The 144,179-nt window shown below is 46.6% G+C and overlaps 2 protein-coding genes and 1 pseudogene across 5 annotated transcripts in view; all 3 read left to right on the top strand.

Moving 5' to 3' along the window:
• The first annotated feature begins 26,851 nt into the window (after positions 1-26,851).
• LOC138764103 (G-protein coupled receptor 22-like) lies at positions 26,852-28,242 on the top strand (annotated as a pseudogene).
• Positions 28,243-34,904: 6,662 nt separating this feature from the next.
• On the top strand, positions 34,905-103,517 carry qars1 (glutaminyl-tRNA synthetase 1). Of its 3 annotated transcripts, XM_069939485.1 has the most exons (24): positions 34,906-35,063; positions 36,263-36,410; positions 37,991-38,100; positions 41,725-41,800; positions 44,081-44,145; positions 52,869-52,922; positions 57,779-57,836; positions 58,727-58,798; positions 59,508-59,593; positions 60,873-60,959; positions 64,612-64,711; positions 65,473-65,551; positions 73,633-73,741; positions 78,631-78,761; positions 82,521-82,613; positions 85,113-85,250; positions 89,253-89,340; positions 89,820-89,963; positions 91,813-91,917; positions 92,955-93,047; positions 94,709-94,836; positions 95,288-95,354; positions 99,957-100,082; positions 102,908-103,517. In XM_069939485.1, exons 1-24 carry the CDS (start codon positions 34,956-34,958, stop codon positions 102,956-102,958), a joined length of 2,316 nt encoding a protein of 771 aa, XP_069795586.1. In that variant the 5' UTR covers positions 34,906-34,955; the 3' UTR covers positions 102,959-103,517. The 3 variants fall into 3 exon arrangements, with proteins under 3 accessions (XP_069795589.1, XP_069795586.1, XP_069795587.1); XM_069939486.1 differs by lacking the exon at positions 52,869-52,922; XM_069939488.1 differs by lacking the exons at positions 94,709-94,836; positions 95,288-95,354; positions 99,957-100,082; positions 102,908-103,517 and adding an exon at positions 93,856-93,980 and having other exon boundaries at positions 34,905-35,063.
• A 30,364-nt stretch (positions 103,518-133,881) lies between these two features.
• The window catches only part of LOC138764104 (transcriptional regulator QRICH1-like), a 77,685-nt gene continuing 67,387 nt past the window's right edge, over positions 133,882-144,179 (top strand). The window contains exon 1 of one of the 2 annotated variants that reach the window (XM_069939490.1): positions 133,882-134,053. The gene's annotated coding sequence lies outside the window, so the exon portion shown is untranslated. The remainder of the gene's footprint in view (positions 134,054-144,179) is intronic. The other variant, XM_069939489.1, reaches the window with a different exon arrangement.

Consider the following 144,179-nt stretch of genomic DNA (forward strand, 5'->3'; position numbering starts at 1 on the left):
CCTTGATGAGGTGTGCTCTTTCTGGCCTATAAAACTGCAGCTTGCATTCTGCACAGACCGGGCAATTGCATGTCAGCTCTTGGACTTCCTCCACCGAATAGGGAAGGTTATGGGCCCTCACAAAGTGGTAGAGTCTTGTGACCCCGGGATGGGAGAGGCTATCATGGAGAGCATGGAGGTGATCTACTTGCACCCTGACACAAGTTCCCCTGGACAGTGCATCAGAGGCCTCGTTGAGCTTACCTGGCCAGTATAATATCTCGTGATTATAGGTGGACAGCTCAATTCTCCATTGCATGATCTTGCCCTGCTGTTTGTTATTAAACATAAAGGTGATGGCTCTCTGGTCCATCAGCAGGGTGAATGCCCTTCCAGCCAAATAGTGCCTCCATTGGCACACTATAATGTCAGAAAGTGTACATGCACTTTGGTGGAGAAAATAAACGGACAGACTATTTTTATAAATAGGGAAAAAATTGAAAATATCCAGATGCAAAGGGGCCTGGGAGTCTTCGTGCAGGATCGCCTGAAGGTAAACTTGCAGTTTGTGATGGTGGTGAAGAAGACAAGTGTAATGCTGGCATTCATTTCCCAAGGAATACAATATAGGATGTTGAGACTTTATAAGGCACTGGTGAAATCTTTCTTGGAATAAGGAGAGAGTTCAGAGGAGGTTCACAAGGATGATTCTGGGAATGTAAGGATTATCACATGAGGAGCATCTGACCATGACCTTGCTTATTTGAATTTAGGAGGAATGGGGGATGGGGAGAAATCTCTGAAATATTTCAAATGCTGAAAGGCATGGACAGATAGATGTAGAAAAGTTGTTTCCGATAGTGGTAGAATCTAAAAGAGCACAAATTCAAGACTGGAGGGCGACTGCTTCAGCCAGAGGGTGGTAAATCTGTGGAATTTGTTGCCACAAGCGGTTGTGGAGACCAGGTAATTGGGTGTATTTAAGGTATTCGGTGATTAATATGTTGTTGATGAGCCAGAGTATCAAAGGTTATAGGGGCAGACTCAATAGGCTGAAGAGCCTATTTCTGCTTCATGGTCTTATTTGAGAGAACACAGCATTTATTCCCCATGCACTTGAGGGTGGAGGAATTGGTGGTTCAACCCTGTCTGGAGGGAGCAGACAAGTCGTGTTCTGGAATCAAAACCATAGGTGATAAAAATTGGACTTTATACAAGGTTGAAGACTGAACTTGTGAAAAGAAACCACAAGTAGTTTGTGCTGATTGTCCATGTCTGAATAGCTCCAACCTCTTTCCCATTGCTGCCCTTCTGTGTGGGAGCTATTAATGTGGAGTAGTTTCCTGATCAGCCTGGGATATGGAGAGAAGGTTTCTCTGAGCAGGATGAAAGAGGCCAAATCTTCCCAAACAGTTGAGCAAAAGTGGGGTTAAATATAAATATCCCAAGGTGACCTTTGAAAAAGTTCTTCAGAGACTTAGACCTGTAATCTAATGGCTGGGTTCACATGATCCATACGCTGCGGCTAGAAACAGCTGGAGCTGGTAAGCATTTCTCTACACAGCTTGGAAGTACAGTCAGTCAATGCAGGCTTCCAGAAGCAGATGGACCCTCCCTGGGGCATGGAGTCAGATGTCCAGAAAGCTTTGGGAAGGTGGAGCTCACCACTAAACAGCTGTGCATAGAGAGGAGAGGAGGTCACCAACAGCGAATGAAAGCTCAGCTGCACAGGGGTCATGGGAAAGGAAACCAGGTCAGCTGAGTGAAGGAAAGAAAGGAAGGCAGACCCAGTAACAAACCACTGTGGACACTGGAACTGGCCAATTACTGGCTGAGAGGAGAGGCTGCTGACACAGTGGGATGCTGTTGGGTCTTCTCAACCCCCTGGATCCAGAAAAATCCTCAATGTCCCATATTGCCTGGAGAAGAAGGAAGGGAGAGTTTGAGTGAGTGAGCTGTGAAGGCCACATCTCATTCTACTACTGTATCTTGACTCATCCATGTTACCACAGGAGAGCTGAGGACCTCAGCTGAGATGGGAATGGAGATACTGCAATGGGAAAAAGCCAGAGGTGGTGAACTGAAATGCTTTGAAATAGGTTTACAAGATCCTATCCCATGGCAAACTCAACAAACCTCAGAATCAGTAACCCATCCTGGAGATACTTGCCACTCATCACTCCCAAATTGCTAAGTGGTACATGGATCTGGGAGCTCCAGATCCTTCACCCCTGAATGTGTCAACACAAGTCAATAGGGGGCAAATATGGCTGTGGCATGCTGGCCTTTATGGGTCAGGGCATTGAGAATAACAGCAGCTGTGTAAAACTTTGGTTGGCCACATTCAGAGTTATCCATGCAGTCCTGTCATCCTTTTCCAGGAAGGATGTGAAGGCATTGGAGCAGGCACAGATAAGTTTCACCAGGCTGTTACCTGGTTTGGAGGGGATGTTATGGGGAGAGGTCGGACAAACCTGAGTTGTTTTTTCTGGAGAGTCGGAAGCTGAGAGGAGACCTGATAGAGGTTTCTAAAATCATGAGGCGCATTGATAGAGTGGGATGGTCAGACGCTTTTCCCCAGGGTAAAAGTGTCACACACCAGAGGGCATGGGTGTAAGGTGAGGGGGTGGAAGTTTAAGGGAGTTGTGTGGCAAGTTGTTTTACACAGAGTGGTTGGTGCCTGGAAAGGGCTGCCCAGTGGAGTGGTGGCAGCAGGAACAGTACATGGATGTATAGGGAATGGATCATCTACAGGCAGTTGGGATTCATTCAAAATAGTTTGATAGTTTACCCCATCCCTTTTTCCCCTCCTTCCTTTCCTCTCTATAGATTCTCCTTGACTCATTCCCTGCCTTGCTCTACAGATAGTCCTTGTATAGATAAGAATGGGGGCTGTAGGAAGGATGAACAAACTAACTGTGGCACCATGGTTCAGGAGACCATGCAAGAGGGGGAAGAGAAGAGAAATGCAGTGGTAATCAGGGAATAGACAAAGTTCTATGTCGCAGGGATAGAGCTTCCTGTAGGCGGTGTTGCCTGCCTGGTGCCTTAGTTTGGGACATTTTGGGACATCTTATCTGACCTGCAAAGCAATTTGCAGTGGGAGGGGAAAGATCCAGTTGTCATGGTCTATGTGGGTACTGACGACATAGGTAGAAGAGGTTCTGCGAAGGAAGTTTGAGGAATTATGGACCAAATCAAAAAGCAGAACCAAAAAGATAGTACTCTCTGATTTACAACTTGAGCCACATGCAAATTGGCACAGGGTCCAGAAGATTAGAGAGTTAATTCGTGGTTCAGGATTGGTATGGGAGAAGTGGGTTCCAATTCATGGGAAATTGGCACCAGGGGAAGGAAGGAACTGTTCAAAATGGATGGGCTCTGTGTTGGGATCTGAATACTGGCTAATCGCAAACTAGGACTGTGGTCAAGGCTTTAAACTAAATCATAGGAGAGTGAGTTCAATAGATTGAAGAGGGATGGATAAAGTGAAAGAGAAGAGTGCGAATAAAGTAAAACCAAAAGTTTAAAAAAAGAAAAGCAAGAGAAAGTGCATAAAAGTCAAATGCAAAAGAGGCAAAGATAACCAAATTTTAAAAGCACAATGAGTATAACGGCACTTTATCTGAATGCCTGTAGTATTTGAAACAAGGTCAGTGAACTTGTGGCACAAATCAGTACAAGGGGGTATGATTTAGTGGTCATCACAGAAACATGATTTCAGAGTGGAGAGGATTGGGAATTAAATATCCAAAGATATCAGGTAATAAGGAAGGTAAGGGAGGTGGGGGAGCACTCTTAGTTAAGGATGAGATCAGGGCAATAGAGAGAGATGATGCAAGATCTAAGGAGCAAAATGTTGAGTCCATTTAGGTAGAGATTACAGATAGTAAAGGGAAAAAGAAATCATGAGTGGGAGTTGTCTATCGACTACCCAATAACATTACAGTGACACAGGCAATAAACGAAGAAATATTAGAGGCATGTGACGATGGAACAGCAGTTACTGTGGGAGACATTAACATGCACATAGACTGGGTGAATCAGGTTGGTCAAGGCAACTTGAAGAGGACTTCAGAGAATGTATATGTGCATCTACAAAGGAACGTGCTATCTTGGATCAGGTTCTGTGCAATGAAGCAGGTAAAATTTACTATCTTGTAGATAGAAAGAGTGATCACAATATGACTGAGTTTCTCACAGGAATGGAGGATGCAATAGTTTGCTCTAAAACTAATGTGTTATGCCTAAACAAGGGAAACGACAAGGGGACAAGGAAGGAGTTGGCCAGGGTAGACTGGGAACGCAGGCTATATGGAGGGATGGTTGACAAATAGTGGAAGACTTTCAAAGAGATTTTTCATGGTGCTCAACAAAAGTATATTCCAGTTAAAAGCAAGGACAGTAAGGATGGGGACAGATAGCCTTGGATAACTAAGGAGCTCAAGGAAGGCATCAAACTTAAAGCTCGTGTTAAAAGTCACAAAGAGCAGTGGGAAACCAGAAGATTGGGAAAACTTTAAAAAGCAAAAAAGAACCATGAAGTGAGCAATAAGGAGAGGGAAGGTAGATGATGAGAAAGATTAGTATAACATATAAAAACTTTCACTGATTGTTTTTATAAATACAAAATGGTGGCTAAAGGTTGGTCCCTTGGAGGATAAGAAGAGGGAATTGATATTGGGTAATGAGAAATGGCTGAGACTTTGAATGATTATTTTGTGTGGTGGAGGACACATCGAACATGCCAAAGATGGATGTGATGGGAGGTGAGGATCTGGATGCAATAGCTATCACGAAAGAGGTCGTACTGAGCAAACGTGTGGGTCTAAAGATAGATAAGTCTCCTGGTCCTGATGGAATGCATTCAAGGGTACTGAAAGAAATGGCAGACATTACAATAGCAGTTTGGGTGATTATTTACCAAAATTCCCTGGAATCTGGGCAGGTGGAAGACGGCAAATGTCAAAAAAGAATATAGGCTAAAGGCAGGAAACTATAGGCCAATTTAACATCTGTTGTTGAGAAAATGCTGGAAGTTATTATTAAAGAAGAAATAGTGAGGCACTTGGAGTGAAATGGATCCATCAGGCAGATGCAGCGTGGATTCAACAAAGGAAGGTCCTGTTTGACCAACTTACTGGAGTTCTTTGCGGATATAATGAGCATGGTGGATAGAGGGAAGCAGATGGACGTTGTTTACCTGGATTTCCAGAAGGTGTTCGATAAAGTGCCACATAAAATACTTGTACAGAAGATAAGGATGCATGGTGTTGGGGTGATCTTTTAGCATGGATAGAGGACTGGTTAACCCATAAAAAAGCAGAGAGTTTGGATGCAGGGGTGTTTTACTAGTTGGCAATCAGTGGTGAGCAGGGTGCCGCAGGGATCAATACTGGGCCTGAAACTGTTCACGATATACATTAATGATCTGGAAGAGGGGACAGAGTGCAGTGTAACTAAGTTTGCTGATTACATTAAATTGAGCAGAAAATCAAATTGTGCAGAGGATACGGAAAGTCTGCAGAGAGATATGGATAAGTTAAGTGAGTGGGCAAGGGTCTGGCAGATGGAGTACAATGTTAGCAAATCTGAGGTTATCCACTGGGAAGGAAAAATGGAAGATCAGATATTATTTGCTAGTGATTGCAGCGTGCTGCTGTGCAGAGGGACTTGGAAGTGCTTGTGCATGAATCACAAAAGGTTGGTTTGCAGGTGCAGCAGGCTGTCAAGAAGGCAAATGGAATGTTGGCGAGAGGGATGGAATTTCGAAGCAAGGAAGTTGTGCTGCAACTGTACAAGATACTGGTGAGACCACATCTGGAGTACTATGTGCAGTTCTGGTCTCTGTACTCGAGGAAGGATGTACTGGCTTTGGAGGTGGTACAGAGGAGGTTCTACAGAGGAGGTTCAACAGGTTGATTCCAGAGATGATTCAATCCAAGGCTTTTATTAACAAGAGACTGGAGCTTAGTACATCGAGGTCGACCAGTCCAGACTGACCTGGGTCTGGTTAGGAGCAGCCCTTTATGACCTGCTGGTGGGCGTAGCTACGGCTCTCAGCCAATCACTATCGCTATATGTAAATATATACAAATATATACAGAGGAGATAGGATTCCATACTATCACACCTATGAGGAGAGATTGAGTCGTCTGGGGCTGTACTCACTCAAATTTAGAAGAATGAAAGGGGATCTTATAGAAATGTATAAAATTATGAAAGGTATAGATAAGATAGAGTTAGGTAAATTGATTCCATTGGTAGGGGAGACTAGAACTAGGGGACATAGCCTCAAGATTCAGGGTAGTAAATTTAGGATGGAGATGAGGAGGAACTGTTTTTCCCAGAAGGTGGTGAATCTATGGAATTTGCTGCCCATTGAAGTGGTGGAGACGGCTTCAGTAAATACATTTAAGACAAGGTTGGATAGATTTTTACAAAGTAAGGGAATAAAGGGATATAGGGAAAAGGCAGATCAGTGGAGATGAGCCAATCATCGGATCGCTCATGAATAATCTCATTGAATGGCTGAGCAAACTCGACAGGACAGATGGCTTAATCCTGCCCCTATTTCCCACCTCATCCATAAGGATATGGAGGCTTTGGAGGGGATACAGAAGAGGTTCACCTGGGTATTGCCAAGATTCAAGGGTATGATATATGGGGAGAGGAAATGTGGAGCAAGAAGCAACCTACTGGAGAACAGAATGGGGCAAGCAGCACCTGCAGGGGAAGGAATGGTTCAATCCTGCATAATTCTTCATTGTTTCTGGGGCATACTTGGACCCAGTAACAAACTGTCAGTGGAGTAGGGCTTGCTTTGAGTATGCTGAGGATGGCAAACAGGGTACAGCTGTGTGGGGATTCCAGTGCAGAACAGTGTGAGGGAGGCTCCAATGCAGGTAGTGTGAAGGAACTCCAGTGCAGGGTTCAATGTTAAGGAGCTCTCATGAAGGGTTCAGTATGAGGTGACTCGAGTTCAGGATACAGTAAGAGGAATGCACCAGTGAAAGGAATAGTGTGAAGAGGGCTCCAGTGCATGAAAAGTAAGGGACCATACCAGAGTGCACCAGTGCAGGGTAGAGCATGAGAGCTCCAAGTGCCGGGTAGAGGGCAAGGGAGCTCCACTGTGAGGGAGCTCCAGTGCAGGGTAGAGCATGAGTATGCACCAGTGCAGGGTAGAGTGTGAGGGAGCTCCAGTGCAGCGTATACTTTGATGGAGCCTCCAGGACATGAACAGTGTGAGGGAACCTCCAGTGCCCCCATTCATTGCATCGGGAATCTCTTCACTGCAGTCCAGGTGAGTGTTTTGAGGAGAACGTTCACCACCCCCCCCCCTCCCCCTCCCCCTCCCCCTTCCAGGAGGTGTGAGGCAAGGAACGCAGTAATCATCAAACAAACACACAGACTCCCTCTCTCGAACATGGTCTCTCTCTCACCCACATACATACACACCCTCTCTCACGCACAACACGCACATGCACACTATCTTTCTCTCTCACGCACAATCTCTCTCTCTCTCCTCTCACACACACATACACACACGTGCGGTTTCCCTCACCTTCACACACACATACACACACGTGCGGTTTCCCTCACCTTCACACACACACACCCCCCCTCTCTCTCACCCACACGGGGGTTCCCCTCGCTGCCCGTGCACTGGAGAAGTGCCCAGGAAGGGGTTGTTCCCACGGGAGCGGCTCCGCCTCCGCATCGGTGCTGCAGCCAGCGCTTAGCAGCCGCTCTTCAAACTGCGGCGGGAGCGCTGCGGCGGCCGGACCTTGGGCTGCGGTGAGTGCGTCCGGCTGGCAGTGGCGGGAGGGAGGGTTTGGGAGGGGGAGGGGGGGGGGCAGATGGAGTCCAATCTGGGCGCTACAGCAAGGCAGTACTCGGACGGAGGCTGGGCGCCAAGGAAGCGGAGCCCTGGCGATCTGGTCCCATCTCTGGACAGTCGCCCTTCTCCCGAGAGTGAGGCGCCTGGGACACTCGGCCCATCACGCCCGTGCCGGCCATCCCGCCCCGTTAACCCTGCTCCCGATCGCGGCGGACAAACGTCCACCTTCTCTGGGCTCCGGAGCCGCCCACTGATCTCCCTTACCGCGGTTACTCAGCCGGACCCGACCAGTGGGGCTCCCCTCTCCTTTTTGCTGAGGGAGCGCCTCACTGTGTGCGGGGGCTGTGCCGAGGAAGCGTCGTGCCGCGGGAAATGGTGTTCCGGAGGGAGCACAACGTTGCGAGGGTGCGGGGCCGAGGGACCGCCGCGCCTGAGGGACAGTTGTCGAGGGAGCGCTGCAGCGGTGCTGATGGAGCGCTGTGCCACGAGGGGTAGGTGCAAAGGAGCGTCGCGCCGCGGGTAGTAGAGAGGGATTGCCGCGAGGTGGCAGAGGTAGTACAGAAGGAGCGCCGCACCGCGCGGGATTGGTACTGAGGGAATGCCGTCCGCTGGAGGGGTCGCTCTGAGGGAGTGCCCCTGGAGGGACGGTGTACAGGTCTGGTCTCCCTCGCTACACAGCAGCACAGGAGATGTTCCAAAGCCTGGTTGGTGACTTTGCATTTGGCAAAGTTCTTGCACAGGGCTCTTTGGTTGCGAGGCCATGATGCAGCTGGTCTGAATATTGGTCAGGCCACTGTGGAGAATAATGTCCAGTTCAGAATGCTCCAGAACTGGACATCAGAGAAGACGTTACGCAGGATGTTGGCTGGAATGGAGAGTTGTAGTTGAAGAGGAAGTTTGGATAGCCTGGGCTAATCTCATTGGAACAGAGGAAGCTGAAGGATGACCTTGTAAATCTGCCAGGGGCGGAGATGGGCTGGGGGGGTGGGGTCAATTGTCCCAAAGACAGGGAGAGTGGTCATGGGCAAGGTGGGCTTCCTTTCTGTGATTCTGTGGAAATGCTGGTTGTGAAATGGGGGGTTAATGAATGACAGCTGATCTAGTACATAGGAGATGGCTGAGGTGTGTAAAATAATGAGAGGAACAGAGAGTCGGTAGACTTTATCTGAGGCAAAGACTCAAGTGGAGGGCTGGGTTTAAGGTGAGAGGGCAGAAATTTAAAAGGGTCCAGAGGAGTAAATTTTTCACAGAGAGTTAAGAAGGCCAATGGGATGCTGGGCTTCATTCATGAAGGAATGTTGCAACTCTGCAAATCTCTGGTGAGACCACACTTCAAGAATTGTGTTCAGTTCTGGTTACCTCATTATGGGAAGGATGTGGATGCTATGAAGAGGGAGCAGAGGAGATTTACCAGGATGTTGGCTGGATTGCAAAATATGTCTTATGATGTAAGGTTAGCAGAGCTGGAGCTTTTTGCTTTGGAGCAAAGAAGGATGAGAGGTGACTTAATAGAGGTCTACAAGATTCTGAGAGGCATAGTTAAGGCAGACAGCCAGCACAATTTTCCCAGGCTGGGAGTAGCAAACACCAGAGGACACCCGTACAAGGTGAAAGGAGGAAAGTTTAGGGGAGACATCAGTGGTACATTTTTTTTTACACAGAGCAGTGGGTACCTGGAATGCATTGCCAGGGATGGTGGGGGAGGTTGGAACAACAGGGACATTTAAGGAGCTCGAAGACAGACACATGGATGAAAGAAAAAGAGGTTTTTTTTGGTAGGAATATATAGGTCAGCACAACATCATGGGCTGAAGGGTCTGTACTGTGCTGCAGTGTTCTATGTCCTAGACTCTAGAGATTGGTGAACATCAAGTCAAGCCATTCTCAACATTTTTTTGGCTATGGTCTCCTTAGGACTCTGCTCAAAGTTTATGGGGCCCCTTCCCTAAGCAGTCATGTTTAGTTGGCTTCTTGAGTATTTCTCTCCTACCGACTACATAAAAAAAATGTATGATTTCAGTCAGCACCCCCCTCCCCCTTAATTGTGCTGTGGCTGCCAGGTAGGCCCTATGGCCCCCATTGTGAATGGTTTGTTGAGACAGAGGTGATGGAGGGTACATGGACTGGAAAGGAGTTAGGATTACGGACTTAATGCAGGGAAGGGGGATTGGTGGGGTCAGCATGGTCAAGGTGGGTGGAAGGCCTGTATCTGTGTGAAGAATCCTCTGGTGACTTTGAAGATTATGTTCCCCTGGTGAGGATGTGTATAACACTGTCAGAACTTCTCATTTAGGAATGAGATGGGGAGAAAAGTCTTCACTCGATGGTAATGTATTGTGGTGGTGGGGGTGGGGGGGGCATCAGCCCCTGGGTATTTGGATGATGAGAGGTAACTTAATGAGGTGTACAAGATTATGAGAGGCATAGATAAGATAGACAGCCAGCACCTTTTTCCCGGCAAGACGGCAAACCCCAGATGAAATCTGAACAAGGTGAAGGAGGAAAGTTTAGGGAGATGTCAGGGGTAAGAGGTTTTTTTTGACACAAGTAATGGGGATCTGGAATGTGTTGCCAGAGGTGGTGGTGGAAGCTGAAACAACAGGGACATTTGAAACACTCTGAGACAGGCACATGGATGCAAGAAAATAGAGGGTGATGGGCTGTAAGGAAGGGAAGCATTCGTTTGTTGTGGAGTAAATTTATGTAGGTCAGCACATAAAACTGTAATTTCTCTGTTAGTGACGGGGATCGCTAGATTTGTGGATATAAAGGAACCACTGAAAAGGCGTGTGTGCACTATTGAACACTGTTTTCTTCTTGCATTCACTGTAACTGTGAAATCGTACCTATTTCTTTCTATACTGGGACAATTTAATTGTCTCTGTATCTTACCTTCCTGACATGTTATCTATCTGGATTGCAGACCTGTTCAGCAGCAGCAAGTAGGAATTTCATTGTATTTGTGTGCATGACAATAAACTCATTCTCATTAAATTGAGCACAGGGGATAATGCAGTAAAATGTTGAAGATCAGCTGTGATCTGAAATGATGGGCTAAGCTTGTGTGAAGTTTCTGGTAAAGGAAGGTGCAAGTAATGCATCCCCAGTAATGGCAGAAGCTCTCTGCACCCAAGCTACTTCAGTTCCACCACCCACCACCCCTCCCCCCTCATTCCGATTACAAACCCTCCCCAAGAAGTCATCGCTTCCATCCCTATCATTGACCCTTGTCCTTGGGATCCACAGCTCTTGTTCCTGCTGAAACCCAGAAATGGGTGTCCCCAGGAGATGATCCCATCCCATTGTTCACCCCCTCCCTCTGGTATTGTAGACTGTGTACTGGAGGGTTTACCCACAGCACTCATGGATCAAGAGGGAACCAATGAGGACTGAAAGGTTACGGGAGGATGCCCAATACTGAGCAACAAAAGGGGGTTTGCTGCTTTCAGTTCAGTCACCTCATTTCAGGGTAAATGTCAGTGGGAGGGGTGGGTGAGAGGTCAAAGGGAAATGGGCTTCTGTGGGTTGGGGACAAGGAAGGCTTTAATGGGTGGGAACCAACAAGAGGGAGGGGTTCCAAGTTTGCTTAAAGGAATAAAGTGACAGCAGGTGGAAGGGAGGGGCTTCAATTACTGAACAGGAACTGGTGGGGTTTGTTGGGAGGGGCCAGATGTGTAGTGATCTTCCCCACCATCCACTTCCTCTCCCACCCTACCCTGGTCTGGTCCATGTGCAGGAAGATAGGATTCATCCACAGTGCATGAATGTGTAATGGAAATTGGGGGGGGGGGGGGGGGTCATATGTGGGGTCAGGAGGGAGAGGCTTTGGAAAGTAGAAACAAAATGACGTGGCGGCAGACATAAAGTATGGAAGGCTTGTTGATCTCTTTGAAGCTCTCACCTTCTGTGTTCATCTCCATCAGACACCTCAGCTGTCACTCACTACCCCCTAACCCCTATTTCAAAGCTAGCAGCACCACCATTGTGGTTGTAGTGCACCCCATCTATTTTGACCTTGTCTGTCCCTGGGATAATGGACTCCAAATAGTTACCCTATCTACGGCCATTGCAATTTTAAAAACACGGCTGTAAGATTTTCCCTTGGCCTCCTAAATTTGAGTGAGAATAACCCAGCCAATTCAATCTCTCCTCATAACAGCAACCTTGCATTCCTGCCACAGACTGGTGATGCTTCACTTGTGAATCTGCAAGAGTCATCTACTGCATCCAGTTCTCCCATTGTGGTCTTCTCGACATCAGAGAGACGAGGCACAGACTGGGAGATGGCTTCACTGAGTACCTTCACTCTGATGCTGCATTAGTGTGGATCCCCCATTTCAATTCCATGCCCAAATCCCATGCCGACATTTCTGTCTATGGTCTCATATACTGCTAATCTGAGACCACCTGAAAATTGGAGGATCTTCTGTCTGGACACCCTCCAACCAGATGGCATTAACATCAACTTCTCTGCTTTCCCTTAGAGCCCCTCCCCATCTTTGTCCTCCTGTCTCCTTTCCCCTCTCTCTCCTCTGTCTCCTTTCACAGAGGCCAAAATCAATTCTCACCTTTCCTCTTACCATATCCAATCAACAACTTTCATCTATTGATCTGAACTCCCAATCTTCTCCCTTTCTTTCCCCAGCCTTTAATTCAGACTCTTGTCTTTTTCACTCACACCTTGAGAAAGAACTCAGGCCCGTAACATCAGTTTTCTATCTTTCGTTCCTTTGGACATTGCAAGACTGGGTGAGTTCCTCCTGCATTCATGTATTTTGACATGCTGAAACAAGCCATGAAAGACCTCAACAATAAAGACTGTGTTTACATCCAGTACCGCACGGATGGCAGTCTCTTCAATCTGAGGCGCCTGCAAGCTCACACCAAGACACAAGAGCAACTTGTCCGTGAACTATTCTTTGCAGACGATGCCGCTTTAGTTGCCCATTCAGAGCTAGCTCTTCAGCGCTTGACGTCCTGTTTTGCGGAAACTGCCAAAATGTTTGGCCTGGAAGTCAGCCTGAAGAAAACTGAGGTCCTCCATCAGCCAGCTCCCCTCCATGACTACCAGTCCCCCCAGATTTCCATCGGGCACACAGAACTCAAAACGGTCAACCAGTTTACCTACCTCAGCTGCACCATTTCATCTGATGCAAGGATCGACAAAGAGATAGACAACAGACTCGCCAAGGCAAATAGTGCCTTTGGAAGACTACACAAGAGAGTCTGGAAAAACAACCACCTGAAGAAACACATAAATATCAGCGTGTTCAGAGCCGTTGTCATACCCATGCTCCTGTTCAGCTCCGAATCATAGGTCCTCTACCGGCATCACCTACGGCTCCTAGAACGCTTCCATCAGCGCTGTCTCCGCTCCATCCTCAACATTCATTGGAATGACTTCATCACCAACATCGAAGTACTCGAGCTGGCAGAGTCCGCAAGCATCGAATCCATGCTGCTGAAGTCCCAACTGCGCTGGGTGGGTCACGTCTCCAGAATGGAGAACCATCGCCTTCCCAAGATCGTGTTATATGGTGAGCTCTCCACTGACCACCGAGACAGAGGTGCACCAAAGAAGAGGTACAAGAACTGCTTAAAGAAATCTCTTGGTGCCTGCCACATTGACCACCGCCAGTGGGCTGATATCGCCTCCAACCGTGCATCTTGGCGCCTCACAGTTCGGCGGGCAGCAACCTCCTTTGAAGAAGACCGCAGAGCCCACCTCACTGACAAAAGACAAAGGAGGAAAAACCCAACACCCAACCCCAACCAACCACTTTTCCCTTCCAACTGCTGCAACCGTGCCTGCCTGTCCCGCATTGGACTTGTCAGTCATCAACGAGCCTGCAGCAGACGTGGACATACCCCTCCATAAATCTTCGTCCGCGAAGCCAAGCCAAAGAGAGAGAAGAGAAATCCCTTCCTGTAGTGTGGTGACCAAATCCTTGCACAATGCACCAAGTGTGGTCCAACTGGAAATGTTTTTTTTTTCCCTAGGTCCTCCTGAAGCATTAACTCAGTTTCTCTTCACGGGTATTGTCTAATTTGCTAAGTATTTAGATTTCATTTACAGTATTTAGATTTCATTTTTAAAAAAATGTTAGACGTAACAGCACGGTTACAGGCCATTTCAGCCCACAAGACCATGCCTCCCAATTACACCCAATAAACCTACACCCCAGTATGTTTCGAATGGCGGGAGGAAATAAGAGCCCCCAGGGAAAACCCATCCAGACACAGGGAGAATATACAAACTCCTTACAGACAGCGACGGATTCAATCCTTGACCTGACCACAGGTACTGTTACAGCATTTCACTAACTACTAAGATAGCCATGCCACCAAATTCTCACCGATCTTCTTATCATGTCTAGAATGGTATAGAGTTGCTCTGGGTGCAGCTGAGAATAGTCGGGGAAGAATCATAAATCTACAAAGCAAGATTATCTGAGCTAGGACTTTTGTCTTTGGAGCAAAGAAGGATGAGAGGAGAACTAATAGAGGTCCACAAGATGTAGTGATTACAGTGCCAGCAACCCGAGTTCGAATCCAGCGATATTTGTCGGGAGTTTATATGTTCTCTCCATGTCGGTGTGGATTTCCACCAGGTGCTTTGGTTTTCCCCACAAAGACATATGGGGTTAATTGGATGTATTTGAGCAGCATGGGCTTATGGGCTGGAAGGACCTGTTACCGTGCTAAATTAAAATTAACTCCAGAACAAGCTAATCCTTCCTACCCTCACAGCCTAGAACCCTCCAATGTTCTTAAATCCATGTGCCTGTTTGATCCTGTCCTGTACTGTGCCCTCAGGTTCAATCAACCAAACTGCATCACTTCACACTTATCTGGATTGAACTCCATCCACCACTTCTCCACCAACTCTGCATCTTGACCATATCCTATTGTAATCTACAATAACTTTCTGCACCATCAATAGCACCTCCAACCTTTGTGTCGTCTGCAAACTTACTCATCCACCCTCTCCACTTCTTCAACAAAGTCAATTATAAAAATCACAAAGAGCAGGGGTCCCAGAACAGATCCCTGCAGAACTCCACTAGTCACTGACCTTCATGTTCTACCACCCTCTCTGCTTTCTTCACACAAACCAGTATCCACTCAGCCAAGGTTCCATGGATCACATGCCTCAAGACCTTTTGATCAAGTATACTGTGGCTAATCTTGTCAAATGCCTTACTAAAACACACGGACAACACATCTATCACCCTATCTATATCAATTTCTCTTGTCACTTTCTCAAAAAACTTAATTAGGCTCTTAAGGCATGACCTACCGCACTCAAAGGCATGATGCACTGTTCACTGCAATGTTCGCCATTCACATCCCCATTCACCTCTCCATTACCCTCTCCATTAATCTCTCCCTTCCCCTCGCTCTTCACCTTTCCCTCCACCCCTCCCCACGCCCTTCCCCTCACCCTTCACCTCTCCCCTCTAACTTACCCTTCCACTCTACCTCACCCTTCCCTCCACTTCACCATCACCTGCCCCTCACCTCGCCCCTCCCCTCTCACTTCACCTCACACTTCCCCTCTCCCTTCGCCTCGCTCTTCCCCTCATCCTTTGCTTCACCCCTCCCTTTGCCTCACCCAACCCTTCACCTCGCCCCTCAGTCACCCTTCACCTCGCCCTTCATGTCTTGCTTCTCCTTGCCCTTCCCCTCTCCCTCCACCTCGCCTTTCACCCTGCCCCTCGACCCTCAGTCGCCCTTCACCTCTTCCCTCACCTCACCCCTCCCCTTCCCCTCTCCCTTCACCTTGCCCTTTGCCTCACCCTTTCCCTCTCCCTTCACCTTTCCCCCTCTCCCCTCACCTCTCTCTTCACCTCTCCCTCCACTGCCCTTCGCCCCTCCATCCGCCTCTCCCCTTGCCCCTGTCGCCCTTCACCTCTCTCCTCACCTCACCCCTCCCCTCTCCCTTCACCTTGCCCTTTGCCTCACCCTTCCCCTCTCCCTTCACCTTGCCCCTCTCCCCTCACCTCTCCCTCCACCACCCTTTGCCCCTCCATCCACCTCTCCCCTCACCCCTGTCGCCCTTCACCTCTCTCCTCACCTCACCCCATCCTTCCCCTCGACCCTCGCCTCACCCCTCACCTCACATCCTTGCCCTTGCCTCACCTCGCCCTTCCCCTCACCCCTCACCCTACTCCTCTCCCTTCCCCTCATCCACCCCTCCCTTCACCTCACCCCTCATCCTATCCATCACCTCACCCCTCAATTATCCTTCCCCTCGTCCATCACTTTGCCCTTTGCCTCTCCTTTCTCTTCATCTTCACCTCATCCTTTGCCCCTCGCCCTGTCTGTCACCTCTCCCCTCAGTTGTCCTCCACTCGACTCTCACCTCTCCCCTCCCCTCTCCCTTTGCCATGCCCTTCGCCTCTACCTCATCCTTCCCCTCCACCTCACCCCGTCAACTTTCGCCTCACCCCTCACCTCGCCCTTCCCCTCTCCCTGCACTCCTCCCCTTGTCCTATACCTCCCTCACCACTCCCCTTGCCCCTCAGTCACCCTTCGCCTCACCCTTCATCCCTCCCCTCCCCACGCCCTTCCCCTCACTCTTCACCTCACCCCTCACCTCACCCTTCCCCTCCCCCTCGATCTTCGCCTCTCCCATCACCTTGCCCTTCCACTCTACCTCACCCTTCCCCTCCACTTCACCCATCACCTTGCCTGCCCCTCACCTCACCCTTCAGTCACCTCTCACTTCTCCTTGCCCTTCACCTTGCCATTCCCCTTGCCCTTCCCCTCCCTTTCTCTCTACCTCACCCTTCCCCTCCACCTCGACCTTCACCTCTCCCCTCGCCTCACCCCTCATCTCGCCCTTCACCTCTCACTTCACCTCACCCTGCTCCTCTCCCTTCCCCCAACCTTTGCGCCTCCCTTCGCCTCACCTCCACCCCATCCATCGCCTCACCCCTCAGTCGTCCTTCCTCTTGCCCTTCGCTTCTACCTCTACCTCACCCTTCTCCTTCACTTTGCTGTTCACGTCACATATCACATTGCCCTTCCCTCGCCTCACCCCTCCCCTTGCCCTTCAATCATCCTTTGCCTCTCCCCTTACCTTGCCCCTCTCCTCAGCCTTTCCCTCCCCTCACCCCAGTTATCCTTCGCCTCACATCTCCCTTCCCCTTCACTTCACCCCTCACCTCACCCCTCACCTAGCCCTTCACCCCTCACTTCACTTTGCCCTTCACCACTCCCTTCACCTCGGTCTTCCCCTCGTCCTTCACCTTGCCCCGCCCTCACCCCACCCCTCGCCGCATCTGTCACCCCACCCCTCGCCGCATCTGTCACCTCGCCCTTCGCCTCACCTCTCAGTCGTCCTTCACCCCGTCCATCACCTCTCCCTCTACCTTGTCCTTTGCCCCTCCCCTCACCCTGCCCCTCCCCTCTCCCCTCAGTCATCCGCCTCGCCCTTCCCCTCTCTTCGCCCTTCCCCTTGCCCCTCACCTCTCCCTTTGCTTCGCCCCTCCCCTCACCCCTCAGTCATCCGTCACCTCACCCTTCACTGCACCCTTTTACTGCACCTTTCATCATGCCACCCACCACGCCCTTAACCTCACCATTCACCACGCCACCCACCACACCCTTCACTGCTACATTCACTTCACCGTTCACTGTTCCGTTCACCACGCCCTTCACCGTTACATTTACCTCACCATTCACACCACTCACCTCACTGTTCACTGCTATACTCTCCTCGCCATTCACCACGCAGCCCACTGCACCCTTCACCGCTAAATTCACCTTGCCATTCACACCACCCACCACGCCCTTCACTTCACTATTCACCTCACCGTTAACCATGTCCTTCACTGCACCATTCTCTTTACAATTAACTGCACTGTCCACCCTCACAGCAGCATCCACAACACCTGCGGCTGGCCATTCAATCAGGATCCTCTCCCCACATTCTTCATCTCTTCAGCAGTAATGTAGCTGCCGTCTTGCTGGATATATTTAGTCACAGCCTCCGCTGCCACCTGCAGTAGAAATTCCATGGATTCATCACCCTCTGTGGGAGTATTGTGAGCAGTTTTGGGCTCCTCGTTTAAGAAAGGATGTGCCGACATTGGAGAGAATTCAGAGGAGGTTCACAAGGATGATTGCAGGAATAAAAGGGTCATCATATAGGGAGCACCTGTACTCGTTGGAATTTACGAAAATTAGGGGGGATCTCAATGAAACATTTCTCATGTTGGAAGGTGTGAACAGTCAATGTGGAAAGGTTGTTTCCCATGGTGGGAGAGTCATTGACAGTGATTTTTAAACTTTTTCTTTCCACTCACATCCCACCTTAAGTAATCCCTATACCATCAATGCCCTGTAATTAGTAAAGGATTGCTTAAGGTGATATGTGAGTGGAAAGAGAAAGTTTGAAAACCACTGTTTTAATTGTACCTAAATGTCTCGTTATGTACATGGTCTTATAACTCCAAAGCAAAATATTTCAATCACAATTGGGTATAGGGTAGTGGTTCTCAACTTTCCCTTCCCACTAACATGTAATCTCTTACTAATCACAGGGCATTATGGCATAGGGATTACTTAAATTGGGATGTGAGTGGAAATAAAAAGTTTGAAAACCACTGATCTTGGACAAGAGATACAACTTCAGGATTGAAGGGCATCCACTTAGAATAGAGATGTGGAGGAATTTCTTCAGCCAGGGGGAGGTAAATCTGCGAATTTGTTGCCACAGGTAGTTGTGGAGGCCAGGGCACTGGGTGTATTTAAGACAGAGATTGATAGGTTCTTGATTAGCCAGAACATCAAATGTTATGGAGAGAAGACCAGGCAGTGGAGTTGAGTGGGAAAATGGATCAGCTCATGATTAAATGGTGGGGAAGGCTTGATGGGCTGAATAGTCTATTTCTGCTCTTATGTTTTCTGGTCTTATGGTGACCTTTCTCTGGACTCTGCCTCTAAAAGGCATTGTCTGTGTCCTGACCCCTGGTTCCTGACTCCCCAGCCACAAAGAACATGCTGTTAGAACATTCTATGAGATCCCCGTTCATTTTTCTGCATTCCAGTGAATAAACACCCAATCTCTCCTCACACATCCATCTCCATTCAAGGAACCAGTCTGATGAACTATGTCGATGACAGGAATTCCTTTCTCAGATAAGGGGACCAAAACTGCACACTCAGCTTGTGATGGGATCTCACCAAAACCCAGTCCATTGCTGGGGTTCAGGACTTAAACCACCTTGCAGTGAAGGCTAACACCACTGATTCCTGACTGTATTTTCTGTGATCGTGGATAAGGACACTGACATCTAGTTACACTCCCACTAGCTTCCCCACCCCACTCCCATCCTTACCATGTCACTATTAGATTGTACCTTGCATTGTGTAACAGTACTATTCAACCCTGATCTTTGGCTTTACTATACCACTGTGGTTTTATTTCTGCACTACCTTCTCCTCCCCTCTCTGCCTTCCGCAGGGAACGCTCCCTCCATGACTCCCTCATCCACTCATCCACTCCCATTAATCATTCCCCTGCGACCACAGGAAGTGCTGCACGCGCCCACACCTTGACCCCCACCACCATTCAGGCCCCTAAACAGTTCTTCCAAGTGAAGCCATGGTTCACTTGTGTATCCGTGGGAGTTACCTACTCTATATGCTGCTCCCATTGTGGTCTTCTCAGCATCGGAGATCCCTTCGCTCCACCCGCATCGGTTACAGGGATCTCCCAGTGGCCAACCATTTCAGTTCTGCGCCCCACTCCCACGACATGTCTGTCCATTGCCTAGCATACCATCCCTTCAGGACTACCCATAAATTAGAGGAACAACACCTAATTTTCCATCTGGGCCTCTCCAACAGGATGGCATTAACATCAGTTTCTCCAATTTCTGTGAGCCTACTCCTTCTCTTCCCCATCTCTCTTTCTTTCCTCCAGCTCTCCACCCCTTCCCTCTCCATTCACAGAGCCAACCCCCCCCCTTCCTTATCCACCTATTCACCTTATCTGTGGGACTGTGCTCCTCCCCTACCCCTCCCCCACACCATTTTGTTCAGGCACCTGCCGACATTTTGCTCGCACCTTGATGAAGGGCTCAACCCTAAAGCATTAGTTATGTACCTTTATCTTTGCTCTATAAAGTACACTGTTTAACCTGCTGATTTACTCCACCATTGTGCTTTTTAACTTCAATCACAGTGTCTGCAGACTTTCGTGTTTTACTCAACATTCAAGTAATTGGGCAAAGTCAATGTGATTTTGTGAAAGGAATATTATGTTTGACTATTGATTGGAATTCTTTGAAGTAAGGTGTGCTGTGTCTAAGGAGAGCTGGAGGGTTTACAAGGGCATTCAATAGGGTGAGAACTTGTGGCACAGGAGGCGATATGTTGGTGTCAGTGGATCGTGGCATAACCAGGTTTTATCTGGCTGGCAACATGAAGCATGTGGGATGCCATGGAGATCGGTGCTGACATCATCACTGTTCATCAATTTATATAAATGGCTTGGATGGAGGCATGAAAGTCGATGGTAAATTAGCTGATAGCACAAAGTTTGGTTGGAATGGAAGTTGTGAAATGGATCTAAAGAGGCTAAAATGAAATGAAAGGGTTTTTGTATGAGGAGTGATTGATGTCTTTGGGACTGTACTCACTGGAGTTCAGAATGAAGGGGATCTCATTGAAACTTATCAAATTCTGAAAGGCCTAGATAGAGTGGGTGTGTGGAGGATCTTTCTTGTGTGGGGGGGGGGGGGGCTGGGACCAGAAAACACAGCCTCAGAATACAAAAATGTCCCTTTGGAATGGAGATGAGGAGGAATTTGTTTACCCAGAGGGTGGTGAATTTGTGGAATTCATTGCCATGGACAGCTGAGGAGGCCAAGTCATTGGGGATATTTAAGACAGACGTAGATAGGCTCTTGATCAGGAAGGGAATGAAGAGTAATGGAGCGAAGACAGGAAAATGGGGTTGAAAAGAAAAATAAATCTGCCATGATGGAATGGTGGGGACTTGATGGGCTGAATGGACTAATCCTGCTCCAGAATAATCTAAAAGGGAAGTAGACAATGAGCTGCTGGAGAAATTCAATGGATCAGACAATATCCTTGGGTTTTTCTACAAAGAAAGGCAGGTGGGTGAGAGGGATCTATAGTATTCTATGTGTTGATGGGGGAAGATGATTGGGCAAGGACTTAGCAAATACAATATGAGGTGGGAAATGGGAAACCTTTGTGTCTTGTGAGGGGGTTGCAGACTGGGGAGGTCTTGATGTCCCACTGCCTGATTCACTGTCCATTGTGAGGGGGAGTGGGATCCAGAGGTTGGAGACTGTGATTAAGTTTTTTGATGTTTGAAATCACACCTGGAAAACTGGCAGAGAGTTTGTTGAATGCCTACGGGATGGCTTATTGGAGCAACTTGTTGATGAGCCCACCAGGGGATCGGCTGTTCTGGATTGGGTGCTGTGTAATGAACCAGAGGTGATTCGAGAGCCTAAGGCAAAGGAACCCTTAGGAGATGGTGATCACAAAATGATTGAGTTCACTTTGAAAGGGAGAGACTAAAGTCCAATGTATCTTGATTTCAGTGGAGTGAAGGAAATTACAGTCGTATGAGAGAGGAACTGGCCAAAGTTGACTGGAAAAGCCACTAATGGGGAAGACAGCAGATCAGCAATGGTGGGAATTTCTGTGAGAAATGAGGAGAGTTCAGGACAGGCACGTACCAAACGGAAATAAATATGTGAAAATGAGACAATTGTGGCCGACGAGGGAAGTTAAAGCCAAAGTCAATGCGAAAGAGAAGGGCAGACAAGGAAACAAAAATTAGTGGGAGGAGATAGGGCTGGAAAACATTTAAAAACTTAGAGAAGACAACCAATAAGGTGATTAGGAAGGAAAAGATTAATTATAAAAGGTTAGCAAGTAATATTAAAGGGTGAAAGAATGATCAGACTGATAGAAAACGACACCAGAGAAATTGCAGTGGGAGAGAGAGGAATTGAATGAACATTTTGGATCAGTCTTTATTGTGGAAGACATTCTAGCATAACAGAATCTCATGGCTCTCTCAGAAGAGATGTAAATGCAGTCACGATCACAAGAGAGAAGGTACTTGGGAAGCTAAATGGTCTAAGGGTAGATAAGTCTCCTGGACTGGATGGAATGCACCCTCAAGTTCAGAGGAGGTAGCTGTAGAGATTGTGGAGATATTGGTAATCATCTTCCAGGAATCAATGGAGTCTGGCATGGTCCCAGTGGACTGGAAGATCGCTCATGTCACTCCACTGTTAAAGAAGGGAGTGAGGCAGCAGAAAGGAAATGACAGATCTATTAGCGTGACGCCGATGGTTGTAGTCCATTGTCAAGGTCACAGAATACCTGGAGATGCATGAAAAGATAGGCCCAAGTCAGCATGGTTTCCTTAAAGGGAAATCAGGCCTGACAAGCCTATTGCAATTTTTTGAAGAGGCACAAGTAGGATGGACAGGGGAGATGTAGTGGATGTGGTATATTTGGACTTTCAAAAGGCCTTTGACAAGGTACCACACATATGGCTGCTAAACAGGATGAGAGCCCATGGAATTACAGAAAGGATACCAGCATGGCTAGAATATTGGCTGGTTGGCAGGAAACAGAGAGTAGGAATTAAGGGATCCTATTCTGGTTGGCTATGAGTTCCCAGTGGTGTTCTGCAGGGGTCAGTGTTGGAACCACCCCTTTTTACATTGTATATAAATGAGTTAGATTATGAAATAGATGGCTTTGTGTCAGATGGTAGGGGAGGTGGTGCTGAGGGTACCAAAAGGCTGCAGAGGAACTTGGATAGATTAAGAGAATGGGCAAAGAGGTGGAAGATGAAATACAATGTTGGAAAATGTATGGTCATGCACTTTGGTAGAAGAAATAGACAGGCAGACTATTATTTAAATAGGGAGAAAATTCAAAATTCAGATGTGCAAAGGGATTTGAGAGTCCTTATGCAGGATACCCTAAAGGTTATCCTCCAGGTAGACTCAGTGGTGAAGGCGGCAAATGCAATATTGTCATTCTTTTCAACAGGAATAGCATACAAGAGCAGGGATGTTATGGTGAGACCCTATAAAGCACTGGTGAGTCCTCACTTGGAGTACCGTGTACAATTTTGGGTGTCTAATTTGAGAAAAGAGTGCTGGTGTTGGAGAGGGTTCCGAGAAGATTTACTAGAATTATACCAGGATGAAAGGGTTAACATATGAGAAAGGATGTTAGCTCTGTACTGTGCTTGTTGGAATACAGAATGATGAGAGGGGATCTCATTGAGACATTTTGAATGCTGGAAGGCCTGGACAGAGTAAATGTGGCTAGGATGTTTCTCATAGTTGGGGATTCTTGAACAGGAGAGCATAACTTCAGGATAAAAGAGTGTCAATTTAAAACCGAGATGCGGAAAAATTCTTTATTCAGAGGGTCTTGAGTCTGTTGCCACAGGCAGCTGTGGAAGCTAAATCACTGGGTGTGTTTAAGGTAGAGATTAACAGGAATTTGATTAATCAGGGCATTAAGGGTTAGGGGAGAAAGCTGAGGAGTGGGGCTGAGTTGGTGGATGGTCAATAGGAGTAGACCATCCAGCCCATCAAGCCTGCTCCACCATTCAATGAGATCATGGCTGGCCTGCTGATAGGCTCATTTCCACCTATCTGCCTTTTCCCCATATCCCTTAGTTATCCTACTATGCAAAAATCTGCCCAATCTTGTCTTAAATATATTTACTGAGGTAGCTTCCACTGCTTCCGTGGGCAGAGAATTCTACAGATTCACTGCCCTCTGGGAAAAGCGGTTCCCCCTCATCTCCATCCTAAATCCTGGATCTTGAGGCTATGTCCCCTAGTTCTCATCTCACCTACCAGTGGAAAAAATGTACCAACCTCTATTCTACCTTACGGGAGACAAAAGTTACCTTTCATAATCTTATGTTTCTATAAGATCCCCTCTCATTCTTCTGAATTTCAGTGAGTACAGTCCCAGACGATTCAATCTCTCCTCAGAGGCTAACCCCCTCATCTCTGGAATCAATCTGGGGTGAAGCTCTTCTAAACTGTTTCCAAAGCCAGTGCATCCTTCCTCAAAAGTAAAATGTGAAAGTCTGCAGACACTGTGGTTGAAGTAAAAACACAACGCTGGAGAAACTCATCTGGTCAGACTGTGTCCTTTATGTAGCAAAGATAAAAATACAGAACCCTCAGGTAAGGAGACCAGAACTGCACGCAGTACTCCAGTTGTGGCCTCACCAGGACCCCGTACAGTTGCAGCATGACCTTCCCTGCTCCTAAATTCAATCCCTTGAGCAATGATGGCCAACATTCCTGACAGCCTGCTGCCCCTGCAAACCAACCTTTTACCATTCAGGTCCAAGCACTCCCAAGTCCTCTGCAAGGTAGGATGTAGCAATTACTTGCCAGTTAAGTAAAAAACTGATCTTCCATTTTTCCTTCCAAAGTGAATAACTTCACATGTCCCCACATTGTTCTCCATCTGCCAGACCCTTGCCCACTCACTTAACCTAACTATATCTCTTACGAATCTCCATATCTGTATCTTTATCTTTGCTACATAAAGTACAGGAACATTAATTGACCTGCTGAATTCTCCAGCATTGTTTGTCCTCTGTATACTCTACACAATTTGCTTTTCCACTCAATTAAGTGTCAACAGCAAACTTAGTTCCACTGCACTCTGTCCAGTCTTCCAGATCATTTATGTATAGTGTGAAGCGTTGTGGGCCCAGCACTGACGCGTGCGACACACCGCTCACCGCCGATTGCCAACAAGAAATACACCTATGTATTCCAACTCTACAGAGTGTTGGAGTGGGGAAAGAAGTGATGGCAACTGTGGGACCAGAACTGAGAAACATCAGTGTTCATGCTGTGGGGTTTAAGGCTGTCCAGATGGAATACGTGACGCGAGGTTGTAGGTTTGTTCCAGGGGCTGTGTGAGTTTGTGTGCGCGCGTCGCGGGCCTGTCGTCACGGGGCTGCGTGTGCGCACGTGCCGTAGCTGGCGTTCGCGGGGGGGGGTGCGCGCGCACTCCTGCGCTTGTCCAGGCCCGTTGTCACCCTTGCCGAGGTCCAGACGTGCAGCCCCTCTCCCCGGTGCAATTCGGCCGGCCGGCTGAGAGCTTGCCCGGCAGAAGCTTATTGCTATTTCGCAGGTCTCTCCCGCAGATGCTGCTCTCCTTATGGTTTCTGTGGGAACGAAAGCGACATAATCAAGGTGCTCTCTGAACAGTAACTAATCTGCAGTAACCAGGAACACATTGAGACTGTTAGGCAAAGATGTGATATTCTCGCGGGCTGGGATCAGGCCATCTCCAGCACTAACCACTTCTCCGATCATTCATTGATGGCCTTGAGTCAGCAGATTAAATGTTCAACCTGTTGGAGAAAGTCACCAGCCGAGAAGCATCCTTGGGGATCCTGGACGTTCAGGCTGGTGACAAGGGTTCCAATCCGAAACGTGGACCGTTCTTTCCCCACCTCCACACTCACCCCCTTCCCACGGATGCTGCTCGACCCGCTGACTTCTTCCAGATTGCAGTATCCGCGGACTCCAGCGTATCAGATGGAACAGGCAGCATCGGGACAGACCCTTGCGCCCATGTCTGTGCCCAGCATAATGTCCAGACCAAAGTTAAACACCTGCACTTGGTAGATATGGTAGAACATTTCAGTACCCGACAGGCCCTTTGGCCCACGACTTCGTACCGTACATAAACCTATTCCACATCAATCTAACCTTTCCCCCTCTCACACCTATAACCCTTTATTTTTCTTTCATCCATGTACCTATCCGAGAATATTTTGAATATATCTATTGTATCAGCCTCCATCTCTTTCATCTATCTACCAACCTTCCAGACGTCCATCAGATCTGCTTCCACCCCTGCTCCTGGCAGCCCGTTCCCGGCACCCACCACTCTGTGTGTAAAGTATTTGCCTCGCACCTCCATTAAACTTCATCTCCCTTACCTTAATCCATGTCTTGTGGGTGACACTTTTACCCTGGGGAAAAGATTCTGACTGCCCTCTCATGATGTTATAAACCTCTTATCTGACCTCGCTTCAGCCTCCAATGTTCCAGAGAAAACGACCCAAGTTTATCCAACCTCCCCGCATAACTCATACCCTCTATACCAGGCAACACCCTAGTAAACCTCTTCGATGCCCTTTCTAAAGCCTCCTTCCTGCAATGGGAGGACCAGAATTGCACAGTATTCCAAGTATGGCCTTAACCAAAGATTTATTTAGCTGTAAAATGACCTCCTTGCTTTTATACTCAACGCCGTGCCCACTGAATGTAGGCATACTACACACCTTTACCACCCAGTCTGCTTGCCTGTTCACTTTCTATGAGGGCCCTGAGCTTCCCGAACGTGGTTGATGTCATCTTTTCCTTCCTTCTTGATTAAATTCACGACCTCTCTCGTCAACCTTCTTCCTCGCACTGGAACGCTCTGGTTTTACCCTTTTTTGTTGGACCTCCAACAACTCCCTCTTGTCAGCTGTGGGTTTGCCCGATAACAGCCGCTCCCAAGGAACTCCGCAAGTCCTCCGTCGAATTCTATAATTATTTGGCTCCTAACCACCCCCCCCCCCCCCCCCCAGCAATTCAGTAACTTGCGACAAGGCCCACGCTTAACCTTGTCCATCTTGAAAGTTAAGGAAGTGATCCCCTAATATTCCCCACGGGAACTCCGATTACCTTGCAGGGCTCATTTGCCAACGCACGATCTGGAGTGCACCCTTTCCAAGTTGGGCTATTTGCCTGCTGCTGCTTCTAGAAACTCCTGGACGAACAAATTCTGCCGCATCGAGATACCCGGAGATCAGGCCACACCACTTGCCTCCCCGGATCTGGCTCTATCCCGCCCCTCGGGCCCCGGACCCGGCTCTGTCCCGCCCCTCGGGCCCTGGACCCGGCTCTGTCCCGTTCCACAGCCCCGGGGGGGGGGGGGGGGAAGGTTAGGGGATGAGGCCCGCGGCCGGGGATGACAGCTGCGATTATGTGTGTTGCAGGAGTGCGAGCCGATGCCACCGCTGGGACCATGCTGAGGGCAGCGGCTGCACACGGCCATGGAGTTGGATGATTCGGTTCCGGAGAGCGCAGACCGGGCGTCCGGGACCCAGGGCTACCCGGTGAGCTTCCAGGCGTCGCTTGCCAGCTTCCTGGTGCTGGAGCTGGTACTAGGCGTGGGCAGCAACCTGACAGTGCTGCTGCTCTATTGCGTGCACAGTGGCCTGGTGGAGTCGGTGAGCAACGCGGTGACCGTCAACCTGCACGTCCTAGACACCGTCACCTGCCTGGTGAGCCTGCCCCTCACCATCAGCGTGGTGCTGGGACCCCCCCGAACGCCACGCCGCCCTCGTCTGCTGCTGGCACGAAGCGTGCGTCTCCTTCAGCAGCATGGCCACAGCCAGCAGCGTGCTGCTCATCAGCCTGGACCGCTACGACATGTCGGTGCGGCCGGCCAACCGGCTACTGACGCCGGGCCGCGCCGTGCTGCTCCTCGCCGCCGTCTGGATGCTGTCGCTACTCGTCTTCTCCGTGCCCTTCGTGGAGCTGGAGCTGCTGTCGGCGGCCGGCCACAACCGCAGCCTTCTGTGCGGTCCCGGGCCCCCGCGGCAGGCCGCTGGACACCTCTGGCTGCAGATCCCCGGCTTCTTGCTGGCCGTTTGCGGCATGCTGGCGGCCTACTCCCGCATCCTGCGGGCCCTCAACATCCGCATTGGCTCGTACCTGGGTCGCGGGCACAAGCGGCCGCGGGCCCGGAGGAAGGGCCCGGCCACCCACTACGAGAGCAGGAGGCTGACTCCGGCCTCCGGGGCCCAGCCGCCGGCGCTGGGCGTCCACGCCTCGGTCTCGGTGATTATTGCGCTGCGGCGAGCGGTGAAGCGGCACCGGGACCGGCGGCAGCGGCAGCGGCGGCTCCTCCGCATGTCGCTGGTGATCGTGGCCACCTTCCTGCTGTGCTGGGCCCCGATCTCGGTCGCCAACCTGCTGCTGCTCTGCCTGGGGCCCAGCGACCGGTTGCTCCGCCTGCGCCTCTGCGCCCTGGCCCCGGCCTACGCCACCACGGCGCTCCACCCGCTGCTCTACGCCTTGGCCCGCCACAAGTTCCGCAAGGTGCTGCGGAGCAAGCTGCACAAACGGCCAGGCTCCGAGTTGCAGGAGGGCCCGGCTCCCAGCGCCACCCTCATCAACAACCCGTGGCTGGAGCCGCGCAAGGACCAGAGACGCGGCAGCGGGCGCCCGCCGCAGCCTCCGTCCGAGGACAAGGCCTGAGGCCGCCCGCGTGGCGCCAGGCCCGTCCCGCTCTTTTACGCTTCCTGCCGGGTCCGGCAGGCCCTGCCGCGGGAAGGAGAGGGCCTCCAGCGGAACACGCGGCGGCTCAAGGGTTGAACCGGGATCAGCGGCGGAGCCCCACTCACTAACTCTGGGTCTCGGACCCGATCCAACACGCCCCGAACCTCCCGACCCTCACCCGCACCCAAACCTGATCTTCACCCACACCTCCACCCCCCGACCCTCCCCCACATCCAACCCCCTCCCCCCCCGATCCTCTCCCGCACTCAATTCCACAGACCCACTCCCGTACCCAATCCCCGACTCTCTCCCATCCCGACCCTTTCCCGCACCAATCCCCCGACCCTCACCTGCACCCAATCCTGATCTTCTCCCACACCTCGACCCTCCCCCACCCCCACCCCGACCCTCTCCCACACTCCCACCTTCTGCCACACTTCCACCCTCTCCCAAACCCGACCCTCTCCCACACCCAACCCCCTGACCCTCTCCCACACCTTAAACTCCGACCTTCTCCCACACTCTAACCCCGACATTCTCCCACACCCCTACCCTCCCCCACACTCAACCCTCCGTCCTCCCTCACCCTCGACCTCCCCCACACCCCCACCCCGACCCTCCCACACCCCACCCCGACCTTCTGCCACACTTCCACCCTCACCCTCTCCCACACCCAATCCCCCGACCTCCCACACCCCCACCCCCGACCTTCTGCCACACTTCCACCCTCGCCCTCTCCCACACCCAATCACCGACCCTCTCCCACACCCAACCCCCCTGACCCTATCCCACAAACCCCGACCTTCTCCCACACACTAACCCCGACCTCCCACACCCAACCTCCGACCTTCTCCCACATCCAACCCCCCGACTTCCCACACCCCCATCCCCGACCTTCTGCCATACTCCCATCCCCCAGTCCTCTCCCACACCCTCACGACCTCCCACACCCCCACCCCGACCCCTTCGCACACCCCCACCCCCGACTCTCTCCCACAGCCCCTCCCCGACCCTCTCCCACAGCTCCTCTCCCACAGCCCCACCCCGAACCCTCTCCCGCACCCAATCCTCCGACCTCCCACACCCCCACCCCCGACCTTCTGCCACACCCCCACCTCCGACCTTCTCCCACACCCGACCCTCTCCCACACTCAATCCCCCAACCCTCTCCCACACTCCAAGCCCTGATCCTTTCCCACATCCGCACTCCCCACCCCCTTCCCCTGCCGTCTCTTAGCTCCCAATCCTCTTTCACATCTCACCCCCACTTTTTCCATCCCCTGCCCGCACCTCCCCCATGCCATCACCCCAACATTCTCCCACAACCCCCACCCTCACACTTTACCCCGACCCTTCCGCGGTGCCTGGTGCAATCCGCATTGTGACCACCATCAGGTCCACATAGGTTCAGTGCTGCAGTCCACAGGTGCACCCTCCCCGACTATTTCTGTCACACTCCAGCCCACACTGTCGCCGCGTGGTTTCCCTTTCTCCACCTCGTTCTGTGGTCCAACAACTCTGCCCACGGTTCCTGACCACCATCAGACGGAGCTCTTGGTTTGGACGGGAAGTGGTACCTGCTGCCCCTATCCTAAACCCCTGTTGAACAGGAGCGCCCCATAACGGGAGTAAAACACTGCCGCGGGGCAGGGCAAAGACCACCTCTTCTGCCAACAACGTGTGGCTGTGCCCGCTGTTCATCCATAGGAGGGAGGAGATCCGTCAGGTGCACACATCCGCAAGTCGTCCATCGGTTACGTTTCATGTTTCAATCCAGATGTCTCCAGGTCTATCGAATCGACCCAACGTGTCGATGCTGACTATCACGTGCCTAATCCCGTTTATCGGTACTTATACCATCGACTTCCCTGCCTTGGCATTCAAGAGTGTGCCCAGATGATTTGAAAGGTATCCCGTTATAATCCAACTGTCGCAGCACAGATGTTACACCAAGGTGTCACACTTGCCCGGTCCCTCTCTAAACGGTACAGAAGCTGGGAGCAGTGATGAGAATTGGGATCTTTTAGACCTGGGTGCATTTACAGGCATTTACCGATCCAGAATCTGCCTCCTTCAACAACCAATTCAAACTGCACGGCCTCCCGTTCATCAGCAGTTACTCCTCCGCCTTTACACACCCTGCCCCTGCTTCCACTCTCATCCTCCCCACTCCTATTCATCCTCCACTCACTCCCACTCGCCCTCACCCTCTCCCCACTCCCACATCCTCCTCCACTCACCCTGTCCCACTCATCCTCCATTCACCTCCTCTCCCACATCCTCCTCCACTCTCACCTCTCACTTACCCTCTTCCACTCACTCCCCACTCCCACTCACCCTCCTCCACTCTCCCACCATCCTCCACTCACCTCCCCACTCCCATTCATCCTCCACTCACCCTCTCCCACTCACCTCCTCTGCACTCTCACATCCTCCTCCACTCATCCTTTCCCTCACTCCCACATATTCACCCCCGTTTCCACTCACCTTCCCCTACTCCCACTCACCCCCTCTCTCACCCTTCTCCACTCCCACGCACCCCACTCCCACTCATCCTCCTCCTACTCTCCCACTTACTTTGCCCCATTTCCGCTCACCCTCCTACTGCCGACCCTTCCCCCTCTCACTGCCAAGCCTGTCCCTCCACTGCCAATCTTGCCCATCATCTGGGATACTTGCTGAGTTTTATCTGCTGGAATGCTACAATAAAATTAAAGCCCTGAAAACATGGGCGGTAAGGCAGCGTGCGTGGAGAGGGGATTCAGATCAAGTCCAAACGAAGTGCAGAGTCCGGTTAGAGATAGAGGAAGTTTCGTGAGTGGGGGGGGGGGGGCTGTGTGGTGAAGGCTTATGTCAAGGCTTCTTGACATCTGGTTCTCGGTAACTTCAGCACTCGCTGTCTGTTCCTCCTCCAGTCTGTCACCCACTGAGAATGCCACACAATTGGCAGGAAAACCTTCAGCCGGCTGGTTCTGCAAAGCCTGGAACATTGACTGTAGATTCACTGGGACCTTCACTGTAAATTCATCGGGTCATTCACTCTATGTTCACTGGAAAATTCACAATGGCCTCTCATCAGCCCCCAATTTTTAGACCAACTTTATTCAAAACTACAACATTACAAAGCACAAACAGGGCTACAACTAAAAAACACCATAAACATGCGGCAAGAAAACCTCAAGACAATAGGAGCTGGAGTAATCACGACCGCCTCTCAATTACATAATATTTCACATCAAATTAAAACACGATTTTCATTATCAACCACACACTCGATCCCCTGGGGGCTCACTATTCCCTTAGACACCACATGTTCCGTTCCAACACCACACGGGCGCGGACGTAACCCCGAAAGTTAGGCAGACAGTCGGCTCGACCTGTAAATTGCCAGTTTCTCTCATCTCTCCACCTGGACTCTACTGACCCTCTCATAGTGTGAACCTCCCTCCCCCAGCTTGGTACCTGTGCATTTGGGCGGTTGAGAAGGCAAGGATGGAAGTGAGAGTGAGGAAGGGGCGGTTTCTGGGGTTACGGCTGGGTGATGGGATTCAGCATGGGTGTATGATCAGTAGCCCAGGGTAGAAGAGCACTCTAACTGCACCATTTCCCGTCATTCTCCCCACTGTCGAGCCTGCCCTCTCTTCCTGGGCCAGTGTACCCCACCCTACCCAGTCATTCACCACGTGTCAGGCATGTTTCAGTCACCAGCCACTATGTCTCCTGTCGCCTCCACCAAATGGAAGTCTCTCTCCACATTACAGTTTCTTTTCCCCAATCTATATCGAGATGGTCACGCCCGCCATCTCTAAAGTCTCAATGTTCTCTGACCTGGGTTCATAGGATCAGCACCGGCTGCTGCCAGAATCACCTCTCACCCACTGCCACTACCAATCTGTAATTCCCCAGTGCCCAGCCCAACCATTTGGTGCTCACCCACGACATCCAACTCGGTCAGAGGGTCCAGAGAACTTTCATTGACTTGATGTAACAGTCTTTCTACTCCAATGTGCAATATTTTATATAATAACGAAGTCGTAGCCACGACCACCCTGTCAACTCTTTCCATGGTGCTGGTCATGTATTGCCTCTTCGAGGTGCTCCTGGAGGGATGATGACCCCCAAGCTCAGTGCCAGTGTGAGGCGCTGGGATTCTCCATAGCTGATGCCCTGTATGTCCGGAGTGGGTTGAGTGAGCCAGTGCTTGTGAACAGAGGGCCACGAATGGAATGGTGGAGGGATCGTGGTATTTCAGCAATGGCCCAATGGACACTCAGCTCCAAGTTCCCCGTGGATAATAGCTCAACTGGACGGATATGATGGAGAGTCAACTCCAAATATCGACAGTTCCTTCCCCCCACAGATGTCGTTCGACCGCTCAGTTCCTCTGGCAGATTGGGCTTGGAACAGACACAAATACTGTAGCTTCTGCTGTGAGCGACTCACTTCTGAATCCATCTACAAGGCAGGAGAGCAGCGGGACACTCTTCACTCGACCGGGGAGTGCAGTCCCATCAACTCCAGGAGCTCAACACCATTCGGGACAAAGCAGTCGTTCGATCAGCTCAACTCCTTTCCTCTCCCCTCCCCATATCCCCGAAACCCTCCCTCTCCCCCAAACTCTCCATCCACCTCCCGAAACCCACCCCCCCTCACCGCACTGTCTTCCCTCCCAAGCCCACAGCGACTAAAGTGGGCACCAGCGACACCAAGGTTTCTCACGCCGGCTGTCCTGCCAGCACACTGCAGCGGGTGAAGAGGTGGCTTTCCCGCCTTCTCAAGGACGATTCGGAATGGACAATAAATGCTGGCTGAATGACAGAAACTGTTTTTATTTCACCACCTCATGGTCCTGGAGTACCCGAATGGAGGTGGGTTGTGCAAATGCGCAGGGTGCAGTCCCTTCCGAATTCAAAATTCAGCAAGCAAGATGTACAGGGTTACAATCGTAATACAATCATTTAATTGCCAACTTAAATCGTAGAATTCTGTTTGGGCAGGATTGGTCGGAAGGGCCTCGTCGGGTACGTCTAAATTAACAAAAAAATGTAAAAGTAACATTAAGGAAAATATGGTGAGACATCTGAGTAGGAATTGTTCCATCAGGTAGTCGATGGAATCAATGGAAGACAGAGATTTGGGATAAATCAGTGGTTACTGGGCTCGGAACTGTTCATGGTATAGAGTAACGATTTGGAAGAGGGGACTGAGTGTAGCATATTTACATTTGCTGTGACACTAAAGTGAGTGGAAAAACAAATACAGAAGATACAGAGGAATATGGATAGGTTAAACAAGAAACTCTGTAGATGCTGGGATCAAGTGCAGTACACAAAAGTACTGGAGAAACTCAGCAAGTCACACAGCCTCCGTGGGAAGGAAAGGTGCCCAGGTCTGAAGAAATGCTGGAGGGTCTCAGCAGGTAAAGTTGCATAACCAGTGTTTCGGGCCTGGGTCCTTCAAGGTATGATTAAACATAGAAAAAGGGAAGAACGAGAGGGGGAGGATTACAGACCAAAAGACAAAAGGTATTTATTGGATATGATAAGAGAAAGGAATCGTGAGAATTGATAGGAGAGGGGTTGTTTTTAGCTCTGTGAAAGGACACAAGGAAAAATGAGGGGGGGGGGGGTAGAGGACGCTAGAGGTAAGGAGACAAAGGAAAAATGGCAGGTGGGGGCCTGACATGCAAGATAGAGTAGTGGATGTTAATGCCATCCAGGTGGAATATGAGGCGTGGTTCCTCCAGTTTGTGGGTGGTCTCAGTTTGCCCGTTCATGAGGCCACATGTCAGCATAGCAATAGAATGAGGAATTGAAATGGGTGGTCACTGGGGGATCCATGCTATTGTGGCGGACAGAGCTGAGTACAGTGAAGCGATCTCCCAGGCTTTCCACAACGGGAACACCGGATGCACTGGATGACCCCTGCAGATTTACAAGTTAAGTGTTGCTTCACGTGGAAGGATTGTTTATGGCCCTGAATGGTGGTGATAGAGGAGAGGTGGGTGCAAATGGAGCATCTCCTGCAGTTACAGGGGTCGGTGCCAAGTGGATGATTGATGGGTGAGAGGAGTGGACAAAGGAGACAGAGGGTGCAGGGAAGGCATAAAGGGGAGAAGAAGGGAAGTCGTGTCTGGAGGTGGGATCACATGGTAGGTGGGGGAAGTGGCAGAGGCGGATATGTTGGAAACAGAGGCTGCTAAGGTGGTACAAGGGGAATCCCGTCCTTGTGTTTGGGGACACGTGTGGGTAATGGAGGAGATGCAGGTGCGCGCCTGAATTATGGTGGTAGAGGGGAAGCCACGTAGTTTGAAGGAAGAGGACATCTTTGGCGATCTGGCATGGAAGCCCCCTTTCTGGGTGCAGATGAGACGGACGTGGAAGAGTGGGCACTGCGTGACCTGGCAGGTGTTCCTCCAGCACCTTGGTATACTGCAGAGTGCAGCACTCGGGCTATCCCGTCAACTGGGGCTCTTCCTGGTCCTTTCAACTTCGTACGGCTGATGCAATTGCCCTTCAATCCTATTGGATAGTTTAAGCAAGGAGGCACGGGCTACCCAATCACAGCAGGCTTTAGGGATAAAATGGATCGGGAGCTTCCTTATAATGGAAAGCGCGATTGGTCAGGTGTTCGAGGACGGCGTGAACCCACGAGCTGTTTGGCTATCTTGCAGGCACGATGTGATTGGTCTCTTTTCACGCATCCTTGATGTGTGATTTGATTGGCTAAGGTTGTATTGGACGACGTGGTTGGTTGATCTGATCGTTGTGCAACGCGGGGGGTTGCGAGCGATGGCGACTTTGCTGCTGTTCTGCCGGATCGGGCTGAGCGAGCAGAAGGCGAAGGAAACCCTGAGGAATGAGGCGCTGAGCGCGCTCCTCGCCCAGGCCATCGAGGAGGTGATGGAGCGCCGACTGCCGCCCCGGCTTCGGGAGAGGATCCCGACTGGCTGAACCGGCATGGCGATGACCGGGGGAAGTAGGAGGGAGGGGTGAGAGAGGAGGTGGGAGGGGTGAGAGAGGAGGAGGGAGGGGTGAGAGAGGAGGAGGAGGGAGGGGTGAGAGAGGAGGAGGAGGGAGGGGTGAGAGAGGAGGAGGAGGGAGGGGTGAGAGGAGGAGGAGGGAGGGGTGAGAGGAGGAGGAGGGAGGGGTGAGAGAGGAGGAGGAGGGAGGGATGAGAGAGGAGGAGGGAGGGATGAGAGAGGAGGAGGGAGGGGTGAGAGAGGAGGAGGGAGGGGTGAGAGAGGAGGAGGGAGGGGTGAGAGAGGAGGAGGAGGGAGGGGTGAGAGAGGAGGAGGAGGGAGGGATGAGAGAGGAGGAGGGAGGGGTGAGAGAGGAGGAGGAGGGAGGGGTGAGAGAGGAGGAGGAGGGAGGGATGAGAGAGGAGGAGGGAGGGATGAGAGAGGAGGAGGGAGGGGTGAGAGAGGAGGAGGGAGGGGTGAGAGGGGAGGAGGGAGGGGTGAGAGGGGAGGAGGGAGGGGTGAGAGGGGAGGAGGGAGGGGTGAGAGGGGAGGAGGGAGGGGTGAGAGGGGAGGAGGGAGGGGTGAGAGGGGAGGAGGGAGGGGTGAGAGGGGAGGAGGGAGGGGTGAGAGGGGAGGAGGGAGGGGTGAGAGGGGAGGAGGGAGGGGTGAGAGGGGAGGAGGGAGGGGTGAGAGGGGAGGAGGGAGGGGTGAGAGGGGAGGAGGGAGGGGTGAGAGGGGAGGAGGGAGGGGTGAGAGGGGAGGAGGGAGGGGTGAGAGGGGAGGAGGTAGAGAAGGGGCTTAGGGATGTAGTATGTGGATGTAAATGGTGGAGGAGGAGTTGATATGGTTAGGTTCAGGCTGGCGAGATGATTAGGGGCAGAGTGAGGTGGTGATCACATTTATCACCATCCTTGTTAGAGAGTTGAATTCCCAGGTTGGCATCAGAGTACATTGAAGATGATTGAGGGGGAGGGGGGGGGTGAGAAAGTGGCTGCAAGAAAGTCTCCCGTTTTCACAGTCGCCCTTCTGATGATTCACGACTGGAACAGTTTGAATGTTCCATTAAAGGGAAGCTGCCTTCACCTTTCTGTGAATATTGTCTTGTTGCTTCTCTGCCACATCTCCTGTCCTCAACAGGCAGAAGCAATTCTGGGAAGTGCCGTAGACAGGGCCACAGGCACGCTGCTGTACAATGCAGCCACCCGCCTTCGTGATCAGCAGCAACTGACTTTCCTTGTCAAATACATCGCAACCAGAGGAGTGACCACAGACCTGCAGCTCAGTGGTAGGTGCATTGATGGGCCTTCATGTCCATCATGTTAAATCAGATCAGAGGAGTGACTTTGAACACTGCCACCTTGACCTCAAATTCATTTGATCCATCTCTTGCAACAGTCTCCCTTTTCTCAATCTCTCTTTTTTAAAAATTTTTTAATTTTCACACTATAAACCACATTGATCAAGATACATACATTTTCCCTCTTGAACATATACAGTGTCGTTTTCTCCCTCCCTCCCTCCCTACCTCCCCTCCCATTCATTTAAAGTTCAGAAAATAGGATACATTAAACCCGTCAAACAATGTTGTCACTCAATAAAGACAAGAAATTTCTCTGAGTCAGTTCTTTTCATTCTCTTCTCCTTCTGTCATTTTAGGTGGTAGATGTCCCCGGTAGGTTTTCTCTATTATGTTTCATGTATGGCTCCCATATTTGTTCAAATATTGTAATATTATTTCTTAAATTGTATGTTATTTTTTCTAATGCCTTTTCTCAATCTCTCTGATGCCATCTGGAGAGACAAACTCTTGACAGATATCTTCTTCAAATGCACCAACCAACTCCCACAATTACATTGACTAAACTCTTCACACCCTGACCTCTGTAAGGACTCCATTCCTTTTAATCAATTCATCCGTCTCCATCACATCTGCTCTCAGAACGAGGTCTTCCATGCCAAATCATTAGAAATGTCTTCCTTCTTTAAACAATTTGGCTTTCCCTCTATCACCATCAACTTGGCCCTCACCTGAATCTCCTCCATTATCTGCCCTGGCCTCTTCTGCCCCTGAGCACAACAAAGACAGGATTCCCTTGTCCTCACATACCACTACTCCACCCTCTGTGTTCAGCATATCCTCCTCCACCATTGCTGCCACCTTCTATGTGATCCCATCACCAAACACACCTTCCCATCTCTACCCTGCAGCGACCACTCCCAATCATCTCCTGTGACTGCAGGACATGCTCTGCGCACCCACATACTCTTCTCATTCATTGTACATTCAGCGCCCCAAACGGTCCTTCCAAGTGAAGCAACATTTCACTTGTGAATCTGCAGGGGTCATCGACTGCATCCAGTGCTCCCGTTATGGCTTTCTCTTCATCAGAGAAACTGGTCATAGATTGGGAGATCACTTTGTTGAGCATTTCAGCTCTATCCGTCACAATAGTGGGGATCTCCCTGCCTTCCGCAGTTCTACCCTTCCAAGTCCCCTGACTATCTTGTATATTTCAATCAGGACCTTCTTGCTCCTTGAAAACCTCTCCAATCATCACCCCTCATGTAGTTCAGGTGACAACATTTGACTTTGCACCGTCTTTACTCAAAAAAAAGGAGGGAACTGCAGGACAACAGATTATTATTAATGAAAGATTCCAGGTAACCAGGCAAAGTTGGCGTGAAGGGCAATCATGTTTAACAAGTTAGTTAAAGTTCTGGATAAAGAGGAGTCACTGTGTTGTATTATATTCATACCTGCAGCATTACGTCTCTGGATTCTGATAATTCTTTCTTCCAGTTTTCCCCACCCACCCAGAAATGTCAGGATAATAAATCACAAATGCATTCTATTTCTTCATCTAGCTGGTGTAGAGTATATTAAAAACCACCGGCTGGATTCCATTGACAGCACCAACTTTGAAAGAGAATGTGGCATCGGAGTGGTTGTGACACCAGAGCAGATTGAGGAGGTGGTGAGTATGTTTTGCCTGGTATCCGTCACTGGATGGGTGACCCCCTTCTAAGCCACCACCAGCTTCTCCCTGATGTGCAAGTGTACAGGTATAGCAGGTGATTTCCTGCCTGCACTGTTTGTATTGGACCCTAAGCCATTGTGAGCTGCATTTACAGTAAAACCCCTGGTATCCAGCACCTATGGGGATTGGTAGAAGCCGCATAAGTAAATTATCCGGTTGGTTGAGATTGTGTGTTGCAGGATTGGTGAACTAGTGGCAAGGTGCACCAATTTTAAACTTGTGCCTTTTTTTATCTATTTATTTTCCACCTTTTTTTTTTTCATTTGTTTGAGCCTGCTGGTTGCTTGAATTCCAGATAACAAGGGTTTTGCATATAAATCTGTATTCTTTGGAGCTTCAGAAGAACAAATGCAAGATCTTTGGGAGCATGAAAGAGTTAATGAGCATGGTTCAGATGCAAGGGAGCCTCGAATGAGGAAAGAGGATTAGGTGGAAATGATTTAAACTGAGATGAGTAGGAGCTTCTGGTGAAGGGTAGTGAAACTCTGGAAATCTCATCTTGAACATTTCTGCGGCACAGATGGGAATGACATTGGGGAGAAGTTTAGCCTCTCCATTGGATGCCATGGCACATGAGCTGTCCTTTTCCAAGTATTGTGGCTACCCTTCCACTGTGGTTGATTCAAGTTTCTAATCATCTGATTGTACAAGCACAACCCAATGAAACAGTGTTCTCCGGTCCTATGTGCACATGGACATATGGTAAATATGTAAACATATCTAAAAATAAATTTTGTTAAATGGTTAGCATCTCGGATGGTTAGTGTGAGCAGTCCCTTGGGTTGTTTAACATTCTCGCTGCTAGCAGGAAGAAGCTGTTCCCCTGTCTGGTGGTGCTGGCTCTGCTACTCTTCTCTCTCTGATACTCCTCTATATCTTTCCCGATGGGAGTAGCTGAAAGATGCTGTGAGCAGGGTGGTATGGGTCCTCAACAATTTTGCACACCCTCTTCAAAGATCCCGGTAGATCATGTTGATTGGGCCCTCTTGCATTTCCTGGTCTACTCTTGCTCACCTCTCTGCACACTGAATAATTCTCCAGCCTTCATCTATTACCCTTTCAGCCTCCACATCCAACTCCTCATTTGTCATTGTTTCTCCCTGCTGCAACGGGTTCCCACCTCCAACTACGTGCACCCCTCCCCCCAACACACGCAATTCTGCCTTCCGCAGGCACTGCTCATCCTTTCTTCGACACCACACCCTGACACCTGGTACTTTCCCCTGCATTTGCAGATTGTGCACCACTCCCTCACTGGCAAGGACCTAAGCAGCCCTTCCACATGAGGCAAAGGTTCACAGGCATTTGATGTTGCAGGAAATGGCTCAAGTAGGGCATTAGAAAGTCCGTAAGAGAAAATGAAATGTCCTGGTCGAGCAGGATTAAAAAAAAACTCAAGGCATTTTAAACTTTAAAATCAAGAGGATAATGAGGGGAGAGTAGGACCACTTGAGGACAAAGGAGGGAATTTATGCTTGGAGTCAGGTGAAATGGGTGAGGTATCAAATGAGTACTTTGCATTGGTATTTACCAGGGAGAAAGACGAGGTCAATGACAGGGAACATAATGTGGAGAATGTTCGTCTGCTAGGTAATCTTGAGATCAAAAAAGTGTTGTTGGGTCTTTTGAGGTGTATTCAAAGTGGACAATTCCCCAGAGCTGATGGGATATATCCAAAGTTATTGAAAGAGGCAAGTTAAGATATAGCCGAGGTTTTGTGAAGATCTTTTGCTTCCACGGTAATGATGGAAAGCTGGAGAGGTGGCCATTGTTGCAGCTTTGATCAAGAAGGATGTCTTCGCTGCAAGAAGGAAGCGGGAACAACAGTACATGCAATTTGGGCATGTGAGAAAGTGGAAAAGTTTTGGGAAGATCTAAATCAGATATTAAATAAAATCACAAAAAGCAACATACCAAAAAATCCAGAGATCTTTCTTCTAAGTAATATAAGAAGTAAAGAATTAGACCTCAAATTGCACAAAAAGCACAAAAAAGATTTATTATGATAGCCTTAGCTGTAGCAAAAAAAGTATAATGTCAACCTGGAAATCAGAAGAGAGCCTGAGAGTACAGAAATGGTACATAGAGATGAATAAATGTATTCCATTGGAAAAAATAACATATAATTTAAAAAATAAAGTCACAGTATTCGAACAAATTTGGGAACCGTACATGGAACACAACAGAGAGGGCCTACTGCGGACCTCCACCCCCTAAAATGATAGAATGAGAAGAAGACGAAATGAACTGACCCAGTGTGTAAAAGTAGATGACACAATTTTCTTGTTTATTTTCATTGTGTGATGACGTTGCTTAATGGGTTTAATGAATTGTATATGTTGAACGTTGAGTGAGGGGGGAGTGGGAAGGGGGGGGAAGGGGAGAAAATGACACTGTGTATATTCAAGAGGGAAATGTTTGTGTGTATTTTGGTTAATGTAGTTCATAGTGTGAAAAATAAAATATTTAATAAAAAAAAAGGGGAGAAAAGACATCACATCATGACATCACAAGCCAGTAGCCTCACATCAGTGGGAGGGAAACTGTGGAAAGGATACTTGGGGCGGGGAGGTGGTTAGCATATTTGCTCACATTATGGACAGTCAACATGATTTCTGCGTGGAATAAGTTATGTCTGACCAACTTGATTGAGGTTTTTCAGTTGACAATGGTGTTTGATGTGGGTAGAGCAGTGGATGTTGTCTGCATGGATTTTAGAATGATGTTTCACAAAGTCCCTCATGGCGGGCTGATCCAGAAGGTGCAGATGCATGGGATACATGATGAGTTGATGGTTTAAATATGAAATTGGGTGGCTTGTTGAAGACAGAAGAGGGTAGTGGTGGAACATTTGACCTGGATGACAATTGGGTGGGTGGGTGACTAAGTTTGCCGATGATACAAAGATTAATGGAGTTTCTGGCAGTGTAGAGGGTCAACAAAGTATACAACAGGATATAGTTTGGTTTAGATATGGGCAGAGAAATGGCAGTGGAGTTTAATTCAGTAGAGTATACTTGGAAGATCAAATGAAAGGGGAATGTATAGAATTACACTATTGATGTGTCAAGGGATCTGGGTTCATAGCTCATTGAAAGTGGCCACGTAGGTAGATAGGGTGGTAAAGAAGGCAGATGATATATATTGGGTGTTTATTATATACCCCCCTTCCCCCAATAGTAACAGAGAGAGAGTGAGGAGGAAATCGGGATGAAGATTCTCGAAAGATGAAAAAATAATAAGTTGGAGTGATGAGTGATTTTAACTTTCCTAATATTGATTGGCACTATCTTAGAGTGAAGGATTTGGAAGGAATGGAATTTGTTAGGTGTGTTTTGGAAAATTTCCTGGCACAATCTGTTGATATGCCAACAAGAAGAGAGGCTATACTTGACATAGCCTCTCAATGGGCAAACATTTTGGAGAAAGTGATCACAACTCTTTTCTTTTTTACCATAGTGCTGGCAAAGGGCAGGGGTTGGGAAAAAAGGATACTATTAGGCAGAAGGTTAAACAGCCTTTTAATTGCATGTCCCAACATTGCCCTTGTATCCACTCTAGGTTGAATCAGCAGTCACCAAGTACAGGAACCAGATTGTTTTGGAGCGTTACCGGTTTAACATGGGCGTACTTATGGGTGAGTGTTAACTGTGAGGGAGAGACATTTAGCCCACCTGTCCTTCTGAGATTCTTGTATCGATACATCCCAGTCCCAACCTCTTGCATCAGGATTCTGCTAGCTTACTTTGAGAGGAGTGGGATGTACCTCTCTGATCTTCTGTTATGGAACATTACTATGCAGGAGGAAAGGCAGAAAAATGGTGCAGAAATCAGATCAATCGAGGAGTCATTAACTGAGAAGAGGCTCAAGGGGCTGAATGGACAAATCCTTTTTAACTACTTTATGATCCAGTTCTCTCCACCAATAATTCATTCACTCAGTTCAAATTACACAAGAATTTTTAATATTTACCACATTCTAGAAACAAAAGGTTGATCTTGATTAAAATGAGGCCATCAATTTGTCAGAAGTAATCGACTGGATGACTTATTTCCATTGGAGAATGAAGCTTACCTTTCTCTCTTTTTTTGGGCCTTTCCATGTCTGAATGCCCACACTGTTGTGAGTGACCATTAACTGTGGTCTGAATTGGCCGAGCAAGCCCTTGTTAGAACAAACTGTTCACAGTCACCATGGACTGCCATTGATCAGGAAGATAGCCCATTTCCAAGGGCAATGAACAGTGGCGTTTGTGAGATAAACCATGCCAAATGCTATCAGGTGCCTCTCCTCTCGATCCAGTGCCTCCATTGGTTGAAGTTGCCTAAGAAAATCTCCACACTTATCTCTTGCTTCTCTTGCCCAGGTAAAGTACCCATCTAGGTTATCACGAGGCAAATGGGTTGGTAGCTGAGAACATGTACCTCAGGTGAAGCTGGGTAACCGGACACCCATATTCACATGACCAAAATAGAGCAGAATAGGTGAGATGTTTTGTAAGCCACTTCTAAACCAGACATACTACTAGAACCATAGAACGCTACAACACAGAAAACAGGCCATTCAGCCCTTCTAGTCTATGGCGACCATTGTTCAGCTCGTCCCAATAATTTAATCCAATCTATAACCCTCCGGACCTCTCCCATCCATGTATCTATCCAATTTATTTTTAAAACTCAAGATTGAGTCTGCACCCACCACATCAGATGGCAACTCATTCCACATTTCCACCACTCTCTGAGTGAAGAGGTTCCCCCAGTGTTCCCTCAAAACCTTTCACCCTGAAGTATCTCCCCTAATCTGTGGAAAGATCCTATTTGCATATATTCTGTCTATACCCCTCATAATTTTGTAAACCTCTATCAAATCTTCCCTTATTCATCCTCGCTCCAAGGAATAAAGTCCTAACCTGTTTAATCTTTCCCTGTAACTCAAGTCCTGAAGACCTGGCAACATCCTAGTTAATCTTAAAGATTATCTAGAGACTGCACTCTCTCAATCTTAGTGATATCCTTCCTGTAGCTAGGCAACCGGAGCTGCGCACAATATTCTAAATTTGGCCTCACCAATGTCTTAAATAACAACTGGAGGAAATCAGTGGGTTGAGCAGCATCAGTGAGAGAAAAAGAATGGTTGACGTTTTAGGTTGGAACCCTTTGACAAGACTAATTTATTTTCTCCCACTGATGCTGCTTGACCTGCTGAGTTCTTTAGTTTTTGCACCAGATGCCAGCCTCTGCAGTGTCTTGTCAGAGTTTATTGTCATGAACATGCTTCATGAAATTTGTTGTTTTGCAGCAGTATTGTGCACTACAGGTGCAAAATTTGCACCTGTATTACTTTGGTAAATCGACTACTTAAAAAAGTATATATACTAGTGCAAAGAACAGAAAGTGAGGTGGTATTTGTGGTTCATTGTCCATTCAGAAATCTGATGGTGGATTGTTTTTGTAAATTTGGGTGTTCGTCTTCAGGCTCCTGTACCTCCTCCATGATGGTAGCAGTGCGAAAAGGACTTGGCCTGGGTGGTGAGGGTCCTTGATGATAGAGGCTACTTTCTTAGACAACCTCTTGTAGATGTCCTCGATGGAGTGAAGACTGATACCCGTGATGGAGCTGCCCAAGTTCACATCTCTCTGTAGTCTTGTCCTGTGCATTGGCATCTCCATATCAGGCAGAGATTCCACCAGACGGAATGCTGTCCGTCTGTATAAATTTGTAAGAATCCTTGGTGACATACCAAATCTAACGGAATATAGCCATTGGTGAGACTTTTTCATGATAGTATCGACGTTGAAGGCTCCTGGATACATCTTCAGAGATGTTGATGAATGGTGTGTTTTAGAGGGAAGTAAATGTTGGGGCTTTGCATTGCTGTGTGCAGAAATGGAACTGTGTGAACTGTTGTCCCACCAGGTGACGTGAGGAGTAAGCTGAAGTGGGCTGATGGGAAGATCGTGAAGAATGAAGTGGACTTGCAGGCAAGTGTAACCATGAGCTCTGAGAGCTACTGATGGGTTACTGACCACAGTGCTCAGCTCCTGTGACGGTGGGGGGTGGGGGTTGCCTGATGGGTGAGCGGTGTCACACCTGAGGGCACTCATCTGAAACATTTCATTGGAATCATAGTTGGGCATGTAAGGCCACAAATACCAGAGTTATTAACAGCCTAATTTCTGTTCAGATTACTGTAAAAACACAAACATCCAGCAGGCCTCGCAGCCTCCACTGGAGGTAACGATAGAATGCAGGAGAACTTCTTCATCGTGGAATCACTCAGAGATTTTGCAGTGGACAAACAGAATGGAGTGAAACACAAAAATCTGCAGGAACTGTGAATGGAGTAAAAATACAAAAATGCTGGAGGAATTCGTATATCTTTACCAAGCATGGACACTGCGAGATCTGCTGAGTTTCTCCAGCATTTCTTTGTTTTCACTATATATAATCTCAGGGTCTGCAGACTTTGGTGTTTCACTCTGTTCAGATTACTACCAAGCAACAAGCCAATTGAGTTTATTTGTTTAAAATTCAGGAAATTGTTTTATCAAGCATGATTTACTTCAAATAATTTTATGGTCCTTTCTGACTCAATTCTCCTTTAATTTTTACTTTAGACCCACAGCACATTTCAGCCTATGAGTCTGTGCTTGTGGGCCAAAATAGTCTGTTACCATGCTCTATATCTAAATTAAAAATTAAAAGATTGGCCACCCCTGAGTCTAACTGGTTTTTGATTCAGCAGATTATTTTAAAGTATTCACTGCTTTCTCTTTTTTTAATAATTTTTTATTTTTCACACTGTGAACCATATCAACCAAAATTTGTACAAACGTTTCTCATTAAATTTACACAGTGGCATTTTCTCCCTTTTTTTCCCCCTTTCCCCCTCCCTCCCCTCTTCCCACCCCCTTCCAAAACCCATAAATATTCAACATATACAATACACTAAAACCATAAAACAATATCTTCTCACAAAGGAAAATAAACAAGAAAATTACATCATCTATTTGTTACACACTGAATCTAGTCGTTTTGTCTTCTCATCATTTTCATTTTAGGTGATGGAGGTCCGAGGCAAGCCCTACCCTCTCTGTTATGTTCCATGTATGGTTCCCAAATTTATTCAAACAATGTGACTTTATTTTTTAAATTATATGTTATTTTTTTCCAATGGAATACATTTATTCATTTCCATGTACCATTGCTGTATTCTCATGCTCTCTTCCATTTTCCAAGTTGACATTATGCATTTTTTTGCTACTGCTAGAGCTATCATAATGAATTTTTTTTTGCGCTTTATCCAATTTGAGGCCTAGTTCTTTACTTCTTATGTTACTTAAAAGAAAGATCTCTGCATTTTTTGGTATGTTATTTGTAATTTTATTTAATATCTGATTTAGTTCTTCCCAAAGCGTATTCACTTTCGTACATGCCCAAATTGCATGTACTATTGTTCCCATTTCCTTCTTACAGTGAAAACTTCTATCTGATAATGTTGAATTCCATTCTTTTAATTTTTGAGGAGTGATATATACCCTGTGTAAGCAATTATACTGTATCATGCGTAACCTTGTGTTTATTGTATTCTTCATAGTTCCAGAACATAACTTTTCCCATCCTTCATTTTTTATCTTTATGTTTAGATCCTTTTCCCACTTCTGTTTAGGTTTATAGTTTATTTCATCATTTTCCTTATCTTGCAGCTTAACGTACATATTTGTTATAAATCTTTTAATTATCATTGTGTCTGTAATTACATATTCAAAGCTGCTTCCTTCAGGTAATTGCAATCTGTTTCCCAATTTATCCTTTAAATAAGCTTTCAATTGATGATATGCAAACATTGTACCATGAGTTATTCCATATTTGTACTTCAACTGTTCAAATGTTAATAAATTATTTCCCCCCCCCCCAAAAAATTTCTATTCTTTTGATTCCTTTTCTCTCCCATTCTATAAAGGAAAGGTTATCTATTGTAAAAGGGATTAGTGGATTTTGCGTCAATAATAATTTTGGTATTTGGTAATTTGTTTTTTTCCTTTCTAAGTGGATCTTCTATGTATTAAGTAAATGATGCAGTACTGGTGAGATTTTATATTGCACCAACATTTCATCCCACTTATAAAGTATATGTTCTCCCCTATTTTATCTCGTTCTATCTTAGTCCAGTCTGGTTTTTCCCTCATCTGGTAAAAATCTGATAAATACCTTAATTGTGCGGCTCTATGATAATTTCTCAAGTTTGGTAACTGCAAACCACCTTGGTTATACTTCTCTGTTAATTTATCTAACGCTACCCTCGGTTTCCTCCGTTTCCACAAGAATTTCCTTATTATTCATTTCAGTTCATTAAAAAAAATTTCTGTTAAGGGAATTGGTAACGTTTGAAATAAGTATTGTATCCTTGGGAACACGTTCATTTTAATGCAGTTTACCCTCCCTATCAACGTTAGCGGTAATTCTTTCCAATGTTCTAAGTCTTCCTGCAATTTCTTTATTAGTGGCTGATAATTTAGTTTGTACAAGTGGCTTAAGTTATTATCTAATCTGATATCTAGGTATCGGATTGCTTGTGTTTGCCATTTAAATGGTGATTCTTTTTTAAATTCTGTATAATCCGCATTATTCATTGGTATCACTTCACTTTTATTTGCGTTGATCTTGTACCCCGATAATTCTCCATACTCCTTCAATTTCTTGTGTAATTCTTTTATTGATATCTCTGGTTCTGTTAGGTATACTATGATGTCATCTGCAAATAAACTGATTTTATACTCCTTTATTTTTATCCCTTTTATTTTCTATTCTTATCAGTTCTGCCAAAGGTTCTATTGCTAAGGCGGACAATGAGGGGGATAATGGATATCCCTGTCTAGTTGACCTACTTAATTTAAATTGATTTGATACATATCCATTTACTGCTACCTTTGCCAATGGTCCATTATACAATTCTTTAATCCAATTTATGTTTTTCTGGTCGATTGAACTTCTGTAATACTTTAAATAAGTAGTTCCACTCTACTCTGTCAACAGCCACTGTTGGTTTATTATTTCCTTGAACTGCATGAATTAGATTAATAAGTTTACAGACATTATCCGCTGTTCGTCTTTTCTTAATAAATCCAGTTTGATCTTGTTTTACTATTTTTGGTACACAATCGGCCAATCTGTTTGCTAATATTTTTGCTATTATCATTAATCTGAATTAAGTAGAGATATTGGTCTATATGATGCTGGAGTTAATGGATCCTTCTCCATCTTTGGTATTACTGTAATCATTGCTGTCTTACATGAATCTGGTAAGTTTTGTGTTTCTTCTACCTGGTTCATTACTTCCAGGAGAGGAGGAATTAATAACTCTTCAAATGTTTTATAAAATTCTATTGGAAATTCATCCTCTCCTGGTGTTTTATTGTTTGGCAGCTATTTTAATATATCCTGTACTTCCTCTATTTCAAATGGTTTTATTAGTTTGTTGTGTTCCTCTTCTTGCAAGTTCAGCAGTTCAATTTTAGCTTAAAAATTCCTCTATTTTATCGTCTTTCCCCTTGTTCTCAGTTTGGTATAATTGTTCACAAAATTCCTTAAAGTTTTCATTAATCTCTGTTGGGTTATTTGTAATTTGTTTGTCCTTTTTCCTTGATCCCAGTATCGTTCTTTTAGCTTGTGCTGATTTAAGTTGCCAGGCTAATATTTTGTGTGTTTTTCCTCCCAGTTCGTAATACTTTTGCTTTGTTTTCAATATATTCTTCTCCACCTTGTACGTTTGTAATGTTTCATATTTTATTTTTTTGTCCACCAATTCTCTCCTTTTCATTATATCATCCTTTTTACTAGTTCCTTTTCTGTACTTACTATCTCCCTTTCAAACTGCTCTATTTACCGATTGTAGTCCTGTTTCATCTTACATGACTTATTATCTGCCCTCTAATGAAGGCTTTCATTGCGTCCCATAATATAAATTTGTCTTTCACTGATTCTGTGTTTATTTCAAAATATGTTTTAATTTGGCATTCAATAAACTCTCTAAATTCCTGCCTTTTAAGAAGCATGGAGTTTAACCTCCACCTATATGTTCTTGGTGGGATGTCCTCCAGTTCTATTGCTAATAACAGGGGTGAATGATCTGATAGTAATCTAGCTTTATACTCAGTTTTCCTAACTCTCCCTTGAATATGGGCCTACAACAAAAACATATCAATCTTTGAGTATATTTTGTGCCTACTCGAATAATATGAATATTCCTTCTCTCTTGGGTGTTGCCTCCTCCATAAGTTTCATTTCCTGCATTGATTTAACCATAAATTTGGCTACTTTATTCTTTTTGCTTGTCTTTTGTCCAGTTTTATCCAACATTGGATCCAAATTGAGGTTAAAATCCCCTCCTATCAATATATTCCCTTTTGTGTCTGCAATCTTAAAAAAAATATCCTGTATAACTTTTGATCCTCCTTGTTAGGTGCATATATATTGAGAAAATTCCAAAATTCTGAGTATATCTGACACTTTATCATTACATACCTCCCTGCTGGATCTATTATTTTCTGCTCTATTTTGATTGGTACATTTTTGTTAACTAATGTGGCTACACCTCTAGCTTTTGAATTATAGGATGTTGCCACTACGTGTCCTACCCATTTTCTCTTTAATTTGTTATGTTCCACTTCAGTTAGATGCATTTCCTGCACAAATGCTATATCTATTTTTTCCTCCTTCAATAAATTTAGTAGCCTCTTCCTTTTAATTTGGTTATGTATTCCATTAATGTTTATAGTCATAAAGTTCAACGTGGCCATCTTGTATCTTGCTTATACCTCTTTTCCACCTCCTTGCCACCTCCATCCCCCTTTTTCATATTTTCATCTCTTAGTTTTCCCTTATTAAACTCGATTGACAACACATTTAAAACATAAAATACCCGAATAGTTCCCACACCCAATAATACCATAACCCCAAATGTTCCCCACCACTCTCTGAGTTTCCCCTCATCCCTTGCCAGGCAACCACAACTCCCCTTTCCATTTGGATTGCGATCTTGCTCGCAAGCGTTAACTGATTTTGCAGTGACCGTTATTCCCACTCCCCCCAGCCCTCCCCAGAAAATATACAAGAAAGGTTTCTTTTTTCCCTCCTTTCTTCCTTCCTTTCTCTTTTTCCTCTTTAGTTCTTTACATATTGTAGAGCTCGTCGAAAGAACCAAAGACTTGTTGATCCAAACCAAGGCTTTTATTAGCAAAAGACCGGAGCTCTTCACAGGTGGCCGACCAGTCCGGAATGATCCGACCTGGCTAGGGACACAACCCTTTAAGGCCCAGACAGTAGGTGTGGCTAAGCTCTCAGCCAATCGCTGTAAGCACAGTCTAGATACAGTAACTATATACACTATGTACATTGGTGATAGACCTGTACTATCACATTCACACCTTCTTGGAGAATTGACCCTGGGGAAAAAAAAACAAAAACGAGGGAGAGAATGAAAGGAAGGGGTAGGTCAAGGACTGTAGCGGTCAGGGGGTCTGACCATCCGGCGTGACCGCCGTGGTGCCGGGATTGGGGTCACTGGAGTGGTGTTGCCAGCGGGCTCGTCGGGTGCGACTGCTCCATCGCTCAATTCCCCAGTCATTTTGTCGGCAGGGTGGCCCGGGTCATTGGGGTGCTGTTGGTCCTTCTGTTGCGGCACGGGGCCTGGAGAAGGAGTTGGGGGGTTTGCTGGGTCTACCGCGTCCTGAGCTAGGTCCCGCACCGAAACAGTGTCCTCCCGCCCGTCTGGGAACTCCACGTAAGCGTAATGTGGGTTCGCGTGGAGTAGAGTCACTCGGTCGACCAAGGGGTCGTTCTTTGAGTGCCGGACGTGGCGTCGCAAAAGGACGGGGCCAGGGACGGTGAGCCATGCCGGTACAGTGGTTCCTGATTCGGATTTCCTCGGGAAAAGGAACATCCTTTCGTGCGGGTGGCATTTGTTGCAGTACATAGGAGGGAGTGGATGGAGTGTAAAGCACTAGTGAGAACCTCCTGCCAGTGAGAGGTGGGGAGACCTTTAGACTGGAGAGCCAGTGTAACCGCTCTCCATATGGTGGCATTCTCCCTCTCGACCTGGCCATTACCGCGTGGGTTATAGCTCGTGGTCCTGCTTGAAGCAATACCACACTCCAGAAGGTACTGTTGCAGCTCTGCACTCATGAATGAGGACCCCCTATCACTGTGGATGGAATTGGGGTACTCGAAGATGGTGAAAATACTGTGAAGGGCCTGTATCACTGAGGTGGCAGTGGTGTCTGGGCAGGCTACAGCGAATGGGAAGCGGGAGTACTCGTCGATGGCCGTAAGGATGTAGGTATTACGGTTGGTCGACGGTAGGGGCCCCTTAAAGTCTACACTAAGACGCTCGAAGGGGCGGGTGGCTTTGATAACGTGGGAGTTATCCGGACGGAAGAAGTGGGGCTTGCATTCAGCGCACACCGAACAGGCTCGGGTCATGGAGCGGATCTCCTCGACTGTGTAGGGTAAGTTGCGCGCCTTGACAAAGTGAGCAAACCTAGTGACCCCTGGATGACAGAGCGCCTCATGGAGTTTCCGTAGTCTGTCCATCTGTATGCTGGCGCACGTCCCCCTGGAGAGCGCGTCAGGCGGGTCATTGAGCTTACCAGGCCGGTACAGGATGTCATAGTTAAAGGTGGAGAGTTCGATTCTCCATCTGGCGATTTTGTCATTTTTTATCTTACCACGCTGGGTGTTGCTGAACATGAAGGAGACCGCGCGTTGATCAGTCAATAGTGTAAAGCGCCTCCCAGCGAGGTAATGTCTCCAACGACGCACCGCTTCAACTATGGCCTGTCGGATCATTCCGGACTGGTCGGCCACCTGTGAAGAGCTCCGGTCTTTTGCTAATAAAAGCCTTGGTTTGGATCAACAAGTCTTTGGTTCTTTCGACGAGCTCTACAATTTTATTAGCAAAAGACCGGAGCTCTTCACAGGTGGCCGACCAGTCCGGAATGATCCAACCTGGCTAGGGACACAACCCTTAAGGCCCAGACAATAGGAGTGGCTTAGCTCTCAGCCAATCGCTGTAAGCACAGTCTAGATACAGTAACTATATACACTATGTACATTGGTGATAGACCTGTACTATCACACATATACATTGTTTTTACATCTTTATATATTCTTTATCGCTGTTCTTCATTCTTATTACATCTCTTCATCTCTTCTTCTGTCCTGCAAACGTTCTGCAAATTCTTGTGCTTCCTCCAGATCTGAGAACAGTCTGTTTTGCTCCCCTGGTATAAATATTTTGAGCACAGCTGGATGTCTTAACATGAATTTGTAACCTTTTTTCCATAAAATCTTTTTCGCTGTATTAAACTCCTTCCTCCTCTTTAAGAGTTCAAAACTAATGTCTGGGTAAAAAAATATTTTTTGACCCTTGTATTCCAGTGGCTTATTATCTTCTCTAACTTTATTCCTTGCCCGCTCCAGTATATTTTCTCTAGTCGTATATCTCAAAAATTTTACTAAGATGGATCTTGGTTTTTGATCTGTCTGTGGTTTTGGAGCTAGTGTTCTGTGTGCCCTTTCTATTTCCATTTCTTCCTGCATTTCTGTCATTCCCAGGACCTTCGGGATCCATCCTTTTTTAAATTTCTTCATATCTTTGCCTTCTTCACCCTCCTTCAGGCCCACTATCTTTGTTGTTTCACCTACTATAATTTTCCAACATATCAATTTTCTGAGATAACAACTCTTAAATTTTTTTTTGTCACTTTCTTCCAATTTTTCTCTTAAGTCATTTACTTCCATTTCTACAGCCGTTTCCCACTCTTGAACATTCTCCACTCTTTGCATTTTATCTTCTGCTCTTTTCATTTTCCTTTTAATTGCACTAAATTCTAATGTTAACCATTCTTTTAATGCTCTAATCTGTTCTTCAAAAATAGCTTTATCTATATTCTGTCCATCAGCTTTACCTTCTATTTCTCTGTGATGATCTTGGTCTTCTTCTTCTTGGGGCTCTTCTGTGTTTGTGTCTTCTTCACTTCTTTGTATCTGTGACTCTTCTGTTTTTCCTGATGAGCTGCTTGAATCTTTTTGTCGGGCCTCCTCTTGCTGGTCTTCTTGCTGTTGGTCCTCCCCTCCTGGGCTGTGCGTCTGTCGGGCAGTTAAGACCTTCTTCTTTCTTCTCCGTCGACTTTTCTACTTTTTTTCAGTTGTTTTTACTTTCTCCTTCTTGGGTGCCATCTTCTTTCTCTTCTTTGTAACTTTATCTTCTATTTCTTATATTTTATTTTTGTTGTGCTTTGTCTTTTCCTAATTTTTTTCCTATTTTTCTGGAAAGGGCTGGTTTTACGACCGGCCACTACTCCATCATGTGACTCCCCCCAAGTATTCACTGGTTTCTCAATAATCATTTATAAAAGTGGTTACTTGCGTGTACTTGGGGTTAATGTAGCATGTTGTATTGTGTTCACAGGACATTCAGAAAGGTCAGGCTTTATTTTTGATATTATCTTTGCATTACTATCTTGGGATCGTTGTGCATGAGCATGTTTCCTTGACTTGTTGGGGATCTCCATAGAAAAGGTCAGTCACAAGTGAATGAACTGCTAAAAAGGCAAAGGGACTTCATAAAACTGTTGTAACTTTAGAAACAAGGCAGCTGAAGGTGCTCTCTCTCAAGTTTCAATGCCTCCCTTCTGACTTGCAGGTTCTGAACTTACTTGGCCCAAAGACTGAAACTGACCTGGAAAAGAAGACCAAGGTATTAACTTCTGTCCAGCACTGACTGCTTTTAATGAGCTCACTGTGAATGTGAATGTTTCTGAGATATCTGGTGCCTACAAGGAGACCTGGTATTGTTTGTATATGTTAAGACCATAAGACATAGGAGCATAAATAGGCTGTTTAGCCCATCAAGTCTTCCCTGCCATTCAGTCATGAGCTGATCCATTTTCCCACTCAGCCCTACTGCCTGGTCTTCTCTCCATAATGCCCAGGATATTCAAATACCTATCAATCTCTGCCTTAAATACACCCAATGACCTGGCCTCCACAACCGCTTGTGGCAACAAATTCTACAGATTTATTACCCTCTGGCTGAAGAAATTCCTCTGCATCTCTGTTCTAAGCAGATGTTAGGGTGGCCATTCCAGAAGGAAGACATGGTCATAGGTTATTATCTCTACACACATACAATGTGTTTCAAAAAAATATTTTTTTATAAGATTTAAACAGTATTGCAAAACCAACAAATGCCAACACACTATATATTTGGTGGCCATGTCCTCCTTTTGGAATGACCACCCTAGCAGACGTCCTTCAGTCCTGAAGTTGTGCCCTCTTGTCCTGGACTCTACCACCATGGGAAGCCACCTTTTTACATCTGCTCTGTCCACACATTTCAACATTCAAAAATGTTTCAGTGAGATCCCCCCTCAGTCTCTGAAATTCAGATATGTAATGCCAAGAACTGTCAGATGTTTCCCGTATGATAACCCTTTAATTCCTGGAATCATCCTAGTGAACCTCCTCTGAGCCCTCTCTAATGTCAGCACATTCTTTCTTAAATGAGGACCCCAATAACTGTTTGGGGTCTCACCAGTGCCTTATAAAGTCTCAACATCCCTACTCTTGTACTCTATTCCTCTTGAAGTGAACGCCAGAGTTACATTGGCCTTCTTCACCACTGACTCAAATTGCAAGTTTACCTTTGGGCTACCCTCCATGAGGACTCTTGGGTTCCTCTGCATCTGTGTATTTTCAATTTTCTCCTTATTTGGAAAATAGTCTGCTTGTTTATTTTTTTTATTCCACTGTACATGAGTGCATTTTCTGACATTAATTTGCCACTTCTCTGCCCTAAGTCCTTTTGCAGCCTCTCTGTTTCCTCAACACTACCTGCTTCTCTACCTACCTTTGTATTATCTGCAAACTTTGCCAGAAAACCATTAATTCCGTAAACCAAATCATTGATAAACAGCATAAAAGGAAGTGGCCCTAACACCAACCCCTGCAGAACCACTGGTAACTGGAAACCAAGCAGAATATGATCTGTTTATTTCCACTCTCTGTTTCCTGCCGATCAGACAATGCTCTACCCATACTAATATGTTTCCTGTAATACCTTGGGCTCTTATCTTGTTAAGTAACCTCATGTTCAGCAACTTGTCAAAAGCATACTTAAAATCCAAATGCACAACATCCAGTGCATCTCCCTTATCCAGCCTGCTTGAGACTTCTTCAAAGAATTCCAATTTGTTTGTCAGGCAAGATTTTCCCTTGAAGAAACCGTGCTGGCTTTGGCCATTCTTATCATGCGTCTCCAAGTTCTCGGTAACCTCATCCTTTATAACTGATTCTAAAATCTTCCAACAACCACTGACATCAGGCTAACCAGCCTATAATTCTGCTGCCTGCCTGCCTCCCTCCCTCCCTTCCTGACATTTGTGATTTTCTAGGCCTTTGGGACTATACCAGATCTATTGATTTGATTGATTCCTGACAGATTATTGCCAATGTCTCTACAATCATTCAGCTTTCTGAGTCCCTTGAAATTGTAACTGCACTCTCTTCGCTTCCCTGATACCCTTTGACATCTGGTACATGACATCTTCCACAGTGAAGACTGATGCAAAATACTCATTTAGTTCCTCTCCCATCTCCTTGTCTCCCATTATTATTTCTCCAGCTTCATTTTCTATTGGTCCTTTATTTACTCTCACCTCTCTTTTACTTTTTGAAGAAGCTTTTTATATTCTCTTTGTTATTATTTGTTAGCCTACTTTTATACTTCATCTTTTCCCTTCTTATGTTTTTTAATTACCTCTGCAAGTTTTTAAAAACTTCCCAATCCTCTGTCTTTCCCCAATTTTTGTTTCCTTCAATTCCCTATCTTTTGCTTTTACTTCTTACTTTAGTTTCTTTGTTTAATCTCAAATTGAGATTTCTGCACCCAAATAGTTTCTTTACCCTGAGCTCTCTAATCACCTCTGGGGGAATAGCACAACACCCAACCCTATACAGCCGATCCTCTATAGTGAGCTCAACCCACAATGAATATACATCTTCTCATCCTATGTCATACCTTTCTAACGATTTAATGTTATTCCTTACCACAGAGCCATGCCAACCCCCTCTGCTTAGCTGCTTATCCTTTTGATAAACTGTATCCTTGGATATTCAGCTCCCAATGACAAACATCCTTTAGCCATGACTCTGATGGCCACAACATCATAATTGCCAATGTGTAGCAGCACTACAAGGCCATCACTTTATTTCTTAAGCTGCGTACATTAAAATACAAAACCTTTAGCTCTTTATTTGTTACATTTGCCTCTGTGCCCCTGTTGCATCACACTGCATCCCCAGGCTGCAATTTTGCCCTATCTGCCTGAACTTCCACACATTCCACCAGCTGTCCATACTCGTGTGCCAACCCTTTCTTCCTCTGCTTCTTCACTTTGGTTCCCACCCCCCTGTAAATCTAGTGTAGCCAATCCCCAACAAACAGCTTGAGAAAACCTCCATGCCAGGAGATTGGATTCCTGTTTGCCTCAAGTTCACAAGCAACTTGTCCCACTTGTACAGGTCATCCCTGCCCCAGAAAAGGTTTCAATGATTCAAGAACATGAAACCCTGCCTCCTGCACCATCTCTTCAGCCACATGCTTGTCTGCACTATCTTCCTGTTCTGATCTTCCCTCACATGTAGCACCAGGAATATCCCAGAGATTACCACCGTGGAGTTCTGTTCTTCAGCCTCTTTCCGAATTCTCTAAACTTGCTTTACAGAACTCCTACCCCACTCATACCTATGTCATTGGTACCCAGGAGGATTAAGGGAGTAATGTGGTTAAATCTCTCAGTGCAGTCACAGAAAGAGGCAGCAGGTAAACTGGAGAGGCTATGGGGAAAAGATGGAGCCTTGCCACAGGTGGCCTTATCTTCTGAGTGAACAAATGATTGGCCAGTCACGGCTGTTTGCTGTGGTCCAGACTCTGTGCAGAGTTGGCCAATTTATGGGGAAAATTGAGTTTTCTTCTTGTTGAGAGTGGGACCCTTGCTGAGACCAGGACGGATCATGAAGCCTTTACCGAGGCTGGCCGCAGAGCAGAAAGTTTGGGGCTGGAGACCAGCAACTCTCCTGTTTGTCTGGCATCTGTCTCAGTCCCCATCCCTGCCGTGTGGCAGCTCCTCTCTAGGACTGCTGGGTACCAGCACAGTGTGGTGCCATCCTGACATTTGTAGTCGTTATATTCTCCAGAACTAGCATATACTGAAATCAATGCAAGGAGCTGATTGTTGAGTTCAGGAAAGGAAAGCCAGAGGATTACAATTCAGTGATCACTGGGGGTGGGGGGAGGGGGGTGAGGGTGTCAGAGGTGGAGACGGTGAGCAAATTTAAGTCCTTGGGAGTCACGATCTCAGTTTCTGGACCCAACATACCAATGGCATCATGAAGAAAGCGGGTCAGTACCTCTACTTCCTCAGGAGTTTGTGAAGGTTTGGTATGACTCCAAAAACCCTGGCAAATTTCTACGGAGGTGTGGTGAAATGTGTGCTAACCAGCTGCATCACTGTCTGGTATGGGGACACCAATATCCCTGAGCATAAAGCCCTCCACAAAGTGGACTCAGCCCAGGACATCACAGGCAAAACTCTCCCCACTACTGAGAACATATGCAGGGAACTCTTGCCATCAGAGAGCAGCAGCAATCATCAAGGATCCACACCACCCAGGACATGATTTGTTCTCACTGCTGCCATCAGAAAAGAGATCGAGGTGCCACAGACTCGCATCACCAGGTTCAGGAACAGCTACTACCCCTCCACCATCAGGCTCCTCAACAACAAACTCAATCTGGGATTAATTTAAGGACTCTTACTTGTGCACTTTATTGATTTTCTTTTTTATTCTCTCTGTATTGCCAAGTTTGTTTGTTTACATTCATTATCTGTTTACAGTTCTTTATTTTTTGCACTACCAATTAATGGTAATTCTGCCATGCCTACAGGAAAAAGGAATCTCAAGGTTGTACGTGATGTCATGTATACTCTGACAATAAGTCTGAAATCTGAGTGCCAAATAGCTTGCATTCTGTGTGTTCAAATTAATGATACGAAGGTTGGAGGTGTTGTGGATAGTGTAGAAGGTCATCATAAGTTACAATAGGATATAGATAGGATGCAGAGTTGAGTAGAAAAGTGGTAGATGGTGTTCAATCCAGATAAGTGTGAGGTGACGTCTTTTGGAAGGTCAAGCGTGAAGGTGGAGTATATGGTTAAAAGCAGGATTCTTAACAGTGTGGAAAAACAGATAAGCCTTGGGGTCCAAATCCATAGACCCCTCAAGGTTGCTGTGCAGATTGATGGTGTAGTTAAGAAGGCATATGGCGTGCTGGTCTTCATTAGTTAGGATTGAGCTCAAGAGTTGTGCAGCTCCATAAAACTCTAGAGAGACTACACTTGGAATATTGTTCAGTTCTGGTTGCCTTATTACAGGAAAAGTGTGGAAGCTCTGGAGAGGGAGCAGCTCCAACACCTTCTCTCCCCCCACTCCACCCTTTGACACTGTCCTGCTCCACTGTCATGTAACACCATCTAATTCTTCACTCTGCAGACTCCAAAGAAGGCCCCAAAAATCACCACCGAGGGCAAGGAAGAATCGTCAAACAATGGTGAGTTATGGGGTTGAATGGAAGGTCAATGCTGAGGATGAACGGGACAGGAGGTGGCTACCACTGCAGCTCGTGTAGAATGCAGTAGAAGTAGCCCCCACCCCCAGAGGTTGATTCGCTGCACATTCAGCGACATGAAGGCAGATACAGAGGGCTCAGGAATAAACTGGGTTTGAGCATCTTGTTGAGCAGTTGTAATGCAGACTTACTGAGTTTTTAGGCTGTCAGTTTAGTGGAATTTGTGCTGAATCAGAGATGTACTAAACACAAACTTCCTCTGGTGATTGTGCCTTCCCACTTGCATGCACTGTTGGAAACAAACAAGAATGCTGTCATTCTACACCGGCACAATGCAGGTTCATGTCAGAGTAATACTCATGCCACAGAATTCAACCTGCTTCAATAAGATCAATCCTCATCATCTTTCAACATTTTTTAGCTGCTGGTGATAAGATCTGATCCCAGGAATTAATGGATGAACCTTGGCAGGGCTACTTTCAGGGTTAATATGTTGTTCTTTTAAACAGGGGAACTAAAAGTGCCCAGTTTTCTTGGTGTGGTCTCACTACCTCCCTGTACAGGTGGAACGATACTTCACCATTACTCAACTTCAACACAGAAAATGCTAATCCATCATTTGCCTTTAAATTTTTATTGCACCTGCTGATTTCAATCACATCAGTTTGATTACTTAAAACACAGGAGCAAGCTGAGCCAGGGCGTGGATGGGCAGACAGAGCCGGGGCCCTAACTGGCAGTGATGGGCGGCCAGGGCCTTGACAGGTGGATCGGTGAGCGGGCCTGGATGGATGGGGGTGGGGTTGGGTGGTCATGGTCTCGAGTTCCTGTTGGTGAACAGTTTGAAGACGTCTTGCACCTTTTGTCCTCAGATCATCTGAACCTGCACTCGACGACGATTCTGGAGCAACTGCGTGGGGAGGCAATAAAATTCCATCGGCCTGGTGAGTGTTTGTACCCGCCTCCGCTTTCCCCTCACCTCCACCCCGCATCCCTACTACCTCTGCTCCTTGCCCCCAACGCCGGCTTCTCGGCCCCCCACCCCGCTCCTGTGATAGGGTGAGAGCAGGGCAGTGGGATCAGTATGGGGACTAATACAGGGTTCTGGGGAGAGAGCGGGGCAGAGGGATTAATTTGGGGTCTGATTCGGGACAGTGGGATTAGCTGGGGCCTGATCCAGGGCAGTGGGATTGACGTGGGGATTGATCCAGGGCTGTGTGGAGAGCGCGGGACAGTGGGATTAATTTGGGGTCTGATTCAGGACAGTGGGATTAGCGTGGGGCCTGATCCATGGTTGTAGGGAGAAAGCCGACAGTGGGATTGGTTTAAATTCATTTGGGCTGAAGTAATAAAGAAGCTTCCTTTCACAATACTTTTGTAGGTGACTTTGGTATATTGAGACTTTCCCTGGAGCTGATGTTGTCCCCCCAGCCCCACTGTGACCTCCCTCCAAGATTGTCTGTAGCCCACAGTACAGACCTTGCTCGCAGCGCCAATTGTTGTGAATGAGGAAATGGGTTTGGTAGGTCTCAAAGACAGGGACTCTGGACACAGTTTTGATGGGGAAGGATTTTAGTAACTGAAGACAAGTGTGGGAAGTGATAACAGATGCAGCACGCGTGCACACTTGTTTATTTTATTTCTTCACTGAAGGTGAAAACTTTAAGACGGATGGTTACGTTGTTACAGACAACACCATGGACCTCTTACAGAAACATCTGGAGATCACAGGAGGCCAGGTATGATGCTTTCTGCCACAGCTTTTGCCCTGACCCTGCTGGGATACGTGGATAAGCATTCCTTCTTGTACTGCTGTGTGAATCTGCTTTTTTTTAAATTTAGACATAGCATGGTAACAGAGCATTTTGGCCCACAAGCTCGTGCTGCCCAATTACAGCCAATTAACCTACAACTCCTGGTGCATTGTGAATAGGCCCAAGCCTGGCTGCTGTTTTACAACACAATCTTCCCAGCACCAAAGGATAGAGCAGGGGAATAGCAACCTCATATCCAGACCCTTTTAACATTGCACAGTGAGGAAGAAACAATGAGGTGGGAGGATGTTTGGGCAGAACGTAGGCACAGCATGACCCTTTGGATAGAATGGTTTGTGTGGTCTCCAGTGCTGAAGGCTGTGCAATCATCTCATCAGTGTGCTGAAGTAGACTCATGGGTGGGGGAAGAGCACCACAAGGAGAGTAATGTGGTAGAGGTTTCCTCAGTAGTCTGGCATTGGATTAATGCCTTTCGAAGATATCAATTTAAATTTTGATGAAAGCTTGGAAATGGGAGCATACACTTGGTGGTGGGTCAGGATTCTCAGGCCCTGAGTAAAGGAGAGAGGGTGAGGCAGCACACCATGTCCTGGCAAAGTGCCATAGGAGGTGGTTGAGAGAGAAGACTGGAAAAAGGCCAACAGCTGCCTCATTCCCAACCACTTCAGCTTGAGCCCTGTGTCTAATTTATTCAACGGCCGCATGACTTTTTTAATTTAGTTGTACAGCACATTAACAGGCCCTTCTGACCCACGAGCCTGTGCTACCCAAATACACCAATTAACACACCAACCCTGAATGTTTTGGAGGGTAGGAAGAAACCGGAGCACCTGGAGGAAGTCCATGCAGTCAGCGCCAAATTTGAACCTGGTCGCTGGCAGTTGTGCTAACAGCTGCACTAACTCTGCTGCCCTGGTTTACACTCAATGAGGAATGTCCTTTACCACCTGATCGACCTGTGCTGCCACTTGCACCCCAAGATCCCTCTGAAAATCATTGCTCAAGTCCTGTCATTCCCCTGGCATCCAACCTCACACTTGTCTGGATTAAACCATTTCTTCTTCCATCCTGTGACTGGTCCATGTCCTGCTGAATCCTTTTCCAACCTCCTCATTGTCCACAACTCTGCCAAGTTCCATGTCATGCAAATTTACAAATTAGCTTGGCTATGAAGCAGCTCCTTGCATCACCTGCACTCGTGGCCCAGAGAGAACAAATCTGTTGAAATTTTGTTGTCTCCAAGGTTCGGACACGGTTCCCGCCAGAGCCAAATGGGATTCTCCACATTGGCCACGCAAAGGCCATCAACTTCAACTTTGGCTATGCCAGGGTGAGTGCTTATGCTGTTCATGATTCTGCTCTTGTTGAGTCAAGTTTATTATTAACCAATTGTATAAATACAACCTGACGAAACTGAGTTCTCCGGTCCTCGGTGCAAAACACGCAGACGCACAACCAGGCTTAGCACACATACAGATAAGTGATACATATACAGGACGAGTATTCATATATGCAAATAAATATTGTTTTATAAATATGAGATCTCAGATGGTTAATGTGAGCAGTTCATGTTGTTCACCAGTCTCACTGTCGTGGGCAGAAGCTGTTCCTAAACCTGGTGGTACTGGCTCTGATACTCCTTTATCTCTTTCCTGATGGGAGCAGCAGAAAGATGCTGTGTGCGGAGTGGAAGGGGTCCTCAATGATTTTATTCACCCTCTTCAGACAACAATCCCAGGCGATCACGTCAATAATTGGGGGGGCGGGGGCAGAGAGAGGGAGACTTCATTGATTCTCTCTGTCACTCTTATGGTCCTTCCTTCCAATTCTCTTCAGCAACCGTACCACACTGTGATGCAGCTGGCCAGGATGCTCTTGATAGAGCTCCTATAGAAGGATGGCTTAATGGTGGCTGGTAGTCTTGCCCACCTCCGTCTTCTCAGGAAGTACAGTTGTTGTTGTGCCTTCCTAACAAGTGAGGAGATGTGTGTCCAAGATAGTCACTGGTTAAGTCAACTCCAAGGAACTTGGTGCTCTCCACTAGAGTTGTTGATGTGTAGTGAAGAGTGATTGTACCTGTTCCTCCTGAAGTCCACGATCATCTCCTTTGTCTTGTCCATGTTGAGACTCGTGTGGAACAGTGCTGAAGTTCACCGTGTCCTCAGGTTAGAACCCCAAGCACCAGTCAACTTTGGCTCTGAGGCATGAAAACATTCACCACTCCACCTCAAGAACTTCCTTCTCACTTTCCTTCAAAAGGCCTGACCAACAATCCTGCAGCTGCCCCTTCAGTTTTGGAAACAAAAGAAAAGCTTAACATTTTCTCAATACACGTGACAACAATTCAAATCAACTGAACTATATCCTTTCACCCCCCCCCCCCCCCCCTCACCCCCCAGATGCTGCAGTCCCACTGAGATCACCTCATGTTCTGTAATTCCCCATTGAGATCACCTCCCGTTGTTCTCCAAAGATCGATTGAGAAACTGGATGGATATAGCAATTAAGACACTATTCCCCACCAGTATTGTACCTCAGAGCCATTGCCTGTTGTTATACAGCACACATGTCAAACTCTGGCCCGCGGGCCAAATATTTGGCCCGCAAGATCATTTCAAAAATGTATTAGAGGTGGCCCGCCCTGCAGCGAGAGCCGATGCTGATTTTTGGTAATGTCACCCCCACCATCCTCCCCCCTTCATTGCACATCCTTCCCCATTGTAACACGAGAAATTGTAATACGAGAAGTCTGTCGATGTCATCAGCCGGCAAGCCAGTTGGAAGGCTCCCCGCACAACCAGTCACTTCTCCCACCTGTCGAGCGGTGTGGCGGATGGGCGAGCGCCTGTGATTTCCTGTCGGCGTGACGGGCATGGTAGGCTGCGCGCGGCCCCCGGGCAGCGCGAGCCCCGCGCGACTGGCACCGGACGGCCCTTCCACAGCGCGAGCGCACTTCTCCCGGTCGCCACGGCCTTCAGTGCTTGCACCCGCGCGGACCCCAGGGATGGCTGGTTCGGCCCTGCACGTGAAGAGAGAGATGGTGGCTGTCCGCAAAGGCTGATCGGCAGCGCGCTGGGCCTGAGTGGGTGGGTAAGCAGGCGTGGGCAGAGGATGTAGGTGAGGAGTAATGAGCAGGGGAAGTTATGGTGGTGCGAGGGGCAGTTAGAGGGAGGGATGAGTAGAAGGAGGGGTGGATAGGGAAGAGGTAAAAGGGGAGGGGCAGGGTGAGTAGGGGAGGGGTGATTAGAGGGTGAGAGACGGGTAGAGGGAGGAACAGGTTGAGGGGAGAGGCAGTAGAAGGGCGTGTATAGGATGGGGTGGGTAGAGGCAGAGCGAGTGGAGTGAGGGGTGAGTAGAGGTTGGGTAAAGGACTGGTCAGGTAGAGGGATGGTGGGTCGAGGGTGAATAGAGGCCTAGAGCCTGAGGAGTGAGCAGGAAATGCTGAGTCCTGATGCAGGCCAAAATGGACACAGCCTGTGAATGCTGACTACATCTCCACAGGGACCAAATAAGTTTCCCTCAGGTCAAGCAAAGGGTGAACTTGAGCTACCTACTCCTGACCTGTAACATTATTCTCCTAAAGTTATATCCTAAAGTTTAACATTACATATGTTGAAAGAAGAGAAAACATGCAGATGTTGTTGAAAATTTTCAATAAATATTTAGTTCGGCCCTCGACTTAGTCCAAGTTTTTAATTTTGGCCCTCCGTGAATTTGAGTTTGACACCCCTGTTATACAGGGACAGACCTGTCCCCACCAAAGCTGTACAGAGACAGACCTGCCCCAGCAATAATGTACCACAGTATTATACAGTAGCAGACACACCAGTGATATACAGTGACAAACCCATCTCCACCATTACTGTATCCCAGTGTTATATAGTCATAGACCCGTCCTCATCAAAACTGTTAACCTGGTGTTGTACAATGACTAATGCATACCAACGAGTACTGTATCCCATTGTTTTACAGTAACAAACCCATCCCCACCAGTTCTGTACCCCGGTGTTACCGCGTGACTGACCTGTCCCAACCAGTACTGCAACCTAGTGTATACAGTGACAGACCCATCTCCCCAGTACTGTACCTGAGTGTTAATCTGTGACAGACCCACCCCCCCCCACCCCACACTAGTACTGCACCCAATGTTATACAGAGACAGACCCTTCCCCACTAGAACTGTACCCCAATGTCATACAATGACAGATCTGTCCCCACCAATACTCTACCCTGGTGTACAGTGATTGACTGATTTACCCCAGTGTAATACAGTGATAAACCCATCCTCACTAGTACTGAACCCCAGTGATATAGTGACAGACCTGTCCACACCAGTACTGTACCCCAGTGTTCTACAGTGACAGGCCTGTCCCCACCAGTACTGCATCCCGGTGTTCTACAGTGACAGGCCTGTCCCCACCAGTACTGCATCCCAGGGTTATACAGTACTGTACCCCAGGATTATCCAGTGACAGACCCATCCCCACCAGTACTGTAGCCCTGAGCATTGCACAGTGACAGGCCTGTCCCCACCAATACTGTGGCCCTGAGCATTGCACAGTGACTGGCCCGACCCCACCAGTATTGTAGCCCTGAGCATTGCACAGTGACAGGCCCGACCCCACCAGTACTGTAGCCCTGAGCATTGCACAGTGACAGGCCCGTCCCCACCAGTACTGTAGCCCTGAGCATTGCATGGTGACAGGCCCGTCCCCACCAGTACTGTAGCCCTGAGCATTGCACGGTGACAGGCACTTCCCCACCAGTACTGTAGTCCTGAGCATTGCACAGTGTGACTATTGTATTCCTGTTGTATTGATAACTAGTCCATTTGCCTTTTGAAGAATGTAGTCAGGCTTCTCGCCATGTGCATCGGCCATTCTTTCCCACTGGAATGTACAAATATTGGGCTAAGGTGCTGTATACTGGATATGGTGCTGAATACCTGTACTGTGACTGACTGAAGGAAATGTTCATTGCAGGCCAACAATGGGATCTGTTTCCTCCGGTATGACGATACAAACCCGGAGAAAGAGGAGGAGAAGTATTTTCGCGGCATCATTGAGATGGTGGAATGGTTGGGTATGCTTGGTACTCTTTGGTGTCAGGAAATATTTCCAGGTGGATTGGCATTGTTTGGTCATTGGGGGAGGGGGGAATAAAGGATGGTTGTCAGCCATGTGTCAGTGAAGACTGATTGCCCAGTGCCAACAATCGGAACCGTCTTGTACTGTTCCCAGTTGATCAGCTTGCTGATCTCCCAGACCCACAGTTCCACTTGCTCAGTGCCCAGGGCTCTTGTTCTGTGGTTTCCTTTCTCTGCCTTCTCCCCTCCCCCCCCCCCCCCCCACCCGCCCAAAATGAGCGGGCATTCTGTAAATCAAAATCCCACCTTCCATGTACTCTGGTGTGTGGTGCCAAGTTTTCCTGTTTGGTCACTGCCCATCTGAGATCAGGGCACCAATAAGGTGTGGTTCCCTACCCTCGTTCCTGACACAGTGAGGGGGGAGTCTTCTTGCTGTTGTCGTGATTGGACCAGTCACTTCTTGTGTCAGCTGTAGGAACAATGCTTTAGGTGGAGAACTGGGCCTCGGCCTGTCTCTGGATCGACAGCGCTGAATGCTGTGGAGGAGGGTCTTGTTCAGCTTGTCCCCCGGTTCTAGAAGGGGCTTACCACACACCAGTGGCTGGAGAGACCTGGTCAAGTGTATCCTCCTTTGGATTGGTTGAGGGATTAAGTTGAAGTAGTTGAGCTTCTGAGGTATAGTTTGTGGGAACACAATGTTTCTATGTGGTGTGGAGGTGAAGCTATGTTAAACTCATTATCTCCAACTTTTCACTAGGCTACAAACCTTACAAAGTCACCCATGCTTCGGACTATTTCGACCAACTGTATGACTGGGCAGTGGAACTTATCAAAAGGTGGGTGGACTGATTACACGGAATATATGGCATAGGACAGTCCATTTGGCCCCTCTTTGTGCTGGTGTTGCTGCTCCACAATAGCCAGCCACCTTTGCCCCTCTCCCTCATGCTTATCCACTTTGCCCCTTCTGAGAAAGTGCCTTCCACTGCTGCTCACCAATTAGAGGCTGCCTCCCCAGCATTTTCCACTGAAGCTTCTGTAACTTGCCACATCTCCTGACTCACCTCTGGCACCTGGACGTCATTACCCAGGCCGGTGCTGCCCCTCCCTCACTGCCTAGAGTTTTGATTGGCTGTGGTTCTCTAGGCAGTGTGGGAGGGGCAGCCACTGCACTCATCCACCCAGTCAAGCCTGTGGTGTTGAGCTGGTGATACCAGGATTTGGTGTCGAGCTGAGCCTGTTATCCACTCAACTGACCTGGTGCTGACCTGAGGTCGGGGAACTAGACCCTGCTCCTACCTTGATCATCTCCATCCCAAGATGTCATGGCCCAACACCCACATCCTCGGTCCCTCCAGCCTGTGCTGGAGCAGGAGTGGTCATTCAGTCACTCAGCCCTAGCGTTCAGCACGAACATGGCAGATCTGTTTCATTTGCCATTCTCCACTCCTGTATCCATTTCCCTTTCTGTCTTAATGAAGAGTTCCTGCCAGAAACATTGGCAATTCCTTTCTCCCACTGTGGTGCTTGCCCCTGGGAGTTCCTTCAGCAGTTGATTGTTGCACCAATATCTGCTTTGAAAAGCTGAGCCTCCGATGCCCTCCCAGATTCGCCACCTTTTCTCCTTGTTTCAATTTGAAGTGGTCCACCCTTTATTCTGTATGGGGAAAACAAAAAGCCTTCTTCCACACACTGCTGGGGGGAATTAGCAGGTTGTAGAAGAAACAAAATGGTCAATGCCTCAAGCCGAAACCCTTTCTCAAGACTGAGGCAACGAGGTAGGAAAACTAGGGTAAAGAAGACAGGGTGGGGCAGGGGCCCAAGAGGGATTGGGGAACCAGGGAAGGGTGGAACATGATGGTCAGAGGCAGTAGATTGACAAATGTCAGACATGGGGAGGGAAGAAAAAAAAACCGGGGTCATTGGAGGAAGCTGAATCACGTAGGGTGGACTGGTGGTCAGAGACAAAGGCTGTCAGTGCTCAGATCTGATGTAAAGAGGTTGAGAATGGTGGGATGGGGGGTTATGTGGAGAAGGGAGTGGGAAGAGAGAGGGGACTCGAACTGAATTTGGAAAATTAATTTTTTTAATTTACAGCATGGTAGAAGCCAGTGCCTGCTATTAACCCATGCCGCCCAATTACACTCAAATTAACCTGCAACCCTGTTTTTTTTTGTTTTTTTTTGGAGGGTTGGAGGAAACTAGCACCCAGGGAAAATCTATGCAGACAAGGGGAGAATGTGCAAACTGCTTGCTGGATTCAAGCCTGGGTTGATGACACTTTAATAGCATTGTACTCACCACTACCCTCACAGTGCCAGTGTGTTCTTGCCATTGGGCTGCAGACTGGCCAACGGAACAGGAGGTGTTATGCCACCAGTTTATGTTGGGCCTCAGGCTGGTGTTGGAAAGGCCCTGGACAGACGGGTCAGGGTGGGTACGGGAGTGATCGAGTGCTTAGGATGGCCACTGCGTACAAATGGTCTCCAAAATAGTGCCAGAGTCTGCACTTGGGACGAGGCAAAGATGGTAGGAAAAGGGAACTGTGGTTGATGAAATAGGTGATGCAGCTAGGCAAGAGGAAGAAGGAAGCGTACATTAGATATAGGAAAAAGGAAGGGCTCATAAGAATTACATGGTAGCCAGGAAGGAACAAGAACGGACTTCGGAGAGCTCGAAGGAGGTATATGAAGGCTTTGGCATGTAGGATTAAGGAAAATCCCAAGGCATTCTGTGTGCATGAAGAACGGAATGACGAGAATGAAGTTGGGGCCTCTAAAGGAGGCAACGCCTGGTGGCGGAGGAGGTTGGGGAGGTCCTAAATGAGTACTTTTCACAAGAGAAAAGGACCTTCATCAGGGTGAGGTCAGAATAGAGCAGCGTTATGTGCTGGACAATGTTGAGATTAAGGAAGAGGAAGTGTTGGATTTTTTAAAAACTATTAAGATTGATAAGACGCTGGGGCCGGACGCGATCTACCCCAGGCTGCTGTGGGAAGTGAGGGAGGAGGTAGCTGGGCCAGTGGCTATGATCTTTGAATTCTCTTTGGCTACAGGGGAGGTGCTGGAAGATTGGAGAATGCAAATGTAGTCCCCTTGTTTTTAAAAAAAAAAGTAATGGGGAGAATCTTTGGAATTATAGACTAGTGAGTGTGAGGGAGGTTAGTGGTGTGCAAACTGTTGGAGAGGATTGTTGAGGATAGGATCTATGAGCATTTGAAGAAGTACAGTCTTCTCAAGGGCAGTCAGCATGGCTTTGTGAAGGGAAGTTCATGCCTCTTGAGCCAAATTAAATTTTTTGAGGAGCTAACAAAAGAAATTGATGAGCGTAGGAATGTAGATGTGGTCCATATAGATTTTAGTAAGGCATTTGACAACGTTGCCATGAGAGACTTGTTCAGAAAGTCACGAGGCATGGGATCCATGAACCCTTGGCTTTGTGTAGATAAAAAATTGGCTTGCATGTAGAAAGTAGAGAGTGGAAGTGGAAGGAAAGTATTCTGCCTGGATGTCAGTGAGTAGTGGATTTTCACGGTGATTTTTATAAATGACTTAGATGAAGAGGCAGAAGGATGGGTCAGTAAGTTTGTAGATGAGACGAAAGTTGGAGGAGTTGTGGGTGGTGCTGAAGGTTGTCAAAGGTTGCAAAAGGATATAGACAGGATGCAGGGTTGGGTAGAAAAGTGGCAAATGGAGTTCAATCTGGATAAGTGTGAAGTGATCCATTTTGGAAGGACAAACCAGAAGGCTGAGTCTAGGGTTAATGGTCAGTTACTTAAGTCTGGATGAACAGAGGGTCCTTGGGGTCCAAATCCATACATACCTCAAGGTCACAACGCAGGTTGATAGGATAGTTAAGAAAGCCTGGACTTCATTAATAAGGGGATTGAGTTCAAGAATCAAGAGGTCATGTTGCAACTCTACAATTCTCTGGTGAGACCACACTTAGAATATTGTGTTCTGTTCTGGTCACCTCATTACTGGATGGATGTGGAAGCTATGGAGAGAATGCAGAGGAGATTTAATAGGATGTTGCCTGGATTGCAAAATATGCCTTAAGAGGCAAGGTTAGCAGGGCTGGGACTTTTCTCTTCGGATCAAAGAAGGATGAGGAGATTTAATAGAGGTCTACAAGATTATGAATGGCATAGATAGAGTGGACAGTCAGCACCTTTTTCTCAGGACAAGAATAGCAAACACCAGAGGACATCTGTACAAAGTGAATGGAAGGAAGTTTAGGGGAGACATGGAGGGTAAGTTTCTTTTTACACAGAGAGTTGTGGGTGCCTGAATGCCTTGCCAGGGATGGTGGTGGAGGTTGAAACAGTAGGGGCATTTAAGAGACTCTTGGGCACACGGATGGAAGGAAAAAGAGACTTACGAGGTAGGGAGTGTTTAGAACTTTTTTTTAAGGGTTACATGGTTCATCACGAAGGGTGATGATGATGTACCAAAGAAAGCTGCCTCAGGACCTTCGTGATGCCATCATCATCATCCTATACAAAAACAAAGGCGAGAAATCAGACTGCTCAAACTACAGGGGAATCACGCTGCTCTCCATTGCAGGCAAAATCTTTGCTAGGATTCTCCTTGATATACTAATACTTAGTGTCACCAAAAATGTCCTCCCAGAATCACAGTGTGGCTTTCGCGCAAACAGAGGAACTACTGACATGGTCTTTGCCCTCAGACAGCTCCAAGAAAAGTGCAGAGAACAAAACAAAGGACTCTACATCACTTTTGTTGACCTCACCAAAGCCTTTGACACCGTGAGCAGGAAAGGGCTTTGGCAAATACTAGAGCGCCTCAGATACCCCCCCAAGTCCTTCAACATGTTTATCCAACTGCACGAAAACCAACAAGGTCAGGTCAGATACAGCAATGAGCTTTCCGAACCCTTCTCCATTGACAACGGCATGAAGCAAGGCTGCTTCCTCGCACCAACCCTCTTTACTATCTTCTTCAGCATGATGCTGAAACAAGCCATGAAAAACCTCAACAATGAAGATGCTGTTTACATCCGCTACCGCACGAATGGCAGTCTCTTCAATCTGAGGCGCCTGCAAACTCACACCAAGACACAAGAGCAACTTGTCCGTGAACTACTCTTTGCAGACAATGCCGCTTTAGTTGCCCATTCAGAGCCAGCTCTCCAGCGCATGACGTCCTGTATTGCGGAAACTGCCAAAATGTTTGGCCTGGAAGTCAGCCTGAAGAAAACTGAGGTCCTCCATCAGCCAGCTCCCCACCATGACTACCAGCCCCCCCAGATCTCCATCGGGCACACAGAACTCAAAACGGTCAACCAGTTTACCTATCTCGGCTGCACCATTTCATCTGATGCAAGGATCGACAAAGAGATAGACAACAGACTCGCCAAGGCAAATAGCGCCTTTGGAAGACTACACAAAAGAGTCTGGAAAAACAACCACCTGAAGAAACACACAAAGATCAGCGTATACAGAGCCGTTGTCATACCCACGCTCCTGTTCGGCTCCGAATCATAGGTCCTCTACCGGCATCACCTACGGCTCCTAGAACGCTTCCATCAGCGCTGTCTCTGCTCCATCCTCAACATTCATTGGAATGACTTCATCACCAACATCGAAGTACTCGAGCTGGCAGAGTCCGCAAGCATCAAATCCATGCTGCTGAAGACCCAACTGCGCTGGGTGTGTCACGTCTCCAGAATGGAGGACCATCGCCTTCCCAAGATTGTGTTCTATGGTGAGCTCTCCACTGGCCACCGAGCCAGAGGCATACCAAAGAAGAGGTAGAAGGACTGCTTAAAGAAATTTCTTGGTGCCTGCCACATTGACCACCACCAGTGGGCTGATATCGCCTCCAACCGTGCATCTTGGCACCTCACAGTTCGGCGGGCAGCAACCTCCTTTGAAGAAGACCGCAGAGCCCACCTCACTGACAAAAGACAAAGGAGGAAAAACCCAACACCCAACCCCAACCAACCAATTTTCCCTTGCAACCGCTGCAACCGTGCCTGCCTGTCCCGCATCGGACTTGTCAGTCACCAATGAGCCTGCAGCAGATGTGGACATACCCTTCCATAAATCTTCGTCCACGAAGTCAAGCCAAAGAAAGAAGAAAGACATGATTCATCACAATGTCGAGGGGCAAAGGGCCTGCACTGTACTGTAGTTTAAAATTTAAATTAAAAAAAATTTTAGACATGCAGCACTGTAACATGCCAGTTCACCACTCCAAGTCCATGCTGCCCAATTTACACCCTGTTAACCTACACCCTGGTATGTTTTTTGAAGGTTGGGAGGAAACAGCCCCCAGAGAAAACCCACACAGACATGGGGAGAATGCACTAACTCATTTCAGACAGTGTGGGATTTGAACCCTGGTCTTGTCCTGATAGCTGGCACTGTAAAGGCATTGTGCTAACTGCTATGCCAACCGTACCACCCATAGTGTTCTATGATCAGATGAATTAATCAAATACCTTTGTTCTGTGAGTCCTCTTGTCCTGACGATCTGCATTTCTGCTCACAGAAGGAGGTGACTGGTTCGGTTGACATCCTCCAAAACTCTGGAGGGTGCTCAGATGGAATGTGAGGTGTTACTCTTCTAATTTGCAAGTGGTCTCAGTTTGGCAATGCATGATACCATGGACAGAGGTGTTGGCATGGGAATGAGGTGGGGAATTGAACAGATTTGAGCAAGGATTAAAGGGATATTGCTGAGTCCACACCTGGAGGATTTTATGCACTTGTCTCACTTGAAAAAAGATGTCTGCCTTCGGGAAGGTGCAACGAGGCTTGGCCAGTCTGCTTCCTTGGGTTGGGGATGAGGAGAGACTCAGCCAATGAGGCATGTGCTGTAGTTTGGAGAAAGAGATCGCAGTGAAATCTGACAAGCTGGATATAGAGGGATATTTAAAAACACAGAAGGCTGGAGGAAATCAGCAAGTCCTGCTCCTGAGCCCTTCAAGGAATGAGCTAAAAGTAGTCAGGTGTTTTAATAAAAAGGCTAGGGAGAAGGAATGGTTGTTTGAATATGAATGCTAAATTAAAAGGGGGTATTTCCACAGCTGGGTCAGGGACTTTTGTCTCAAGATGTGGGGCGAGATGGTTAAGACTGAAATAAGGAAAATCTCTTCATTCAGGGGTGAAAAGCCTTTGGAATTCTCTGTCACAGTCCAAGTAATCAGAGATATTTTTGGAGGTAGATTTCATCATTCATGAGTCAATAGCAAATGGGGAGTGCAGGAATATGGTATGGAGATAGAGGATAGGCCATCGCTGTATTTGCATGGTGCTGTTAACTGATGAAGGGCTGAATGGCCTACAAATGGTTTCTAAAGGAATTTGCGTAGTTTTCTTGGCCAATGCAGAGGGCAGTAAATGGTCGATCATGTTGCTTTATCTAAAGTTATGTGTAGGTCAGAGAAGGGTGAGGTCAGCAGACCTTCCCCTTTTGTAGGTTCGATTGGGGTCTCTTTTTCCCAGATGTCCTGTTTGTGGGTTCTTGGTTCCTATACCTCAACAGTGAGCACTCACCTTGGTCTTCATTACTATGGAATGTCCAGGGGTCATAAAAGGTGCAGAAGTGCGAGGTTCTTATGTCAGAGAACTGTACAGCCATAGCAATAAGCAGGCCCATTGAGTCTGTGCCCACCTACATTCCTTGGGTTTGAATTATTCATCCTCATGTGTACTGAGATTTAGTGAGTAGTTTTGTTTTGTGCACTATCCAGGCAAGTCAACCCCATACTTAAGGGCAGCAGGTAGAGCAATAATAAAAGCAGAAGTGCAGAGTGTGATGTTAGTGAGACATGTATAAGTATGGGTTCTGGCAGCAGCACCTGGTAAAATGTCAACACCAGTGCCATTAATTTTGCTAATCCCACATTCATCCTGTTTTATTCACACTTTGGAGAGTCTGCAGGGTTAAATAAGTTAAATGAGTGGACAAGGGTTTGGCAAATGAAGTACAAGATTGGTAAATGTGATGTCCACTTTAGAAGGAAAAATGGAAGATCAGAGTATTATTTAAATGGCAAATGATTGCAGCATGACCCCATGCAGGACTTGTGCATGAATCACAAGAGGTTGGTTTGCAGGTGGAGAAGGCTATGAAAGAGGCAAATGGAATGGAGGCCTTCATTGCTAGAGGGATTGAATTTAGGAGCAAGGAAATTAAGGTACTGATGAGGCTGCATCTGGAGTATTGGGTGCAGGTCTGGTCTCCTGACTTGAGGAAGGATGTACGGGCTTTGGAGGTGCTGCAGTGGAGATTCACCATGTTGATTCCAGAGATGAGGGGGTTGGTCTATGAAGAGAGATTGGGTTTTCTGGGACAGTGCTTGCCAGAATTTGAAAGAATGAGAGGGGATCTGATAGAAATGTAAAAAATTATGAATGGCATAGATAAGATAGAGATAGGTAAGTTGTTTCCATTAGCGGGGGAAACTAGAACTAGGGGACATAGCCTTAGGATTCAAATAGTGGATTAGGAAGATGAGGAGGAACTGCTTTTCATAGAGGGTGGTGAATCTGGAATTCACTGCCCATTGAAGCAGTAGCACGACCTCAGTAAAAATATTTAAGACCAGGTTGAATAGATTTTTACACAGTAGGAGAATTAAGGAATATAGAGATTGGTGGAGATGTGGAGAGGAACCTATGATCAGATTAGGCGACCAATTAACAGTAGCCACTTAACACACTGACCTGCACATCTTTGGGATGTGGAGGACACTGGATCATCCTGAGGAAAGCCATGCAGTTACAGGGAGGGCGTGCAAACTCCACAGAGACAGTCCGTACGTCGTGATCAATCCCGGGTCTCTGGAGATGGCAGGCAGTTGCTGAACCTGCAGTTCTTGAAAGCAGCAATATTTCACATGGTCACTATCTAAGGTGTGAATCTCTCTTTCTTCCATTTCCCTGCAGGGACAAGGCATACATCTGTCACCAGAAGGTGGATGAGATCAAAGGACATAATCCACCCCCCTCTCCATGGAGGGATCGACCCGTCCAGGAGTCTCTCCTCCTCTTTGAGGTAGGTGTTAATGGCCCCAGAATCTGCTGGTTGCAGTTCACCCAAACTCCACATTTGCCTACTCCCTTTCAAGGTGTGGGCTTAAATTTCTATATATGCCCCACACCCCCCCCAGCATCAGGTACAGCTCAGAAACAGGCCATTCAACCCAACATTTCCATGCTGTCCATTGAGCACTCATCCCTATTTAATCAGCATGGTCCATAAGCCTCTATGCCTGAACGATTTAAGTGTTCATTGGCTGTTTCCACCACTCTCCAGTAGTGTGTTCCAGGTACTTCCCCTCCACCCCCCTCCCACCTCCAACAGTGCCACTCTTGGGGGTGACACAGTTAGCATCATGGTTAGTGCAACACTTTTACAGCACCAGCAACCCGGGTTCAAATTCGGTTCTGTCTTTAAAGTGTTTGTATGTTCCTCCCACGTCGGTATGGGTTTCCTCCGGTTTCTTCCCACCTTTAAACATATGGGGGTTGTCGGTCAGTTGGGAGTAATTGGCCAGCACTGACAGAAAGGTGATCACGTCTCTGGCACAGAGTCTGGCCCTTCAGCGAGTAGAGGAGAGCGCTAATGATTGGGGATTCGTGTGTTAGGCGAACAGATAGGAAGTTCTGTGAATTATGGTTTTTACACAGCCGCTGCGTAATGGAAAATTTTCGCAAGATTCCTGCAACACAGGCTGTGGAAAAAGTTCAGGACAGAAAAGAGTGACTCATTTCTATTCCAAAATTTTTCCTAGACAATTTTGTGTACTGCGTGCAATCTAAACTGAACTGCAGGTGGTCTACAATAGGCTAAATAAATAGGATGCTGTGATGTTATATGTAGCACGCAAGGAGTATGGCACAGTCGATGCCAACCCACGTCCAGGCTTCGAAATTACCATAACTCAGATATTTAATGTAAATGTCCTTCCTGTGTGAATGGCCACTCCGAAAGGTAAATATGAAAATTATTGATGGGAAATTATAGCAGCAGCTTTGTAAAAATTATAAATGAGATCAAGGCTCCCAGATGATATGTTGCCTCCAAGGTGCTAGGGTCAGGGACGTCTTTGATCAAGTTCACAACATTCTCAAACAGGAGCTTGAGCAGCCAGCTGTCGTCGTCCATGTTGGTACCAATGACAGATAAGAGAGTAGGGATGAGGTCCAGAAGCGGGAGTGTAGGGAGTTAGGAAAGCAGCTGAAAAGCAGGACCTCAAGGCAGGTAACCTCAGGATTGCTGCCTGTGCCACGCGCCAGTGAGGATAGGAATAGGAAGTTGTGGAAAATGAATCTGGCTAAAGAATTGGTGTAGGGGGCAGAGGATCAGATTTGTGGATCATTGGGATCTCCTTAGGGAAGGCCTGACTTGTGCAAAAAGGATGAGCTGTACCTGAACTAGAATGGGACCAATATCCTGGTGGGCAGATTTGGTAGAACTGTTGGGGAAGTTTAAACTAGTTTGGTGGGTGGGGGGGGGGGGGGTGGTTTAAATCAGAATGAATGCAGATAATAGGGCAGAAAGCGAAAACCATGATGCAATATGTTTGTGAGCAAGGACAGGCAGGGGAGGAAGTATAAATGTACTGTTAGAGGGTTTGAAATATGTCTATTTCAATGCACGGCACATTAGAAATAATGGAAATGCACTTAGCGTATGGATCAGTGCGTGGAACTATGATGTTGTGGCCATTGCAGAGATTTAGCTGGAGGATGGACAAGATTGGTTGATGCAGGTACCGGGTTTAGGTGTTTTTAAAAAGGAATAGGATGGGAAGTCAGGGTGGGGGGGGTGCAGTAAAATTACTAGTCAGAGATAATATCACAGCTGTAGAAAGCGAGGAATCTGTAGAGGGACTGTCTACTGTCTCGGTGTTGAGATTGAGGAAGTATTGGATTTTCTTAAAAACATTAAGATTGAGAAGTCCCTGGGGCCAGACATGATATTTCGCTTATCGCTACGGGAAGGGAGGGAAGAGGTAGTTGGGACTTGACTATGATCTTTAAGGTGTCCTTGGCCACAGGGGAGGTGCCGGAGGGTTGGACAATAGTAGATGTGGTCCCCTTGTTTAAAAAAGGAAATGGGGAGAATCTTGGGAATTATAAACCAGTGAGTCTTTCATCAGTGATTTGCAAACTATTGGAGAGGATCCTTAAGGATAGGATTTATGACATGAAGTTCGGGCAGTAGATGTGGATTATATAGATTTTACTAAGGCATTTGACAGGGTCGCCCATGAGAGGTTCAGATTTGTGGATCATTGGGATCTCCTTAGGGGAAGGCCTGACTTGTGCAAAAAGGATGGGCTGTACCTGAACTGGAATGGGACCAATATCCTGGTGGGCAGATTTGGTAGAACTGTTGGGGAAGTTTAAACTAGTTTGGTGGGTGGTGGGGGGGGGGTGGGTTTAAATCAGAATGAATGCAGATAATAGGGCAGAAAGCGAAAACCATGATGCAATATGTTTGTGAGCAAGGACAGGCAGGGGAGGAAGTATAAATGTACTCAGTTAGAGGGTTTGAAATATGTCTATTTCAATGCAGAAAGTCATGAGACATGGGATTCATGGGACCTTGGCTGTGTGGATTAAAAATTGGCTTACATGTAGAAAGCAGAGAGTAATAGGAGACGAAAAGTATTCTACCTGGAAGTCAGTGATGAGTAGAGTTCCAAGGGATCCTTTCTGGGACTCCACTCTTTGTGATTTTGATATATGACCTAGATGAAGTAGTGGAAAGATGTGTCAGTAAGTTAGCAGATGATATGAGGTTGGAGGAGTTGTGGGTGGTGCTGAAGTCTGTTGTAGGTTACAAAAGGATATAGACAGGATGAAGAGTTGGGTGGAAAAGTGGCAGGTGGAGTTCAATCTGTGAGGTGATGAATTTTGGAAGGTCAAACCTGAAGGCAGAGTACAGGGTTAATGGCCGGATACTTAACAATATGGAGGAACAGAGGGATCTTGGGGTCTAAATCCATACATCCCTCAAGGTTGCTGCACAGGTTGATAGGATAATTAAGAAGGCCTTTGCAATACTGTGCTTCATTAATATGGAAACTGAGTTTTAAGATTTGAGAGGACATGTTGCAACTCAACAAATCTCTGGTGAGACTGGTCAGTATTATGTTCATTTCTGGTCACCTCATTACTGGATGGATGTGAAAGCTATGGAGAGGATGCAGAGGAAATTTACCAGGATGTTGCTTGGATTGGAAAATAAGTCTTATGAGGCAAGGCTAGAGCTGGGACTTTTCTCTTTGGAATGAAGAAGGATGAGAGGAGACTTAATTGAGGTCGACAAGATTATGAGAGGTATATAAGGTGAACAGCCAGCATCTTTTTCCTAGGGCAGGAACAGGAAGACCAAGGACATTTGTACAAAGTGAAGGGAGGATAGTCAAAGGGAGACATTGGTGGTAATGTTTTTTTTAAAACTCACAGAGCTGAGGGTGCCTGTGATGCACTGCCAGGGATAATGGTGGAGTCTGAAACATTAGCATTTAAGAGACTGTTAAGCACATGGATGAAAGAAGAATAGGGAGTTACAAGGTAGGAAGGGTTTATTATTTGTTTTAGGTTGGAATATATAGGACAGCTGATCATCGAGGGCTGAAGGTCCTGTGCAGTAATGTTCTAAGTTCAAACTATACAATTTTGCAACATAACCTTCCCTACTTCTGTGCTGAGTAATGAAGGCCAGCATCTGCTTCCTAATCATCCTGGCACTTTCAAGGGACTTTGGACGTACTCCAAGGCCCCACTGTTCCTCAGTATTCTCCCAAGTTCCTGCCTTACATAGTCTGTGTCCTCTACCCATTAAGGCTCTGAAAATTCATAACCTCACATTTGTCTGGAGTAAATTCCATCTGCAACCAACACCAGAAAGGCCCTTTGGTTACCATTGACTTCCTCTGGATGCTGGATGACCCGAGTTTCTCCAGTATATTTGCTTTAAGGTAGAAGCTGATTCTGGCCATTTAAACCTGTGGTGCCAATTACAGCCAAATTAAGCTACAACCCCGTACATTTGCAGGATGGGATGTAACTGGAGCAACCAGAGGAAACCCATACAGAAACTGGGAGGACGTATAAGCTCCTTACAGACAGTGGTGGATTTGAACCTGAGTCGATGATGCTGTAACAGTGTTGCAATAATCATACTGCCCATGTATTACACTATAAAGGGCCCCCATCGCCCTCGTTTATCTCATCCCTTCATACTGAAGGGGCAGAAACCTGAAGTCCAGCCTTCCATGTTCACACACAGTTCAGAATCAGAATTTATTATCATCAACCTGTCATGAAATTTGTTGTCTTGCGGTAGCATTACAGTGCAAATATTGCTCTAACTTAAAAAGAGAAAGTGAGGTAGTGCCTGTGGTTCATTGTCCGGTCAGAAATTTAATGGCAGAGAGGAAGAGGTGTTTTTGTAATGTTGGGTGTTCACCTTCAGGCTCCTGTACCATCTTCTGATGGTAGCAGTGAGAAGAGGGCCTGGGTGGTGAGGGTCCTTGAGGAGTTCATTTATGGAGAACAATTGTCCTTTTCCCAACACTTGTCAGGCTCTTGAACTTCCCTTTACTCCCCTAACCCTGACCATAAACTAATCTGGCACCACCGAAGGATATATTTGCACTACTGATGCTGGATTTTTGTACTTCTGCCAAATGTGAATATTAAGATCCATTCTTCCACATTGACCTGCATTCAGCCTGTAGCCCTCTAAATCTTGGGAATCCACAAACCTGTCTGAATGTTACAGGTTTGCCCCATCTCTGGCAGATCATTCCACAGACCTCTCACCCTCTGGGCTGGCAACAATGTGGGTGATCCAGTGTCACCATCACTGAAACCTCTGCTTCAGTGAGTTTGCCTGTCTGAGCATTGTCTTACGCTCACCAACAGGAAATGCGGAAAGGGATGTTTGCAGAGGGGGAGGTGACTCTTCGTATGAAGATGATTATGGAAGATGGAAAAATGGATCCGGTGGCCTACAGGATAAAATACACTGCTCACCATCGCACCGGCAATAAATGGTACCTCCTTGCGCCCTTTGTGTTCAGAACTGAGGGGTTCTCCCAATGTTAATACCCCTCTGACCCTCACTCCCTCCTGATCCTCATTTCCATCCACTGCTCCAAAACCTCCCATTATCCCCCACTGCTGCCCCCTGCTGCATTCCCAATCCCTTGTAGCCCTTTTCCCCAGTTCTCTGTCTCTGGCACCCTCACCTCTTCCTGATCCCATGTTTCTTTCCTCACCCAAATTCTCTGGCACCTCATTGTCCATTACCATTGTCCCTATGCCCTTTCTGCCTCTGGCCCGAGTCCATCATCCCCACGGGCCCATCCTGCCATCCCACCCTCCTGGCTGGAACCCCCGTCCTACAGTCACATCCCCTCCCCTGGCCAGGTCCCACAATCCACTCACTGGGTCCCCCATCTCCTCCCCTGGCCAGGTCCCACATTTCACCCTCCCATCCACTCCCCTCAAAGAGTCACCCATCCCCTCCCCTCCCCTCACCGGGTCCCCCATCGCAACCCTCCCATCCACTCCCCTCAAAGGGTCCTCCATGTTGCCTTCCCCACGCCATCCTCCCATCCCTTCCCCACACCGCCTTCCCTTCACCAGGTCCCCCACGCTCCCCTCTCCCCGCCGGGTCCCTTCTCCCCGCCGGGTCCCCTCTCCCCGCCGGGTCCCCTCTCCCCGCCGGGTCCCCTCTCCCCGCCGGGTCCCCTCTCCCCGCCGGGTCCCCTCTCCCCGCCGGGTCCCCTCTCCCCGCCGGGTCCCCTCTCCCCGCCGGGTCCCCTCTCCCCGCCGGGTCCCCTCTCCCCGCCGGGTCCCCTCTCCCCGCCGGGTCCCCTCTCCCCGCCGGGTCCCCTCTCCCCGCCGGGTCCCCTCTCCCCGCCGGGTCCCCTCTCCCCGCCGGGTCCCCTCTCCCCGCCGGGTCCCCTCTCCCCGCCGGGTCCCCTCTCCCCGCCGGGTCCCCTCTCCCCGCCGGGTCCCCTCTCCCCGCCGGGTCCCCTCTCCCCGCCGGGTCCCCTCTCCCCGCCGGGTCCCCTCTCCCCGCCGGGTCCCCTCTCCCCGCCGGGTCCCCTCTCCCCGCCGGGTCCCCTCTCCCCGCCGGGTCCCCTCTCCCCGCCGGGTCCCCTCTCCCCGCCGGGTCCCCTCTCCCCGCCGGGTCCCCTCTCCCCGCCGGGTCCCCTCTCCCCGCCGGGTCCCCTCTCCCCGCCGGGTCCCCTCTCCCCGCCGGGTCCCCTCTCCCCGCCGGGTCCCCTCTCCCCGCCGGGTCCCCTCTCCCCGCCGGGTCCCCTCTCCCCGCCGGGTCCCCTCTCCCCGCCGGGTCCCCTCTCCCCGCCGGGTCCCCTCTCCCCGCCGGGTCCCCTCTCCCCGCCGGGTCCCCTCTCCCCGCCGGGTCCCCTCTCCCCGCCGGGTCCCCTCTCCCCGCCGGGTCCCCTCTCCCCGCCGGGTCCCCTCTCCCCGCCGGGTCCCCTCTCCCCGCCGGGTCCCCTCTCCCCGCCGGGTCCCCTCTCCCCGCCGGGTCCCCTCTCCCCGCCGGGTCCCCTCTCCCCGCCGGGTCCCCTCTCCCCGCCGGGTCCCCTCTCCCCGCCGGGTCCCCTCTCCCCGCCGGGTCCCCTCTCCCCGCCGGGTCCCCTCTCCCCGCCGGGTCCCCTCTCCCCGCCGGGTCCCCTCTCCCCGCCGGGTCCCCTCTCCCCGCCGGGTCCCCTCTCCCCGCCGGGTCCCCTCTCCCCGCCGGGTCCCCTCTCCCCGCCGGGTCCCCTCTCCCCGCCGGGTCCCCTCTCCCCGCCGGGTCCCCTCTCCCCGCCGGGTCCCCTCTCCCCGCCGGGTCCCCTCTCCCCGCCGGGTCCCCTCTCCCCGCCGGGTCCCCTCTCCCCGCCGGGTCCCCTCTCCCCGCCGGGTCCCCTCTCCCCGCCGGGTCCCCTCTCCCCGCCGGGTCCCCTCTCCCCGCCGGGTCCCCTCTCCCCGCCGGGTCCCCTCTCCCCGCCGGGTCCCCTCTCCCCGCCGGGTCCCCTCTCCCCGCCGGGTCCCCTCTCCCCGCCGGGTCCCCTCTCCCCGCCGGGTCCCCTCTCCCCGCCGGGTCCCCTCTCCCCGCCGGGTCCCCTCTCCCCGCCGGGTCCCCTCTCCCCGCCGGGTCCCCTCTCCCCGCCGGGTCCCCTCTCCCCGCCGGGTCCCCTCTCCCCGCCGGGTCCCCTCTCCCCGCCGGGTCCCCTCTCCCCGCCGGGTCCCCTCTCCCCGCCGGGTCCCCTCTCCCCGCCGGGTCCCCTCTCCCCGCCGGGTCCCCTCTCCCCGCCGGGTCCCCTCTCCCCGCCGGGTCCCCTCTCCCCGCCGGGTCCCCTCTCCCCGCCGGGTCCCCTCTCCCCGCCGGGTCCCCTCTCCCCGCCGGGTCCCCTCTCCCCGCCGGGTCCCCTCTCCCCGCCGGGTCCCCTCTCCCCGCCGGGTCCCCTCTCCCCGCCGGGTCCCCTCTCCCCGCCGGGTCCCCTCTCCCCGCCGGGTCCCCTCTCCCCGCCGGGTCCCCTCTCCCCGCCGGGTCCCCTCTCCCCGCCGGGTCCCCTCTCCCCGCCGGGTCCCCTCTCCCCGCCGGGTCCCCTCTCCCCGCCGGGTCCCCTCTCCCCGCCGGGTCCCCTCTCCCCGCCGGGTCCCCTCTCCCCGCCGGGTCCCCTCTCCCCGCCGGGTCCCCTCTCCCCGCCGGGTCCCCTCTCCCCGCCGGGTCCCCTCTCCCCGCCGGGTCCCCTCTCCCCGCCGGGTCCCCTCTCCCCGCCGGGTCCCCTCTCCCCGCCGGGTCCCCTCTCCCCGCCGGGTCCCCTCTCCCCGCCGGGTCCCCTCTCCCCGCCGGGTCCCCTCTCCCCGCCGGGTCCCCTCTCCCCGCCGGGTCCCCTCTCCCCGCCGGGTCCCCTCTCCCCGCCGGGTCCCCTCTCCCCGCCGGGTCCCCTCTCCCCGCCGGGTCCCCTCTCCCCGCCGGGTCCCCTCTCCCCGCCGGGTCCCCTCTCCCCGCCGGGTCCCCTCTCCCCGCCGGGTCCCCTCTCCCCGCCGGGTCCCCTCTCCCCGCCGGGTCCCCTCTCCCCGCCGGGTCCCCTCTCCCCGCCGGGTCCCCTCTCCCCGCCGGGTCCCCTCTCCCCGCCGGGTCCCCTCTCCCCGCCGGGTCCCCTCTCCCCGCCGGGTCCCCTCTCCCCGCCGGGTCCCCTCTCCCCGCCGGGTCCCCTCTCCCCGCCGGGTCCCCTCTCCCCGCCGGGTCCCCTCTCCCCGCCGGGTCCCCTCTCCCCGCCGGGTCCCCTCTCCCCGCCGGGTCCCCTCTCCCCGCCGGGTCCCCCACGCCGCCCCGCCAAGTCCCCTCCCCTCGCCGGGTCCCCCACGCCGCCCCGCCAAGTCCCCTCCCCTCGCCGGGTCCCCCACGCCGCCCCGCCAAGTCCCCTCCCCTCGCCGGGTCCCCCACGCCGCCCCGCCAAGTCCCCTCCCCTCGCCGGGTCCCCCACGCCGCCCCGCCAAGTCCCCTCCCCTCGCCGGGTCCCCCACGCCGCCCCGCCAAGTCCCCTCCCCTCGCCGGGTCCCCCACGCCGCCCCGCCAAGTCCCCTCCCCTCGCCGGGTCCCCCACGCCGCCCCGCCAAGTCCCCTCCCCTCGCCGGGTCCCCCACGCCGCCCCGCCAAGTCCCCTCCCCTCGCCGGGTCCCCCACGCCGCCCCGCCAAGTCCCCTCCCCTCGCCACCACCCCCTTCTCCTCACTGTCAAGGCTTGTTTCGGATTCATGTTCTCATGGCCTGTTCCTGTGTTTCTGTAGGTGCATCTACCCGACTTACGACTACACCCACTGTTTGTGCGATTCCATCGAGCACATCACACACTCACTCTGTACCAAGGAGTTCCAAGCTCGGTGAGCCCAAAATTGTGAGGCATCACATCACAGGAGTCATAGTTAGAGGGAGTTAATAAATGGGGTGCTTGGGTTAGCAGCACTAAAAAGCTAGCTGTGTAGATATCTGCTACATGTAGTTTGACTATTTGGTTTTAAAATGGTGAATTGTGGCTGTGCAGAGAGTGTGAGGCAGTGGGATTAGGGTGGGATTGATACAGGGCTATTGGGAGAGTGGGGTAGTGGAATCAGTTTGAGGAATGATACAGGGCAGTGGGGCAATGGGATCAGAGAGAGTGGGGTAGTGAGATTCATTTGTGGGTGATGCAGGACTGGGGACAAAGTGGGGCAGTGGGATTGGTTTGGGATGGATTCAGGGCTGTGTGGAGAGTGGGGCCGTGAGATTGGTTTGGGATTGATACAGGGCTGTGGGGAGAGAATGGGGCAGTGGCTTTGGGGTTGATTCATGATAGTGGGATTGGTTTGGAATTGATACAAAGCAAACTTTTTCATGTTTCTCTATAATCTGTCCACCAATTATTACTGCCATTGTGGATCCCCCTATGTGCCTCTAGTCTATCACATCTTTCCTCTTGGCTAGTTTTCCAGTCACACTTCCCTGCATCTTCTCTATTATCATTGAACCTTTCATGTAATCCATTGATCAAAATTCATGGTACTCAAGCTGTGATCGAACTGATCTCTGTGGTAATAACCTCTCTGTTATAATGTGTGCTCTTCTTTAACCATTTCATTGACCTGCCCTGTTGTTTTTAAAGGTCTCGGAGCATACCCCGCCATGATCCCTCTGCTCTTCCACACTACTGAAGATTGTCACATTTTCACACATTCCCTTGCCTTACCAATCCTCCTTATTGCAGTTCTCTACATTATATCCCTAACTGTCCAGATTTCTGATAGGTTCCTGCGGTCTGAAGTTGTTCATGCCTTTACATTGACACAATTATTCTTGTTACAGAAAGCAAGGACTGAGTACCCCACTGGTAACAACCTTACAGCCATAAAAATGCTTATCCTGATTCCTACAACTGAACCAATTTTGGATTCAATTTGTTGCCCTCCTGGGCTTACTCTAAGTGTGGTTGGTTGTCCTGATGCACTAATAATCATCAGAAAAATAGACCATCTCCATGGTAATATTTTCCAAGATGCAGGCTCTTTTTTTACTGGGAGATTTCCATGGGCAGATTTCAATGCTGTACACCAGGGGTATCAAACTCAAATTCACGAAGGGCCAAAATTAAAAACTTGGACTAAGTCGAGGGCCGAACTAAATATTTATTGAAAATTCATCTGCATGTTTTCTCTTCTTTCAACATATGTAATGTTAAACTTTTTCTTATTAAAATAAATGTTTAATAATAGTTTTGGATAAACTCTTTCCAGAAACATTAACAAATGAGAAATAAAATATTCAATAAATAATATTTCTCTATAGAGGATTTGTCAAATGTGGCTAGTGTGCTGTCGAATAGTAAAATCTAAGGGCTATTGAGAATGTGGGAGAATAACATGATTCCTGAAACAATCAAATGGGTGACTGATTGTGGGCATGAACTCTAGCAGGGTTATTTGCCATGCCCTTTTTCCATTGGTACAGATATCCTTTGATTTAAACACTTTTCAAGTTTTATGCCTAATAAGCTTATATCCAGGTGCAGGACCATTTTTAACCAGGAATATATTTATCACTGTGACATGAAACTATTGGAAGATCGTTTTATCCTGAGATTAAAGTTCATAATCCTTACTCAGGCCTGTGTGCGGGAGGGCGGGGTTTGCGGGCGATCGGGTTGGACAATGACAGTGCGGGGGCATCGGCTCTCGCTGCAGGGCGGCATCTCGGCGGATCAGTGGCCCCGTCACTGTGAGTCGCAGATCGGCCTGCGGCAGGGAGGGGGAGTGGGCAACGGTCCTGGCGTGGTCAGGCCCGAGGCCTACGGTTCCGGGCGCTGGGAAGCGGCCTTGGCTTCCCCTGACACCGGCCAGGCCCCAAAACCAGAGTCCACGGTGAGACCCTGCAACGTAAACGGAGGAGGTGGGGGCGATTAGCAGGCTGACGCCAATGCATTCTGGGATTTGTTGTATTACTGTGCATGTGCTATACTGGCGCGGCGGCCAGCGGGCCACCTCTAATACATTTTTGAAATGATCTTGCGGGCCAAATATAATTATATCGCGGGCCAAATTTGGCCCGCGGGCCAGAGTTTGACATGTGTGCTGTACACAAACTTGCTGGAGAAACTCAGCAGGTCACACAGCATTCGTAGGAAATAAAGGGACTGAGCCCTTTGTTCCATTAACGGAGAGGTTTGTTTTAAAATTCTTGGAAACATCATGATGTCATCGAAGGCATTTTAAATGGTGTAGTTAACCTCTGAGCAACACCTGGATACAGAGAGGAAGAGCACATTGGGGAGTCATGGGTAGGGATCGTAGTTCTGTTGAGATAGATACAAGTTGTTGAGATAACATCCTGACACATTCTGTTCCCTCCAGGAGATCGTCCTACTACTGGCTTTGCAACGCTCTGGATGTTTACTGCCCTGTGCAGTGGGAATATGGCCGTCTGAACCTACAGTACACAGTGGTATCAAAGAGGAAGATCATTAAACTGGTGGAGGCAGAAGCAGTGAGGTAACAGCTCTGAGAAAATCCATTCTCAATCTTTTTACAGCTGTGGCCCCTGTCTCTGCTCAGTTTATTCCTCCCCCCCCCCCCCCCCGTGAAGCAGTTGTTTTTATTACTTCTGTACTTTCTTTCTCCTACCAACTGCATTAACTTAAACATGTTATGGTCCCCAATGGGGCTGTAGGGCCCCTATTGAGAATGGCTGCTCTAGATTCTCTTGTTCCCTTGGATTCAGAATGTTTTATAACTTGGCAAATTAATCCCAGTAAGATTAATTCATTGAAGTAGTTAATACAATCATGCCTGTAATTTTAATAAAGCTTAACCTTTTAACAATTTTACAAAACACCAGAGGACATCTGTAAAAGGTGATGGAAGGAAAGCTAAGAAGAGACATCAGGGTAAAAACACAGAAATGCTGGTGGAACTCAGCAGATATCGCTGCGTCCATAGGAGATAAAGATGTATGACTAGTTTCGGGCCTGATCCCTTCTTCAAGGTATTAGCAAAAAGCAGACAGGCAATTGAATAAAAGGGCTGGGGAGAAGGAAAGAAAGAGCAGGGGGAGGAATACAGGCTAACTCAGTAGAAGTAGGTACCTGGAATGCATTGCCAGGGATGGTGGTGGAGGCTGGTACAATAGGGACATTTAAAAGACACAGGCAAGCACATGCGTGCAAGAAAAATAGAGGGTTATGGGTGTGAAATAGGGAATGTTTAGATTGTTGAGTAGGTTTATATAAGTCGGCCCGACATTAGGAGCCAAAGTGCTGGAATGTTCAATGTTCTAAAATTCCAAAACTTGTAAGCTCCAAGTATGATAGGTCCAGCTAGAGGGAGGGTGTCACTGAGCTGGAGAAGGTGCAAAAAAGATCTCTGAGGATATTGCCAATACTGGAGGGCTTGAGATGTAAGGAGATATTGGCTATGCTGGGACTTTTCCCCCTGTACCATAGGAGGTTGAGGGGCGACTGCGCAGAGGTCCATAAAATCATGAGGGGCGCGGATAAGGTGACTGTCCCCAGGGTAGGAGAGTCTAAAACTAGAAGGCAGATATTTAAGATGAGAGGGAAAAGATGTAAAATGGACATGAAGGGCACCTTCACATAGCAGGTGGTGGGTACGTGGAACAAGCTGTCAGAGGAGGTGGTAGAGGAGGTCAATTATAAGACAAGAACAGTAAAACCCCAGGTATCTGAAATTCAAGGAACCAGCAAAAAAAAGAGGAAAATAAATATAAAACTTAAAAATAAGTAAGAATAAAATGACAGGTAAAAATATGTAAATTTAAAATAGTAAAAGTAAATGTTCTCTAAAGTAACACATGAGCCTTGGGTGAAGATGGGAGCGAATATTCAGCCAGTAGAGTGTTGCGGTCAGGCTTTGCTCGTAGCAGCTATTTGAATAAAGTTGTGTGAAACAGCAATGGCATCGCCCAGGATGAAGAGCTGGTTGATGCCGCTTGTCGTTGGAGTGGCTCTCTTCAAGTGTCTCCTGATCCCTGGTTAGTAAGAGTTACCCTTGTCTGAGGCTGATGTGTAAACTTGAGGGAGGGGGTGTTAATAATTTATAGTTTGTCTTTTGGGCGGCTCCACAGAGGGTGAGGAATCTGCAGGTGCAGCGACAGTTAAATGTTTTCAAAGAATGTGACTGAAAATAAAGTAAAATGTTTTAAGGCGTATATATTCATGCAAGTGAAGTTTGTTCAGTGTAAGTACAGTATAGTATTTTTGTCTTTTAAACTGTTTATTCTTAATGTAGGTGTTTTAGTTAAGCATTGTAAGAGTGACTCTCGAGCAACCAGAAAATACATCTATCCAGCATCTACCAATTCCATAGGTGCCAGATACCTGGGGTTTGACTGGACATGGATAGGAAAGGTTTAGAGGAATTGGGACCAAAAGTAAATGGGACTAGATGTAGTACACAGCCTGGTCAGAACAGGCATATTGGCCAAAGGAGTGAAACACAAAAGTCTGCAGACGCTGTGATTGTTGGAGAAACGCTGGAGGAACTCAGCAGGTCTCGCAGCATCCACAGACGGTAAAGATGGGCCAAAGGGTCTGCTTCCATTCTGCGTGGCTCTATGGACTCTGGTGTATAGGAGAGATGTATCTACAAAACAAGTCTTCCAAACTGCCCCTTTGACATATTTAGTGAATGTGGATCACTTTCCATGTCTGGAGTCACCACCCAGTGAAAGCTCTGCCCTCCAGTATGCAGTAGACGCCACGTAGCACAGGTAGATAACACCAACAATGCCAGGTTAGCAGAATCACCTTCTTCCAGGTCATGCCCAATGCCCAGATTCAGCTCCAGTGGGCAGGATCGCTGTTCACAAACTCTGGACACCGTGCTCCGAGTGGTTTCATAGAAGATGGCACCATAGGAACAGCCTCTTTGCCACAAACACGTGCTGCCACCAATCAGGCTGTCCAAATTAAACTTAAACTCTGCCTCTTGTATTTGGTAGATTCCCCTCCATCATCTTCATCTAGAAGCCTGGTAAATGCACCCATTGTATCTGCTTCCACCAGTTCCAGGCACACACCACTCTGTAAAATATTTTCCCCACACCTCCCCTTCAGCTTAAAGGCATGTCCTCTAGTGTGTGTGAGACATTTTTACTCTCACAGGTTGAGAGGAGTCCTGATGAGGTATATAAAATGTCACCTCTCATGATTTTGCATATCAGAGTTCTCCACCTCTGCTGAAGAGAATATAACAGTGAGTTTGTCCAATCACTCCCCATAGCTGATATCATCTAAAACAGGCAACATCCTGGTGAACTTTTTCTGTACCAAAGCCTCTGTATCCTTCCTGTAATGGGATATCCAGAATTGCACACAGTATTCCAAGTGCAGCCTAACCAAAGTTTTATATCACTGCCCAGTGAAGGCAAGCATTCCCTACACTTTCTTTGCCACCCTATCAACTTGCGTGGCCACTTTCTCGGAGCCATGGACCTGGACCTCCCACCCCCAACCCCTCAGCATATCTGCTTTGAAAAGTCACATCATTTACTCTGTACCTTCCCCTTACATTTGACCTTTCAATGTGCACCACCTCACACTCGAGTGGATGAAACTCTGCCATTTCTCTGGCCAGCAGGTTGGTATCTTACTTGCCAGGAGAACGGAGTAAATCCAAGAATTTCTGAAAGCGTCCTTGGGGGGAATAAATGTAACGTTCCCATAGACTTCTGGGAATCCCTGTCCCTAGCCCACTCAAAGAGGGCAAGGAATATTCATGGCTTTAAGACTTGATTCTTTGGGGTGGGGTTGTGAAAATGTCAGAGCACATCTCCTGCATCCATCGTCCAAAGCAGTGGTTCTCAATCTTTTTATTTCCATTCATGTACCATCTTAAGTAACCACACACATAGGTGCTCTGTGCTTAGTGAAGGATTTCTTAAGGTGGTATATGAGTTGAGTCTAAAGCAGTGGTTCTCAACCTTTTTCTTTCCGCTCACATACCACTTTAAGTATTCCCTATGCCATAGGTGCTCTGTGATTAGTAAGGGATTGCTTCAGGTGGTATGTTAATGGAAAGAAAAAGTTTGAAAACCAGTTTTAATCGTACCTAATTGACCTGCTATGTGCACAGTTTCATAACTTCATAGGAGATGGGCCAATGACAAATTTTTCTCAAGCAAAATATTTCAGTAACAATTGGGTCTAGCAGTGGTTCTCAACCTTCCCTTTCCACTAGCATATCTCCTCAAGCAATCCCTTATTAATCATAGAGCACCTATGGCACAGGGATTACTTAAAATGGTATGTGAGTGGAAAGAAAAAGGTTGATAACCACTAGTCTAAAGCAATAATTCTCCAGTTTAGCAGGATAATTAAAACAGTGAGTCACTGACCATTGCGTGTCAGAAGGCTTTTGATGGTTGGTTCTTCTTGAGTTACAACCCTTTCAGCCCTCCCCTGGGCTAGTGGGTCGATGTGTTGTGCAGTGGGGTTTTCTGAGACTGCTGGTCAACTTTGATCTGTCGTCCCACAGAGATTGGGATGATCCGCGTTTGTTTACATTGACTGCTCTGCGTCGAAGAGGATTCCCTCCAGAGGCAATAAACAACTTCTGTGCTAAGGTAAGGATATCCCCATTTTCAATAGCACTGCCTGTTTGGTCTGCTACAGTGGATTAAACACAAGAAAATAAGAGCAGGAGAAGGCCACTCAGCCCCTTGAACCTATCTAATCATTCAATATAATTATGACTGATCTGCCTCACAGCCATCGAATTCCCTCCTCTGATAAGCATCTATCCCCCTCCTCATTAAATCCCCAATGATCCAGTCCCCAGTAATCCCATCTCCACATCCTTCCTCTAAATTTACAACGGGATCTAGATCAGTTGAGAAGGTGGGCCAAGGAGTGCCAAATGGAATTTAACTCTTACAAGCGTGAGGTGTTGCACTTTTAAAGTCATACTAGAGCAGGACCTGCATAGTGAAAGGTAGGCCCCTGGAGAGAGGTGTTGAACAGACTCCTTCTACCTCTCTCTCCCCATCATCCACCATGTCCTGCAATGAGCCAGTGACTGGTTTCGTCTTTTCTCCCTCCCCAGGTTGGAGTAACTGTGGCACAGACGACGATGGCACCACATCTTTTGGAGTCGTGTGTTCGGGATGTTCTCAATGACACTGCACCTCGGGCCATGGCTGTGCTCGAGCCCCTGAGAGTTTCCATTATCAACTTTTCATCTGACCAGGTAATCTCTGGCCTCCTATGCATACCCAGCTGTCAGAAACCACATCAGAATTGATCCCAAGCCTGAATAATCTGCTTTGTAATAACGTGGGGATCTAGGGTGGTCAGATTCAGTTCCACTTCATCTAGAGCTCAGGCAGAAATGAGGGAATGTACATGGCTGGCATAACCCACCCCCTTTGGCGGGGGTGGGATGCAGGTGGTGGGGGGTGGGCTAGTGTATAGACCATCCTGTGGTATGGTGAGCTGGTGTATAACCCATCCCGTGGTGGGGTGAGCTGGTGTATAACCCATCCCGTGGTGGGGTGAGCTGGTGTATAACCCAACCCATGGAGGGAGGTGTGAGAAACAGAAGTACCTTCACAGATTTTGCTCGAGTCAAAAATTGAGAACAAAGAACATTTATTGTACAACAGTGCAAAGTTGGGTGCTTCCCCTTACCATGGGAATACACACACATACTGGGGCTCACCCAACTTTTATACAGTTCATTTCAGTGTAGAGGACTGCCTAAAGAAATCTCTTGGTGCCTGCCACATTGACCACCGCCAGTGGGCTGATATCGCCTCAAACCGTGCATCTTGGCGCCTCACAGTTCGGCAGGTAGCAACCTCCTTTGAAGAAGACCGCAGAGCCCACCTTAGTGACAAAAGACAAAGGAGGAAAAACCCAACACCCAACCCCAACCCACCAATTTTCCCCTGCAACCACTGCAACCGTGTCTGCCTGTCCCGCATCGGACTTGTCAGCCACAAACGAGCCTGCAGCTGACGTGGACATTTACCCCTCCATAAATATTTGTCTGCGAAGCCAAGCCAAAGAAAAGAAGAGGTACCCTCCCCCCATTATCATTCTTCTGCCTCCTGGATTGGTTTGGCATTTGGTAATTCTGTCTGCCTACGTGCAATTTTTGTAAACTTGAAAGACCATGGGGTATCCTGTCTGGGTCCCATCATGTCATTGTCCTTATTCATGAATTTGGCTTTGTCCTTATTCACACATCTCAACCCCCAGGACTTACTAATTCTGCAGAATTTGCTAATTCTTTCTATCACTATAAGACCCTTATTCTATTATACTTGTGTAACCCTTCCTCGCACTCTTATCGGAATTCATCCTTATCAGAATTCATCCCTACTCAACACTTACTTAACTTCCTCTAATCTAGTCTAGTATTCCTTATTTCATTCATACTAGCTTTACTTCCTATATTCTATTATCTCTCACAGAGGGGAGGCTGGTGTTTAATGGGGCGGGGTGGGGGGGAGGCTGGTGTATAACCCAACCTGTGGGCTGGTGTATTAATCCCATAGAAGGGGGGGGGGGGGGGCGGGAGGCTGGTGTATAACACACATCGGGGGCCGAAGGAAGAAGTAAGTGTATAATGCACTCTGCAGGTGGGGGGAGGCTGGTGTATAACCCTGCTTTAGTCATCGACAGGATGGCCTGATGACCCTCTCCCAGGACTGTATCTCCGTCCCCGCAGCAAATTCAGGCCATCTTTCAATAGAATATCAACATTCCTCAGGACTGAATGTTTGGTTCTCTTTGCCAGAACAATGATATCAGTTACTGATCTCCAACTAACCAGTTGTGACTGTGCCTACCCGAAAGAGGGTTAGTTCATCTGGGATCAATAGCTGCAATAATATGTAATTCACCATGAAGAAGGGGGATGTGTTTGATTCATGTTTTGGGGGCATTTCCACTATTTTGGTGCTGTGAGGATGGTGAGGTCAGTTGATGTTGGCCAAGACCCCCACCAGTGCTCTGATCAGCTCTGGAGTAGCTATGTAAGGGAAGTGGGCGCAGATTATCTCTTCCTGTTCTGATCGGTTCACTTTCCGCAGCCTCTAGAAGTTCCCGTTCCAAATTTCCCAGCAGATGAGAGCAAAGGATTCCACACGGTACTGATCAGCCCCACCATCTACATCGAGCAGTCTGACTTCCGGGAGGTGAGTGCCCTTGACAGCCATGTTGTGACATCACCATGCTGGCCAGTAGCACCAAATGTGAACCGAGGGATTCCAGGGTCCGGTCGAACCTGGCCAGGGATCTGGTGTGGAGTTAATACTCATTGCAGCATCAGGATCCAGTCCAATTTAGGAGCACCTTGAGTTTCGGACAGAAAACTGGATTGTGGATGGATGTTTAATGCAGAAACCAGATTAAGATTGGATGTGGGACCAGCATGGGGCCAAGGAAGGTTGTGGCTCTGGATCGGGATTGCATCTGGCCTTGGGATCCATCTTGGGATTAGCACGAGGTGCGGGTGGGGGGCAGGGATGTGTTGGGGAGGGAGGCATGGGTTAAGGCAGGGATGTGTCGTGGCGGGGGCAGAGTTGAGTGGGGGGCAGGCAAGGGGTGTGGAATAGGTAAGGGCCGGTGGTTGGTGAGGGAGGGGATGGGCAGCGAGCAGGGAAGGTTCAGGGGATGGGTGGGGGGAGGGACGGGTTGGTTCAAAGGCAGGGATGGTGCAGGGGACAAGGATGGTTCAGGGAGGCAGGAACGGTGCAGGGTAGGGATTGGGGAGGAGGTGTGGGGTGGGAATGAGGGGCGGGGCAAGGATATGTTGGGGGTCTAGGACCGGTTCAGGGTGAGACGGCAGGCTTGGGGGTGTAGGGCAGGGATGGATCGGGGGCAGGGGTGAGGCGGGGGATGGAGGGAAGGGTCATGGGGCAGGGATGATACGGGGGGTTGGGACGGGGAGGTCAGTGGCAGATTGGGACGAGGCAGGGGTGGGGTGGGAGTGATGGATGGGACAGGGACAGGTCTGATATCTGAATGGGTCAGGGATGGGGGTGTCAAGGGCATGTCGGGGTCAAGGCTGGGCAGGTGCAGAGTTGGGGGTCAAGGCAGGGACGGGGCCAGGAGCGGATCGAATGGTGGGTGCAAAGACAGGTCAGGGTTGGGAGCAAGGGGTGCAGCGTGTACACTGCTGTTCACTGGCTCTATTGCTGTTGATCCACAACCCCTGTGTGTGTGTGTGCAGGTAATGGAGAAGGGTTACAAGCGATTGACCCCTGAGCAACCGGTTGGACTCCGACATGCTGGTTATGTCATCTCCATCCAGACGGTCATCAAGGTAGGTCTGTCACCAGTCGCAGCACTCATCCCTGAACATGATTCCGTGATCAGGAACATGATTCTTCCTCACCAGCTTGCCCCATGCCTGTTCCATCTCTGCCATGGAGTAGAAACCATTTTACTCCTGGAACCTGCTTCACTTTTCAAAACTTGGGATGCCCAGGAGCAGGAGGAGACCAATCGACCCACTTGGTGCTGTTTTCCTGAGCTGTCAGATTGAAGGGTCAGACATGTAGGCATCGGAAGGCTTGAATTACACAAGATATTTAGGCTCTGGTCAGCAACATGGCATTTGATAAGGTTCCACATAAAATCGCAAAGTCATTGAAGACCCACCCTGCACGCATCATCTTTCAGCTATTCCTGTTGGGAAAGAGATACAAGAGTATCAGGGTCAGTGCCATAGGCTGAGAGAATGATGAATGACTAAATGAACTGCTCACAGTAACCATCCAAGACACTATATTGAACTATATTTATTTTTATATATGTACCATGTTTGTCCTGCTTATGCATCGCTTGTGTTACATCTGGATGTGTGCATGTTTTGTATTGAAGACTGGAAAACACTGTTTCGCTTGATCTTGATCACAGTAGGCTGCTCTGGAAGGCCGGCATAGGCAAGTTGGGCCAAAGGGCTTTTCCACACTGTGACTCTATGACCATCCCACATCCCTTGATTCCTTTCATATCCAGCAATCCATCAACTTGTGCTTTGATTGGATTCAACAGCAACTCCACCGCCCTGTGTGTTAGAGATCCGTGAGAATTCCCCACCTTGTGAGTGAAGAGATTTCTCCTCTCAGCCCTGTTTAGCTGATCCTCATTCCAGACTGTGATCCTTCAGTTGGGGACCAGACAACCTGTTTCCTGACAGTCCTAGAGAGGAAATCCCTGTCTCTTCAAGCTCTTACTGAAAACCCACCAGCCTTGGAACCATTCTGGTGAGTCTTTACTGTCTGGCAAATATATTCTCTTGTACAGTAAGCTCTGAATTCCAGAAATGATTTAACCAAGACCCTGTGCATCTCTCCTCCTGCACTCAAACGCTCTCTAGGCAACAAGCCATTTGTCCACGATCTCTCACCATCCACAAGTGCTGTGCTTTTGTATTTTCTGGATTGCCCTCGCATTTTTCCACTCTGATGTCCATGCTGGCTTTGACATGAAACCAAATTTCAGACATCTGGCTCTCTGAGTACTCAAAATCCCAGCAACAGCGCTTCAGCTTGGTTACGTGGTCACCTCTCACCCCTGGGGAAGTGCCTCCAATTTGTGAGGAAACAACTGCTTGCCATCTACCTGAACTCTTTTAAATTTGCATGTAAAAAAATTTAGACACACAGCATGGTAACAGGCCCTTCAGCCCAAGACCCCGTGCTAACCAATGGACCTAAACCCCACCCACCCCACCCACGGTCAATATGTTTTATGGTTTTTTTAAGGGTGGGAGGAAACCGGAGCCCCTGGACAAAATCCACGCAAAAGTGGGGAGAACGTACAAACTCCTTACGGTGAGGGATTTAAACCCTGGCACTGTAAAGGCTTTGCACTAACCGCTACGCCATCCATGTCAGCACTGTGTAAATGCAATACACACCTGTCTTGGGAGGTCTCAGTAGGATGTGTTTCTGTTGACGTGTAGTTTTCATCACACAGGATAATGATGGAAAAGTGGTTGAACTGGAAGTGATGTGTCAGAAATCTGACTTGGGGGAGAAGCCAAAGGCTTTCATTCACTGGGTGTCTAATCCTCTGACGTGTGAACTACGGCTCTACGAGACACTGTAAGTGGCAGGTTATAGGGGTGTATCTTGGAGAGGTTATAGGGATGTTTATCGATGGGTTACAAGGATGTACCTCGGGTAGGGGGGGTTACTTAGGTGTACCACGGGTGGGGGGTTACTTGGGCGTACCACAGGTGGGGGGGTTACACGGGTGTACCACGGGTTGGGGGGGTTACATGGGTGTACCACAGGTGAGGGGGTTACGCGGGTGTAACACGGGTGGGGGGTCGCGCGGGCGTACCTCGGGGAGAGGGATTGCATGGGCATTACTTGGGGTGGGTCACGTGGGTGTTCCTTGGGGGGGTGTTGGTTAGGGTTTAAGGGTGTATCTCGTGTGTTGGAGGTGTGGGGGTGGATGGGGTTACAGGAGAATGAATGGTTTTTGGGACAAGAGTGAAAGACAGGAATTTTCCACAATTGAAGTGTCAATTCCATTGTTTCTATTTTATAGTTTCCTCCACAAGTGCCCTGAGGACCTGACTGAGGTGCCCGGTGGTTTTCTGACTGATATTAATCCCGTGAGTATGGACAGAGAAGGGGGTTGGGTTCACACTTTCATCACAGGTGGACATTGTGATCTAGGACTCAAGGGGTGTGGAGATGAGTATGCTTGGTGGATAGAGGGGACTGGGGAAGTAGATATTTCCCCCTCGCTGGGAGGAGGGAGGAATGCAGCTCCCCTCTATGGGGGAGGGAACTGCTTCACCCCTCGCTTGGTGTGGGGGGGGGGCGATTTTTCACTCCCCTCTCTTTGGGGAAGGGGCAGGGTGAACTACCACCTCCCCACTTCTCTAGGGAAATGAATGGCCTTCATTGCCTCTGGATAACACTGGATTGGCAAATCACACTGGATTATCCCATGTGCATCCTCTATTTCATGGGCTTTTGCCTGTGCTGTTGTAATGTTATTTGGTGGCCTGTAGACTACTTCCATTCTGTCTGTGGTATTTTTACCCCTTAGCTATTTCTATGCTCTACCCATATGGATTCAACATTCTGCTCTTTAGATTTTATATCATTTGTCACCACCGTCCTGATCGCTCCTGAATGAAGAGCACTACCTCATCTCACCTTCTGGCCTATCATCACCACCGTCCTGATCACCACCACCATCCTGATCACTACCTCATCTCACCTTCTGGCCTATCACCACCACCGTCCTGATCACCACCATCCTGAGCACTATCTCATCTCACCTTCTGCCTGGATCCCCACCTGCCTTCCATATTAGTTTGAGCCCTTCCCGATAGCACGAGCAAACAGTCCCCTTTGTTCCAGGACATTGATCCCTGTGCTGCCCAGGTGCAGACCATCCCACCTCTCATCTTCCCCCACAACCGGTTCCAATGCCCTAGGAATTTGAAACCTCCCTCCTGCACCATCCTTACTCTTTTTCAGACTAGTACCTGACACAGGTAGCAATCCTGAGATAGCGAACTTTGAGGTCATACTTTATAATTTATCTCCCTGCTCCCTACATTCAGCTTTAAGGTCCTCATCCTTTTTTTTTCCCCTGTATTGTTGCTACCTACATGCATTATGACAACTGGTTGTTTCCCTTCCCCTTTCAGATGTCCTGCAACTACTCTGAGATATCCCTGACCCTTGCCCCGAGGAGGCAGCGCACCATCCAGGAGTCCCGTTTGTGGCCACAGAAACACCGTGGAGCCATGATCTTGGCTTCTGCTGCCTTCCCCCTCCCCACCAATGAGCCATCTCTTCCCCCCCCCCCCCCCACCTCCACCAATTGCTTTGGAGGGAAATGATGGCAGATGACTCCTGATCAATCTGCTGCTGCTCTGCCTACTGGTCACCCATTCCCCGTATTTCCTTCAGCCCTTAAACCCTTCTCTCAAACAGATCTCCTGACCTTAATTGCCTTTGTGTCCTCTGCAGTTTATAGCCATAATATTTCCATATAGTTAATTTGATTCCTAAATCCAGCCACTGGGATGACAAGAATCAATCTGAGCAATGCTGTTACTGTCTCATGGAAACAATTATGCAACACATTCAACCAGTCAGTCTCCACTGGTGGAAAAGGAGCTGCCTATTCTTTTCTCCTCTCCAGCCCTGTGTCATAACCTATGGGTCTCAGCTACACATCCCAGCACATTCTGTCTCTCTCAGCCTTCCAGACCCATTCTCCCTCTGCATGGGGGTAGTTACAAAACAGTTGAGAAGGAACTACTTCTCCCAGAGATGAGTGAATGTTTGCCCAGTTTGAGGCAATGGAGGAAATCTCATTAAATATATTTAAGACAGATTTTTGAATAGCAGAGTAATTGATGGTTATTGTAACAGGCGGGTAAATGGAGCTGAGCCCATGGCCAGATCAGCCATGATCTTTTTTTGAATGACAGAGCAGGTTGAGCAAGCCAGATTGTTGACTGCTCCTATTTCTTCTGCTCTAATGTTCAACCTCTACCCAGAACTGAACTGCTCAGTCCCGTCTACCCAGAATCCAGAGAAATGGCAATCAGAACTGAACATAACAATTACAGCACGGAAACAAGCCATTAGGCCCTTCTAGTCCGCACCGAACCAAACACCCCTCTCTAGTCCCACCTCCCTGCACAATGACCATAACCCTCCATCTTCTTCTTATCCATATACCTGTCCAACCTTTTCTTAAATAATACAATTGACTCCGCCGCCACTATTTCTCCCGGAAGCTCATTCCACACGGCTACCACTCTCTGAGTAAAGAAGTTCCCCCTCATGTTATCTCTAAACCTCTGCCCCTTAATTCTTAACTCATGTCCTCTTGTTTTAATCTTTCCTCCTCTTAACGGAAATAGTCTATCCACATCCACTCTGTCTATCCCTTTCATAATCTTAAATACTTCTATCAAATCCCCTCTCAACCTTCTACGCTCCAAAGAATAAAGACCTAATCTGTCCAATCTCTCCTTATACTCTAGATGCTTAAACCCAGGTAACATTCTGGTAAACCTTCTCTGCACTCTCTCCACTCTGTTTATATCCTTCCTATAATTAGGCGACCAGAACTGCACACAGAACTCCAAATTAGGCCGCACCAACATCTTGTACAATCTCAACATCACCTCCCAACTCCTATTTTCCATGCAATGATTGATAAAGGCCAGCATACTAAAAGCCTTCTTCACCACCCTATTCACGTGAGTTTCTACCTTCAGGGAATGATGTACCGTTACTCCTAAATCTTTCTGCTCTTCTGTATTCATCAATGTTCTCCCATTTACCACGTATGTCCTGTTCTGATTCTTCTTACCAAAATAAAGCACCTCACACTTATCAGCATTAAATTCCATCTGCCATTTTTCAGCCCACTTTTCTAAGCAGCCCAAATCCCTCTGCAATCCTTGAAAACCTTCTTCATTATCCACTATTCCACCTATCTTAGTATCGTCTGCATATTTACTAATCCAATTCACCACCCCATCATCTAGATCATTAATGTATATAACGAACAACAATGGGCCCAATACAGATCCTTGAGGCACACCACTGGTCACCAGCCTCCAACCTGACAGACAATTATCCACTACCACTCTCTGGCCTCTCCCTTTCAGCCAATGTTCAATCCATTTGACTATCTCAAAATTTATACCTAAAGACTGCACCTTCCTAACTAACCTTCCATGTGGTACCTTATCGAAGGCCTTACTGAAGTCCATATAGACAACATCCACTGCGCTACCCTCATCCACATTCCTAGTCACCTCTTCAAAAAATTCAATCAGATTGGTCAAACATGACCTTCCTCCCACAAATCCATGTTGAGTGCTCCTGATCAGACCCTGTCTATCCAGATGTTTATAAGTACTATCTCTAAGAATTTTCTCCATTAATTTACCTACCACAGACGTCAAACTTACAGGCCGATAGTTGCCAGGCTTCCTCCATGGCACTCCGTTGGTGACTGAAGCAATGTATGAAGCTGTATCATGACCTCCTACTCTGGTAGTCCATGCCTTGGCTAGCGAAGGCAAATCTTCCATGTTCCTTCGTCCCCACCTCGTCTATCTGTGCTGCTACTTTCAGGGATCCTTGGACTTTACTGAGGAATAGAAGGCCCTCCGCCTACACCCAAGGATCAGCCATTAATTGCATATCCCCAACCCTTGTTAATCCCCCCGCAGTACTTACCAGGATGAAGATCGTGAGTCAGCATACAGGAGGGAAATTGAAAACTTTGCTGAAAAAAGGAATCTCAGAGTTGTATGTGATGCCATGTATGTACACTGACAAAAAATCTGAAACTGAGGAGCTGATTGTTGACTTCAGGAAGGGAAAGCCAGAGGTGTGTGATCCAGTGATCTTTGGGGGATCAAAGGTGGAGAAGGTGAGAAAATTTAAGTCCTTGGGAGTCATTATCTTGGAGGATCTTTCCTGGACCAAACACACCAATGGCATCATAAAAAAAGCACCTCTACTTCTTCAGGAGTTTGTGGAAGTTTGGTATGACATCAGAAACCCTGGCAAATTTCTACAGAGGTGGAAAGTGTGCTGACCAGATGCATCACGGTCTGGTATGGGGACACCAATATTCCTGAGCGTAAAGCCCTGCAAAAGGAAGTGGACACAGGCCAGGGTATCACAGGCAAAGCCCTCCCTACTATCGAGAACTTCTACAGGGAATGTTGCCATCAGAGAGCAGCAGCAATCAGCAAAGACCCATACAACACAGCACACTCTCTGTTTTCACTACAGTTGTCAGGAAAGAAGTATTGGTGCCCCAAGACTTGTACCACCAGGTTCAGGAGCAGAGCTACCCCTCCACCATCAGACTCCTCAACAACAAATTCTATCAGGGATTAATTTAAGGACTCTTAATTGGGCAAGTTATTGATTTTTTTTAAATTCTTTCTGAATTGCAGTTTGTTTACATTTATTATCTATTTACAGTTTATTTGTTTACAAGTTACATTGTGTACAGTTCTTTTTTCCCTACCAATTAGTGGTAATTCTGCCTCGCCCGCAGGAAAAGAATCTCAAGGTTGTCTGTGATCTCATGTATGTACTCTGACAATAAATCTGAAGTTCTATCAGCATTGAACTCTCAATTGTACAAAGATGCAAGACACTGAATATGAAGGGAGCTTTTGTCACAATTTCATTCATCTCTTCCCTAGAGCTCCTTGCTGGTGATCCCAAATGCATTGCTGGATGTTTCTGTGAAAAGTGCGAAGCCATTTGACAAGTTCCAGTTCGAGCGTGTTGGTTATTTCTCTCTGGATCCAGATAGCACTGAACAGAAGGTGGGTGCACTGTTACCACGTGATCATCTCAAGCATGTTGATGAGGATTGCAGCGACTACACTAACCACTGGTTATTGTACATGGTGAAACACCCTCTCATGATTGAGGGTCTGTAAACCAAGAGACTTAACCATTTCTAACCATATAACCATTTACGGAGCGGAAACAGGCCATGTTGGCCTTTTGAGTCCGCACCGGTTCACTGATTTTGTGCGCCCTCTTCAGGCATTGGTCCCGGTAGACCTTCATTTCATAACGATGGGCGAATTCAATGCAAGTGGAATCATTCGTAGAAATGCTTGTGATGTTGGACAAACTGTCAGGGACAAGCCATGGCTGTCAGGTCTCTGGAATAAAGCCTGGCCTTGTGGTCAAGGTGAGAAGGGAGGGTGGTAAGAGGAAGGCTGTTGGGGAAGATTGAACAAGTTTTAAAAAAACACATCAGAGTCAAAGACAGGGTTATCAAAGGGAACCTACCCAGCCAATCTCAATGCCCTCTTCAAGTTCTGGTTTCAATTTCATCTGTTGTCACATGTACCAAGGCACAGTGAAAAAGTTTGTTTTGCGGGCATATCAGCTGGTCAACCCATATATAGAACAGCGATTTAAAAATAAAGTACAGGGTGTATAGTTACAGAGAGATCAGTTAGACTGGAGCATAGGCAATGTTATTGTACTTGTGTGAGGTTCACTGAGGAATCAGATAACAGCAGGAAAGAAATTCCTTGCATCTGGTGGTGTATTACACACGTGAATCTTCTTCCTGATGGGAGGGTGTGAAGAGAGTGTGGGATGAGTCTTTTAATATGTTGGTTACTTTTCCAAGGCATGGAAGGTGAAGATGGAGGGGAGGGGGATGCACGGCAGTGGGGGGGGGGTTGGAGAGATAGGGAGCTGCTGCAGTGGGGCAGGGAGGCGCCGGGTGGCAGAGGGGCTACGGCTGCAGAGGCTGTGGGAGCACTGTAGGTGAATTCATGACACTCAGTGACTCTGAAGGGACTTTCTTTTTTTTCTCTTACTGTAAGGGGCGCTGGCCTTTACTAATGGTGACTCTTTGTCTGCCTTATGGTAGGCGGGAGTCAATTTTGTGTAACATCTCGTTGAAGCATTTCATATGTTGAAAGGCCTGGACAGAGTAGATATGGGCAAGTTGCTTCCCATGGTAGAAGAGTCAAGGACAAAAGGGCACAACCTCAGGATTGGTTCCCATTTAGAACAGGTGTCAATTTGTTTTAGTCAGAGAGTGGTGAATTTGCTGCCACAGGTGGCTATGGAGGCCAGGTTGTAGGGTGTATTCAAGGTAGAGATTGATAGGTAGTCAGGGTGTCAAAGTTTATGGGGAGAGGGCAGGGGAGTGGTGCTGTCGGAGAATGGATCAGCTCATGATGGAATGGCGGAGCAGACTCAATGGGTTGAATAGCCTACTTCTGCTTTAATGTTACATATTCTGTGCTATAACATGACATACAAAGAATTTTGAATCTGCTGTGGGCATGTCACAGCGGTAGGTAAACTGGAGTGGGTTGAGGGAGGCTGGAAATCATGTGAGCCGACCAGCCTCTCAAAGCACCTAATGATGGGTGCCATTTAGACTGTTAGTGTTTTTCCTTGGCCCTGGGATGGTAGTGACCTTGTTGAAGCAGGTGGGGATTTGGGCCAGTTGCTTTGCCTGAATTCACACTTTCTCTTCACCCTTATGAGGGACTCCGTGCGTATGGTCTGAGCCTCCACTCCACTGCCCATGACAGCTTAATGTTGCAGGACAGAAGAGCATTTGACGGCTATTGGCCTGCACTCGTTGGAATTTAGGAGAATGAAGGAGGTTTCCCACAATGGGAGAGTCTTGGAAAAGAGAGCACAACTTCAGGATGCAAGGAATTTCTTTAGCCAGTGAGTGGTTAATCCGTGGCAGAGATGGGTTCTTGATTAGGAGGGCATCAAAGATTATGAGGAGAAGGCACACAATGATGCTACCCATCCCTCCCCCTCCACTGGCACAGTGGCTGCCCTGGGCAAAATGGCAGGGGAGGCTCGATGGGCTGAATGGTCTATTTCTGCTCCTTTGTCTTAGTCTTATGGAACTGACTTCTTCATGACCTTGATGGATCTGGGGGCCCCATCCCTAACTGCCCTCGAGATGGTGAGGGTGCACAGCCACTTTGCGGTGGTGGTTGGAAGGTGGGGGGGGGGGGGGGGGGGAATTCCAGGGTTTAGACCTGGTGGCAATATTTCAAAGTCAAAATAGAGTGTGACCAGGAGGGGAAGCCACGACCAGTGGTGTTGCCCCCCCCTTTCCCTTTGTGGGGAAGGAGCTGACAGACTACCCTGGGAGAGTAATGCAGTGCGTTTTGTAGGTTGTGCCCAGGGCAGCCACTCTGCCAGTGGAGGGGGAGGGATGGGTAACATCATTGTGTGTTCTCTCTGCTGGGTTGTGCAGATTATTCATAAGAAATGGGACCAGGAGTTGGCCATCTGGCCTATTGAGCCTGCTCTGCCATTCAATGAGATTATGGCTGATATGATTGGCTCATTTCTACCTTTCTGCCTTTTCCCCATATCCCTTTATTCCCCTACTATGTAAAAATTATCCAATCTTGTCTTGACTTCACTGCTTCAATGGGCAGTGAATTCCATAGATTCGTCATCCTCTGGGGAAAACACTTCCTCCTCATTTCCAACCTAAATCTATTTCCAACCCCGAATCTATGTCCCCTGTTTCTCATCTCCCCCACCAATGCAAATAACTTGCCTATCTCTAACTTATCTATGCCTTTCAGAATTTTAATCTCCAATGGTTTCTCAATGTATTTATCTTCCTCTGCAGCTGGTGTTCAACAGAACCGTGACTCTGAAGGAAGATCCTGGGAAGATGTGAGGAGTCGGGCTGCTCTGCTGAAGAGTCCCAAGGCCCAGAGCTACTGCTTGCTCCATCAATCTTCACAGTAACTCATTCAAACTCAGGCTGCACTACCCTGCGGTCCCAGTGCCGGAGCAGTGAGCCTCACTGATGGACCTCGGACCACAGAGCAAAGCCCAGGAAAGTAGACCGACACATTCACCAGTTGTGCCTCAGATTGCCAGGATCCCCTGTGGGGTGGGGAGATGGTGCTGGGATTGGATACACGAGGGAGAGGAGGATAGATAGTGAGAGGAAGGTGGTGCTAAGATCTCAGATGAGGTTGGCCTCTGGTTGGTGAGGATGGGCCCATCAGTCCAGCAGGAGGCAAGGTACCCTGGGGTGGAACTAATGCATATCAGCACCTTACAAGTTTTGATAGTGGTCATTTAGTGAAAGACCTGTATCCCATGCCCATCCTCTTCCCCTCCCCTCACCCAACCTCTTTGCCCCCTCCTGTTCCATCCCCACCTCTGTTTGGTTTCTTGCTGCAAGCTGTTTAATGTTGGGTTTGTGAAAATAAAGAGAATTTTTTGGAGCCGCTCTTTGTTGTGGTGGGTCTGCAGCTTGATGTAGGCAGGGACTGCAGGAAACTTCTGCACGGGTGCTGACACAAGCAGTGCTTGCTTCCTGAAAGAGCATTAGCACATAGGTTAGCGCTATGCTACTACAGGTCCAGTGACTCGGGTTTGAATATGGCGCAGTCTGTAATGAGTTTATATATTCTTCCAGTGACCTGCGTGGGTTTCTTCCGTGTGCTCCAGTTTCCTCCCACTCTTCAAAACATACGGGGTCATTTGGTCCAAGGGTCATCTGGGTGTATTTGGGTGGTGCAGGCTCGTAGACCAGAAAGGCCGTTACTGTGCTGTATCTCTAAATTAGTGCCCTGGGCTAACTCTTCAACCATGTCCTGGATGGCCTAACCTGCAGTGGACTTCTCTTTGGACAGTTAAACATGTTCTTGTAGGGAGATTGGGATTGCAGATGGTGAGGTCAGTCAGTGAAAAGCTTGGACCAAAGAGGATTCCAGTTTGGTCCTTGGCAGCATGGGACAGGTCTGTCATTTCATTGGGAAATAACCTAAAAGACTGGGATTGAGGATTCCATTGACCTCAGCTGTCGGATTGCAGGATGGAGGGATTTGACCACAAGGGGAATTCTGTAGTTGAAGCATGGATTTATCAGGAGCCAGTATCAGACAACTAGGGGGTGAAGTGGGAGGGACGACGACAGAATATGTGTTACCAAGTTATGGTGGTGCACAGACTGAGGGAATCCAGCTATGAGAGTGAAAATCCTGCAGTCGCAAAGAGCTGAATGAGGACCTTGGCATCAGTATGAGCGATGTGGTGGACAGTGAAGGTTACCACTTGATAGCTGGGGAAGTGGGCAGAGAAAAGGCAAGTTCAATGCAACTCTGTCCTAGTGTGAGGAGTTACATTTCAGGAAGTAGTCCTGGGGAGTGTTGCAGGACAGAGAGACCTAGGGTGTTGGTACATAGTTCCCCAAGAGTCGTGATGCAGGTAGGGATCGCCCAGTAACCAGCCATTTCAATTCCCTACCCTATTTCCTTGCTGACATGTCTGTCCATGGTCTCATGCACTGCCAGACTGAGACCACCCGCAAATTAGAGAAACAACACCTTGTACTCCTTCCAACTGGATGCCATTAACATCGACTTCTCTGGTTTCCATTTGCTACCTCCTCCTCTATCCCTATGTCCCCTTTCCTGTAGCCTTGTCTCTCTATCTCCTTTCCCCCCAAGCTTTGCATTCACAGAGCCATTCCTCCTTCACCCAGCTAATTCTCATCTTTCCTGTGTACCATCCATATCCAATCAACACCTTTTGTCTGTCGGTCTGTACTCCTTCCCCTGCCCTTTCTTTTATTCAGGAGCCTGGCTGTTTTTTCCTCCTTGAGGAAGGGCTCAGGCCCAGAACATCAGTTATATAACTTTACCTCCTATGGATGTTGAGGGACCTCAACAGCATTTCTGTGCTTTTACACAGATAGGTAGGCAAGGTGGCATGATCTGCTTGTCTTCAGCAGCCGAAGCATTGAGTAAAAGAGTTGGGACATGTCACCTTATACAAATCATTGGTTAAACCGTGCTGGCAGTATTGACCACTGCTCTGCTCACCACGCTATCAAAAGGACATGATTATGCTAGAAGGGATGCAGAAAAGATTCACAAGGGTGTTGTCTGGATTGGAGGGCTTGAGTTACAAGGAGTAATTGGATAGGCTGGGACTGTAAGCTGGAGCAAAAGAGGCTGAAAGGGAACATGATACTATGTGAGGCTTAGGTGGGCAGTCATAGCCTTTAGAATCATAGATCTCTACAGCACGGAAACAAGCCTTCACCCCTTTAGTCTGTGTCAAACCATTATTCTGCCTGGTCCAATTGACCTGTTCCTGGACAATACCCTTCCCATCCATGTACCTGTCCAAATTTTTCTTGAATGTCAAAATTGAACCTGCATTCACCACTTTAGCTGGCAGCTCATACTATGCTTCCACTACTCTCTGTGTGAAGTTCCCCCCAACCCCCAAATGTTCCATTTAAACATTTCCCCTTTCACCCTTAACCCTTGTCCTCCAGTTTTTATCCCACTTAACCTCAGTGGAAAAAAGCTCCTTGCATTTTACTCCATCTACACCCATCATAATTTTGCTCAGCATAGCAAATTAAAACACTAGGGGATGTGAGTTTAAGGTGAAATGAGAAAGATTTAATGGGGACATGGATAGGAGAGGATGATAGAACTCTCGGATCATCTGATTCACTAGTTTCCTCGGGAAGAAATCTTGTTGTGGTTACTTGGTCTGGTGGTAACCCCAGACCGACTCCTTGTTGACTTAAGTGCTATCAGTACACAGGCAGTTGTACTACCACAATCCACCCAGACAGCACTGGTTCATGAAGGCATCTTACCTCCGTCATGAGGGCAATTCGGTTGGGCTGTACACACTGGCCTACAAGAGATAGCAAAGAATAATTGAAAGAACTTGCTTCGGATGACCTGGATTGCCCCGGATTTGTTCAGAGAGCCAGTGACATAACCAGAGGGATATGTATGTTCTTTGAAGTTCAACATGTGGAAGGATCGGGACATGGGAGGTGGGTGTTGGTTTGTAAGGACAGGGGTGGGGGTTGGCATTTCCAGGGCAGACATGGAGAGTCCCTCCGGAAAAATCGGAATCGCTTGGTTCCCTGCAGCAGGGAGGCAGTTCAGTCATCCCTGGTGGGAATGCGTCCAGGGAACAGAGCGGGATCTGATCGATGGCATGAGTCTGTAGAAGGAAAGGGTGAAGGTCAGGGTGACCTGTTACATTGTGGCTGATCTGTCACCTAAGTCATCCCCAATGCACCCTGGGAAAACTTTGGTCGTTAAGTTTGTCAATCACAGATTTAAATTTAATAGTTGGCTCAAAATCTCTCTCCCTCTAACCCAGGACCCTCAGTACCATCTTACAATGCAGCCTTCACGCACCACTGGTCCTCAAACTGCCCCCCTCCCACATCAGGGTGCTCCCTCAGCATCCCCTCTCCTATGGTGGGGCCCTCCCCCACAACAGGCACTCCCTCACCAGCCCTCTCCCTCCCCCAGCATGCTCTCCCTCACTGCCCCTCCCTCACTGCAGGACACCATCTCAGTAGCGGTGGAGAAGGTACTTCACCATCCCAAACTTGCAGCAATGATTGGTGAGCCTCGATTATCCTTTTATGGACCACGTTCACTCACTTGTCTGAGTAGCCTCATGTTGAACAACTTTTACCTCCACTCTGGTGTATCAATGATGCATGCCTCATTCTCTGCCTGCTTCTCTTCTGATTGTGTTTCTGTCCTGCTCACTGTCTCAGCTCCTTCTCCACTACACCAACAACTAATTGATTCTGCCTCCTGCACTCGGACATGTGCTACTAGTTTCCTGCTGCTCGCCCCTACCCGCTGCTCACCCCTTCATGCGCTCCATCTCTAGATCTCTGCGTCTGTTCAGGAATGCCCGGCCCCAAACTATTGCAAGGCCACAGGTATTCCCAGTTATCTGGCTGATACTTTGCCCTGCCTTTGAGAGGTTTCCATTCAATTCTCTCCTTCCTCTCCCTGCAATGTATCTGCTCTGATGTTCAGACACTGCACATTGGCACCTCTGATCTACTGAGAGTGAAGTTGTTCTGGTAATGACTTCTTCTCTTGCCTGGTGGACAGAGCCCTTGTCCGTGTCTCGTTTATTTCCCAGACCTGCTCTCACGGAGAAAGGCCAGAGTTCCCCAGTCCTTACCTACCACTCCACCTCCCTCCACAATCAACAGGACATTCTTTTTCCACCTCCAGACATGCTCTTCTCTTTCCCCCCCTCCCCCCCCCCCCCCCCCCCCAGTCACCGTTTTGAAGGGATTTCTGTCCTTGTGACTCCTTGGTTCACTCTTCATTCCCATCAACTATTTTGCATCTTATGACACTTTCCCATGCATCAGGAGGTCGTCCATCACCTGTCCTTTTCCACTACCCCGAGACCCAAGTCTATCAGATGAAGCACGCCTCCCAGCCGAGACGTACCTGGTGATCACGACATAGACTCTACAGCAGAGGAACCCAGGCAGCTTGGATGACCACCTGGATGCTTTCAATCTGCAGACGTGAGCCTGGCCCTCTCATTTCCACTTTAGTTCCTGTAGAGCTCGTCGAAAGAACCAAAGACTTGTTGATCCAAACCAAGGCTTTTATTAGCAAAAGACAGGAGCTCTTCACAGGTGGCCAACCAGTCCAGAATGATCTGACCTGGCTTAGGACACAACCCTTTAAGGCCCAGACCGTAGGCGTGGCTAAGCTCTCAGCCAATCGCTGTAAGTACAGTCATTACACTCTAGATACTGTAACTATATACATTGGTGATAGGTCTGTACTATCACAGTTCCCCATCACTCTCTGACCTGTGGCTTGCAAGTATACAGTGAGACTCGGTCCCTGAGGGACCCATTGAGGAACATTGCAGATGTAATATTGAATCCAGGTAATTTCTGGATACTCGTGTTCTCCTGTCTTTTCCAGAACTAGGCAGTTTTGCCTGGCACTCTTCTTGCTTAGTTCTCCCATTTGGTGTGCAGCACCCCATTAATTGCAACAGACAGCACTGACAAAGAGTGTCATCTGATCCTAACGACTCCTTCATTTGGTCTCTGTTCTACACATAGAACATTACAACACAGTACAGGGTCTTCAATCCCTGGTGTTGTGCCGACCTATTTAGATCTACTCCACCACAAACTAAACCTTCCCTACCTTACACCCATACCCTCTATTGTACTTGTGCATGTCTAAGAGTCTTTATAATGTCCCTATTTTACCTGCTTCCACCACCATCCCTGGCAATGCAGTCTGGGCACCCATTACCCTCTATTAAAAAAAATCAACTTAACTCCTGATGTCTCCCCTAAACTTTCCTCCCTTCGCCTTGAACAGATGTCATCTGGTGTTTGCTACCCTCATCCTGTAGAAAAAGGTGTTGGCTTTCATAATCTTTTAGACCTCTCATCCTTCTTTGCACCAAAGACAAAAGTCCTAGCCCTGCTAACCTTGCCTCTTAAGGCATATTTTCCAATCCAGGCAACTTCCTGGTAAATCTCCTCTGCACCCTCTCCAGAGCTTCCACATCCTTCCTGTAATGAGGCGACCAGAACTGAACACCATATTCTAAGTGTGGTCTAACCAGATTTTTATAGAGCTGCAACATTACCTCACGACTCTTGAACTCAATCCCCTGACTAATGAAGGCCAGCATACCATAAACCACAACAATCCTATCAATTTGTGTAGCAGTCTTGAGGGATGTATCGAGTCGGACCCCAAAGTCTGTTCTTATCACCTTCACTGCTGCCTGACAAATTTATTTTCTCCCTTTCTCAGTTTTGACAAAGGTACTGAACTTGAAATGTTTACTCTCTCTCTCTCCACAGATGGTGCCTGACCTGCTCAATATATCCAATATTTTCTGATTCTTTCAGATTTTCAGCATCTAAAGTTTAGTTTCTTTTTGTTTTTGTTTAAGTCAGGGACTTAAAATTTAGTACTATAACCATTTATCCATTTGTCAAATTGTTTGCTTGTGAGCAGGTCTAGAATCAGGCAGCAGTGTATGGCTCAGCATTGGTTTTCAGAACTGAGGCTGTTAAATGAGAGAAGATAAAGTGAGTCTGCAAATGATCCAAAATCTTGAAGGAAGGGTTTCTAGCAGTAATAAGAGAAAGAGGGCAGCTAAACACCAATCCTTTGGAAAGTAAGACTGGGGAACTGCTTTGGACCAGTTTTCATGTTAGAATATATCAAAAGTGCCCCGATAGTAATGGAAATTGAGCAATAATGCATTGTGATGTATTAAAGTTGAATGTCCAGATGTAATGAGATTCACAGGTACATAAAACACACCAACAAACTAAGTATGTTTTAAATTAACACTTGCACCAAAAAGGTAAATATTAAAACAATAAATATTCACAATGGCAGTTGGTGCGAAAACAGTGATGTTTTAGTACTGTAGACAGATCATTTGAGGGTCATAGACACTTTATGGCCAGGGGGTTGTACGGGGAGGATTCAAGACCCTAATTGCTGTTGGAAAATACTGTTCTTGAACCTGAAGGTACTGGACTTGAGGCTTCTGTACTTTCTGTCTGAAGAGAGCAGTGAGAAGAGGTTGCGAAAAGGATGATGGTGCTGCTCTGTGATGTTGGTTGCCTTCTTGAGACGTCGCCTCACATCCATCACCTGTCCTTTCCCACTATCTTGTGTCCATCTTGTGATGGACTTGGCTAGATTTGCCACTTTCTGCAGCCTTCTCTGTTCATGGATACTTGTATTAAGGAGGACAGAACAAAATATTTTCTATCACTATAGGGAATGTACTGATCAAATTAATGGACTAAAGTGACTGGTTTCCGCCCCCCTCCCCACCCCCAAGTCGGGTGACCCGCATCATAAGATCCAGCGCCATCATGGGCATTATTATCCACTTCATCTACAAGAGGCGGTGCCATCTGAATGGACAATGAACCACAAACACGGCTTCACTTTTTCTATTCTTTTGTACTAATTTATTCTTTTAATGCAATTTATCCCAATTTTTCACTAGTAATGCTGCCACAAAACAACAAATTTTGTGACGTAACATTAAATTCTGTTTCTGCAGTGGGAGTCAAGATGCTGGGTGCATTGGCGATAACCTGCCAAATATTCCCTGGATTCTGCACAGATTGCAGAGAATTGGAAAAACTAGAAATTTAACAGCTCTTGGGGAAACAAGTAAACTACAGCCCATTTGATTTTGGAAGTTGAACAAAACTCTCTGACCTCTTCAGAATATTAGTACACAAGATGGTAAAATGTTTAATTGGGGATGGGCTAATTATGATGGGATTGAGCAGAGTAAACTGGGGAGAGTAAATTGTGAAAAGATATTCACAGAAGAAAGCACAAAAGTAAAAGACAGGAAGGGCTCATGAACATTAAATGGTAGCCAGGAAGGAACTGAAGAAAGAACTTGGGGAAAGCTAGAAGGCATGAGAAGGCCTTGGCAAGTAGGATTACGGAAAACTCCAAGACCTATGTATATATGAAGAACAAAAGGATGACGAGAGAAGGTTGGGCTGCTTAAGGATAAAGGAGATAATGTGTGTCTGGAGGCAGAGGAGGTAGGGAGATCCTAAATGAATACTTTGCTTCACTGGTCACCAGAGAGATGGACTTTAGTCAATATGAGGTCAGCATAGAACCGGTTTATGTGCTGGAGCAGGCTGAGGTTAAGAAAGAGGAACTGCTGGATCTTCTTAAAAACATTAGGATTGATGTCCCCGTGACCGGATGAGATATACCCCAGGTTACAACAGGAACGAGGGCATTGACAATGATCTTTACTTCTTCCCTGGTCACGGGAGGTGCCAGAGCTATAGGGGAATGGTAAATGTAGGTCCCCTTTGTTTAAAAAGGGTAATGGGGAGAATCCTGGGAATTATTGACTAGCGAGTCTTACATCAGTGGTGTATTGGAGGGAACTCTTAGGATTTACGAGCATTAGAAAAGCATAGACTTATCAGGGATAGTATGGCTTTGTGAGGGGCACGATCCCAATTGAGATTTTTTGATGAAATAAATTGATGAAGGCGGAGATGTAGTGTTTATGGATTTTATTAAGTCATTTGATGTTCTCCATGGTAGACTCATTCCAAAAGTCATGAGGCATGGGATCCATGGAACCTTGGGTGTGTGCACAATGCAGAGTGTAGTGTAAATGGAGTTTATTATGGCTGGAGGTCAGTGACTACTGGAGTTCCACAGGGATCTGTTCTGGGACCCCAGTTCTTGGTGATTTTTATAAATGAGCTGGATGAAGAGTTGGAAGGATGGTTCAGTAAGTTTGCAGATGGTGCAAAAGTTGGAGGTGTTGTGGATAGGTTGTTGTAGGTTACAACAGGATATAGACTGGATGCAGAGTTGAGTGAAGAAGTGGTGGATGGGGTTCAATTTGGGAGTGTGAAGTGATGCATTCTGGAAGATCAAATTTGAAGGCAGAAATTGGTTAATGACAGGATTCTTAACTGTGGAAGAACAGAGAGACCTTGAGGTCCAAATCCATAGATCTCTTGCAGGTTGATAGAGCAGGTAAGAAGGCTTATGCTGTACTGACCTACATTAGTCAGGGGATTGAGTTCAAGAGCTGTGAGGTAATGTTGCAGCTCTATAAAACTCTGCTTAAACTACACTTGGAATATTGTGTTCAGTTCTGGTTGCCTCATTACATGAAGGTTGTGGAAGCTATGGAGAGGGTGCAGGCTGTCGCCTGTATTGGAGAATGTCTCTTAGGAGGCAAGGTTAACAGAGTTTAGGCATTTCCCTTTGAAGCGAAGAAGGATGCGAGGTGACTTAACAGAAGTCTACAGGATTATGAGAGGCATACTTTCCTCTACACATCTGTAGTAATTTGCCAGGGTTTCTGATGTCATACCAAACCTCTGCAAACTCCTGAGGAAGTAGTCAAGTCAAGTTTATTTTCATCTGATTGTACAAGTACAACCTGACAAAACTGTTCTCAGGTCCTCAGTGCAAAAGCATCCAGACATACAACCAGACATAGCACATACAGACAAATAATACATATGCAGGACAAGTATTATATCTTTAAAAATAAATAATGTTTTGTACAAATGAGAGTTGCAGATGGTTAGGGTGAGCTGTTCCTTTGATTGTTAGAGGTACTGACGAGCTTTCTTCACAATGCCATGAGTGTGTTGGGTCCAGGAAAGATCCTCTGAGATAGTGACTCGCAAGAACTTAAATTTGCTCCCTCTCTCCACCTTGAATCCCTTCTTGAAGTCAATGATCAGCTCCTTGGTTTTAGTGACAGTGAGAATGAGGGGGTTGTTGGTTCACCATTCAGCCAAGTTTTCAATTTTCATTAAACCCACTATCGTCAGGCAATTTGTAGATGGTGTTGATGATGTAACGAGCCACACAGTCATAGACACGGAGCATTTTTATTTCCAGAAAGCATTACTGCAGAAGAGGTTGGAGTAATTTTTTTGAATGGTGCAATGGTAACTTCCAGAAAACCAATTCAAGATAAAGGGCCAGTTTTGGATTGTCCATCAGTAGCTTGTGGGATTCCCCAGGGATTGGTACTGAAGCCTTAACCATTAATAACCTATTACTAATAAATTGGATGAAGGAACAGAGTTTGCAGGAGCCAAATTTATTGATGCTACAAATATAGATTGGAGGGCTTGCAGAACTTGCAAAGGGATAAAAGAGAGTAGGCAAGGAGTTTGCAGTTGGGCATAATGTGGTCATCCCAAGTCCTCCTGTAGTCCACACTCAGCTCCTTTGACTTGTCCACATTGCGACTCAGTTGGTCACTCTTGCAGCATAACATGAGATTTTCCATCTCTTCTCTGTAGTATGACTCGTTGTTGCTGAGGAGGCCAACTACCGTTGCGTCATCTGTGACCTTGATGACTGTTGGAGTTGAATCTGGCAATGCAGTCGTGGGGGTCAGTAGCATGAACAGGAGTGGGCTGAGCACACAATCCTGAGGTGCACCACTGTTCAGTGTGATGGTGCTCTATGTTCTGGTACCGACCCAGACAGACTGTAACTAGATTCTAGGTTTCCTAACAGAAAGACCACAGAGAGAGAAGTTTGTTGAGTCCTAATGAGGACAGCTTCTCCACCAGCCTCTGAGCAATTATATAAAACGCTGAGCTGAAATTGATGAACAGCAGCCTGACATTTGAGGCATTCGTGGTCCAGGTGGGTCAGGAGAGTGGAGGGACAAGGCTGTAGCATCATCAGTGGAATGGTTCTGTCTGTAGGCCAATTGAAACGTGTCCACTGCCTCTTGGAGGTGCGCTTTGATGCGTGACATTTGACATTATTTTTTGGTGACATACTAAATCTCTAACTCCTCACAAAATATTGCGCTGGTGAACCTTCTTTGTTATTGAATCGAAACGGCAGGTTTGTTTCATGAAGAGGGATCAAGCAGATTGCAACGACTTTCAAGTTTCGAAGAATGAGCACTGATCTCACGATCATGTACAGAAATTTTACGAGGGGTCTGCAGTGGAAAGGGTTTAGAAGTTGAAGTAAAAACAGTGCTGAAGAAACTCAGCAGAATCAAATAGTGTACCTTATAGAGGAAAGATAAAGATACATAATTGATGTTTTGGGCTTGAGCCCTTCTTCAATATATGGAAAAATGGTGGGGTGGAGGGCATGGTCCCAATGGTGGAGAAGGGAGGGACCAGCAGCAAGCATGGGGAGGAAGGATAGCTAGGAGAATAGGGAGGGAGAAAGGACAGTAGGTTGGCAGAAACCGGAGGTCGATGTTAATGCCATCTGACTGGAGAGTGCCCAGATGGAATATCAGGTGGTGGTCTTCCAATTTACAGGTGATCTTGGTGGGAGCACCAGATGCAGTAGATCATTCCTGTGGATACATGAGTAAAGTGTTGCTTCACTTGAAAGGCCTCTTTGGGGCTTCACACTGTGGAGAGGGAGGTGGTGGGGGCGGAATTGTGCCACTTCCTGCAGCCACAAGGGAAGGTGCCGGGGTGGGGATTGGTGGGGAGGGAAAGATGTGACTGGTAGTGGAATCATGTAAATGCTAGATATTTTGGAGGATAATGCATTGGATGCGGAGGCTGGTGGGGTGGTAGGTAAGGACAAGGAGAAATCTAGGGGCTAAGGGGGCCAGGGCAGATATGCAGGAAATGGAGAAGATGTGGGTAACGATGGTGGGTGGAGGGAAAGCCACATTTGTGGAACTTGAAGTTCTGTGGTGTCAACATCTCTGAGGATCTGTCCTGGGCCCTCTATGCCCATGCAATCATGAAGAACTTTCCCCAGCTTTGTGAGGAGTTGGAGGAGATTTGTTGCGTCACCAAAGACCATTCTAAATTTTTACAGGTGTACTACCGTAGAGGGCATTCTGAGTGGTGCATCCATGTCTGGTATGGAGATGCCAGTGCACAGGACAGGAAAAGACTACATAGAGTTGTGAATTCGGACAGTGCCATCATGGACACCAGTCTTCACTCCTTCAGGGATGTCTATAAGAGGTGGTGTCTGAAGAAAGCAGCCTCTATCCTCAAGGACCCTCACTACCCTGGCCATGCCCTCTTCACTCTGCTGCCATCAGAAAGGAGGTACAGGAACCTGAAGATGAACACCCAAAGACACAAAAACAGCTTTCTGAATGGACAATGAGCCAAAGACATTGCCTCTCTCTCTTATTTTTGCACTCATTTATTTAAATGTAATTTCATCTCACAGTCCCTCTGGCCAAGAAGAGGGCTCAGTTGGAAAATGCATTCCACACAAGGAATTTTAGATATAAAGTGGGAAAATTGTTCAATCTTAGAGGGTGTGTGTCGAGTTAAAGCAGGGTAAAAGTTATTAAGTGATGAGAATAATTGCACAGCATCAGCTCATTGAGTGTTAATGCGATCTTGCTCTTTAGGTGCTGAAGCATTTGATTGCAACACAAGACTACTGGTGCTATAGTACAGTTGTAAAGTATGGACAGATCCTTTGGCCCAATTTGCATGGAACAAGTGGACTGTCAGTGCACCGTATTTGATGACATATAAAACCCACTTTTTCCCAAAAAAAATGGCTCAAAAATACCCCCTGGTCTTGTATGCAAAGTTGAAATTAGGGTGATAACGGTGAGTAACGCTGATCGTGACTATCATCACTGTGTGGCTTACGAGCATCACCGCCATCTATTGTAGGGAGCTGGTGGAGGTCTGTGGGGTGGGGGGGGGGGTTGGTGGGGACTGTCGGTGGGGGGATGGGGAGAGGTATGTTAGGAAACTCTCCCGGCAGCAGTCCGCTGACGGTCCCTTCACTGGTCCCATCACCTTGCTTCTTTCCACCCCCCCCCCCCCAACAGCCTGCCACCAGTTCCTACACTATCCCACCGTCCCGCTCCCCCGCCCCCCCCCCACCAACTCCCCAGGAGAGAGTAGGGCAGCGGGACTAGAGTGTGGACCAATAGTGGCCCCCATGGACCAATAGTTTGTTTTTATGAAATGCTTTTTTCTCTTAGAAATCACAGCAGTATTATTAAAGATTTTTCCTGTATTCCTAGTTGCATGTTTTGACCAAGGTTTTTTTCTGCTATTCTGTACCTACATATTTAAATAACATTAAATGCTTAACCATAAATACACGAAAAAAAAATCTTGTTATTCCCTGCTGATTTGGGAGGGGTTCTTGCTACTATCAAATACAGAATTTCATATGACATAGGTACAATGTCAAGATGAACTGAAATTCTTGCTGCAACCACACAGATATATGAAATAAACCAACAAAATGGAAATTAAATTACAATATCCCATTAGATAAAATAATTAATATAAAATTATAGATATTTATAATTGCAGTTATTGCAAACAAAAAGTGATGTCTATCAATAGTGCAGATTCTCATTTGGTCCATATCCTGCTCACCCCTCCCTATCGTATATCTGTCCAAGCCCTTTTGAACACCGCCTGCTTCTACAGCTTCCTCTGTTAGCTTGTTCCAGATATAGATCACCCTCAGTGAAAAAGGGGCCCCTTGCATCTCTCTTCAATCTCTCTCACCTTAAACCCTTGTGCCCTAATTTTAGAATATTATTACCCTGGGAAAAAGATGTGAGCATTCACTTTATCCATAATCATGATTTTATAATCCTTAATATGGTAACACCCCTCAGCCTCCTATACTGTAAGGAATAAAGACCCAACTTCTCCCTACGTTTCAAGCCATTGAGTCCCGACAACATCCTAGTGAGACTCGACCGTTTCCAACTTACTGACATCTCGAGTTGAGCTGCAGCAGAAGAACTCACATCAGGGCCAGGCTGCTGACTGCTGGAGACTAGCAGAAGAGGTACCAGGTATTGGAACCAGGATGCTGATGGCTTCCTGATTATGTCGCAGGTTTGGATCTGGAGCTCGGGTTGCCAATAGTTTGGAATGGAGTCTGAGGCTGCGGGAGTGCAGAGGTGAATCCACAGGCACTCAATGGGGGTGGAGGGCTCTCTTTTGCTTCTCTTGTAAGGGGAAATGGGCAATTTCTGCTGATGACAACTAAAGTAAATTTTGTGTAATATTACCCCTGTTTTCTTACATGAGAATAAAGGATTCTTGAATCTTGAGAGGTTGTGCTTTGCTCAAGGATTTGATTGTTAAGTGTCTAGAATGTGCAAACAGAATCTTAGAATTTGGATTTTCAGAAGACATTTGACAACGTGCTGCACATGAGACTTTTAACAAGAAAAGAGCACATGGTATAGCAGGATACATACCAGCATGGGTAGAGCATTGGCTGATTGTCAGGAAGCAGAGGGTTTGAATACAAGGATCATATTCAGATTGGCTGCCATAGGGGTTGATGTTGGGACAACTTTTTATGTTGTATATTTAATGATTTGGATTGTGGCCAAGTTTTCAGACGATGCAAAGGTATGAGGAGGAGCAGGTAGTGAGAGGAAACACAAGAGGATGCAGAAGGTCTTAGACAGATTTAGGAGAATGGGTAGAGAAGAGGCAAATGAAATATGACAGAACGTGTATGGTCATGCACTTTGGTAGAAAAAAACCAGCAGACTTTATTGAATGGGGAGAAAAGTGAAAATACCCAGATGCAAAGGCACCTAGGAGTCCTCATGCAGGTAAACTTGCAGGTTGAGTTGGTGGAGGAATAGAATATAAGAGCAGCAATATGATGTTGAGGCTTGAGAAGGCACTGGCAAGACCTCACTTAGGGTACTGTGAGCAGTTTTGGGCTCCTCATGTAAGAAAGGATGTGCTGGGCGGGGTGTGGCCACATGAAGGACTCAGACATGTTTTGCTTGAGCTCTCCGTAAGGAGTATCAAAAAGACGGTTAAAATCTCAAATCAATTTTTTTTCACCAAAAATGGATAAAGCAAATATCAAGAAACCAAGGCAGCAAAAAAAAAGCCAAGAAATTTTCTACCTTGCTTGGAACATTGAGCGAAAGCCCAAAAGGGAGTGACCTAAGAGTGGCCTCGGTTGATTTAGATGCCCCCTTCACAAGAGAAGAAATTGAGAAAGCTTTGGGCACTTTACAAGCTAACAAATCTTTGAGGGAGGATGGGTTTCCTCCCAAGTTCCACAGAAAATTTAAAGATTTATTGATACCTCTTATGATCGATGTATTGGACCAGGCAATGGAGACCCAGACCCTCCTGGAATCTTTCTCAACTGGTATAATTACAGCATTACCGAAGAAAAATAGAGACCTTCATCATATACCACTTCTGAATGCTGATTGTAAAATATTAGCAAAGGCGATAGCTAATAGATTTGGGTAATATCTATCAAAATTAATACAGATCAGGTGAGATTTGTTTAAGGAAGACACTTCAAGTAGACTGGGTAGACTATTCAATATAATACATATGGCAAAATCAAAGATGAATCCAAGTATAATAGTATCCCAAGACACAGAAAAAGCATTTGACCATTTAGATTGCTCTTTTTATTTCAGACACTAAAAAAATTTGATTACAGGCATAAAATGTGTAGATTGGGTTTTAAAAAATCTACCATAAACCACAACCCAAAATCATAACTAATAATCAAGATGTCAGCAATTTTTCACTTGAGTAGATGGAGTAGACAGGGGTGCCCTCTGTCCCCAGCACTTTTTATATCTAGCGATTGAACCACTGGCGGAGATTATAAGGAAAGATCTGGACATTAAGGACTTCAAAGTTGGACAGGAAAAACATAAAATTCATTTATTTGCTGCTGACATGCTATTATATCTGACCCAGCTGAATCCTTGATAAAATTACAAACAACATTAGAAAAACATGGAAGAGTATCAGGTTATAGAATAAATATGGGCAAGAGTGAGATAAAGCCATTGATGAATTTTGATTATGAAAGATATCAAAAAGGCAGTAGGTTTAAATGGAAGATCTTTTTTTTTAATTTTTTATTTTTCACACCATAAACCACATTGACCATGATACATACATTTTCCTTTTCAAAGATATACAGTGTCATTTTCTCCCCCCCCCTCCCATCCCACCCTCCCTACCTCCCCCCACCCCATCCATTTAAAGTACAAAATCTAAGATACATTAAACCAGTCAAACAATGTCATTCAATAAAAATAAACAAGAAATTCCACTGAGTCAATTCCTTTCATTTCCTTCTTTCGTTAATTTAGGTAGTGAATGTCCCCGGTAGGTTTTCGCTATTGTGTTTCATGTAAGGCTCCCATATTTGTTCAAATATTTCAATATTATTTCTTAAACTATATGTTATTTTTTCTAATGGAATACATTTATTCATTTCTATATACCATTGTTGTATTTTCAAATTATCTTCCAATTTCCAGGTTGACATAATACATTTTTTTGCTATGGCTAGAGCTATCATAACAAATCTTTTTTGTGCACCATCCAAATCAATTCCAAATTCTTTGATTTTATGTTACTTGGGAGGAAGATCTCTGGATTTTTTGGTATATTGTTTCCAATAATTTTATTTAATATCTGGTTTAGATCTTCCCAAAAGTTTTCTACTTTCTCACATGTCCAGATTGCATGAATTGTTGTTCCCATTTCTTTTTTACATCGAAAACATCTATCAGATACTGTTGGGTCCCATTTATTTAACTTTTGAGGTGTAATGTATAGCCTGTGTATCCAGTTATATTGTATCATACGTAACCTCGTATTTATTGTATTTCTCATCGTTCCAGAACATAACTTCTCCCATGTTTCCTTTTTTATCTTTATATTTAAATCTTGTTCCCATTTTTGTTTAGTTTTACCATTTGTTTCCTCATTCTCCTTTTCTTGCAGTTTAATGTACATATTTGTTATAAATCTTTTGATTATCATTGTATCTGTAATTACATATTCAAAGTTACTTCCCTCTGGTAACCTCAGACTGCTTCCTAATTTGTCCTTCAAGTAGGATCTCAATTGGTAATATGCCAGCACTGAATCTTGAGTTATATTGTATTTATCTTTCATTTGTTCAAAGGATAATAATCTATTTCCTGAAAAACAATTTTCTATTCTTTTAATCCCTTTTTTCTCCCATTCTCTAAAGGAAAGGTTATCTATTGTAAAGGGGAGTAACTGATTTTGCATCAATGTTAGTTTTGGTAATTGGTAATTTGTTTTATTCCTTTCCACATGAATCTTCTTCCAAATATTGAGTATATGATATAATACTGGAGAACTCCTACGTTGTACCAATTTTTCATCCCATTTATATAATATGTGTTCAGGTATCTTTTCCCCTATTTTATATAGTTCTAATCTAGTCCAATCTGGCTTTTCCCTTGTTTGGTAAAAATCTGATAGGTATCTTAATTGTGCGGCTCTATAATAATTTTTAAAGTTTGGCAGTTGTAAGCCTCCTTGTTTATACCATTCTGTTAATTTATCTAGTGCTATCCTCGGTTTCCCCCCTTTCCATAAAAATTTCCTTATTATTTTCTTTAACTCCTTGAAGAATTTCTCTGTCAAGTGTATTGGCAATGCCTGAAATAAGTATAATATCCTTGGGAAAATGTTCATTTTAATACAGTTTATCCTTCCTATTAGTGTTAATGGTAAATCTTTCCAATGCTCTAAATCGTCCTGTAATTTTTTCATTAGTGGATAATAATTGAGTTTATATAGATGGCCGAGATTTTTATTTATTTGTATACCTAGATATTTTATTGCTTGCATTTGCCATCTGAATGGTGATTCCTTCTTAAATTTTGAGAAATCCGCATTATTCATTGGCATTGCTTCACTTTTATTTACGTTAATCTTGTAACCCGACACTTCTCCATAGTCCTTCAATTTCTTATGTAATTCTTTTATTGATATTTCTGGTTCTGTTAAGTATACTATAACGTCATCTTCAAATAAACTGATTTTATATTCCTTGTCTTTTATTTTTATCCCTTTTATATTATTTTCTGTTCTTATCAATTCTGCTAGTGGTTCTATAGCTAACGTGAACAATAAGGGTGATAGTGGACATCCCTGCCGTGTTGACCTGCTTAAGTTAAATTGCTTTGATATATATCCATTTACTGTCACTTTCGCCAATGGCCCCTTATATAATGCTTTAATCCAATTAATATACTTCTCTGGTAAACTGAATTTTTGCAATACTTTGAATAAATAATTCCTTTCTACTCTGTCAAAGGCCTTTGCGTCTAAAGCAACTGCTACTGTTGGCGCTTTACTCCCTTCTACTGCATGAATTAAGTTAATAAATTTACAAATATTGTCTGTTGTGCGTCTTTTTTTAATAAATCCAGTTTGGTCTAGATTTACCATTTTAGGTACATACTCTGCTAATCTGTTTGCTAATAGCTTAGCTAATATCTTATAATCTGTGTTAAGTAATGATATTGGTCTATATGACGCTGGTGCGAGTGGATCTTTCCCTTGCTTTAGTATTACTGTAATTATTGCTGTTTTACATGAATCTGGTAAGCTTTGTGTTTTATCAATCTGATTGATTACTTCCAGAAGGGGAGGAATTAATAAATCTTTAAATGTTTTATAGAATTCTATTGGGAATCCATCCTCTCCTGGTGTTTTATTATTTGGTAATTTTTTTATTATCTCTTGTATTTCTACTATTTCAAATGGTTCTGTTAATTTATTTTGTTCCTCTATTTGTAGTTTTGGTAGTTCAATTTTAGTTAGAAATTCATCTATTTTCCCTTCGTTTTCAGTTTGGCATAATTGTTCATAGAATTCTCTAAAGTTTTCCTTGATCTCCTTTGGATTATATGTGATTTGTTTGTCTTTTTTCCTTGATGCCAATACCATTTTCTTAGCTTGTTCTGTCTTAAGCTGCCATGCTAGAATTTTGTGCATTTTTTCCCCTAGTTCATAATATTTCTGTTTTGTCTTCATTATATTCTTCTCCACCTTATATATTTGTAGTGTTTCATATTTTATTTTTTTATCTGCCAATTCTCTTCTTTTAGTTGTTTCAATATCAAGGGTGAATGGTCCGATAATATTCTAACTTTATATTCTGTTTTTCTTACTCTATCTTGCATACGAGCTGATAACAAAAATAGGTCTATTCTTGAGTATGTTTTATGTCTACCCGAATAATATGAATATTCCTTTTCCTTTGGGTGTTGTTTCCTCCATATATCCAAAAGTTGCATTTCTTCCATCGATTTAATTATAAATTTGGTTACTTTGTTCCTTCTGTTAATTTTTTTCCCAGTTTTGTCCATATTTGAATCCAAATTCAGGTTGAAATCCCCTCCTATTAATATGTTCCCTTGCATATCTGCTCTCTTCAAAAAGATATCTTGCATAAACTTTTGATCTTCTTTGTTAGGTGAATATACATTGAGTAGATTCCAAAACTCTGAATATATCTGACATTTTATCATTACATATCTCCCTGCTGGATCTATTATTTCCTCTTCTATTTTAATTGGCACATTTTTACTAATTAATATAGCTACTCCTCTTGCTTTTGAATTATACGACGCTGCTTTTACATGTCCTACCCAATCTCTCTTTAATTTCTTGTGCTCCAATTCAGTTAAATGTGTTTCTTGCACAAATGCTATATCAATTTTTTCTTTTTTCAGTAAATTTAGCAGTTTCTTCCTTTTGATTTGGTTATGTATTCCGTTAATATTTAAAGTCATATAGTTCAGCGTAGCCATTTCATACTTTGTTTATCTTCCCTTTCCGTTTCTCCATCATCACCTTTCCTTCTTATCCATTTCTGCTTTCTTGTTTTGAACACTTTATAAGACAACATTTCTAAAACATCAAACATTTTCCTTATTCTCCTATTTAAAACTTCTTTAACCCCATTCTCCCCTCTCCCTCCTGAGTTGCCCTTTATCCCTTGTCGGGCAACCACATCTCCCCTCTCCATTTGGATTTGCGAATTCACTCGCAAGCGTCAGCTGATTTTGCAGTGACCGTAACTCCTCCCCACCCAGCCCCCCGCAGAAAAGATTTCAATTTTCATATGTAACAAAGGTCACTCTTTTAATTCCCTCCTTATTCCCTCTATTCCCTTTCCCTCCCTTATTAATTCTTAGCTATACTCTATATATTTTCCTCTAAATACAGATACATTCATGTATACACACTAAATATATATATACACACATATACCCCTATACACACATACATATAGTTCGTGGTCATTTTTACTCTCATTACATGTCTTCATCTCTCTGCTTGTTTTGTAGTTGTTCTGCAAATTTTCTTGCTTCCTCTGGATCCGAGAAGAGTCTGTTTTGTTGTCCTGGAATAACTATTTTAAGTACCGCTGGGTACTTTAACATAAATTTATATCCTTTTTTCCATAAGATCATTTTTGCTGTATTGAACTCCTTCCTCTTCTTCAGGAGTTCAAAACTTATGTCTGGATAGAAAAAAAATTTTTGAACTTTATATTCCAGTGGTTTTTTGTCATCTCTTATTTTCTTCATTGCTTTCTCCAATATATTTTTTCTTGTTGTATATCTTAAGAATTTTACTAAAATGGATCTTGGTTTTTGCTGCGGTTGTGGTTTCGGGGCTAAAGTTCTATGTGCCCTCTCTATTTCCATTTCTTCCTGTAATTCTGGTCTTCCTAGGATCCAATCTTTTATAAATTATCTCATATTCTTGCCTTCTTCATCTTCCTTAAGGCCCACTATCTTTATATTATTTCTTCTATTATAGTTTTCTATTATATCTATCTTCTGAGCTAACAGCTCACGTGCCTCTTTAACTTTTTTATTAGATTCTTCTAATTTCTCTTTTAAGTCCTCTACTTCCATTTCTACAATTATTTCTCGTTCTTCCATATTTTCCACTCTTTTTCCTATCTCTGACATGACCATTTCTATTTTATTCATTTTTTCTTCTGCATTCTTAATTCTTCTTTTTATCTCATTAAATTCTTGTAATTGCCATTCTTTCACTGATTCCATATATTCTTTAAAAAAAGATATATCCATTGTCTTGCCTTTCTCTTCTTCTTCCATTTCTTTCTGTTCTTCTTCTTCTGGGTTGACCATCTGTTGTTTCCTTGTTTTCTTTTTAACCCTCTGCTTTCTTGTTGTCGTTATTTTCTGTGTTCTGCACCTGCTGCTGTGTTGCAGGTGTCTCTCTCAGCTGTGGAGATCGACTCTGCAGCTGTTCCCCCCTCCCGTCAGTGTATTTTTTTTCATGTGCATCGCGCATTTTTACTCGACTCTGTGAGCCATTTTTGTAGTCCCGAGCCTGGGACTTCCACTGACCTGAGGGAGCGGGCCTCTCTCTCCGCGGCGGGCCTCTTCGGACAGGTAAGGCCTTCACCTTCTTCTTCCGACGTTCTTTCTTCCTCTTTTCTTCCCGTTGTTTTCGACTTTTCTCTCTTCACTGCCATTTTCCTCTCACCTTTATTTTTACTTTATTGTAAATTTTAATCTTGTACCTTTGTGCTTTGTGTGTTTTTTTTTAACTTTTCGGGAGAGGGCTGGAATTCCCTGACCGGTCACTACTCCATCACGTGACTCCTCCTTTAAATGGAAGATCTATGGAATCAAATATTTAGGAGTAATGAGGGATAATAATTTACAGAACTTATATAACTTTAATTACACTCCTCTTTTAGAAAAAAATGGAAAGATCTACAAGAAATGGAAAGACTTGCCAATTAGTGGGAAGAGTAAAATGATTTAAAATGAAAGTGATGCCAAGATTACAGTATCTTTTTCAATCATTGCCTATTGCACCTACTGAAAGATGTCTTTAAGTTATTAAATAATTATATATAGCAATTCCTATGGAAATAACAAAGCGCCGAGAATTCATTGGAAAAGCTAATATGGGACTATAAATTGTGAGGATTTAGACTTCTGGATTTTAAAAGTATTATTTGTCAGCACAAGCAAGATTTTTTATCATTCTTCTTTGAAGAAGGCAGTTTTCACCCCTCCCCACCGGATCCGAATGGGATCGAATTCAATAGAAGAGGGGACTTTATTTACAAGTGGAATGTTGTTAATAACAAAAAAGATGGATAACATATGTTTAGAATATGCAAGAAATAAATAAAAAGTATTGGAAAAAAAAAAGCAGGGACATCACTATGTAAAAATGTGTTACTGCCCATGAATCTGGGCAACAGAATAATAAACTCCTTTTATATTGATGACTTGTGAGGAGGGATCTCTTATGTCTTTTGAACATTAAGAAATAAATATGAAGTAGCTAATGGGACTTGTGTTTTCTTCTGCTAAGAGAAAGATGGGGGCCAATCTTGGCCCTTCCTGAAATTAGTGAAATGGAATGAACAATTTGGCTGGGGAATACACCTACATTTATAACCAAGATGTTCTAGGCTCTCCAGAATGAAAGTGCAAAACCAGATTTACAGAGATCAAGAGAGAGATAGGAGTCAGATTTAGGAGTTCCAATAATGGAAAGATGCTGGTCTGATTGGTGATTGGATAGCATGACATTGTAGCATGCGTGCTACGCAAAGTGTGGAGCAAGAACGAAGACTGATTTATTACTCTGCCAACTCTGTTTACATTCACTCCCTGCCGCTGACGACAGGGTGACGTCATCGTAGCACCCCTCCTGCTGTTGCCTGCTGCGTAGGAGATCACGAGGGACAACAGCCATTGGTCCTTGTGGTGCTCTCATGATCGCAGCGTTTGCCAGCCATTTTGTGAGCTGGGTCGTGACTTCGTTCGGGGGCCACTACATGAACCTCCTCCTCCCCCAAGAACTGATGATTGGAGTGTCCGTTGTCACTTTAGGCAGCATACCTCTGCGTCGCGGGGGATGAATCTCGACTGGCTGGCTAATATCTACATGGGCCAATTTCAGGTAATCGAGGGTGAAGGTCTCCTCTTTGCCGACAATGTCCAATGCACACATTGACCCTTTATGCCTGACGACTCTGTCTGGCCCCTCATATATCTGTTGGAGAGGTGCCCAATGCTCTCTACACAAAGACATTTGCAGGTGTGCAAGTCTTTGGGGACAAAAGATGTGGGCTAGCCTTGTGACGGGCTGTGGAGGAGCTAGGGTACCCAGTCTTTCCCTCAGCTGTTTCAGTGCCACCACGGGGGTTTACAGATCTTTGGCAGTGGCCAAGACCTTCCCCAGGATTACCAAGGGCGTGCCATAGACCATTTCTACTGCAGAGGCATTAAAGTCCTCTTTTGGCATGGTGCATATCCTCAGAAGGACCCAAGGCAGTTTATCTGCCCAGTTGGACCCCTTGAGCCGGGCCATCAGGGATACTTTTAAATGTCTGGAGAACCGCTCCACCAACCTGTTTGTCTATGGGTGATATTCTTTTCATTTCCTTTTCCTTCCGTTAACTTAGGTAGTGATTGTCCCCGGTAGGTTTTCGCTATTGTGTTTAATGTAAGGCTCCCATATTTGTTCGAATATTTCAATATTATTTCTTAAACTATATGTTATTTTTTCTAATGGGATACATTTATTCATTTCAATATAACATTGTTGTATTTTCAAATTATCTTCCAATTTCCAGGTTGACATAATACATTTTTTTGCTACAGCTAGAGCTATCTTAACAAATCTTTTTTGTGCATCCTCCAAATCAATTCCAAATTCTTTGTTTTTTATGTTACTTAGGAGGAAGATCTCTGGATTCTTTGGTATATTGTTTTCTGTTATTTTATTTAATATCTGATTGAGATCTTCCCAAAATTTTTCTACTTTCTCACATGTCCAGATTGCATGAATTGTTGTTCCCATTTCTTTTTTACATCGAAAACATCTATCAGATACTGTTGGGTCCCATTTATTTAACTTTTGAGGTGTAATGTATAGCCTGTGTATCCAGTTATATTGTATCATACGTAACCTCGTATTTATTGTATTTCTCATCGTTCCAGAGCATAACTTCTCCCATGTTTCCTTTTTTATCTTTATATTTAAATCTTGTTCCCATTTTTGTTTAGTTTTACCATTTGTTTCCTCATTCTCCTTTTCTTGCAGTTTAATATACATATTTGTTATAAATCTTTTGATTATCATTGTATCTGTAATCACATATTCAAAGTTACTTCCCTCTGGCAAACACAAACAGCTTCCTAATTTATCCTTCAAGTAGGATCTCAATTGGTAATATGCCAGCGCTGTATCTTGAGTTATATTGTATTTATCTTTCATTTGTTCAAAGGATAAGAATCTATTTCCTGAAAAACAATTTTCTATTCTTTTAATCCCTTTTTTCTCCCATTCTCTAAAGGAAAGGTTATCTATTGTAAAAGGGAGTAACTTGTTTTGCGTCAATATTAGTTTTGGTAATTGATAATTTGTTTTATTTCTTTCTACATGAATCTTCTTCCAAATATTGAGTAGAACTTCTATGTTGTACCAATTTTTCATCCCATTTATATAATATGTGTTCAGGTATCTTTTCCCCTATTTTATCTAATTCTAATCTAGTCCAATCTGGCTTTTCCCTTGTTTGATAAAAATCTGATAGGTATCTTAATTGTGTGGCTCTATAATAATTTTTAAAGTTTGGCAGTTGTAAGCCTCCTTGTTTATACCATTCTGTTAATTTATCTAGTGCTATCCTCGGTTTCCCCCCTTTCCATAAAAATTTCCTTATTATTTTCTTTAACTCCTTGAAGAATTTCTCTGTCAAGTGTATTGGCAATGCCTGAAATAGGTATAATATCCTTGAAAAAATGTTCATTTTAATACAGTTTATCCTTCCTATTAGTGTTAGTGGTAAATCTTTCCAATGCTCTAAATCGTCCTGTAATTTTTTCATTAGTGGATAATAATTGAGTTTATATAGTTGGCCGAGATTTTTGTTTATTTGTACACCTAGGTATCTTATTGCTTGCATTTGCCATCTAAATGGTGATTCCTTCTTAAAATTTGAGAAATCCGCATTATTCATAGGCATTGCTTCACTTTTATTTACGTTGATCTTGTAACCCGACACTTCTCCATATTCCTTCAATTTCTTATATAATTCTTTTATTGATAGTTCTGGTTCTGTTAAGTATACTATAACATCATCCGCAAATAAACTGATTTTATATTCCTTGTCTTTTATTTTAATCTCTTTTATATTATTTTCTGTTCTTATCAATTCTGCTAGTGGTTCTATAGCTAACGCAAACAATAAAGATGATAGTGGGCATCCCTGCCGTGTTGACCTGCTTAAGTTAAATTGCTTTGATACATGTCCATTTACTGTCACTTTCGCTAACGGTCCCTTATATAATGCTTTAATCCAATTAATATACTTCTCCGGTAAACTGAATTTTTGCAATACTTTGAACAAATAATTCCATTCTACTCTGTCAAAGGCCTTCTCTGCATCTAAAGCAACTGCTACTGTTGGTGCTTTATTCCCTTCTACTGCATGAATTAAGTTAATAAATTTACAAATATTGTCTGTTGTGCGTCTTTTTTTAATAAATCCAGTTTGGTCTAGATTTACCATTTTCGGTACATACTCTGCTAATCTGTTTGCTAATAGTTTAGCTATTATCTTATAATCTGTGTTAAGTAAAGATATTGGTCTATATGATGCTGGTGTGAGTGGATCTTTCCCTTGCTTTAGTATTACTGTAATTATTGCTGTTTTACATGAATCAGGTAAGCTTTGTGTTTTATCAATCTGGTTGATTACTTCCAGGAGGGGCGGAATTAATAAGTCTTTAAATGTTTTATAGAATTCTATTGGGAATCCATCCTCTCCTGGTGTCTTATTATTTGGTAATTTTTTTTATTATCTCTTGTATTTCTACTATTCCAAATGGTTCTGTTAATTTATTTTGTTCCTCTATTTGTAGTTTTGGTAGTTCAATTTTAGTTAGAAATTCATCTATTTTCCCTTCTTTCCCTTCGTTTTCAGTTTGGTATAATTGTTCATAGAATTCTCTAAAGTTTTCCTTAATTTCTTTTGGATTATATGTAATTTGTTTGTCTTTTTTCCTTGATGCCAATACCATTTTCTTAGCTTGTTCTGTCTTAAGCTGCCATGCTAGGATTTTGTGCGTTTTTTCACCTAGTTCATAATATTTCTGTTTTGTCTTCATTATATTCTTCTCCACCTTATATGTTTGTAGTGTTTCATATTTTATTTTTTTATCCGCCAATTCTATTCTTTTAGTTATATCTTCCTTCATTACTAATTCTTTTTCTATATTTACTATTTCCCTTTCCAACTGCTCTGTTTCCTGATTATAGTCCTTCTTCATCTTGGTTACTGTGCCCCTTGTAAATTGTCGGTAAAGTCTTTGGTATGGGGCATGGGCATATCTGTCCAATGTGGTGGCCTTGTTGAGATGTCGATAATCTCCACACACCCTTCACTCTCCTGCTGCCTTCAGGACCATGTGCAGGGCGGAGGCCCAGGGGCTGTCCGACTGCTGAAGTATCTCCAACTCCTCCATTTTCTTAAATTACTCTTTGGCGAGGGAAAGTTTTTCGGGGGGGGAGGTAGTGCACCCTGGTGTGGAGCGGGGTGCCCTCAGTGAGGATATGGTGCCTTACCCCATGCTTTGGCTCCGTGTAGGAGAATTGTGGTGCCACGATTGCAGGAAACTCCGCCAGGATACGTGTGTAGGTGTTGTCGGGCAGCATGGCAGAGTCGAGGTGGCCAGTATTTTGCTTTCCCCAGGGCATCGTTTGAAATGTTTGGTGTGTTTAGTATATATATATTTTCTTTAAAAAAAATATATATAGTTTAAAATATATATATATTCTTTGATATTGGAGAGTTTAATATGCATATTTATGGAAAAAAATATTCCAATAAAAAGAAAGGATGTGTTAACATTTGAAGGGGTTTGAAGAAAGTTCACAAGGATGCCCTTTCAAGTCTACCAGCAGGCAATGGGCACACAGGAATTCAGCTCCCAGGAGCAGTTTTGACACTGCCGTGATAGTAAAAGTTCATTTAAATTGGTGGACAGCAGACACTGTATATATTTGAAAAGGAAAATGTATGTATCTGGATCAATGTGGTTTATAGTGTGAAAAATAAAAAATAAAAAAAATAAAAATTGGTGGCCAGCAAATCATAGGGGCGTGGTATGAGTGCTGTAAGTTCATATAGAGGTGCTGTTCGCTGCCCTCAGCACCAGGCCTGGCTTGGCATTTCGGGTGTCATAGGCCACGGGGGGTAGGACACATTTTGGCATCGGTGCCCACGAGGAACCACCTTCCTGACAGAGAGTCCCACACATGGAGGAGGCTGTCATGTTGGCCAACCGCTGCAGCCATTAATGATGGCTGGCCATGGCATTTCCCAGAAACACGTAGGGTGGGCGACGTCGATAGGCCCCCGCTTCCCATCGTTGATGGTAATAATATGGCTGGCTAGGTGTCCCACTTGCCTCTCCATCTGCTGTGGCCTTGTTGCTGGCTGGGGTTGAGGCTTGGCAATCTGTTCCACTGAGTCCTCGTTTTCTTTGTTCGCCCTCCAGAACATGTCCGCCCTTGGGTCACTGAGCAAGAGTTGGATATCCTCAGGCAGGTGCTCCAGGAAAATCTGCTCAAAGAACAGGCAAGGCTTGTGCCCCCGGTGAGTGCGAGCATCTTGCCCATGAGGGTGGATGGAGCCCTGTCCCTCAAATCATTCAGGTGCAACAGATGGGTGGCGCACTTGCGCGGTGATAGCCCGAATGTGCAGGTTAGTAGCTCTTTGAGGGCAGCATATTTGTCTTGCTCCAGAGGCTGCTGTAGGAAATCGATGACCCTCACTGCCGTGTCCTGATCCAGCAAGCTCACTATGTAGTAATAGTGGGTGTCGTCGGCATTGATCTGTTGAAGGTGGAACTGGACCTCGGCCTGTTGGAACCACACCTGTAGCTGTGATGCCCAGAACATTGGCAGCTTGAGCAAGACCTAGTGGAGAGCTGCTTGGTCTGTCATGTTCAGGTCCAACTGCCATCAGGGTCACCAATGTAGCATGTATGCTATGCAAAGTGTGGAGTAAGAAACACACACACACACACACACACACACACACACACACACACACACACACACACACACGTCGAGGCTGAAGACTGATTTGTTGCTCTGCCAGCTCTGTTTATATTCACTCCAAATGGCTGGCATTCCCGCCATTTCCTGCTGTTTTCCGCCATGCAGGAGGTCACACGGGATGACGGCCTTAGGTCCCTGTGGTGCCCTTGCGATCGCCACATTCGCGAGCTGGGCCGTGACTTGGTTCACGGGCCGCTACAACATCAATTATAAATGCAAGATATGGATTAGTTCAATATATTTTCCTACACCAATTACATCTTACACCACTGAAGTTGCAGAGAGCAAAATCTGAAATATTGGAGATGCATTTTAGGTGCGGGACAGAAACAAGAAAATTTTTACATTCTACGTGGTCATGTGTGAAGGTGAGACCTTTTTGACAAGATATTACCAAAATATTAACAAGGATAACAGGGTAGTCTTTATGGGTGACCTGGACCTTTATCTTTTGGGTAACTTTATTGAAATAAGCAACAAATTAACTAAATTCCAAATTTCATTTGTTAGAATAGCCTTAACAGTGACCAAGTGCAATTACATGGAAATCTGACTCCCCTCCACATATAGCATAATGGACCACTGAAATGAATAGTTGCATATCTATGGAAAAAAAATTACATACAACAAATATAATATATTTATCAAGATACAGCAGCCATATTTAGATCATATAGGGGCACAATTATAACTAGAACTACAATAACTTTTTTTTTTCTTTGGCTTGGCTTCGCGGACGAAGATTTATGGAGGGGGTAAAAAGTCCACGTCAGCTGCAGGCTCGTTTGTGGCTGACAAGTCCGATGCGGGACAGGCAGACACGATTGCAGCGGTTGCAGGGGAAAATTGGTTGGTTGGGGTTGGGTGTTGGGTTTTTCCTCCTTTGCCTTTTGTCAGTGAGGTAGGCTCTGTGGTCTTCTTCAAAGGAGGTTGCTGCCCGCCAAACTGTGAGGCGCCAAGATGCACGGTTTGAGGCGTTATCAGCCCACTGGCGGTGGTCAATGTGGCAGGCACCAAGAGATTTCTTTAGGCAGTCCTTGTACCTTTTCTTTGGTGCACCTCTGTCACGGTGGCCAGTGGAGAGCTCGCCATATAACACGATCTTGGGAAGGCGATGGTCCTCCATTCTGGAGACGTGACCCATCCAGCGCAGCTGGATCTTCAGCAGCGTGGACTCGATGCTGTCGACCTCTGCCATCTCGAGTACTTCGACGTTAGGGATGTAAGCGCTCCAATGGATGTTGAGGATGGAGCGGAGACAACGCTGGTGGAAGCGTTCTAGGAGCCGTAGGTGGTGCCGGTAGAGGACCCATGATTCGGAGCCGAACAGGAGTGTGGGTATGACAACGGCTCTGTATACGCTTATCTTTGTGAGGTTTTTCAGTTGGTTGTTTTTCCAGACTCTTTTGTGTAGTCTTCCAAAGGACAATAATAGATGCTGCGAAAGTATAAATACAAGTGACTTCTACATAGAATATTTTAGGGTTAATATAAATATGAGTTCTGATGGTGTGTGGATTTTATGGAGGGGAGAGAGGGGTTTTGTTTTTTTGTAAGAAAAAGTTAAAAAATATATATATATTCTTTGATATTGGAGAGTTTAATATGCATATTAATGGAAAAATATTCAAATAAAAAGAAAAGATGTGCTAACATTGGAAGGGGTTTGAAGGAGGTTCACAAGGATGATTCCAGAAATGAAAGGGTTATCATATGAGGAACATTAGACAGCTCTCGGCCAGTATTGGTTGGAATTTAGGAGAATGAGGTGGGAGGGGAAATCTCACTGAAACATTTTGAATGTTGAAACGGTTGGACAGGGTAGATGTAGGAAGTTTGTTTCCCATGGTGGGAGAGTCTAGTAGAAGAGGCCACAACTTCAGAACAGCCAGAGAATGGAAAATTCGTTGCCACAGGTAGTTGTGGATTCCAAGTTATTGGAAATATTTAAGAGAGAGTTTGATAGGTCATCAAAGGTGATGGGGAGAAGCAGGGCAATGGGGTTGAGTGTGAAAATGGATCTTTGGCTTGGCTTCGCGGACGAAGATTTATGGAGGGGGTAAAAAGTCCACGTCAGCTGCAGGCTCGTTTGTGGCTGACCAGTCCGATGCGGGACAGGCAGACACGATTGCAGCGGTTGCAAGGGAAAATTGGTTGGTTGGGGTTGGGTGTTGGGTTTTTCCTCCTTTGCCTTTTGTCAGTGAGGTGGGCTCTGCGGTCTTCTTCAAAGGAGGCTGCTGCCCGCCAAACTGTGAGGCGCCAAGATGCACGGTTTGAGGCGTTATCAGCCCACTGGCGGTGGTCAATGTGGCAGGCACCAAGAGATTTCTTTAGGCAGTCCTTGTACCTTTTCTTTGGTGCACCTCTGTCACGGTGGCCAGTGGAGAGCTCGCCATATAATACGATCTTGGGAAGGCGATGGTCCTCCATTCTGGAGACGTGACCCATCCAGCGCAGCTGGATCTTCAGCAGCGTGGACTCGATGCTGTCGACCTCTGCCATCTCGAGTACCTCGACGTTAGGGGTGAGAGCGCTCCAATGGATGTTGAGGATGGAGCGGAGACAACGCTGGTGGAAGCGTTCTAGGAGCCGTAGGTGGTGCCGGTAGAGGACCCATGATTCGGAGCCGAACAGGAGTGTGGGTATGACAACGGCTCTGTATACGCTTATCTTTGTGAGGTTTTTCAGTTGGTTGTTTTTCCAGACTCTTTTGTGTAGTCTTCCAAAGGCGCTATTTGCCTTGGCGAGTCTGTTGTCTATCTCATTGTCGATCCTTGCATCTGATGAAATGGTGCAGCCGAGATAGGTAAACTGGTTGACCGTTTTGAGTTTTGTGTGCCCGATGGAGATGTGGGGGGGCTGGTAGTCATGGTGGGGAGCTGGCTGATGATTAAATGGCAGGGCAAACTGGATGGACTGAATGGCCCATTTCTGCTCCTGTGTCTTATGGTCTTATAATTTGAGCCATGCTGATGTTAGGAAAGATTTTGCATAAATAGCTCAATTAGTGGGGTTGTTGGAATTAAGATAGAAATTTAAAGACAAGGCCGAATAATTTCTTCTTAATTGCCTCCTGCAATTGCAGGCGGCGGATGGAATGAGATGGAATGACCAGTGTGTGGTTACAGGGAGTGGATGGGCTGAACGGTCTCCTACACCTCCATCAAGGAATTGGAGCAGCCCTTTTAAGAAGCGCCAGGTACAGACACCAGACTATCGCGAGGCTTGCTTGCTCGGCGTCGCCGATTGGGTGGGGAAGGAGGCGTGGATTGGTTGCGTTGATTCAGCACCGTGGATTGGTTGCGGCGGGCTGTCGGTGTTGATTGGTCGCGGTGTTTCGACGGCGCGGATTGGCTGCGGCGGGCGGGCTGTAAGATGGCGCTGTGTGAGGTTTAGAAGGAAGGAAAACACAATAAAGAGGCCGAGGACGGCAGAGCGCAGCGAGCGGGAAGGGTAGCCGAGCGGCCCGGCGGCAGCACTGGCCACACTACAGCCGGGACCGAGGTAGGCTCGGGGGGGCGGGGGGGTCGATCGAGAAGGAGGCGCTGAAAGGGCGGGATGGCTTTGCGGCCGAGCCGCGGGCTCTCCCAAGCCCGCGGTGCCGAGCTCGGGCTCCGGGAACGTGGGAGGCGCAGCGGGAGCGAGTCGGGGGGGGGGGTCGGGGTCGGCGGGGAAAGAAGCAGGCCGCGCGCTTTCTTGCTCGTTCACGGTCGTGCACGTCCAACGCCCGGGGGCGTCGTGTGTCACCGCGCTCGGATCCGCCGTGCCACGGCGCCCCTTTGCGTGCGCGCCCCCGATGGCACGTCGCGGCGACGCTGACCGGCAGCAGTGAGGCGGGCGTGGGGAGCGGCGGGCAGGCGCTAGGCCGCGGGCTGGATTCTCGCAGACTGGTCAGGAGCCTGACGGTGGGCAGGGGGTTGGGGAGCGGCTGCACTGAGTGGGGCTGAACACCCTGCGTCTGACCGCTCCCTCACCCGAACTCCCACCCACCACCATCAACGACAGGCCCACAGCCTTATCTCGGAATCACTTTAAAATCTCTGGATCCTCTCCAACACCAGCCCACCCATCGGAGATGGGCCCAAAATTGTTCGCAGTGCTCCATATGTGGTTTGACTAACACCCCACAAAGCCTCAACACTGGATCCTTGCTCTTAAATTCTAGTCCTCTCGAAATGCTAGCATTGAATTTGCCTTGCTACTGACTCAACCTGGCAGTTAAGATTGAAGGAATCCTGCATTAAAGCTCCCAAGCTCTGCTTTCCCAATTTTCTCCCCCATTTTGAAAATTGAATCTGCCAAAGTGCATGACAGCACATTTCTCTGTGCTGTATTCCACCACCCACTTCTTTTCCCACTCCCCCAACCTTTCCAAGTATCCCTGCAGACTACCAGATTCCTCGGTGCTCTCTATCTGCTCTCAGCCTATCCTTGGATAACCAAATTCATCAGCTTTGTCATCTAAATCCATTACATTCACTATGAAAGGGGAACAAGACCATGGTAGTGGGTTATTATAAAGGAAGGGGATGAATCAGCATGTAGGATGGAGATTGAAAACCTGATTGAATGGTGCACCAACAACAACCTGGCTCTCAATGTCACCAAAACTAAGATGCTTGTTGGCTTCAGGAAAGGAAAGCCAGAGGGATACAATCCAGTGATTTTTTTTGGGGATTAGAAGTGGAAAGGGTGAGCAAATTTAAATTCTCGGGAGTCATTATCTGGGATTATCTTTTCTGGACCCAACACACCAATGGCTTCATAAAGAAAGCACATCAGTGCCTCTACTTCCTCAGGAGATTGCAGAGGTTTGGTATGACATCAGAAACCTTGGCAAATTTCTACAGAGGTGTGGTGGAAAGTGTGCTGACCGGCTGCATCACAGTCTGGGATGGGAATACTGATACCCCTGAGCGTAAAGCCCTTCAAAAGGTAGAGGACACAGCCCAGGACATTACAGGCAAAACCCTGTTGAGTACATCTACAGGGAATGCTGCCATCAGAGGGTAGCAGCAGTCAAAGGCCCACACCACCCAGCACATGTTCTGTTCTCACTGTTGCCATCAGGAAGGAGGTGCAGGAGCCAAAGACTCGCACCACCAGGTTCAGGAACAGCTGCCACTCCTGCACCATCAGACTCCTCAACAACAAACTCAGTCAGACTCCTTGATTTACTTTTTGTTCTCTCTGTATTGCACAGTAACTTTGTTCACATTAGTTAATTGTTTACAATTCTTTTGTTTGCATGTTTACGCTATGTACAGTTTAATTTTGCACTATCAATTGGTGGTAATTCTGTCGCGCCCACAGGAAAAAGGAATCTGTTGTATGTGATGTCATGCATGTACTTTGACAATAAATCTGAACACCAGTCACTGAAGAGTATTCCCACTCTTTGCCTTCTACTAGTCAGTAGCTTTCCTGTAATATCATGGGGTGCTGTCTTGTTTAGTATCTTCATGTGTGGCACATTATCAAAGGCCTCTTGAAAATCCAATTAAATTGCATCCACTGACTGGTCATTACTTCCTCAAAGAAATCTTAAATTTGTCAGGCAAAATCTCCCCTGAAATAAACCATGCTTGCTTTGGCCTATTTTATCATGTGTTTTTAAATACTCCAAAACAATTGTTAATAATAGTCTCTAGAATCTTGCCAACCAGTGAAGTTGGGTTAATAAGCCTATAATTTCCTATCTTTTCAGTGAAAAGGTCTCTACTAATACATTCACAATCTCTTCAGCTGTATCTTTCAGAACCCTGGGGTGTAGCCATCAGTGCAGGTGACTTCTCCACCTTCAGCCCTTTCAGCTTCCCAAGAGTTCTCGTTAGTCATAGCAACTAAGCTCAATTCTGCTCCCTGACCTCCTTGGATTTCTGCACATCGCTGCTGTCTGCCAGAGTGAAAACTGATGCAAAATATCAATTCCATTCATCACCCATTTCTTTGTTCCCCAGTACTACTTCTGCAGAGTCGTATACTTGTTGTTCCATGTCCATTTCTGTTTGTCTTTCACTCTTTGTGTATCAGTAAATACTTTGTTTTAAGTTGTTGGTTATAGTTCTTTTTTTGTTGGCTTCTGTTGATTTTTAAAAGCTGCCCAATCCAGCTTTGTGCTAATTTTTGCAATACTCTATTTTGCTTTTATGCTACCTTTGACTTCCCTTGCCTCACCCTTTAAAATGTTTCTTCTTTTGGATGAAACTGTCCTGTGTCTTTCAAGTTTTAGCAAAACTTGTTGCTGCTTTATCGTCTTCCCTGATGGGATTCCCCTTCAAATCAACTATGGCCAACTCCTCTTTTGTGCCTCTGTAATGACATTTACTCAGCTGTAAAACTAGCACATCCGATTTTAGCTTCTCCCTCTGAATGCAGAATTTATCATATTGTAATCATAGCCTCCTAAGGGTTTTTAAAAAATACTTATCCATGAAATAAGGATGCATAGAGTTGGGGGTTAGATATTAGAGAGAGAGAAAGGATTGGTTAAGCAATAAAAGGCAGACAAGTGTGATAAATGATTGTGTCTTTGGCAATAAGAATAGCACAGGAATCTATGCTAGACCTACAACTGTTTACAGTACATGATTATGAAGAGTGTAACATGGCCAGAATGCAAGGGCAGAGAATGGGGGAGAGGGATGGTGAAAAGGAAGATGCAGTGAATTGTCAATTTGAGGAGGGTCAGGTGGGAAAGGAAGCCTAAATGTAGTCAGTTGGAGGGTTCGAAATGTCTATATCAATGCAAGAATGTTAAGAATAAAGGAGATGATTTAGAGCATGGATCATTGCTTAGAATGAAGATGGCCATTAGAGACGGAAGGGCAGGATTGGCTGTTGCAGATACACCAGGGTTTAGATGTTTTTAAAGAGGATAGGATCGGGTGGGGGGGGAAGAATGGGGAAGGTCAGGGATAGTATCACAGTAACAGAAAGGGAGAATGCTGTGGAAGGAGTGTCTGCTGAGTTGGTGTGAGTGGGTCAGAAATAGAAAGGGAGCAATCACTATAGTGGGAGTAGTCCATAGTGCTCCCCCTCCTGGGCAAATAGCCCTTGAGACACTGAGGAATGATAAGTAGGCAGATTTTGGAATGATGCAGAAATGGCAGGATTGTTGTTGTGGGGGACTTCCAAAATATTGACTGACACCTTCTAACTGCAAGGCAGATAGATGGTGCAGAATTTGTTATGCATGTCCAAGAAGGATTCCTGACACAGCTGGTGAGAGGAGAAGCCATACTGAATCTAATTCTGGGCAATGAACCTCACCTGGTGATAGACCTCTCAGTAAGGGAGCATTTTGGTGATCGTGACCACTACTCCCTTTGCTTTAGCATAGCTATGGGCAAGGATAAAAGCAGATAAAATGGTAAGGCCTTTCATTGAGGAGATGATTACTATGTGATGAGGCAGGAACTAGGGAGAGTAAATTGCGAGCAGACATCTCAGGAGAGAGCACAGATGTAATGTGGAGGAAGTTTATGAACCACGTGCCAGGTTCAGGATAGGTTTGTCTTACTGAGATTGGAAAAGGGAATTGACAAAACATATGAGGCAACTAGTTAAGAGAAAGAAGGAAGCAGGAAGGGCTCATGAGAATTGGGAGAGCTGGGGTGGGGGAGGCGGGGGAGATGAGATGGCATTGGCAAATAGGATTAAGGCGAAGCCCAAGGTGTTCTATGCATATCTGGAGAACAGAAGGATGCTTAGGAATAAAGGAGGCAATGTGCTTGGAGGTGGAGAAATTGGAGAGGTCCTAAATGAATACTTTGCGTCAGTGTTCACAAGAGTAGGGGGGGGTCTTGCTCATGGTGAGGTCAGAATAGAACAAGCATTTGTGCTGGACCATATTGAAGAGAAAGTGCTGGATCTTAAAAACATTAGGATTGATAAATCCCTAGAACCTGTCGAGATATACGCAAGGTTGCTATGAAGGGAGAGAAGAGATTGCTGGGGTGTTAGCAGTGATCTTTGTGTCCTCCTTAACCATGGGAGGTGATGGTGGATTGGAGAAAGGCAAATGTGGTCCCCCTGGTTTTAAAAAAAGGTAATGGGGAGAATCCTGAGTCTTGTCAGTGATGGGCAAACCATTGGAGAGCATTCTTTTTAATTTTTTTAAATTTTTCACACTGTGAACCATATCAATTAAAATACATACAAACATTTCCCTCTTAAATATACACAGTGGCATTTTCTCCCATTTTTTACCTCCCTACCTTCTTAAGGGTAGGATTTATGAACATCTTGAGAGGTACAGTCTTCTCAGGGATAGTCAACATGGCTTTATGGGGGAAGGTCGTGCCTTATGTGCCTAATTAAGTTTTTTTGAGGAGGTGACAAAAGAAATTGATGAAGGTAGGGTGATAGATCTAGTGTATATGAATTTTAGTAAGGTTCCCCATGAGAGACTCATTTTTTTTTATATAAAAAAAATTCATGAGAGCATGAGATCCATGGAATCTTGCCTGTGTAGATTCAGAATTGGCTCGTCTGTAGAAAGTGGAGAGTAGCAGTGGATGGGATGTATTCTGCCAGGAAGTCGGTGACTAGTGGAGTTCTGCAGGGATCTGTACTGGGACCACTGCTCTTTTTATAAATGACCTGAACTAAAAAGTAGAGGGATGGGTCAGCAGGTTGGTGGATGATACAAAGGTTGGAAGAGTTATGGATAGTGTTGAATGTTGTCGTAATTTACAACAGGTTATGGACAGGATGCAGAGTTGGGCAGAAAAGTGGCAGATGGAGTTCAATCTGGATAAGTGTGAGATGATGCATTTTGGCAGGCCAAACCTGAAGGCAGAGTATAGGGTTAATGGTTGATTATTTCAGTGTGGAAGAACAGAGGTTGCAACCAAGGTTGCACGTTGATTGATAGGATAGTTAAAAAGGTGGATGATATGGTTAACTTCATTGGTCGGGAGTTCACGAGTCGTGAGGAGATGTTGCTGCTCTAAAAATCTCTGTTGAAGCCTCACTTAGATTTTTTAATGTTCAGTTCTGGTCCCCTCATTGCAGGAAGGATGTGTAAGCAATGGAGAGGGTGTGAAGGTAATGGACCAGGATGTGACCTGGATTGCAAAATGGGTCTTGTGAGACAAGGTTAGCAGAGCTAGGCTTTTTGAGCGAAGAAGGATGAGAGGAGACTTCAGAGGTTCACAAGATTGAGAGGCAAACTTGAGGCAGTCAGCACCTTTTTTCCCACAGCAGGAGTAGCAAACACCAGAGGGCATGTGTACAATGTTAAAGGAGGAAAGTTTAGGGGAGATATCAGGGGTATGTTTTTTTTTAAAGAGTTGTGGGTGCCTGGAATGCATTGCCAGGAGGGTGGTGGAGGCTGGAACAATAGAGGCATTTAAGAAACTCTTAGACAGGCACACGGATGAAAGGAAAATTGGGTTTTGAGGTCGGGTTTTTTATTCTCGAAGGTATATTTTTTTAAATAGATCACAACATGGGTTCAAGGGCTTATACTGTTCTGCAATGTTCTATGCTTGCTGGAATTTAAAAGAATGAGGGAATGTGTAGATCCAGGGTCGGCAAACTTTTTAAACCATTGACCGCTTCATGGAATCCTTGATCTCTCATCGACCCCCAAGCATGTAAAATAAATAAATAAATTTATCAATCTTAAATTTCTCGATAGCATAGACATTTATCGACCCTTTCGATAGTCCCATTGACCCCTAGGGGTCAATATAGACCATTTTACTGACCCCTGATTTAGAAACATAAAAATATGCGAGGGGTACAAAAAGATAGAATCAGGAGTTGTTTCCACTGGTAGATGAGACTAAAACTACAGGACAGTCTCAAGATTTGGGGAAGTAGATTTAGAATGGACATTAGGAGGAACTGCTTTTCCCCAGAGGATAGGGAATGTGGAATTCTCTGCGCAAGGAAGCTGCCTAATTAAATATATTTAAGATAATTGGATAGATTTTTGCATGATAGGGTTATCGGGCATGTGAATTTTCTGCTGATTTCCGCATTTTTAAAATTAATTTTCCACGTTTTTCACCCTTTCGCTTGCCAGCACTGTTGCCTCTACAGCTGTGACTGCCCGTCCAATTACACGCTTGCTTACTCAACATTGTTTAGATCGATGATGCGCCACGAGAGAGGTGGGCTGTGCACGTCAGGATGTGGGGCAGAGGCAAGTGAGCGCAGAGTCAACACATGGCGGTTGCCTGGTACCGTCCTCTGACATGGCAAGAATAGCTGCTCAGTTCAGGGAATGGCAGCATTTCAAGGTCACCTTAACTGAAATTCAAGCTGTAAAGATTTGTGAGGAGGAAATCCTGAGCCTGCTTTATGGTCCTGGGGAACTGGCCTGTGAATGGATGGTGCAGTGAGGGCCCATGGGCAAGGGAGATGAAGGCTGTCCTGTGGAAGGAGCCTCTTGCTTTCCATAGGGTTGAGAAGAGAAGGTAAGGGTTGCAGAATCCACTGCCTCTGGGTGCAGGAGTGGTGGTTGTTGCCTGGGGATTGTGGGCAGGTTGGGCGGGGGTGCTGCCTGGGGATTAGGGGCAGGCATAGTAGTTACTACTTGGGGATTGGATGCAAGTTAGGCACGACACTGCTTGATATACTGTGTGCTAGTTATGTGCAAGTACTCCTTGGGGTCAGGAGATCCAGATACTGTTTTGAGCATAGGTCAAGTAGGTGTTGCCTGGTGATCTGGAAGGGTCTTGGTGCAGATGGTAGTGTCTGATATTCTGTGCTCTTGTAAAAAGAAAACAATTGATTTTGCTTAAAATGACTAGTTTTTTAATGGCTTGAAAGTAGTAATTTTGTGTGTACATTTTAAAAAAAAATTTACATATGGGGGGCACTGCCTCCAAACCTCCAACAAGGAGTGCTTGCCTCTTTTCCTTTTTTTCACCTCACTCACAAGCCTGTGTATATGAGAATAATGTTGGGGGTGCTGAGTCCATGGCCAGATCAGCCTTGATCTTATTGAATGGCATAGCAGGCACGATGTGCTGGGTGGCCAACTCCTTCTGCTCCTCCTCTTCCCAATTGACTCTTGCTCTCCCAATACCTTGTGGCCCAGTTCCTCTCCATGTCCTGCTGAATCATTGCCACACCTCATTTCCTCTTTCTCTCCTGCACCTGTTATTGACCTACCTCAAAAGCCTCAGCATTGTCCTCTGAACTTCCCTGACCTGGTGTGTCACTTGTATTCTTTACTCTTCTTGTCTGCCCACCCTTCTCCACATTGCCGTACCTCCAATTAATTTGTGCTGCCCTTTACCACGTCGCCATGCTGCCGCCACTCCTGCTCCTTGCCGTTATCTTTTTCCTTGAGCTGATTCTCTGCATTGGTGATCGTGCTCTTTATTGTGATGGAGATGTTAGCCCTATGGCCCAAAGACTGTTTGGGCGTTCTCGGAACACAACGTATCTTTGGCTCAATCCCATCCTCTTTGCTTTTCCCTCGGCCTTGTGTCTGATTAGGGCAACCCTGTTACAGCGCCAGCGACTGGGCTTTAAATCCAACGCTGTCTCCCCATGTCTGTGTGTTTCCTTTGGGTGCTCCAGTTTCCTCTCACTTTCAAAAACGTACTGGGGTTGGAAGCCAATTGGGTGTAATTGGCAGCACATGCTCATGGGCTGTATGTCTAAATTTAAACATGAAAAAAAATTAAAATAACTCAACATTTACTGCTTTCTAGACTAAAGAATTATAAAGGTTCACAGTTCTCTGTGTGAATCCTCATCCTAACTTTTTTTTCCCACTTTTTAAAAAAAACTTTTTAAATTTTTTATTTTTCACACCATAAACCACATTAACCATGATACATACTTTTTCCTTTTCAAATATATACAGTGCCATTATCCTAACTCTTGACTTCAAAATTTTTCTTCCCCTCACAACCTCCCACCCACCCCCACCAAAAACCAGGCTGTCCTGTTGAACCCCCACAGAATCTTGTGTTTGTGAGACAGAATATTTCGCTGATGCCTTTTGCACTTTTACCTCAGCAGCTACTGGAGCATCTGCTAAGTTGAGATGCATTTGAAAAGGATGTGCTGGTAGTCCTGTAGTTGTCCTTAATCTAATGAGATTTAATTTCATTTTAATAAAAAGAAAAACCTTTCAATAAAATGCCAGATTGATCTGTTTGTTCCATTTTTTTAATAAAAAGCTTTACATTATGCCCTGCTAATCATGTCACGCCTTGATTTAACTGTCATCAGTTGCATTTAAACAAAACCATGGGGCACAGACAATGAGAAGCTCTTTTAAATTTAGGCATATAGCACAGCAACAGGCCCTTCTGGCCCGTGAGCGCATCCTGCCCAAATACCCAATTAACCTACAAGTAACCTATGTGTTGAAGGGTGGGAGAAAACCAAAGCAACTGGAGGAAACTCATGCAGACAAGGGGTAACGTACAAACTTGCAGTCAGTGCTTGATTCAAACCTGGGTTTGACCTCAATGAAACAGTGCGAGATTCCTCCACCTCTTTATAAAGTCTATAATAGGCTGCATGATCTTGTTGATATTGAGAGCAAGATTGTTGTTATGGCCTCACTTCCTGTTATTTGGCCAACAATGGTGATGTCAGCAAATTTTAGGTGGAATTGAAGCCAAACTTGGTTGTACAATCATGAGAGTAGAGGTAATAGAGCAGGGGGCTATGTGCAGCCATGAGGAGCCACTGTGTTGATGGACACTGAAAAGGTTACTGATCTACACTGATTGGGATCCGCTGATGAGGAAGTCAAGGATCCAGTGGAGTGGGATGAACAGATTCCTAGATCCATAAGTTTGGTTATTAGATTTGCTGGTTAAATGCCAAACTGGTCATAGAGACATACAATGGAAACAGGCCCTTCAGCCCAACTTGCCCCTGCTGACCAAAATGTCCCATCTACCTAGTCCCATCTGCCTGCATTTTGGTCCCTCTCTAAAGCCATCCTATCCATATCAGTCCAAATATTTTTTAAATGTTGCAACAGTACCTTCGGCAGCCTGTTCCAAACACCCACCACCCTCTTTTTTTTGGGGGGGGAGGTTGGTGGGGAGTTACTCCTCAGGTTCTTATTAAATCTCTCCCCTTCTCCTTTATCCTCTGGTAACCAATTTTTCTACGGTGGGTAAAAGACTCAGGTTCACCTGATCTTTTCTTCTCATGATTTTGTACACCTCTGTGAGATCACCCCTCATCCACCTTCACACCAAAGAATAAAGCTCCAGTCTGCTCAACCTCTCTCTGTAGCTCAGGCCCTGACATTTCTAAATCTTCTCTGCATTCTCTCCAGCTTGACAACAACTTTCTTGTCGCACAGTGATCAAAACTGAACACTCCAAATGTGGCCTCACCAAGGTCTTTAAAAACTGCAGCAATATATCCCCACTTCAGAACACTGATTGATGAAGCTTTTTTGACCACACCTATATGTCATCACTTTCAAGGTACTATGTATCTGTACTCCTAGATCTCTCTACCACACTCCCCAGATCCCTACCATTCACTGAGTAGGTCCTACCCATGTTGGACCTCCCAAAGTGCAATACCTCACATTTCTCTGTATTAAGTTCCATCAACCTGCCCACCTACCCAACCGATCAAGATCCTGCTGCAATATCTTCACCATCTACAATATCAGACAGTTTTG

This window comes from Narcine bancroftii, chromosome 5 (genome assembly GCF_036971445.1).
Source record: "Narcine bancroftii isolate sNarBan1 chromosome 5, sNarBan1.hap1, whole genome shotgun sequence".
NCBI classification, from domain to species: Eukaryota; Metazoa; Chordata; class Chondrichthyes; order Torpediniformes; family Narcinidae; genus Narcine; species Narcine bancroftii.

Bases quoted from the DNA above. Each gene is read 5' to 3' on its own strand.
- qars1 (XM_069939485.1), top strand. From the start codon at position 34,956: ATGGCGACTTTGCTGCTGTTCTGCCGGATCGGGCTGAGCGAGCAGAAG. The intron at 35,064-36,262 runs GTGATGGAGCGC...TGTCCTCAACAG, and splicing joins TCGCCCAGGCCATCGAGGAG to GCAGAAGCAATTCTGGGAAG. The intron at 89,341-89,819 runs GTAAGGATATCC...CTCCCTCCCCAG, and splicing joins TAAACAACTTCTGTGCTAAG to GTTGGAGTAACTGTGGCACA.